At 39.4% G+C, this 144,179-nt stretch overlaps 1 protein-coding gene and 1 long non-coding RNA gene across 2 annotated transcripts; both read right to left on the bottom strand.

Moving 5' to 3' along the window:
- Nucleotides 1–62,416: 62,416 nt before the first annotated feature.
- Nucleotides 62,417–63,858, bottom strand: LOC130086209 (uncharacterized). The gene is made up of 2 exons (XR_008807209.1): nucleotides 63,134–63,858; nucleotides 62,417–62,994 (listed from the first exon to the last, which is right to left on the bottom strand). It is a non-coding gene; the product is annotated as an uncharacterized LOC130086209 (long non-coding RNA).
- A 1,387-nt stretch (nucleotides 63,859–65,245) lies between these two features.
- ajap1 (adherens junctions associated protein 1) lies at nucleotides 65,246–121,883 on the bottom strand. The gene is made up of 6 exons (XM_056252414.1): nucleotides 121,210–121,883; nucleotides 92,342–93,072; nucleotides 72,025–72,112; nucleotides 68,902–69,144; nucleotides 67,752–67,874; nucleotides 65,246–66,401 (listed from the first exon to the last, which is right to left on the bottom strand). Exons 1-5 carry the CDS (start codon nucleotides 121,236–121,238, stop codon nucleotides 67,802–67,804), a joined length of 1,164 nt encoding a protein of 387 aa, XP_056108389.1. The 5' UTR covers nucleotides 121,239–121,883; the 3' UTR covers nucleotides 65,246–66,401; nucleotides 67,752–67,801.
- Between the last annotated feature and the right edge of the window lie 22,296 nt (nucleotides 121,884–144,179).

Raw genomic sequence — 144,179 nt, 5'->3', positions numbered from 1 at the left:
ATTTTGGTAGCACTTTATTTTACATTGTCCTTGTTGATAACAGTAAATTATGCATAATTACATGCAACTAACCCAAAACCAAACCATGTGATCCTAATCCTAACCCTATAGTAAGTGCATGTTGTTAATTAGTATTACTCAGTACTTATAATTCTGTAACAAGCACACCGTAAAATAAAGTGTAACCTATATTTTTAACACAGATGAGAGACTCATCAAAGTGTGTTTCATGTCACAAGTCTCCTTGGTTGAGTACTATGTTTTGAGTTAGTAAGAATAAAGGACCACACAGTTCTAGGAATCAATTCTTATTCTACAGCTTATTCCAAGCACAAAGTAAAATATGTTTAAATGTCTTTTAAATTTAAATTGTGGTTTATCAGCACTGCCAGAGCGTGATAAGTCTAAGGTTAGCATTCTTGCTTTGAAGAGTCATCGAGTCATCAGATTATTTTACCACGGTATATATTAGCATATAAATTCTGCCACACTTTACAAATCAGTCTCCCCCTACTAGTTCTTTGATCGCTTCCTGCATACAGCAGAAACTCTCAAAGCTGTAGAAAAGAGATGTTTCAGACAGGAAATGACACATCATATTCTCGCATGAAGTAACAAAATCTATTAGTAATTGATGACACAGTCACTCTGAGCTGTTCTAATAGATGTTACTGACTGAATTACAAACTGCCACACCATTTGTGTGAGTCAAAATGCAACCAGAACAGTCCAGTTCCCCTGAATCTAATCCAATTAAATTATACAAGTAAATGTACTACTGTATATGGGTGACTAAAAGTCACTATATGGGTTGGGGGGGAAAAAATCAGGATTGCACAACTCTGACTCTCACCATTAGTAAAGAAAATAAATAAACTTGCTTTTTTTGGCCATCATTTAATTTGTATCATAGTGATTTGCATGAATGACTGAAACAGAATGATACTGTATGTACCAGCTCATTCTTCAGCAGATCATTCTCTGAGTTTCTAGGATTACATTTACCAAACACTGCAGCCAGGCCAGCACAATCATTAGAATGAAAATGAGAGACGGTAAATGAGCTTTAAAGGGATAGTTCACTTTGAAATAAATTTTTGGTATGTTTTTAGCTTACCTCAAGGGCATCCAAGATGTAGGTGTCTTTGTTTCCGCAGAAGTTTCAATTTGGATATTTTTAGGTCAAACCGTTCTTGTCTGTCAGTCATATAATGCAGGTCTATGGTCACCACCTCAAAGAGCATGCACAGAGAAGTCCAAATTAAACATGATTTAATGACTCGTAAATGAAAGTACACATTGATGGCCTAAGACATGAAACGAGCGGTTTGTGTGAGAAAACGAACAGTATTTATATCGTTTTTACCTCTTGTAACCACAGCCAAGTCCAAGTGATCTGAGGGCGCGGGCGCTCCAGTCTGCGCAAGTGCCGGAAAGCGCCGGAAGTGATCTCTCCCGCGTGTACGTCACTCATTGTTTACACAGAGATTTCGGAAGTGTTACCTTTCACTGTGAAGATCTAAACATATTTAGATATACAGGAAATCGCAATGGAAGACAATTTCGATATATAAACAGACAACGTTGAATTTTTCACTTCCGGCGCTTTCCGTCGCTTGCGCAGACCGGAGCGCCCGCGCCCATCAGATCACTTGGACGTGGCTGTGGTTACAAGAGGTAAAAACGATATAAATACTGTTCGTTTTCTCACACAAACCGCTCGTTTCGTGTCTTAGGCCATCAATGTGTACTTACATTTACCAGTCATTAAATCATGTTTAATTTGGACTTCTCTGTGCATGCTCTTTGAGGTGGTGACCATAGACCTGCATTATATGACTGACAGACAAGAACGGTTTGACCTAAAAATATCAAAATTGAAACTACTGCGGAAACAAAGACACCTACATCTTGGATGCCCTTGAGGTAAGCTAAAACATACCAAAAATTTATTTCAAAGTGAACTACCCCTTTAACATGATGTATGAGCGTGTTGTGTAAGTGTTTGTGTGCACGTCTGTGTATGTTTTTTGTGCAGGCTGTTTTTGTGATCAATATATTGTGATTTTCTAAAAGAAAATTGATGTAAACGTAAGACACGGCTGGCGGAGCGGGAGAGAGACGAAATAGAGAAAGAAAATGAAAGAGAGACTCTAAGTAAACACTGAAGGAAAACGAGGGGGCAGGTATACATCCATATCTCTTATGTAGAGGTTGAGACTCACAGACAGCAGGCCAGGTTTGTTTATTATTAGTGTGGAGTATGACACCATGTCATAGCATGTGTTATGTGGATTTTCTTGCTGAGAATGGAATAGGTAAAACAACACAAAGCTTATGTAGGCTATGTTAAAACACTAGTGTTCTAACCTGAAGTGTTCAGATACAATTACATTTCATGAGAAAGACTTACCTGATTGTTCTGAACACCATTTTTAAGGTATTTAGCTGTAATCCAAACAAATCACCTTTGGCTTATGTAGCAGAAAAAAATACATACTCTTATTTCACTGCAGTCACTGCAGGCATGGTTTGACATTTTAAATCTTTTGAAAATATCTGGAATGAACCAGACTCACTTTTAAATGTACTGTATATCCTTTGTTAAATTATATTTATTAAATTGGCTACATGTAATTTCATTGGCATCATAATTGAAGCTGTTGTGTGTTTTCAGTTTCATAAAGACCAAAGTGATAAGAGATTTCAAATATACACTATCTCTAAACTAGTTAGTTTTCTTTAAAAGTTTGGATGTAAGCCACACACTTGATATGTATTGAACTCTCTCAGTTTTCAACCATTGCAATTTTTTATCTTTTACAAAATGGAAACTTTTCAACTCAAAGAGAAGTACAAACTGTTTATTTTGAGCCTCATTGAGTGAGCACACATACTTTTTTATTTAAACTGTTTTCAGCCAAATTTATTTGTTTTAACCATTCTTTGCCTTTTTGCATGTCTTGATTTAGTATTTTTAGTTTATTTTTAGAGAGTATTTTAATTGGGGAGCACTTAGATGTGTAAGCGTGATTAATACAAACATCATAGCTATTGCTAATATCAATGGTCAGGCAAACGGATTCAGTCAAAATAGACATTTGAGAATTTATTGTGCTTCCAAATATTAAAAAACATGAGCAGCAGTCAGTAGCATATCGAAATGAACAATTGAAAGTCTGTAAACGGTGAAGTGCACTGAATAGACACAAAAATAAACAGCCGGCTGGAGGAAAACACTCTTCAAGCTGAGGAAGCAAAAACACTGTTTCATGAGTAAAGAAAAGTGGTCTCTGGGTAGCTGTACTGATGACATTTGTCTGGAGATCCATTTTGTTCTTTTAAGCCATTCGTTTTATTCTCCTGCTTTAGCTAAAAAAATTAAATAAAATAAAAACTCATATCCCTAACAAGTTATTGTTTGCTTCTGGCTCAGGTATATATTTTCTTTCTATAAATAGTGTTGAATAGTCCCAAAACATTTTCACAGTATGAAAACACTTAAAAATGTCTTTGCATATAGAACAAATTATCAAAGCTATTTATTTGAAGGAAATATAGCACAAGCTCTCAAAACTTTTTGCAAAGAGAAGCAATACTTTCTGGTTGTTTTAGAAATGTGTGTGTGAATGATTGAATAAAAGAGCATTCAAAGATTTTAAATGTTGCTTAAATTAGCTTTGAGCCCTTCCTTTAAATTGCACACACTTAAACTCTCTTTGAACATAAAGTATATGAACATTAACCTTCCAATATTCCAAAATATTTGACCATCATACATTTATAAAGTAGCTTTTATATTAAAATTTTTTGATTTATTTATTTATCTATTTAAAGCCACTACACTCTAAGAAAACTCTGTAAAAATAGGGCACAATGTGCTGTTAATATGATGGAATTTTCCGTATTGATTCCGAGGTGTTTTAGCCATATTTTGGATTACCCATTGCATTGTGTTGTGTTTTAGGGTTATAGGAAATGTCCGTAAACTTAACAGAAAATGTCCTACCAGTACCTTTTCCATGGATTCTTTCTCCTTAGTGTATACTGCAGCAGCTCCCACCTGCGCACTGTCCCATGCATCTTCATCTAACAGCATTAAAAACAAAAGAAGTAAGTGATCTACCAGCAGTTTGTCATAATGTGGGTCTTGTGTCATGTTTAGTGGTTCCCTGCCTTGTCTTTAGTTTTCCCAGGTGTTTCCCATTTACCACGCCCCCTTGTTATCCTATCTAGCTCGTGTGTCTCTGATTATTTAAGCCCTGTGTTTCTGCCCTGTCTTTGTCAGTTATTGAATGAATGTTTTTACGTACCACGAGTGTCTTGTCTGTTCTGAGTTTACTAAGTTACCCAAGTCTGTATTATTAAAGTCTTCTGCTGCATTTAGATCCGACTACCGCCTTTGCTTCCACGCAGTTCATGACAGAATAACTGACCTCCCAGGATCTAGCAGTTAGGAGAAGAACTCACCGCATCGTGATCCAGCAGCCATGCCAACCTGGAGTCCTGATGTCCAGATTCTCCGTCTCCGTCAAGAGCATCGCTCCATAGAACGGTACGTCGCGGATTTCATTGAACTGGCGCATCTCGCGCAAATGAGCACCCAGGGCTTGAAAATCTTCTTCCGCGGGGGATTATCGGAACCACTCCGGTCTCAGATGCCCGAACCTGATCCGCACGGGTCTTTAGAGTGGTATATCGACCTGGCCCTGTTGTGGAGCGGCTCTTCGTTTACCGTGGGCGAGGAGGAGAAGCACCCTGAACCTGCAGTATCCCCTCAGACCACGCTCCACGTCTTGCCAGCAATCAAGCCAGCCACCGGATCGTTCTATGGCCGTACGGGACCGATCTCCAGCGTGGCTGATCCTCCTATGAGGTCTGCGCGTGCTGCCAGGAAGACCATCATTCCAGGGTCCCACCATGTCGAACCCGCGCTTCACCCCAGCCCTGCCGAGACCGCGCTCCGCAAACCCGCGCTTCTCGCCCGCTCAGCCGAACCCGCACGTCGCTTCTGCCTCGACGAACCCGAGTCAAGTGAGTCAAGTCCCGAGTCAAGTGAGTCAAGTGAGTCAAGTCCCGAGTCAAGTCCCGAGTCAAGTGAGTCAAGCGAGCCGAGTGCCGAGTCAAGTGAGTCAAGTCCCGAGTCAAGTGAGTCAAGTCCCGAGTCAAGTGAGTCAAGTGAGCCGAGTGCCGAGTCAAGTGAGCCGAGTGCCGAATCAAGTGAGTCAAGTGCCAAGTCAAGTGAATCAAGTGCCGTGTCAAGTGAATCAAGTGAATCGAGTGAGTCAAGTGCCAAGTCAAGTGAGTCAAGTGCTGAATCTAGCCAAGTGAGGGCATCTAGCCCAGTGAATCGCCGTCGCAGGAGGAGAAGGAGGACTCGTTTGGTTCGCCAGGCTCCGGTGGGTGTTCCCAGATGCCTCGCCCTGCCGGCCCCGCCTCTGCGCCTCGCCCTGCCGGCCCCGTCTCTGCTCTTCGCTCGGCCAATGTCTATGAAGCTCCATGAGACTGTCCCAGAGCCCGTTGCCAGCCCGGAGGTTGTCCCCCTAGGTTTTCCCAAGTATTTTTTGGGGGGGGGGCCAAGGGTCCGGTGAAGAGACCATGAAGGCTGCGCCGCCATGGTCGTCTGCAGGGGCTTCACCACCCTGGCCTTCGCCTCGTCCGGCTCCGCCCTGGTCACTGGCCCAGTCTGGTCCGCCCACGCTCTGCGGCCCAGGCCCGCCTTGCCTTGGTCCTGGTCCCGTTCCCCTGCACGGGCCTGGCCCTCCATCCCTCCCCCAAGACCGCCTGTGCTTCACCGCCCTCCTGAACTTTTTTTTTTTTTTTTGGTTTTGTTGGGCGTCAGGAGCCGCTCTTAAGGGGGGGGTTATGTCATAATGTGGGTCTTGTGTCATGTTTAGTGGTTCCCTGCCTTGTCTTTAGTTTTCCCAGGTGTTTCCCATTTACCACGCCCCCTTGTTATCCTATCTAGCTCGTGTGTCTCTGATTATTTAAGCCCTGTGTTTCTGCCCTGTCTTTGTCAGTTATCGAATGAATGTTTTTACGTACTACGAGTGTCTTGTCTGTTCTGAGTTTACTAAGTTACCCAAGTCTGTATTATTAAAGTCTTCTGCTGCATTTAGATCCGACTACCGCCTTTGCTTCCACGCAGTTCATGACACAGTTCATTATTTATTTATTTTTTCTACTGGCGACGTGTTCTTAAACAGTGCATGGGCGTCCTGCTGGCTTTGAGCTTTAATAAGCAGAATGGGCTCTCTGGCAGAAGGACTGTGTTTGAGGGTGGGGATGTTGGAGGAACAATCGTGTGATTGTTTAACATTATCAGCAGGAAAAGCACCAGTGCAGATGGGAACAGAGGTTGCATTAGCAGAAAGGCCAAGAAATATATGACCCAAAAATTAATCTGTAAAAAGATTGTTTCAAAGGTGTTAAACCTTCTTGCAAACTTCCCAGATAATTCAATGGGTTTTGTCTGAGCGTTGTTCCTCTACAAGTGTCAGACTCAGATTGATAGATAAACAGACTTCATTTATTTAGTCCCAGAGGGGAAGTGGTAAATCGAGGGTGAGCTTTCTTTGACTTGTCTGTTTCTGAGGCACATTATTAGTGTCATAATGGCTTCTGTGTATCTACAGACGCGATGTTTGGCCTTCAAGAAAAGGTCATGTAGTAGCTGTTTAGCAGTGCTTTTGGAAACAGTGTATAGAGGTTACAACAGTTTATCACAGATATCCAAGAGCACCCAGTCAATGGATAGAATGTGGTGCCCTTTTCCAAAGGCTTTTGATTACAGAAAATTCCTCTCAAGAGCTCGATCCTCCTCGGCAGTGATTTACCCTCATTTCTACAGACTCTGTGCCCTTTTGGTGAAGAACTATTCTTTCTAATCGTATCGTCTGTGTACGTGTGTCTATGTGTGGGAGCCATTTGTTTTTATTTTGTGTTTTAGCGTTTTTCTGCTGTCCGAAAGTCATATATATATCTGCAAAATTGTCAGATGCTTATGCAAATAATGCTTTCAAAAGATTACATTGACATACAAGGTAATGTAAAATGCACACCCTTCAGCTCTCACATGCATGCATTGAGATTTAAGTGCCAATCAATCACCGGTGACAACCGGCTCGACTGAGGAGATGACAGAGTGCTAATGTTATTGAATCTGCATCCTGGGAAGAAACACTGGTGTCCTTAAAGGGATACTTCAGGATTTAGCATTAAGCTTTGTATTAGTAAAAAAACCTGTAGTATTTTCAAATTACCGTGATTTCCACCCTCATATCCCCCTGTGACGAGAGATTTATGTATTTTTTGTCTGGAAAAAATCCTCCGATGACGCAAAAATCGTCATTTTGCGTCATCGGAGGATTTTTTGGCCAGAGGCTAAAGACTACAGTCAGTAGTAGGGGCTGTTCCGCATGTTCTCAACCCGCCCATAGAGGGTGGGATCTCACTCACAGAATGTACACATAGTGTCAGACATCTTTTTTGGAAGCTAAGCTAGCAGGCTCTTGTTCTGTGGAGAAAGCTGAGTAGTAGGGGTTACCATCCTCTTTTTCCCGGACATGTCTGGCCGTCGATGTCCGGGATTCAGCTTTTGCTTTCTGCAGTTGCCATTCATTGTTTACATGCACACCTTTTGTTTCAATCTATCTAACTGAATTCATTCCGATTGGTGAATCTGAATGTAGTGTTTACATGCGCTAAACAAGTGATCGGTTGATGTGAGTTTTAACATTGCTAAGAAAATTCCCGCTCCTCCGTGAGAGATACGAGACCGGTGCGTCTCACAGGTGACGCTCATCTGTAATCACGCCACCGGCCTCGCGCCGTTCTCCCGTGGCCCTAGCCTCGTCCTGCTCGCCACAGTAAACATAATAAATGACGACTGTAGAATGCAAAAGCCGAATCCCGGACATTTTGGGCGATCTCGAAATCCCGGGCAGACTCATCACGGAGACTCACTAGTAGCCTAGACTTGTTGTTTAACTACTGCGCTCTGTTACCGGTAGGCGTGGCCTCCTAGGGCAGCTAAGCAACACTGTAATGAATTGCTGTAAAAATTACAGCATTATTTTACAGCCGCTGGCTGTATTCTAATAATACAGCATATTGCTGTAAACTGCAATGCATTCTGGGGTCGCGCGGTGGTTTGATTCAAAATACAGAATTTCAAATCTTCAGAGGCATTGTGATCTTCAACGGTCGTGTCGGCGGCGGCAAGAGGAGTGATTCTCAACTCTGTGGTAAGTGACTTATTATTTCAGTTTCTTATTTTTCATGCTGGGTTACTCGTAGACTATGAAGGTCACGTTATATTCGCGGTTCATGTTGGTAACTTAACCCCGGATCACACATCCTCCGACCGCGGGGCGCGAGGGAGACTTGCGTGGGGCTTCAGGAGCGCGGACGCGGTAGTATTTCACATATTCCTCGAGATCTATGGGCTCCTATGTTAAGAATTACATGCTTTAATGACAACAGTCGGTATTCACACGAGCTTCGTGTTGATCAGCACACTTCCTCGTGATTATTTTATGGTGTAAATCAAATCAAAATCAAGTCATCTGTTAAAATGGGCGCCGAAATTAAAACGGCGTTGTTAAAACCTTGCGTCAGACTCACAGAGGATGTGTGTCATATAACGTTAGCCTACATTTTGAATGGTGCTGTAATACCAGGTTTGTCGCATGTTTAATATGCCGGTGTTCTGACGATTCATGCTACCCATCGAGATTTGCTACTTACTGGTTATGCGCATGTGCAGACTCAGTTTTTTTTAACAAAAGGTACATTTTCATGTGTTATAAAGTAATTTCCCTTTAAAAAATGATAACTACCATATGAATATTTGTACGGTCAGCCAGCTAAACAAGAATAATTGAAAGTTTCAGTTACTAAGGAAAGGTGTGCTTTGACAAGTCAATATTTGATGATAATTTCTACTTTTCACACCGTTTAAAAAATAAAAACAGTAGTCTACAGTATACAGTAGCTACTCATAACTTAGAATTGTATTATAATTGTATTTCATATAATATTAATCAACATTCTGTGATCGGTTCGCACTACGGTAGCATTTTTCGACAAGGCAGCACAAATCGTCAGAACACCGGTGTAAAAATCCCTTACATTTCAGTACATATGCTATATTATTAGCTATAGCCTACTCTGTGTGTGTGATTAGCTTATTGTTTGTATAATGCCTTTGTTCATTTTATTTAAAAGAAAGAGTTCCTGCACTCTGAATACTAAAATATAGTTTAAATGTAAAAAGCTGAAAAATAAAAATGGTATAGTAAAAAATAAATTTGGCCACATTTGCTATTGTTTTAGGAGACACTTAAGTGACCACAAGTGGACACTGGAAGGCCAAGTTGTGTGTGAGGAGAGCATTCAGCCCAGCTTCCTGTCTGGCCTTGCCATATACTGTTCACTGCATATTAGATATGCAACCAGGAGGAGGCACTTGGAGTTCATATAAAGGTAATGATTGAATTCTTAACAACTTCAGTACCTGCATTTTACACATGTATTCAATATCAGAACTTGCCTTTAGATGTATTATCTGTTGAGTTATGAGTCTTAATTACATATTGTCTGTTTCCTGGCCCTTTAGGCCCTTGTATGTATCAATCCGGAGAGAGGAACAAAGAAGTACAGAGGAAAATTGCCATCTAAAACGACAGGGCAAATGGTACAGAAGAAACGATACTCGGTTACTAACGTAACCTCGGTTCTCTCTAGAGAGGGAACGAGTATTGCGTAAGTTTAGCTTACGCTACGGGAAAGATTCATCTTCTCGAGATATTGAAGCCAAAAAATTATCCTTAATTTTGTATTCATTGTCAACGCAGTGCAGCAGCTAGCAGACCTAGAGCAGGCCATCTCGCGTGCTTATTGGCTGCCCTGCATGCATCTGCTGCAGCCTACCAGTGAGCCCCGCGTGACGTCACACCCAATGAAGGGCGCTCGCGCCTTCATAGCGTCATAGCCCGCCAGAATGGGCGTGGCTTAGCGTATATAAGAAGGGGCTCGTAGGCTGAATTCCCTGGTTTTTCGACAACTGAAGCGAAGTCGCTCGTGGCGCGAGCACGGCCGGTTACGCAATACTCGTTCCCTCTCTAGAGAGAACCGAGGTTACGTTAGTAACCGAGTATCGTTCTCTTACGAGAGGTTCTCTCGTATTGCGTAAGTTTAGCTTACGCTACGGGAACACTTTGTCAACGCCGTGCGCGCCAAGCATCCACCATGAGGCCCCGAACTTTCAGGGAACCCCTATGAGGTGGAGAATAAGGTGGCCAGCTACGCGGGCCATCACTTGTACATAAGCACACATAGGGAATACAGAGCAGCGCGCCGGTCTGTATAGGCACATGGCTCATACCCCACTTAGTGCAGCTCAACCAGGAGAGCTGGGTCATGTGAGAGTGATCTGAGCAGGAGGTCTGGGCAGAATACACCTCTCCTCTAAACCGACAACAGTTTAGCCTGCAAGGCAGGAACTTCCAGGTTATAAAACCTGACAAAGGTAGACGGGGAGCTCCAGCCCGCCGCCACACATATGTCATGGATAGAAATTCCACTGGACCATGCCCACGAAGAGGCCACGCCTCTCGTGGAATGAGCCCTGATGCCCAGAGGGCATTGCAGACCTTTTGACGCGTAAGCGGCTGCTATAGCGTCCACTATCCATCTGGACAGGCTCTGTTTCGAGGAGGCGAGACCTTTGGTGCGCCCACCGAACGAAACAAACAGCTGTTCCGAACGCCTGAATGAGGCGGAGCGCGTAATGTAAAACCTCAGCGCTCTGACAGGGCAGAGGAGGTTCACATCACTTTCGCTGTCAGATGCTGGGAGCGCTGACAACGAGATGACTTGCGCTCTGAACGGAGTGCCCATCACTTTCGGAACATAACCATGTCTAGGTCTGAGGATGACTTTAGAGTCATTCGGCCCGAACTCAAGACACGACGCGCTGACAGACAGCGCATGTAGGTCCCCCACACGCTTTACTGACGACAGTGCAGTCAGAAAGACGGTTTTTAGTGATAGATATTTCAACTCCACAGAATCCAGTGGTTCGAAGGGAAAAGCTTTCAGGGCCTCCAGGACCAGTGAAAGATCCCACATGGGAACCGACGGGGGGCGCGGCAGGTTCATCCTCCTAGCTCCTCTTAGGAAGCGGATGACCAACTCATGTCTTCCCAATGACTGGCCGTGCGTCGATTCTGCGAACGCTGCCACGGCCGCCACTTACACTTTGAGCGTGGATGGGGACCTCCCCTTATCCAACAGCTCTTGTAGGAAGGAGAGCAGCTGCGCCACCCCGCATGTCCGCGGGTCCAGACCTCTGTCGGTGCACCATTCCGAGAACACCGACCATTTAGACGCGTAGAGCCTTCTTGTAGAAGGGGCTCTAGACTGCGTGATCGTGTTCATTACTCCTTCTGGCAGGGCAACGAGTACCCGTTGATCAACCATGCGTGCAGAGACCAGCGCTCTGGATGGGGATGCCAGATCGTGCCGCGAGCCTGAGAGAGGAGATCTGCCCTCACCGGAATCGGCCACGGAGCTGTATGTGACAGCCGTGCCAGCTCCGGGAACCAAATCTGATTCTCCCAACGCGGGGCTATGAGGAGCACCGAGTGGCGCGTTTCCCTGATTCTCTTGATTACCTGTGGTAACAGAGAGACCGGGGGAAAAGCATATAGCCGGAGGCTGGGCCAAACCTGGGCCAGCGCGTCCTCGTCCTTCGAGAAGAACGTTGGGCATTGAGCGTTGTCTTTTGACGCAAATAGGTCGACTTCCGCCCTGCCGAACAGGCGCCACAGTTTCTGGACCGTTTGGGGGTGCAGGGACCATTCCCCTGGGGGAACGTTGTCCCTGGACAGTTTGTCTGGGCCGTCGTTCAAATGGCCCGGCACATGCGCCGCCCTCAGCGAGCGCAGGTGCAACTGGGACCAAATAAGGAGGCGCTCCGTCAGATTGCAGAGATTTCTGGATCTGACACCGCCCTGACAGTTTACATAGGATACCACAGACATGTTGTCCGAGCGGACGAGAACATGTTGGTCCTGTATGAACGGGAGGAAGCACTTCAGCGCATTCTCGACCGCTATCATTTCCAGACAGTTTATGTGAAAACACCTCTCTTGGTCTGACCACTGGCCGAAGACCGGTCTGCCCTCGAACAGCGCGCCCCAACCCCAGTTGGACGCGTCTGTCGAAATGACTTTCCGATTAGAGACGGTTCCCATCGTCACTCCCAGCTGGTACCAGTCGGCCACTAACCAGGGCTGCAGAGCCGCTATGCAGGTCTGAGTCACTCTGATTTTCTGACCGCCAGAAACCCAAGCTCGGCGGGACGCGCGAGCATTCAGCCAGCGTTGGAGCGGGCGCATGCGCAGTAGGCCCAGCTGAAGCACCGCTGCAGCTGACGCCATACAGCCCAACATCCTCTGAAAAGTTTTCAAAGGGAGAAAGCTGTCCCTTTGGAAAGACGCGGCTAGGTGGCGAACACGGAGCGCGCGCTGTGCCGATAGACGAGCCGACATAGTCACCGAGTCCAGTTCCATTCCTAAAAAGGAAATTGACTGGCTGGGTAGTAATGAGCTCTTGGTCCAGTTGACCGTGAGACCCAAGCTTTCCAGGTGACTGAGAAGCACTGTTCAGTGAGACAGCAGCTCCGTCTCTGACTGTGCCAAAATCAGCCAATCGTCCAGATAGTTCATTATCCGCAGCCCCTGACTTCTCAGGGGGGCGAGCGCCGCGTCCATGCACTTCGTAAATGTACGGGGTGCCAGAGACAGGCCGAACGGCAGGACGGTGTATTGATATACCTGACCGTCGAAGGCGAATCTCAAAAATCGCCTGTGACGGGGTATTATCTGAATCTGGAAATAGGCATCCTTCAGATCTAGAGAAATAAACCAGTCCCTCGGGCGAACGTGCGCAAGGATTTTCCTGGTCGTAAGCATTTTGAACGGTCTTTTCACAAGCACCCTGTTCAAATGTCTCAGATCTAGGATCGGTCTGAAGGTTCCGTCCTTCTTGGGTACGAGAAAATAACGGCTGTAAAAGCCTGACTCGCTCAGAGAAGGCGGCACCTTTTCTATAGCCCCTTTGCACAGCAGCTTTGCTATTTCTGCGTGAAGTAGGTGTGCTACTTCCCTATTCACTATCGTCGCGGTCCGTGCTCGAAAGCGCGGGGGACGGCGAATGAATTGAAGTGTATAGCCCTGCTTTATTGTGCTCAGCACCCATTCCGAAATCCCCGGGATAGATTCCCACGCAACTATGTGAGCCGCTAGGGGGCGAATGGCCTCCAGGTTCAGATCGCCGCCATTCGCGGGCTTGTGAAACTGAACCGGAGCTGAGAGCGCGGCGCGCGCGCTCTCTGTTCTGGGCAACGGCTGCTCGCTGAAAACCGAAACCGGCTGATTTATGTGGGATGTCCCAATCATAAGGGATGGGGAACATTCTCTTTCCACTTTTTGTCGCGCGAGCAGCGCTCTGGGCGGAGAAGCTTTCTGTAAGCGTGAACGCGTGTGCGCGGGCACGAGACTTACAAGTGTATTTGACGCCCCGATCGAATAGGATGGGGAGCGTCTTTTTAACGCCCTGCGCCTTGTGATAACACTTAGACGCGCGGGCGGCGCCCGGGGAGAAGTGTGTGTTAGTAAGCGTGAACGCTCTCTGGCGGGCACGAGACTTACATTCATAACCTGCTTCATTGACCGTGTTACAGAGCGGGCAGACAGTGGGCACAAACCTGTGGACACATTTCTAAAACTCAACACTCGAGCGGCTTTTCTGCGCTTTATGAGAGTGTGCTCTGTGAGTGACACGGAACGTGTTGTGCTTGTGTGTAGGGGTGAACACTGGGGCGTGGGCACTTTCACTACACTTAAGACACCAACGGCGTGAGCCGGATAACCAGACACTATACTCTTTTGAGATTTCTCTGGGTCGCCGTGAAGACGGCGTATGTGTGCAGGCGAGAGGGTAAATGAACCGGCTCGTTGGCTGCTAAATGGACCACTGCAGTAGCCTGTTTGAAGGGGACTGACAGGGAAATAAACTTTGACGGCGGTCCGGCCGCAGCGGGACACGCGCGTCTTTCTCTCTCATAGTTTGATATGAGTCTTTAGTGATAGAGCGGGCAGAAAAAATAGGCGTGGGCACGAACTCGTGGACACATATCCTACGTTCAACACTCGAGCGGTTTCCCGCTTTAAGGGAGTGGGCTCTGTTCTGTGAATAACACGGGAAGTGTTATGCTTGTGTGTAGGGGTGAACACCGAGATGTGGGCACCTTTCTACACTAAAAAACACCATCGGCGTGAGCCGGATCCGAAAACGGCGGCTTGCTGAGGAGAGCCGCATAAATTTTATCTGCTGCGGGAGCCAGGATCGAACACGGGTCTCTGGCGCGAAAGCTTAAGGTTTAGCCACTGAGCCACATGGGGAAACAACGTAAGCTTTAGTTGGCGCGAGCAGATAAGAGAGAGAGCGTCATCACAGTTTTCGTGTGCGTGTCGGCATTGTCTGCAGACGTGCGTGTTATAACAGGCTCTCTACTGCAGTATAGACATTACCAGCCGCTCGAACTAGGAGGAGCTGGAAAATGTTTGAGAAAAAGAGGGGGTTTGTCAAGCCTCGGCGGGACAAAAAACCACTCTTTCCTTCTTTCGCCGGTGACGCATGCGCTCGGGGCGCGCGCTCGCTTTCTGTACGTAAGAAAGCTGGTCGCGCGAGCTGCATAAATTTTATCTGCTGCGAGAGCCGGGATCGAACACGGGTCTCTGGCGCGAAAGCTTAGAGTTTAGCCACTGAGCCACGGGGGAAACAACGTAAGCTTTAGTTGGCGCGAGCAGATAAGAGAGAGAGCGTCATCACAGTTTTCGTGTGCGTGTCGCTCGGGGCGCGCGCTCGCTTTCTGTATGTAAGAAAGCTGGTCGCGAGCTCAGAGAGGAGAGCTGCATAAATTGTATCTGCTGCGAGAGCCGGGATCGAACACGGGTCTCTGCCGCGAAAGCTTAGAGTTTAGCCACTGAGCCACGGGGGAAACAACGTAAGCTTAAGTAGCGCGAGCAGATAACAAAGAGCGCGCGCGGCAGCTTCCTTGTAACGTAAAGGAAGCTAGCCGCGGTTAGAACAGCAGTCCATTGTGGCGTGTCCCTCGACCTCATCCTCGGACGCGACGGCAGTGAGGCTCGTGAGCGGCAGCTGCGCGTCGGTGAAGGGAGGCGGGGAAGGTGAAAAAGCGAGGCTCGAGGGAGGCTTTCCGGCGAGCGCGTCGCTGTGGCTACAGGCTCCGGCTGCCTTTGGGAACGGCGCTTATCACTGCGCGGTCCCACAAAGGGCGGAGTGACTGCTTCTGCGGGGGCGCGGTAGCTTCCTTGTAACGTAAAGGAAGCTAGCCGCGGTTAGAACAGCAGTCCCTTGTGGCGTGTCCCTCAACCTCATCCTCAGACGCGACGGCAGTGAGGCTCGTGAGCGGCAGCTGCGCGTCGGTGAAGAGAGGCGGGGAAGGCGAGAGCGAGGCTCGAGGGAGGTTCTCCGGCGAGCGCGTCGCTGTGGCCACAGGTTCCGGCTGTCCACAGGAAGTGCGAGGCATCTTGAAAAAGACGCTCGCTGCTCTTTTAGGAGTAAGAGAAAAGAGAATACAACAACAATGTAAAAAGGATACGTCGCCGGATAGCGTAGCTCGCACGGATGGCTGAAGGTGGCGAAGACGGCCGGCTTCCTCAGCGCTGTCCTGGCTGGCTGTTCGCTGTCTCGACGGCGACGGTGGCTTCCCTCAATCCAGCGATGCGAAGAGCTCGCTGAAGAGTCGAAAAATCAGGGAATTCAGCCTACGAGCCCCTTCTTATATACGCTAAGCCACGCCCATTCTGGCGGGCTATGACGCTATGAAGGCGCGAGCGCCCTTCATTGGGTGTGACGTCACGCGGGGCTCACTGGTAGGCTGCAGCAGATGCATGCAGGGCAGCCAATAAGCACGCGAGATGGCCTGCTCTAGGTCTGCTAGCTGCTGCACTGCGTTGACAATGAATACAAAATTAAGGATAATTTTTTGGCTTCAATATCTCGAGAAGATGAATCTTTCCCGTAGCGTAAGCTAAACTTACGCAATACGAGAGAACCTCTCGTAAGAGAACAGGTTGCAGTGAACCCACATGTTGCCACTCTTCCCAGCAAAGTGATGGGTTATCAGTGGAATTTCTGAAATGTAACACACACACACACACACACACACACAAAGATCACCCTTTTCGGTAACACTTTATAATAACTGCATGCTATTAATCATTTGTTAAGCATGAGTAAACAGTTAATTCATCATTTATAAAGCATTAATAGACATTAATAAGCAGTTTATAAATACAACTATAAACACTTTTTTTCTTGATTTATAAGCATATCTATAATGCGTTTAATAATTGTATTTTCATACTTTGTTAATGATCAATTAATAATTTCTAAATGAAGTATAGCATTATTTATAAACCAGTTATTTAAGAGTTGTCAGTTGTTCATAAGATCACTTAGAAAGTGTAAGTAAATGTAGTAATTACAGGTAGTTATAAAGCATTTAGTAGTGGTCAGTTAACTAGGTTTGTGAGCTAATCTAAAGTGAGGACTATTCATGCCTTGTAAAGCATTTATAAAGGAGATTTAAAGGTGCATCAATCTTCTAAACAGTAAAATGTAACAAACACAACACAGTGATACAGAATATAGAAATATTTAACAGCCTTTAAATCTCCTTTATAAATGCTTTACAAGGCATGAATAGTCCTCACTTTAGATGAGCTCACAAACATAGTTAACTGACCACTACTAAATGCTTTATAACTACCCGAATTAACCCTGAATTACAGCATAAATACATGTTAATAAAGCACTTATTAACACACTAAGTAACCATCACTATTAGGGATGTCAATTTTCACAAATTCCCATGATCGATCGTCGTTTAAATTAACGATCAATTAATCGATTAATCGTTAGCCTTAATACTGCAATATGCGTCTGCTGCAGTGCATAAGGCCAACAGCATGACACGTCTGCAAATGCTGCTCAAACCGCTATGTTCCTCACCAAATTAATGAGAATGGTTTTAATCTAAATAAAGGGCTAGTAGGATTGTAAAATGTTTCGATGTGATTGATAATTAAATTTAAATTAAATATTTAATAATAAAATATAACGACTAATACAACGTGTCACCAACGCCGCCTCAAATGCGCTTGTCAGAATGTGTGACTTGTGGACGCGTGCTCTTCCTGGAACAACGCACTTAAAACGGCAACTAAATCCAATGAATTCACACCGATTTAATAAAATAGTGTTCTCATGTTATGTAATATGACAGTCCCAAATTAATCCTCGTTATTAGTCGTGCATTCTGCTTGAGCGGCGCGCGCTGAATGAATAACTTAACCGTTGAGCACTTTGCTTGCACGTTATTTAACTCAAAGAAACGCATCCTATGAGATTAATCAGATATATACAAAATAACCATAATATTACAAATTATATCTGCACAAAATGACGTGAATGCACAAGTGAACTTGAACTAAGTTACGTGCCATTCAGAATGACTCATGTTGTGGACGCGCTCTTCCTGGAACAACGCGACACGGCAACTAAACCCAAATAGTTCACAATGTTTTATTACAATATTGTTCTCTTTATAATGTTATATAATATGACAGTCCCAATAGTCGTTATTAGTCGTGCATTGCCATTTGAGCTGCGCGCGCTAAAGATCACGCTGCGTCAATTCTTAACCAAATGCATCCAATATGAGATAAATCAGATATAGATAGGCGCACACAAAATAAACTATTACAACTTACATTTGCACAAAACAAAAGGCAGCGAATGCACACGCAAACTTATAGTCATGATGAAGGTGTAAAATAGTCCCAAACATAACTCCGGCCCGCTCGCTTACATGTTTCGCGGTTGAGCAGCACGCACGCGCATGAACCTGCTTAATCGATGATCGATAAGGTTTATCGATTAAACGTGTTATCGACAATTAATCGATCGTCGATTAATCGTTGACATCCCTAATCACTATATGTCTTTATAATAAGATGTATGAATGTACATTTAAATAGTTTATTAATCATTTACTTACACGTTCTAAGTAATCTTGTGAACCACTGAAAACTCTTAAATAACTGGTTTATAAAAAATGCAATTAATCATTTAGAAATAATAAATTGATCATTAATAAAGGATGAAAATACAATTATTAAATAAATTATAGATATGCTTGTAAATCAAGAACATTTACATTTACATTTAGTCATTTAGCAGACGCTTTTATCCAAAGCGACTTACAACTGAGGACTAAACCAAGCGAGTCATCGTGAAGAGGCAAAAGCAACGCAAGAAGTGCTCAAAATACAAAGTTCAGACATAGCTCGGAGTAGCATAAGCCAGGCAAGCGAGGATTTAGAGGAAAGGATTTTTTTTTTTTTTTTTTTTTTTTTTTTATGTTAAGTGCTCCCGGAAAAGATGAGTTTTCAGTTGTCTTTTGAATGTTGTCAGGGATTCTGCATTCCGGATGAGGGTGGGGAGATCATTCCACCAGCATGGAACTGTGAATGAGAATGTTCTGGAGAGTGATTTTGTGCCCCGCTGTGATGGTACCACGAGCCGTCGCTCATAGACCGATCGTAGGCTTCTGGTAGGGATGTAGACTTGTAGTAGTGAGTGGAAGTAGGAGGGAGCTGAACCTGTGGTCAATCTGTAAGCAAGCGTCAAAGCCTTGAACTTGATGCGAGCAGCGAGTGGTAGCCAGTGCAGAGAGATGAACAGAGGAGTGACGTGGGCCCTTTTGGGCTCGTTGAAGACCAGACGAGCTGCAGCATTCTGGATCATTTGTAGAGGTTTAGTTGCACATGATGGAAGTCCAGAAATGATCAAGCCTAGAAATGACCAGGGCCTGGACGAGAAGTTGTGTTGCATGCTCAGTTAGGAAGAAGAAAGCATTTATAGCTGTATTTATAAACTGCTTATTAATGTCTATTAATGCTTTATGAATGATGAATTAACTGTTTACTCATGCTTAACTATTGATTATTAGCGTGTAGTTATTATAAAGTGTTACCCTGTATGGGTAATCCCTCTATCTGTCTCTGACTATATCATTATGTTTTGTAATATATCTAATATATTGTCCTTTTCAATATTTCTAGCCACTCTTTGCATCCTGTGATGGAACAGCATCTGGAGCTGAATTATTCTCCATTTTTGATCAGAAGTTTGTTGGACTCACTTGGGGCCTTGTTGTTTGGATATGTTTGTCTGGTAATGAAGTGGTGAAAATTCATCCGTGTCTGTGTTTTTCAGAACCATTTTATTATGATCATGTTGGTCAACTTGTTTTAAATGTATGTCGTTTGCGTATTTCTTCTTTGTGTGAAGGGCCATGACGGCTAATTTGTTTCAAGTAATTAAAAAATATTTAATTTCATGTCCATTTAAAAAAAAATACAAGTTTGTAAATAAAAATTAAATCAAAATATACAAAATACACTGTTTTATTACTTTTTTTCGTGCATATTTTAAAGTTATAAATTAAACAAATGTTGACCTGTTTTTCAAGATTAGGATGTTGAATAATTTGTTTGTTTTGTGAAGTAAAATAGGGGAATTAAGTTGTGCATTATACAACACTTAATGTATTTAAAAACATGAATAATTAACATTTCAAATTCAGCTGCCAGTCATTAATATTCAGACATCAGGAAAATATATTGTATATACTGCATTTTACATATTTCCTCTAGATATAGCAAATACAGAGAATCATGTAACTTACTGTCAACAATTTTAAAAAATACTGTAATCAGAGAATACGGTAAAATTCTGTAAATTAAATTACAGACGCTACTGTAAAAAATACAGTAACTGGCTGGCAACCCTGCTGCCAGTATTTTACTGTAAAATTTACAGGTAATTTTTAACAGTGAAGTGCATTCTGGGAGTTGTTGTCTTTCATCCACATAAGCCAAAAGTACATTTTCTGGCTTTTCTCAGTCTAGAAAGCTCCAAATTAAAAAATATTTTCACATTTCTTCTACATAAATGACCAATTTTAAATACACATTAATCTTTCCAAAGGTGAAGTATCCCTTTAAGCGTCAGCTACTGCAAACTGTAGATTTGGTGTGTATTTTCTAACTAGCAGCTTTGAGAATTTCGTAATATTTAATACATTTTGAGATTATGGACTGTACTTCTTTCAGTAGTATCTGCAGAACCATAATCCAAACTGAACCAGGAATATTAGAGATTATTCAGTAATTTGAGTCATTGAGTGTGAACTTGATAAGTGGATCAGTGAATTAATCATTCAGACTACTTTTGTGAAGTGTATCTAGTAATTGTTTGAAAAAAATCATTCATGAATCAGACATCGTTGCTTTCATCAGAAACTGACAAATATGCCAAGGAGAGCTAGGACAGATGTCAAACTGTTCAGTCAATAACAACTTAAATTTTAGTCCATGAGTCCGGAATGGTTGTAATTGTTTTACAGTTTTATAATTATGCAATTGTAATTGCATGGAAAAGAGCATGCAAAATCTTTACTTTTGTGCTCTGCGGACGAAATAAATGCATACATACCTATACTGTAGAAAAAAGAAAAAAAGAGTAAGATTTAGGGTCAAAAATGGCAGCCGTGGTTGCCAGAACTTTACCATAAAAACATTGTAGCAACATTTTAGGTTTTACAGAATTAACTTAAATATACCAACAAAAAAACAAAACATATTTCATGAACTGATGTAATGTTAATATACCAACCTACTAAAATACTAAAATCTGTCTTGTACCTTTATAATACATTGGCAACCACCAAAAAAAAAAAAAACACATCTCATCACAAATAGCTTTTCCTTAAGATGAGGTAATTGCTAATATTTTGTTACAGGTCTGCCAGTCATTCCTGATCACTCACACCTGCACCTCATCATCAGCATCATCACTCCAACTACTTAAGCACTCACTTCACCACAGTTCATGGTCCGGCCTCGTTGGTTGGAAAGAGGGCTACTCGTTCTCTCCCTTTCTCCAGCGTGTTCTGGCATTTTAACGTCGAGTCACTGTTGAATCAACGTCAGGTGCCAGTGTTGGATGACCGTTGAATTTTGTTTAGATTTTGCAAACCTCATCAACGTTGAAATAGCAACGACATTCCAACGTCACGTTTCTCAACATAGGTGAATGAGCCAACATTGAATCAATATTGATTTTAGTTTAGATTTTGCAAATCCAATCAACGTTGAAATTTCAACGTCACTATAAAGTCCTGCTTTTCAACATAGGTTATTTTGTTAAACTGTTTTCAATAAAGTATTGATGTGTTCAACAGTAACCCCAACACCTTGAAATGGATACATAAACACTAAGTTCGCGGACACGCACAATCAGCTAGGAAGAAGCCAATTGGTCAATGCAAGACCAGGAAGAAGATTAATAAAGACATTTCACGGACGTAAGAAACATGCTTTATTACATGGCTGCAAGTGTGCCAACATTTCACACAACGTAATTTTACACGTGTCAAACTTTAACCTTTAGAAAAACGGCTCAAACTTTGGGCAACATTGAATACGGCTGGTTAAACCTTCCCTTCCTGTTACTTCTTTCTGCCACCGCCACCCATCCTCTCTGGTGCATATTTCAAGTATTTGGCCATGTATTCGTCTACTTTTGTTGTAGTTGTATCAAATGAGCTCAAAGTCTGATGAGGGGGAAAAAAACAGATATTAGCAAACGCTAACCTCTCAAATTAAAATATTTTGCAAATATCAACTTGTGGCATTGCCAATGTTTCAAGTATATAAATTTGTATTTATCAACGTGAAAGGTCATTGATAATCATGTGCTTGGGCGAGCAACAAAAGGCAGTTGGTAGTAACAGTGCTGCCGGTAGAGAAGTTAGTCTAGAGCCCAGAATGGAGTATTATAAATAATATTAGAGCAATGTGCTCTGTAGAGTCCTCCAACTAAAATGATTTTTCTTATGCATTATTATTCTGCTTACTATATTCAATTATTTAAAAGATTGTTACAAAACTACTATGTTAAAGCAAACTCACCACAGACTATCTTGTAGAGACGGGTCTTTATGAAGGCAACTTTCCCACTTCTTCCTCTGAGGCTCATTATGGCCATCGTTTTATTTGTCATAGTTCTGCCATGATAAAACAGATTTATAATAGAATATTATATTGCAATCAAGTTCATTATGAAAATGTAGCAGAGAGTGAGTAAGTGGGTGTGTGGGAGTGCATGACAGTATATGACAGGGAACATAATCACTATAAACTAATGCAAAAAAGGAACAAAGTTACTTACGCAGCCATTGACTTCTTCACATGGTCTGCAGCATCAGCGCCTCCCAACCTCTTCAGATGTTTACTCTGAAAAGGAGCAACAAGAAATTAAAAATATAACCTGAAAAAGTGGTCAGTAGAGTCCAGACCTCCACAAACCTCCATTTTTGGATTTGCATCTGGGAGTGAAAATAAAAACTAAATATTTTTAAGCCTAGATGTTTTATAAAGAAAATCATTCAATTTGAAAATAAGTCATACAGACATTCAATCAAATGAAGTAGGCCTATTAGAGGAGGAGACGGTGCAGGTGGAAGAGGAAGAATATACTTAGTATTTGGTTGAATTGTCATGCCATGTGTCAAATATTTTCTTCTGCAAGTCTGAGCAATTATTAACAAAAACACTAATAATAATATTACTAATGAAACACCACTGCCTGTCTTTAAAACTTGAGAGCCCTGTCAATCAGACTGGAGTTGCTCTCAAAGTACGCCGGGAGATGTAGAAAGCGCTTTTATCACGACTCAACAAACTTTTTAATTCAGAGTTGATCTTTCAACGTTGTATCATTATTCATGTATCAACAGTTAATTGATCAGCATTGTTTGGATGTTGGAACAACGTTATTTTTCTACTGATATATTTTAAACAAATGTTTGAAAGTCATGATTGTAAAAATAATGTTGATTTGACGTACAACTCAAAAATGGTTGATATTTCTATGTTGAATCCGTAGTGAGTTAACAACACCACTTCAACTATTTGGTGTTCAACGTTGTTTTGACATTGAATTAATGGTTTTTCCCAAACTGACATTATTTCAACAACATTTAAATGTTTAATGTCAGTCGAATGCCAGCTGGCCTGTCTCCACCGTTCTCTCCCTGTCTCCAGCGTTCTCATTCCTTTCACTGCTATCACACCACTCTCCAATCCAGCATTGCACTTCCTACTCACCTGCTTCCTGTTCACCAGCCCTGTTGTTGTCAATAAACTTCCCGTTTGCATTCATCTCTGTCGCCCGAGTCTCATTCCGTAACAAGTTGTACATAACTGATAATGTACATAACCCTGATGTACATAACTGATAAGTAAAAACTAAGAAGAAACTGTTATTTCAATGAAAAAACATAAAATGTTAAGTCTCACACAGGGAAGTCTATTTATGTTTTTTCCAATTTACATTTTAAGACTTTACACTGATTATTTTTCTCTTTAAAAAAAAAGTATTTAACAGTATTTTACTGTACAATTATCTGAATGTTCCATTTATTTTTGGTAACATTTTCTATGAAGCCCATGCTTATGATTTATAGCTCCATTTATACTTATTTATAAGTAAGTATTACTATTATATAAATATATTTATAAAGACACATTAAGACCTATACTGCATTATAAGAACAGTTATAGTTACATGTATATTATTTTTTATAATGAATTATAAGTCATGCATTTATAAAGATGCAACCTGCATTGCTATAATGTTATTATATTATAGTTACAATGACTTTTTAGTCATTCAGATTTATTTCTGTTCAGTAAGTGAATATATTGTTAGCTGTGTTGCGTTCTTATAAATACTTATTGTGAGTTACAATACAGTTACTAACCTTTAAGTAAAATGAAAACATAGGATGCAAATTTCCTAAAGCAAATGTTAAGAAATCATGAAGATGATTGTCAAAATGGTCAAAAAACAACAACAACATAAATCATTAATACAAACAGTTGAACAATTTTTTTAATATTACTTACTAGCAAAACACTGCACAATTTTTTTAAAGTATAATTTCAAACTGCTATAAGCAATACCATGCATATGGCTAAGGAATATAGATTTTAACAAATCAAAATTTCCATGACCTCTAATGCAAACATTAGCCATTAAAGACATTGATAACTAATTGGTACAGCAAACAAGTGTCTCTGAAACTATTTTATATTGATCATTTATAAATCAATGTATAATGGATTATGAGCATGCACATTGCATGACTTATAAGTAATGGGGCTATAATTCATCATAAGCATGGACTTCATATGTGTTACCAATTCCCCCACCCCCACTGTAATAGTAAGAGAAATTACAGTTAAAAAATGAACAGGTTTTTACTGTAGCATTTTTACAGTCTTAAAATTGCGATAATTTTTTAGTGGTTAATGCATGTGCTCTGAAACATTGAGCCATGGTAATTTCTCTCCCTATTCCTTATAAAATATCACTAGAAAACAAAAGAAAAGGCATTTTTGCATTACTAAAAAGCTTTCTCTTTTCCGGCAGTAATAACACTGTAGAGCTGGGCGAGACACTGAATGAATAGCTGTTTTCTGCCAAGGTTTCGCATGGTCATTGATTGGCGCCTCAACTCCTCTAGCCTGACTCTCAGATGTCCAAAAGTCTATTGAATGATTTTGCTCTAGGTCTGAGATGGATCCAAATGGACCGGAGCCATGCCAGGGTGTTTGAATGAGCTGATGAGGTCCATCATCGGGGCCCAGAGGGTAACACTGTACTTAACCGATTAACACCAGCCAGCCACAGTGTCAAGTCATAAGACCCAGTGGAGGGTTATTAACGAGAGGTCTTTTGCTTGCTCGATATCTCTTTTGCATTCCTCCTGTGTGTCATTGCTCACAGTAAAAACACAGATTGTCCCTGTGTCCTTTGCTCTCCTTTGCATCTCTGCTGTCCATTATAAAGCTGGAGACTGGATGCTATGAATGGGGGCAAAGCCGACCGGCCTCTGTTACTAAAAATCAGAATGTGCGTGAACTTCCTTGACGTTTCGTCCTTTCATGCTTTTCACTTTGCCAGTGGCCGTTGCCATGGCCACAGAAAACTTCTTTCATTCGGACTGCTGCTCTAACACTTTGCCAGATGTCAGTTCCTGTGATGAAAGCACAATCAAAAAGCAGATATATAAAGGAGACATCATTAGCACTTATTATTGTGCATGGATGTGCTGTTGTGTTCTATATATCTGTGCCTCCAAGCTAAAGTGATTTTGTGTGTGCGGGCCGCTGTGCCTGACAGCTGTACATCATAACAGTAATAGCAGGGGCATCGGGTATGTTTGGTCAGGACAGCGGGGCCATTGAAAGGATCCATAAAGCGCTCTTTCACTTACTCACACTCTCCCCCCCACCCACCCCCCCCCCCCCTCCCAGAGATTAAAGACAAGCTGAGTAGATGAGGCTAGCAGAGAGAGAGAGTTACCAGTCTTCAAACAGAGACCTGCAGCTGGACACTTTCTGTGCTCTGATATGTGGACTGATGAGTTCTCCATCTCTGTGGACTCTCCTGACAGGAAGCTGTTACCTCACCTGACATATAGTATGGGCTTCAGGTGAGGAGACCCTTATTCCACCCATGCAAGCCACACAGTAAGACTTATGTTTATAAAGGTGTATATTTGCATAGCCAGACTTTTGTCTTGCGGCATAAAGTCTGGTCCAGTTTGTAGTTTGTTCTGGCCTAGAACCGCCAAGGGCTCAAGGTATGGCAGGTTAGCATGGCCCATTTAGCCCCTGCTGGTAGATGCGGCAACGAAAAGCATTTTTCTTCATTGATGACCATCAAAAAGTAGTGTATATTCTAAATGATATTCTCAAAATATATATGTTTAATGTTTTTTTTATGAATTAATATATTAATATTAGTATACGAAATTATAATTTTATTTCTGTTATTTTAATTAATTAGCCTACATTATTATAATTTTTTTTTTTTTTTTTTTTTTTTTTTTACTCAACGAATATGCACTATTTATATATTTTACTATAAGTGACCCTGGACCACAAAACCAGTCAAAAGGGTCAATTTTTTTAAATTGAGATTTTTACATCACCTGAAAGGTAGGAAATTTACAATATATCTTCATGGAACATGATCTTTACTTAATATCCTAATGATTTTTGGCATAAAAGAAAAATCGATCATTTTGACCCATAGAATGTATTGTTGGCTATTGCCACAAATATAGCCTACCCGTGCTGACTTGTGACTGGTTTTGTGGACCAGGGTCACATATATTATATCATTTATTTATGTATTTTATTTAATTTTTATGTTCTTATATATATTATTATTTATTTATTAAATTAAAATAAAATGAAGCAATATTGCGAATGTCAGTGATAATGCAATCACTGACATTTGCAATATTGCTTCATTTTATTTGAATGACCCTGGACCACAAAACCAGTCACAAGTCAGTGATGTTGTTTTGAAAACAGTAAGTTTTTCACATTTTTATTTGTCCTTTTTAGTTCTATATGTTGTTTTAAAAAACACATATTCTGAGTGTGTGTATTCTATGTGTTATATGTATATATATAGAGAGAGTGTGTGTATAAATATATATATATATATATATGGCCAGCATTTGCCATTTTGTGTACAATATGCATCAAAAGGTCAGTGAACAGGCAGTTGTTGCTTCTCCCCTGAGAACACAACACATCACATTTGGTATTGTGCGCAGCTGTGCTTAACATTGCAAGAAGGATACATTTACCCTTATGAAAAATGTATGATGAAACAAACATACCTTTTCCGTTTGATTTCTTTGCCATGCAGGTATTAGAGTATAGCTTCTTTGTGTGTGCACGCTTTGATGAGTGAATGGCCCACTTTGCTTGCATTCTGCTATATATAGAGCTGTAGGGTCCATTCATCACAAGCGGTCAATCCGAGCGTAATCTCATTGGTAATGAAACATCTGGGTTCAGACTTCAGAGGACCACCCTGCACCATATACACACACGCAAACACACGCTCAACATACACACACGTTACACACGCTCTATTCTGAGAATGAGGCAACAATCACCAAGGCCAAGATCATTAGCTCCTCTTTTTCCCTATGGGCTGGACACAGAGAATAACTTGATGAATCTCTCTCTCTCTCTCTCTCTCTCTCTCTCTCTCTCTCTCTCTCTCTCTCTCTCTCTCTCTCTCTCTCTCTCTCTCTCTCTCTCTCTCTCTCTCTCTCTCTCTCGCGTTTCATTTTTTCCCTTGGCATCTGCAGATACTTGGTTAAATGAAGACATACAAGCACCAGGTCTGCCTGCTCGTTCAAGGTAACCTCTGCTGTCAGCATGCGTTTACTAATGTTGCCTCCTAGCACCTTTCACAAATAATATGCCTTTGAGGTAAAGCCTAATGCATGAAATAAATGAATTTTCATAAGTCAAATTGCTACCTCTATAGGTTTACCTCAGGAACCTTGCCCAAATGTATTTATTTATTTATTTTGTCAGTTAAATCACACATTTCCATACATAGCCTATCTGGGTTTTTTTTTTTTTTTTTTTTAGTGCGAACAATCATGTAAGCCAAAAACGCTGAAAGGGTAAAATATTGAAGCGTATGTTTTATGGAATTCAATTTAAGGAGGAATGTTTGCACCAAACACATGGGATTATCACATTAAAAAGTGATATTTCTCACATTTATGTGTTATCGTCAGTGTTATTGTGCGCAGAGTGGTATCTAACTGAATCGCATATGCTTGCACTCTTTGCGTGCTGAACTCCGCTGTGACAGAGTGTGGAAAACTCCTGGTGTGTGCGAGAGAGGAGGGATGCAGAGTGCCTGCATGCATGGTTAAACATGTTAATGAATGCCAAAAGATTTTCCATAACAGTGCGCACACGCTTGAACAACAGTTCAGACTCGTCAATGTAATCGGCATGTGAGAGAGGCCCTGCATGCTCACGAACGGCTCCTCTTGTCGACATCAGAGCATTGGTGTTTCTCTCTCTTTCACACTCTCGTGCCCTTATGTCAGATGCTTTCCTTCTGTTTTGGTCATCATCATCAAAATTGCTCATACGATCATTGACATTATTATTATCATTGACATTATAATTGTCATTATCATTACCATCATAATCATCATTGCCTTTTCAAACACTGTGCATCCTGTTGATAGATGAACAGGTTCAGGTAAACAGCAGGTTATGCAGATGGAAACAATGACTGCTGTGCAATTTCTTCAGAGGTAGATATTCAGATATTTTGTCTTTTCATAGTTCATTAGTGCATAATTCAACAGCATAATCATAGAGGGTACTTATAGGTCAGAGGCATACTCAATAGAAATAATCTAAAGTTTATCGTACATTACCAAATATGACAGTATATGCTAAATTCTTGTTAGGACGGATTATGGCAGTACAAGGACCCAGGGCACTAATTGTTTGAATCGTGCCCTTAAAAGAAAAAGAAAAAAGAAAAATAAGAGTTCAAAATAAACATATTATGATTCCTTTTTGCGATTTTGCACAATTGTGACTTAGTTTTGACCTTATATAAATCTTTCTTGTAATTGAAATGTTATGTTTTGTAAATGCTTAACAAGTAGCTTATGAAAATCTAATTGATATAGGTCTGCAATATACATTTTTTCATTATCATTCATTGTGTATAGTGGCAGATCGTGACTAGCAGAGGCTACATGCAACCGCCTAGGGCAGCAATGTTCTCTGCATATCGTTTTCAGACACGTTCTCCACTTGACTGTCATTTTACAGAGCTGTATGTAACATTTTCTGTACATGCGTTTTCCCCATCTTACTTCTGCTGCTGTGTGTATTCCAATGAAAAAAAGTCTTGCATGCTGAAAGCAAAAAGTCTGAAATTTTATGTTAACAGCCACATAAAGTTCAGATCAATTGAATCAATTCGGTGAAATCACAAATGAAAATACAACCAAATGTGTCCCCATTATGTTTTAGTAGAGGAGATTGTCACATTCATATCTTGTCTAGTTCAGTTTCATTAGCCGCGTTTCCATTACAGATTTGCGCAAAACTTTAGATTTTTTTTCTAAATGGCTTTTCCATTAACTGATGCGATTAAAACGTCAGTTTTTTTTTCTTGCGCGATAAGTCAGTCCAACAATTATGGCAACGGATGTTAGTAGGTTTACATATATCTCAGCCACCGCACTAGCCAATATTTTTAATGGACCGAGACGTAGTCGTAGACCCTTATACTTGGGACCGGCACATATGAGGTGTTTCTCCCTCATATCTGCTTCAAGACCTTGATAAATTGTGGCATTTCTTTGTGGTTTAGAATCCAGTATTCACATAATTCTTTTGTCTTTTATGAGTTTAATAAAGAACTCTGTCTCATCTTCTGTCCAAACATGCCGCTTCATCTACGTCAGGTGACCTGTAAATGGGCAAAAACTGTTTCCATTGCAGTTTTGCTAAATATTCCGTTTCCTTTGGGCATATTTTCAATTTGCGCATTCAATTTGCGCAATTTGAAGGGTAAAGTAACGTGGCTATTGTCTTGTTCTGTTTAGTTTCTAGGTCATGGGTTTCTTTGACAGTAGGTGTGTTCGACTTGAAGCGGCGCTAGGCAGACCGAAGTGTTTGACATCAAAGTACCGCAAGAGCGATTAGAGAGCAGACGGCCATGAGATGGTCTTATTATTGGGAGAGACTATTGGTTATTGGAGAAAGCGTAACGGCTAACTTGGATCGCATGTGCCTTGATAGCCAATCACATCACAGCCTTGATGTCATTGAATCATTTTATAACACTGAGCTAGTAGAAGATAAGATACAGAAACTAGACTGTGTCATATGACTGGAACAGATAATGCAGTTTCAGTGTCTGTCTTCTCAAATCCATGATTATTAAGAGTTAACAGGCCCATGGTCTTGTTAAAAGGCTGGTCTTTGTTTTACGCTATCATGCATAAGGTCCCTGGCTCCTGTAAAAGCAATGTGTCCATGCATTTTTAAAGAGCACTTTATGGAAGAGAGTGCTATCTTGATCAGTGTTTTTTGCTTCGGGACCCAGATTTTACATTGCCAGTACGATAAAATACATGTAGAATTTTAATTTGTTTCGCTCTCCTAACTCTGCATGATTATATGGCTGGTTGGGGTTTGTCATTTGCATTTGTCCCATCAGAACAGACCTGCGGCCCATATTTGGGTGGCGACCTACCAATTCAGAACCACTGATCTAGATCAGGTGAGAGATAGAGAGCATACTTCACATAAGGCTCTTTCTCACTTGTTCTGTACTACCCCCCTCCCTCTTTCTTTCTCTCTCTCTCTCTCTCTCTCTCTCTCTCTCTCTCTCTCTCATCTCTCTCTCTCTCTCTCTCTCTCTCTCTCTCTCTCTCTCTCTCTCTCTCTCTCTCTCTGTTTCATTCCTTTGGGAGGTAATTAGGAAAACCTCAGCTGAGATGCAGCCAAGGCTCAGCACAGCTGCTCAAAACAAGCTCCACTTTTCACAATGTATTGTACATTGATGCAAAGCAAGAAAACAGAGGCACTATGTTTGAAATATGAATAAGCAGGCCTCTGAGTGGAAGTGGAAAATGCTCACTTTTAATAACTGTTTTTGGATTGAAATCCACTTCTCCTTGTTTGAATATTTGTCCATTTTAATGAAATAAACAAGGCAATCTGTAGAAACACAACTTCGACAGAAGTAAGCTTTGCTACTTATCTGACTCTGTGTCACAGATTTTTTTTCTTTTCCTCAGCTGGTCTTTCATTGGCCTCAATGAATTTGATATGCCAGAAAGGTCACAATTATAATCGTTACGATTCAAGTTAGACAATCAAAACAAAAAGTCACCGCTCTGCTTTCCATCCCCTCTTAGCATAATCACATTTCGTTGCTGAAGTGATATTTAAATGAGCTCTTGCCGTCCTCCTCACAGGCCGTGCCCACAATGTAATAAAACCTGGTCAGAGAATGCATGATGAATCTTCATCTGTATCGGCTTTGATGCTTTAAATGTATCACTCTGGCCTGGGGACACACACTGCATTCTGTGATCACTCACCGTCCTATATAGTTTTGATCTTGTGTTAAATATCCATCCGTTCGGGCATATTAAGGAGACATCACATTCTCTGCACGTCGTCACGGAGGCCAAACCACATCTCATTTACAAATCACATGAGTTGAGTTTCAGCAGCTGTGAGGGAGCGATCTGAACAGATCAAGAGTCAAACGAAACACATGCTGCAATCATGCACGCGCACCTGCAGACAAAACAAAATGCATATCTTTTTTATTTTATTTTATATAGCAGTCTGAAATCAATGCCTTGTGATTGTTGATCTGTAAGTTTGACAATGTTGCCGGGGCTGGGTTTGTAAAACCATTTTATGAGTCACAAAGGAATTATTCAACAGGTGTGTTTTCAGTAGGTTCTTTATTGGTTCTCTGTTGTTTATTTTTGCTGAGTCTGTATACAAGCACAATATGGAGTCAGGTGTGTGCGGATCTGTTGTAGTTGTATGTGTGCTGTGATTTATGAATGCCTATCTTTGCTGGCGGTCTCCCACTTTGTTCCTGTCCTGCCAGAGCTGATGAATGGAGCGTCTCAGCTTATTACAGCCTATGAACAGCTTTATGGAATGGCCAAATCTATCTATAGCCTATACACTCACCGGCCACTTTATTAGGTACACCTGTCCAACTGCTCGTTAACACTTAATTTCTAAGCAGCCAATCACATGGCGGCAACTCAGTGCATTTAGGCATGTAGACATGGTCAAGACAATCTCCTGCAGTTCAAACCGAGCATCAGTATGGGGAAGAAAGTTGATTTGAGTGACTTTGAACGTGGCATGATTGTTGGTGCCAGAAGGGCTGGTCTGAGTATTTCAGAAACTGCTAATCTACTGGGATTTTCTCGCACAACCATCTCTAGGGTTTACAGAGAATGGTCCGAAAAAGAAAAAACATCCAGTGAGCGGCAGTTTTGTGGGCGGAAATGCCTTGTTGATGCCAGAGGTCAGAGGAGAATGGCCAGACTGGTTCGAGCTGATAGAAGGGCAACAGTGACTGAAATAACCACTCGTTACAACCGAGGTATGCAGCAAAGCATTTGTGAAGCCACAACACGCACAACCTTGAGGCGGATGGGCTACAACAGCAGAAGACTCCACCGGGTACCACTCATCTCCACTACAAATAGGAAAAAGAGGCTACAATTTGCAAGAGCTCACCAAAATTGAACAGTTGAAGACTGGAAAAATGTTGCCTGGTCTGATGAGTCTCGATTTCTGTTGAGACATTCAGATGTTAGAGTCAGAATTTGGCGTAAACAGAATGAGAACATGGAACCATCATGCCTTGTTACCACTGTGCAGGCTGGTGGTGGTGGTGTAATGGTGTGGGGGATGTTTTCCTGGCACACTTTAGGCCCCTTAGTGCCAATTGGGCATCGTTTAAATGCCACGGCCTACCTGAGCATTGTTTCTGACCATGTCCATCCCTTTATGGCCACCATGTACCCATCCTCTGATGGCTACTTCCACCATGTCACAAAGCTCTAATCATTTCAAATTGGTTTCTTGAACATGACAATGAGTTCACTGTACTAAAATGGCCTCCACAGTCACCAGATCTCAACCCAATAGAGCATCTTTGGGATGTGGTGGAACGGGAGATTCGCATCATGGATGTGCAGCCGACAAATCTGCGGCAACTGTGTGATGCCATCATGTCAATATGGACCAAACTCCCTGAGGAATGCTTCCAGCACCTTGTTGAATCTATGCCACGAAGAATTGAGGCAGTTCTGAAGGCAAAAGGGGGTCCAACCCGTTACTAGCATGGGGTACCTAATAAAGTGGCCGGTGAGTGTATGTGTGAGGACACCTTCAGTTTCCAGCCAATATGATAACTTAGCTTCAACGTGTTTTGTTAAACTTGCGACCTTTTAGATTTGCATGGGGCTGGTTTTTGGAACATGGTACTGTGTTGTTTGTTTCACTTCAGCCTCATCAGCAGGTGGTCTAGCTCAGGGGTTTACCGACTTTTTGATGTAATGAACCCCCTTCATTACATGAGGGAATCGATGGATGGTATTTACTCTATAAATATTTAAAAAGTATTTTCTTTGCAATAAGTTTAATTAGCAGTCAAATAGGCTACTTGATACTATTTGCATCTCAGTGTATTGTAGTACAGTATTAAACATTATAATAATGACAACATATTATGTATATGATCATATTTATTAAAATCATAAATAGAAAGCACCTTATTGGGACCTTACATGTCCCTATCAACTAACAAAATGGGCTATTTGCAGTTATTTTAAATAGACACTTCGACTATAAAATGAATGTCAAATATTACCTTGAACATAATTTTGTCTGTGCAATATTTAGTTCTTTTTATTATCAAATTATTAGATTATAAAAAAAAACTATTTTACCAATTTAGAATGCAATTCTGGTCAAGTTAATTTCATTCATCTGTTTGTTCTTTCACATTTTTACACAATTTTACTCTGAATTTTACTCTGAACTTTTCTGCAGACGGCTGTCTGAAACTGCAAAAGTTCCTTGCAGATTCTAATTTGAAACCCCCTGGTTTGACCTACTAATGACCATCCAGAAACTACAGAAAACCATCTACCATCAGTTGACTTGTTTATCTGGGAGGTCTGTGGAAATACGACTGATACCCATGAGCTATATACTAAGTGTTTTTCTTGACCCTATACATTTTTCACACTAAATTAATTACTTTATGAGTTGAAAAGTATCAGAAACATGTTTGTCAGAGGAGAAGAGACAATCTACTGTACTGACGCCATATAGGAACAGAAGGGGAGGGAATTATTCTTGAATGTGACAAAGAGATGAAACCTTTGTGAGGATATTGCACCACCTCATGCTGTGAGAAAACTGTTTCCACTTCAGAGAGAAAAGAGGGGAAGATAGAATGAGATAGATTGATAGAACTCATCGGCCACAAGATAACTGATATCATTCTGCTGCCTCTAGAAATCATGTGGACCAGGAAGATCAATCCAAAGTCCTGAGTATTACTCTGAAAATAAATCTAAATGGTTAGTATCAATAATGGCAATTTAAAAGAATAGATCACATCATTTACTCACTTTCACTTTGTTCTCTGATCCTCACACAAGTTTTGTGATGCTTTTATTTCCTTTCTGAAGCTTGAAAGCCTCAGTCCAAATGAGGCTATCTTTGTTCATTGCATGGAGTAGAGTTACAATTCTTCAGACTTTCTTCAATTTCTACAGAAGCAAAGAAGTCGTACAGGATTGGAACAACTTAAGGCTGAGTAAAAGATGACAAGAGTTTTCATTTTTTGAGAAACTATTCCGTTAATAAAGCAGTCTGGCAGAGCAGAGTGCAGTGATTCGCTGGTATTTTAGGTGAAGTTAGACAGGTGCACCAAAATGGCATTCTCAGTGTGGTGTTGCCATGGTGATGGAGCAGGTGTGTAGCCTATTGTTTTGCTTGATGTATGAGGAAAGGTGCCCTCCAGCGAGCCAATCTGTCCTTGTGTTTTTGTCCCATCGGAGGTATGATGGATTCTGAAATATAGCAATAACAGGGCCTGATCCGATCGGACTGCTTTATGATGCAATATGAAGACGTTTTATTAGAAATTTTTGTCTTTTTGAAAAAGTGCATGTCTGTCACCATACATTCGCCAATTCACTGGAACTAGATTGTGCCTTGTATAGCAAACCTCAATTTACCACAAATCAAACAGCCTTATACAATACATTTTATATATCATGTGACATATATAGTATACTTTACAGTGTGTGTTATGATAAAAATTTGTGTGTATGTGTGTGCGAGAGGGTGTGTTTTTGAATTATATATCCGGTTGTCTGGAGCTGATCCATTTTGGCCAGAAAACTGCAACGCCCTCATTTTTACTGAACTCAACAAAACACAAACTTGTATCTCCTTCTGCTCAAGAGATGACTCAGGGACCAATGAAAGAGCACAAATAAGAAGTCTCTTATGCTCACTAAGGCTGTATTTATTTGATCAAAAATGCAGTAATATTGTGAATTGTTTTAAATTCACAATTACTTCAGAAATCATTATAATATGCTGATTTGGTGCTCAAGAAATATTTATTATTATTATCAATGTTGAAAATTATTGATATTATTGTGGAAATATGAAGGTTTTTTCAGGATTTATTAATGAGGGATGCATTTCCCAAACATTTGTTTTTACAAATATTAGGACTTCTTTGAGAGAGATATACAAATGGGGCATAAGCAAATCGTACAAAAACGTACAAGTGAGATCATACAAATTCATACAAATTAGCCACCAAATTTGTCAAACTGTAAAATAATTATGAATTGCCATGAGAGTGTGTTGCGTTTAATCAATTGAGACCCATTAAATCACTCAAAACCCATTAAAAGCTTGTTAAATATAATGAGTAAAAATGCATCTTGCTCTTTTATAGTTAACATATTCCTTGTCATGTTATTATATTTAGTAGGCCTGGTTATCAATTTCATCTCATTACTATAAGCTATTAAAATGAGGACAAATATGATCAGAGATATGACTGTGGGGTATCCAGATAAATATGTACTTTCTTTCTTGGTGGCACAGCAGTCCAGTTGCAGTTCGGAGTCTTATGCTGATTCAGTAGCCGAAACTGATGGAATCAGTGAGTTTATTAAGTGAATAATTCGTCAGAACTGTTCAGACTGATTCAAACGAGTATTTCCTGAGTGTATACATCTTTTTGAACGACTCATTAAAAGAACCGACTGATTTGTTGATCTGCTTGTGAATCGGACTGCACAGGTTGTGAATCCTGATCTAAAGTGTCCAATATTGGAAAGGGTTTTCCCTCTTTAAAGTTTTTAAAAGGATAGTTCACTCAACAATGAAAATTTGCTGTTATTTTGCTCACCCTCAAGCCACCCAAGATGTAGGTGACTTTGTTCTTTAGAAAAGTAAAGAAGATTTGTATTTGAATTTGAATTTGTATTTGTGGTCCTTGCTGATTCATATAATGCAAGTCAATACATACCGACACTTTGAGAGTCAAAAAAACATATACAGGCAAAACAAAATTAATACCCATGGCTCTTGACAATACATTGAGGTCTTATGAAGCAAAACAATCGGTCTGTGCAAGCACATTATTATTACAGCATCATAGCTCTTTTTGACTGTGACCACTGACTCTACTGACTTGCATTACAGTCAAACCAAAATTAATTCAGTCACCTTCAACATTTCTCACATTATCACAGTTTAATCGCTATAGTTTAGAAAATGGTAATAATGACAAGACCAAATCATTTGATATTTCACTGGTTTTGGCCATCCTTCTGTTAGACTGTCTCACAAATTAATTAAGTTAAATAACTATCAGCTGTTAAATTTAAGTACACAGTTAGATAATACCAATTTAGGTCAACCAATTACCAAGCAAATATCAAAAATTATATCTGGTGTCTGAATAATTTTTGGTTTGACTGTATATGAATCACCAAGGACTACGGTTTCAGCTAAAAATCTTCTTTACTGTTCTATTGAAGAAAAAAAGTCACCTACATCTTGGATGGCCCGAGTGTGAGCAAATTAACATCAAATTTTCATTTTTGGGTGAACTATCCTTTAATCGCCTACAATGACAGAAACAATATCCCAAGACTGACATGCCTTCCGAACGTTTTCTTTGTCCTCGTTGATATCTCCTAAGAATTCCATTTTTATATTTGATTTCTGCTTACTGTGCACAACAGGCATTTCCACAATAATTACATTGTAATAAATGTATAATAAGACTGTAACAAATACATAATTACATTTTTTACACTACTTTTTCCAAAAAGAATCGGTACTTTTTCAGAAAAGAATCGGTACTTTTTCAGAAAAGAATTGCTATTTTTTTTAAAAAGAATTGCTACTTTTTTCAAAAAGAATTGCTACTTTTTTTCAAAAAGAATTGCTACTTTTTTTCAAAAAGAATCGCTACTTTTTTTCAAAAAGAATCGCTACTTTTTTCAAAAAGAATCGCTACTTTTTCAGAAAAGAATCGCTACTTTTTCAAAAAGAATCACTACTTTGTAAAAAAGAATCACTACTTTGTAAAAAAAGAATCGATAATTTTTCCAAAAAGAATCGATAATTTTTCCAAAAAGAATCAATAATTTTTCCAAAAAGAATCGCTACTTTTTTCAAAAAGAATCGCTACTTTGTCAGAAAAGAATCAAGAATTGCTAATGTTTCGAAAATAATCACTACTTTGTAAAAAAGAATCGCTACTTTGTAAAAAAGAATCGATAATTTTTCCAAAAAGAATCGCTACTTTGTAAAAAAGAATCGCTGATTTTTTAGAAAAGAATCACTACTTTTTTCAGAAAAGAATCGCTACTTTTTAAAAAAAAGAATCGCTACTTTTTCAGAATAATGTAATAAAATAATAATGTAACATGTATAATAATAATAATGTAACAAATGTATAATAACACTAATAAATATATAATTATATTGTAATAAACGTATAATTACATTGTAATAAATGTATAATAAGACTGTAACAAATGTATAATAACACTGTAATAAATGTATAATTACATTGTAATAAACGTATAATAACACTGTAATGTATAGTTACATTGTAATACATGTATAATAACACTGTAATAAATGTATAATTACATTGTAATAAACGTATAATAACACTGTAATGTATAATTACATTGTAATAAAAGTATAATAAGACTCCAACAAACGTATAATAACACTGTATTAAATGTATAATTACATTGTAACAAATGTATATTAACACTGTAAAAAATGTATAATTACATTGTAATAAACATAATAACACTAACGTATAATTACATTTTAATAAACGTGTAATTACATTTGAATAAATCTATAAAAACACTGTAATAAATGTATAGTTACATGTAATAAACATATAACATTGTAATAAATGTATAATAACACTGTAATAAATGTTTAATTACATTGTAATAAACGTATAATAACACTGTGATGTATAATTATATTGTAATAAACGTATAATTACATTGTAATAAACGTATAATTACATTGTAATAAATGTATAATAAGACTGTAACAAATATATAATTACATTTTTACACTACTTTTTTCAAAAAGAATCGCTACTTTTTTAAAAAAGAATCACTACTTTTTCAAAAAGAATCGATACTTTTTCAAAAAGAATCAATACTTTTTCCAAAAAGAATTGCTACTTAAAAAAATGAATAAAAAATCACTACTTTTTCAGAAAAGAATCGCTATTTAAAAAAAAGAATCACTACTTTTTCAGAAAAGAATCGCTATTTTTTTTAAAAAGAATCACTACTTTGTCAGAGAAGAATCGCTACTTTTTTCCAAAAGAATAATGTAATAAAATAATAATGTAACATGTATAATAATAATAATGTAACAAATGTATAATAACACTGTAATAAATATATAATTATATTGTAATAAACGTATAATTACATTGTAATAAATGTATAATAAGACTGTAGCAAATGTATAAAAAACACTGTAATAAACGTATAATTACATTGTAATAAACGTATAATAACACTGTAATGTACAATTACATTGTAATAATGTATAATTACATTGTAATAAATGTATAATAAGACTGCAACAAATGTATAATAATACTGTATTAAATGTATAATTACATTGTAACAAATGTATAATAACACTGTAAAAAATTTATAATTACATTGTAGTAAACATAATAACACTAACGTATAATTACATTTTAATAAACGTGTAATTACATTTGAATAAATCTATAAAAACACTAATAAATGTATAGTTACATGTAATAAACATATTACATTGTAATAAATGTATAATAACACTGTAATAAATGTATAATTACATTGTAATAAACTTATAACACTGTGATGTATAATTATATTGTAATAAACGTATAATTAAATTGTAATAAATCTATAATTACACTGTAATAAATGTATAATTACATTGTAATAAACGTATAATTACATTGTAATAAATGTATAATAAGACTGTAACAAATATATAATTACATTTTTTACACTACTTTTTTCAAAAAGAATCGCTACTTTTTCAAAAAGAGTCGCTACTTTTTCAAAAAAAATCGCTACTTTTTCAAAAAGAATCGCAACTTTTTCCAAAAAGAATCGTTACTTTTTCAGAAAATGTATGTATAATTACATTGTAATAAACGCATAATTACACTGTAACGTATAATTATATTTTAATAAATGTGTAATTACATTGTAATAAATCTAAAATAACACTGTAATAAATGTACAGTTATATTGTAATAAACGTATAATTACATTGTAATAAATGTATAATAAGACTGTAACAAATGTATAATAACACTGTAATAAATGTATAATTACATTGTAATAAATGTATAACACTCTAATGTATAATTATTGTAATAAACGTATAATTACATTTTAATAAACGTATAATTAAACTGTAATAAATGTATAAGACTGTAACAAATGTATAATAACACTGTAATAAATGTATAATTACATTGTAATAAACATATAATAACACTGTAATGTATAATTATATTGTAATAAACGTATAATTACATTGTAATAAATCTATAATAACACTGTAAAAAACGCGTAATTACATTGTAATAAATCTATAATAACACTGTAATAAATGTATAAATACATTGTAACAAATGTATAATAACACTGCAATAAATGTATAATTACATTGTAATAAACATACAATTACATTGTAATACATCTATAACACTGTAAAAAATGTATAACTACATTTAAAAAAAAATACTTTTTCAGAAAAGAATCGCTACATTTTTCCAAAAAGAATCGCTACATTTTTCCAAAAAGAATCGCAACTTTTTCAAAAAGAATCGCAACTTTTTCAAAAAGAATCGCTACTTTGTAAAAAAAGAATCGATAATTTTTCCAAAAAGAATCGATACTTTTTCAAAAAGAATCGCTGATTTTTTAGAAAAGAATCGCTACTTTTTTCAGAAAAGAATCGCTACTTTTTTTAAAAAAGAATCGCTACTTTTTCAGAAAAAAATTGCTACTTTTGAAAAAAGAAACGCTACTTTTTAAAAAAAGAATCGCTACTTTTTCAGAAAAGAATTGCTACTTTTTTCAAAAAGAATCGCTACTTTTTCAGAAAAGAATCGCTACTTTTTTTCAAAAAGAATAATGTAACAAAATAATAATGTAACATGTATAATAATAATAATGTAACAAATGTATAATAACACCGTAATAAATATATAATTCTATTGTAATAAACGTATAATTACATTGTAGTAAATGTATAAAAACACTGTAATAAATGTATAGTTACAAGTAATAAACGTATTATTACATTGTAATAAATGTATAATTACATTGTAATAGACGTATAATTACATTGTAATAAATGTATAATAAGACTGTAACAAATATATAATTACATTTTTTACACTTTTTTTTTTTCAAAAAGAATCGCTACTTTTTCCAAAAAGAATCGCTACTTTAAAAAAAAATCACTACTTTTTCAGAAACGAATCGCTACTTTTTCCAAAAAGAATCGCTATTTTAAAAAAAGAATCACTACTTTTTCAGAAAAGAATCACTATTTTTTTAAAAAGAATCACTACTTTTCAGAAAAGATTCGCTACTTTTTAAAAAAGAATAATGTAACAAAAGAATAATGTAACATGTATAATAATAATACTGTAACAAATGTATAATAACACTGTAATAAATATATAATTATATTGTAATAAACGTATAATAACACTGTAACGTATAATTACATTTTAATAAACGTATAATTACATTGTAATAAACCTATAATAACACTGTAATAAATGTATAATTACATTGTAATAAACGTATAATTACATTGTAATAAATGTATAATAAGACCGTAACAAATGTATAATAACACTGTAATTAATGTATAATTACATTGTAATAAACGTATAATAACACTGTATTTTATAATTACATTGTAATAAATGTATAATTACATTGTAATAAATCTATAATAATACTGTAATAAATGTATAATTACATTGTAATAAACGTACAATTACACTGTAATAAATGTATAATAAGACTGTAACAAATGTATAATAACGCTGTAAAAATATATAATTACATTGTAATAAACGTATAATTACATTGTAATAAATGTATAATAAGACTGTAACAAATGTATATTAACGCTGTAAAAATGTATAATTACATTGTAATAAATGTATAATAACACTAACGTATAATTACATTTTAATAAACGTATAATTACATTGTAACAAATCTATAATACGCTGTAAAAATGTATAATTACATTGTAATAAATGTATAATAACACTGTAACGTATAATTACTTTGTAATAAACGTATAACTACATTGTAATAAATGTATAATAAGACTGTAACAAATTTATAATAACACTGTAATAAATTTATAATTATATTGTAATAAACATAATTACATTGTAATAAATCTATAATAACACTGTAATAAATGTATATTTACATTGTAATAAACGTATAATTACATTGTACTAAATATATATTAAGACTAGGGATGGGAATTGATAAAATTTTATCAATATCAATGCCACTAACGATTCTGCTTATCGATCCGATTCTTTAACGATTCTCTTATCGATTCCTGATAGCACTGTGTGTGAAAAAGTAGTCTCATGCTTTTTCGGGGGAAAAAACAAGTGGTTTTATTTGTTTTAAAGCTTACACTTGACTAAGCAAACTGTACTTTTTATGTAATTTACATAAAACGAAGCGGTTCAAATGAGTCATTAGTTCGCAAATTGGACGTGTCATTATCGGACGTGTGTGCGTTGTGTGATTATCCCGGCGGTTGGGACATCCCACAAGATGTGTGTCGACGTAACTTGGACGTAACTTGGAGTGACAACGAAAGGGAACATCTCGGTTACGTATGTAACCCTCGTTCCCTGAGTAGGGAAAGGAGAAGTTACGTTTTCCTGCCACTTCCGCTGTACCGCATATCTGCATGTTGCCAGCGTCCTGCTTTTATACCCATAAGGTGGGGCGGAGTTGCGCCATGCAAATCCTGCAGACCCATGGCATTTCTTTGCCATTGGCTCGTTTTTGAATACTCGAAGTCGATAGGCTTTCTAAGCGAAACACCATTCGTCGTCACTCGGCGTAACGTCTCCGTTCCCTACTTACATACGTAACCGAGACGTTTTTTCTCACACTCCTAGTGACGATATTCCACTTCTGTAGCACCTACATACACCAAACTGTACAGTCTTATTCCTAACTATATTGTGAAGGTTTGTCCAGAGGGATTTTTTGATATATCATTCTTGGCCTGATTTATATGACATTTTATGCCTAAAAATAGGGCGGAAATCAATTTTAGGCTATTGGCAGTATTTTCTGATTTACCGGGTAACAAAAAGAGTAGTGCTGGGCAAGTTAACGCGTTATTATCGTGTTAACGCATTTATTAATTAATGCCGACAACTTTTTTATCGCGCGTTAACGCAGTTTTTTTTATTATTATTATTTTGAAAGTCCATGCTCATTGGCTCTGAATACACATAGGCCTACAGTCAAACCATGATCACAGGAGGGGTGGGATGTTGGTCAGCCAGCAAATAACCCACCCAAACAAGCAGTGGAGAGGCTTTGGTAGGTTCTCTCAGGTGAACAGAAAGGGAGACAGCGCTCCGCGAGTGAATGACAGGCGCTCTATGGATAGTAACCATGGCGACGGCTTCTGTGCGCTACGCAGCTGTAGCCTTTTTAACTTAAATTAAAATTATACATAACTTTACCTGATAGGCCTGCGTTTAGTTTAGCGGGGATGCTCTGCCATGTGAATTCCCTCCTGTTGATGTCCTGATAACTATTTAGATTCTGGAAACTCACAAACAGCGAGCCGAGGATCAGTCTCTCTTCCAATGATTTGTGCTGCGCGTCGTGTACAAAAAGTTAGACAATTCAACTTCGGCAACGCGCGGGCGCGTGCGTGAGGCGAGCATGACCGCAACAGTTTCACAGGAACGCACCCGCTTGTCGCTGCCACCTGTGCTCGACCACTTCACCTCACTCTAGGCTGATTTATACTTCTGCGTCGGGCCTACGCCGGAGCCTCTACGCTATAGACTACGCGTTGGTTTTCATTTATATATCTGCGTCGTTGTCCGCGTTGACGCGCAATTACACATGCAGAGGGAGAGTGTGAAACCCGGGGAGCGGTTCTAGCAATCACAGCGCTTGCGGTACGCGTAGAATTGACAATACATTTTTGGAGAGATGCACGTCAGGGTACGCGCGCTACACAGCTACGGCGTGAGTTCGACGCAGAAGTATAAATTGGGCTTTACATCTGTTTAATGTAATCTTAGGTGGGAAACCATGGCATGCCATGACCAAACCTAAGTTGCTATCAGAGAAGTAACGTTGGTCGACTTATATCTGTAGTAGTGATCATGACCCTTTGACTACATAGACTGTTTCTGCTGCTCCCTGATACAAGATACCTGTTCAGAAAAGAAAAAAAAAACAAGAAAACTGGACTCGTTTTAACAAGCTAGATAAAAGGTAATGCCCTGGCAGTGGCAAATAGCTTTGTTTAAATATTTGATTTGATTACATTAATGTTTAAGTTGAGATTTACAAGAAATATTTTATTGATACTGTGTAAAGGGAATACTGCTATTGTTATTGCATGTTATTGTTATTGCACTTTTGTAGCAGTACATTTAAATCAAAAGTGCGCAATACACTACTTTAGAATTCATTATTAAATTTTGCGCGTAACAATGCGATTAATCGCAAGAAAATAATGCGATTAATCGCGATTAAATTTTTTAATCGTTGCCCAGCACTAAAAAAGAGATATTCATAATCCCCTCAGGTGATGTCTTTTCATTGAATATATCAACAAAATGCTAAAATAATTTTGGACCTGGTTTTTTTTCAATGGTCAGATTCGTCACTTCAAAATATATGCAAATTAGTGCATATTTAATTAGATATAGCCTGATTAGCATATTTAAACATAAAATTACAGAAAACTCGCAATACATTTTTTTCTCCTATTCATGCGAGTAATCAACTGGTAAAGTTTCATGGTGATATCTGTAAGTTACATTTTTTACCCTATTCACATGTAGTGTCTCGCCTTAAAGAGCCAAAAATTGGTGGCCATCTTGAATTTGAAGGTCAAAAATAGGTAAAATCAATAAATCTACATAATTTATGAATTTCTTGACCCAAGTAGTCTCAGAAACCATGTATTATGCAGCACTGGGCAAAACCATTAAAAAGTTAATTTCCAGCTTGGCTGACGGCAGCCATTTTGGATATAGGGCTCTCACAAAATTTCCCCACATTTTTGTCAGGGGCACCCCGGCTAAATTTTTTCTTTAACCCTTTATAGATGATAAATCCAGTGAGAAACGAACCTTCGCTCTCCACGGTTACGGAAATGCTATAGATGACCCAACTAGTAGCTGACTTAAGGCCCGACACTATAGGGTAAAATTTTAAATAATAGATATCACAATGAAACTTCCTCAGTTGATTACTTACACAAGTATATATAAAAAAAATGTATTACAAGATGTTTTTAATTTGTATGTTTAATTATGCAAATTAGGCATTATCTCATTAAATATGCACGATTTTGCATTTATTTTCGGTAGACAGATCTGAACATATGATAAAGCCAGGTGCAAAATTCTTTTTTCATTTTGTTTACACACAAGATCGATTTTCGCCATATTTTTTTAAATTAAAATGTCACATAAATCAGGCCAGGAATGATTTATTAACAAACCCCTCTGAAAATATCTTCAGAATACTGCTAAGTGTATAACTGGAAAGTTTGGTGTACATAGGTGCTACATAGGTAAGTTGTTTGTACAGGAGAATGACAAAAAAACTAATTTTTTAGAGATTTAAAGATTTAAGTAGGGAATTTAATACATTTCTATTGGAAAACATAGCTCAAAAATAGAATAAATGCTCAGGCCCTTAGTAATAATAATATATAATATTTCAAGCTGAAAACTGATTATTTAATACTATGGCAGGCATACAAGGCCTACAACTGCAGTAACTCTGCAACGAATCACGTTAGCAGAAACCAGCAGCAGCCAATGAGATTTCATCATTAGCTTTAAATCACCCTTCGGACATTCACGACTGGTTACTGATAGAAAGGAAATGCCCATATTTTACATAGCGTTGTGCAGGAGACTCAGAGCTTTACAACGACAACGATACCGGTCATGACAGACTTCAGTAAACAGACGGAACGCGGTATGTCGCGTTGGAATGCTAACTTCTTGGTAAATTCGGGAGAAACTTACTGCTGCAAGTAAACAAAATGTAATAAAATAAACATCTTAATGTATATTTTCAACGTTTTCTTTATAGTAGCTTGAAAGAACACATATTGAAGGAGTAAACTAGCCCAAAATCTCAAAACTGATCACTGCATGAAAAATCTGTTTTTGCCTGCCGTGTTTTGCCTTAAAGGTGCTCTATGGAACTTTTAGCGGCCTCTAGTGGTGATGTTTCAGATTGCAACAAGAGTGCTCGTGCTCGTGCTCGTGCTCGTGCTCGTGCTCGTGCTCGTGCTCGTGCTCGTGTGCATGTGCGATCTCAGGAGCGAGCATTCACTACCGGCCACACGGAGACTTTCAAAGCAACGGCAAAAGCATCACACAACATGCTGGAAACTCATGTAAACGTTACAATAATAGGCTACTTTTATCAGCTTGACGTTGAACTAATGCTCCACGCTCGTACCATGATAACGTGACATTGACTGCATTTAGCCGACATGTGATGTTATCTAGCATAGCCTACGGCATTTCACTAACTATTCGTGTATCTTTCACAATCAACAATGTCAACATAGGTGAATGTATAATAATGATAACGAAAACGGTTAGTGAACTAGACTGAACAATGTCAGTTTAACAGTAAGACAGTAGGAAGTAACATTACTGTACTGAACGTGTCTGGAAATGTTTATTATAAACAATATGATAGTGGGATGAATTACGTTTTAGCGTAACGATCCATAACGTAGATCTAGTACATAAAACAAGTATCCTAAAGCACCTTTTCTTATCCTGGAACAGTCTTTTGTATTTATTCCATGTCTCATGTAGTTTACCTTGCTATTTCATTTGAGTTTACTAATAATTCAAAAGCTCTGACGATGTTGATCCGTGTTTTCGTCTTGAGTCGATCAGAGTCACGTTTGGCCTGACGAGCTTCAGCAGATAAAACTTTGTTTTGTTTTTTATATTTATGTGGAGTTAGTGTTCATATTTAGGTCGTTTTTGGGTGTTATCAGACTCCATGTCGTCAGCTGCAGTGCCGTCGGTCGCATAGACTGTATAAGGAGAGAGGCTCGGGAGCGCGCATGCACGTCACATCCGATGGATTTCGCGGTAAATCCGACCCGGAGACTTCACATATAAATATGAATATTGGCCTTCAGAGGTAATAGCAAAACCCAACAAGTGGATCATTGTAATGTGTGATTACAACCCCTTCACACACAGGCAATAAAAAAAGGATTCATTTTAGAAGAAAAGTTCCATATAGCACCTTTAATGTTTAGCTGACAGAATGTTTATTTTTAAACCACAATTTTTAAACCACAACCCTCTCTAATATCAGAATGTTTATTTTTAAACCACAATTTTTAAACCACAACCCCCTCTAATATCAGAATGTTTCAATGTGTTCTTCTTTTACAGATATATTTAACGATATCTTTTGCATTTCTAATCCAAACAACGTCAAACTCGGCACTGCACTTACTCGTGCCTGTAGCAAGACACCTGTCAAGTTTGAAATCCATCGGACTAACGGTTCGAGAGATATTTGATTAACAGACAGACAGACAGACAGACACACACACAGACAGACAGACGTTCTTGGTTCTTAGCTCGGTAAGGCCTTGGTGGAGGTCTGCGAAACACGGATAAATGTCTGGTACAGTGGTGCGCCACATACACGCTCACTAACGTCCATCTGTGCTGAAGCGTGCCGTTATGCATGGTTTAATCGTGGCGACAGATTCGAGCAGACGCATTTCAACACGCTACACAGGCTATGATCATTCATCCACACCAATCAAACCTACGGCAGCTCTGAGACGCAACTCATCCGGCTGTCATTCACAGAGAGCCAGACGCAGGAAGTGACTTTTACACCACAGGAACTGGTCCTTGTATTTGGCAAGCCTTCTTCCTCTTAACACTTCCAAACGAAACATTTGAGAAAGATTAAGCTAGTGAAAGGGGGAGGGGGGGGGGTGCTGTTTATTCAGGTCAGAGATGGAGAGAGCTGATACTCACAGTTATTCAGACATTAGTAAACACAGCGTGGTGTGTGTGATAGTCTTCTTCAGCATGTGCCCACACTGAAATGATTCACACTCTGGGAATTTGGTGTGGCTCAAGATTAATATTATGTTAGCTGAGGAAGGAGATGGTTTTAAATAGAGCCTTTGGATTACACTCGTACCTCAGAGCCAGGGCCCGAGGGCCGTCGATAGTGGGTTGACTAGAGGCTTCTGCTGTATGAATAATTCTAATATTTATATTAGTTGTATGCCTGAGATTTAAATGAAAACCACAAAAACATGCAATTTGGTTAAATATTTGGTAATTTCAAATTTTGGCAATTTGGTAATTCCAAATTGGCCTATCTGCTTCTCTTACCTCCCTAAAAACGGTTTAGTCCGAGCTAAATAATTGATTAATTATTCAGTCTGTGACGAACATCAGATGGACCCAATAAAATTGTAAGTCCCACATTCCTGCACAACCGGAGGCTGCAGTTTCAGGATCCCAGTTCTAGGACCGCAGTTTCAGGACCATAGTTTTCTGTTACAGTGCCACCTACCAAACTGGATCACCAAAAACACTCATTTAACCCCTTTCGCGGCAAAGATCACAGACATCCCCATATTATTGTTGTTCAACATTCATTACTCGTTAAAACAACAGACTCTTACTTATTTGATCTGGACAAACTGAACATCATTAGAAAGATTTAAGACTCCAGCTTCGATAGTTGACCACTGTTTATGATAAAACTGGTTTGCAGTGACATTAATTTATGACAGGAGTGCAAAATTATTTATCTGTAGCGTTCGTTATTTTGAATAGAAATCATCACTCATAAAGCAGTCATTCACGTCTTCTCCAGTTTATTTGTCTTCACATACATGCAGCATCCGTCAGGGTTCTTAGTCCAATGGTGCGCATATTTGGAGAAATGACTAAATTAACTAAAATAAAATAAAACTAAATTATGCGATCTGAAGCTCAAACAGCGAACACAGCGTGATCTGTGTCTCCTCTTTCTGTTCCACCACATCCCAAAGATGCTCTATTGGGTTGAGATCTGATGACTGTGGGGGCCATTTTAGTACAGTGAACTCATTGTCATGTTCAAGAAACCAATTTGAAATGATTCGAGCTTTGTGACATGATGCATTATCCTGCTGAAAGTAGCCATCAGAGGATGGGTACATGGTGGCCATAAAGGGATGGATATGGTCAGAAACAATGCTCAGGTAGGCCGTGGCATTTAAACGATGCCCAATTGGCACTAAGGGGCCTAAAGTGTGCTAAGAAAACATCCCCCACACCATTACACCACCACCACCACCAGCATGCACAGTGGTAACAAGGCATGATGGATCCATGTTCTCATTCTGTTTACGCCAAATTCTGACTCTACCATCTGAATGTCTCAACAGATATCGAGAATCATCAGACCAGGCAACATTTTTCCAGTCTTCAACTGTCCAATTTTGGTGAGCTCTTGCAAAATGTAGCCTCTTTTTCCTATTTGTAGTGGAGATGAATGGTACCCGGTGGGGTCTTCTGCTGTTGTAGCCCATCCGCCTCAAGGTTGTGCGTGTTGTGGCTTCACAAATGCTTTGCTGCATACCTCGGTTGTAACGAGTGGTTATTTCAGTCAAAGTTGCTCTTCTATCAGCTTGAATCAATCGGCCCATTCTCCTCTGACCTCTAGCATCAACAAGGCATTTTCGCCCACAGGACTGCCGTATACTGGATGTTTTTCCCTTTTCACACCATTCTTTGTAAACCCTAGAAATGGTTGTGCGTGAAAATCCCAGTAACTGAGCAGATTGTGAAATACTTAGACCGGCCCGTCTGGCACCAACAACCATGCCACGCTCAAAATTGCTTAAATCGCCTTTCTTTCCCATTCTGACATTCAGTTTGGACTTCGAGAGAATGTCTTGACCAGGACCACACCCCTAAATGCATTGAAGTAACTGCCATGTGATTAGTTGATTAGATAATTGCATTAATGAGAAATTGAACAGGTGTTCCTAATAATCCTTTAGGTGAGTGTATATATATCTAACAAGATTTAAGATACTAGGTGGATCTTGATACTATGCACAAACTAAACCACCTGGATCCTAGAACTGCGGTCCTGAAACCACAGCCGCCGCTATATCATCCAGTTCGGTAGGTGGCGCTGTGACACAAAACTAGGGAACTCCTGGAACTGCGGTCCTAGAACTGGGGTCCTAAAACCATAGATATCCATAATAAAGGCTAGATGTCTTACGACGGAGTCTCTATCGTCATCACCGGCGGCCATCTTGTCACAGGCAAGCTTTCTGGCGGGCTCTGTGGTACCTGATAGGATGAGTGATCAGCACGAACACAAATACTCTTATCTCGTTGAAATCTTGACGGATTTACAAACGGTTTGGTTTCTTACAAACGTTATTAACGTGGCTATAATTCTGGATGATTATTTATTTATACTCTTGTAAGTCCGTCTAATTCGATCCAAGGGCGGCATTCAAATTAGCGGTGAAGGTCTCAACGCGCGTTCCGTCTCTTCCAATGGCAAAGGGATTTTTAATTAAATGTAATACTTTTTATCTTATGTATTAACTCGTTTCATCTGACTCCATAAAATGAAAGTGTTTTTCAATGATATCTGTGCATCATTAAGTATACGTTAATGTTTGACTGTTTCTTTTAACTCCAATGAAAATAATATCAAAGTCTGTTAGAATAATCAAATATAACAATTTATTATGTCAGGTAAAAGTATTATGCCAATTTCATAATCAGTTCAAATATCATCAATACAAAACATCAAATGCTCTAGGATAAGAGAAATAGATGCAAACCCAACATTTAAGAACTACATGAGCTAAACCTCACGGGCTATCTGAAATACAGAAAAAGCCCTGATCTTCCAGTTGCATTTCCTTATATACCATGACCTTATTTCATATGTAAGTTCCAGTGGAAATTTACTGGTAGGTAACCATTTGCTTAGTTGTAATTTGCATTCAAACAAAAGGCCAGAAGGTGTTAACTCCAAGACAAACCCTTCTGTGTGAAGGATATTTCTATATTCTTAATAACCTTATTACCTTTTGTTTTACTTCTTTTGGAATGAGACACTCGTACCAGCCACCCTGAGACCTTTAAAATGATACTAAACACAATCCTTAATGATAATCATTCACATTAAAACCATACATATATTCTTATGTGAGTTTCAGGTGATCTGCAAGAGTGGGGGGAAGCTGTGTGTGTGTGTGTGTGTGTGTGTGTGTGTGTGTGTGTGTGTGTGTGTGTGTGTGTGTGTGTGTGTGTGTGTGTGTGTGTGTGTGTGTGTGTGTGTGTGTGTGTGTGTGTGTGTGTGTGTGTGTGTGTGTGTGTGTGTGTGTGTGTGTGTGAGAGAGTTGTTCACATGTTAATTTGCAAGCAAGGTCCTTTGTCTTCGGAGACCAGTGGTCAGATAATTTCTCTTTAACCAGTTTTCCAGTCTTACACTCTTATTATTCTTAAGTATACAGTGTCATAACTACATCTCTGACGTTTATAACAAACCAAACCGTTTGAAAATCGGTAGAAAATTGAGCAAGTTATGGTTATTTAAAAAGTACATGCACCATTAAAACACAATGTTACGAGTGAGCGAGCTGCCTGTGACAAGATGGCCGCCAGGTGCGGACGTCGACCTCCATTGGCCAGCAGCGCGGACGAGACATCTAGCCTTTATTATGGATATCTATGCCTAAAACTGCAGCCTCCGGTTGTGCAGGAACATACTACTGCTCCAGCTTGTGAAAAGAACCAATCAGAGTTGAGGCGGCAGCTGCCTGAAGTTAACGACAAACTTGGTGGAAGAGCAGGAGACTAATGGTGCGTTCATGTGCTATGGTAATTATGGTAAATACCAAAAGCCAACGTGGAAAATGCACATGAACACCCCCTCATGTGGTATTTTCCACTGGGAAGCTCGTAGAATATTTTGATGCACGAGTTGCCGAGATGAGATAACCTTTGACCTTTTCAAAATGGCGGAGAGCAATGGTAAAAATATGTACTATTTTATGATCTAGAAAATATACAGCATATTATTTACCGTTTGAATTTTGATCAATCATTTTCTTGCTGTAGCAGATGACTTAAGCAATCTGAAATAGTTTTAGCTAAATAACAGGTCTGGATCTCCATCTTTTTACCACATTATGACAACAAAAGCACTTGAACGCAAGACGCTGGTAAATACCAGTTCACAAGTGGAAAATATCATATTTTCCATAGCACGTGAACGCAGCATAACTGACTGAAAAATGTCGGGGGAAAAGAAAACATAAATCAGGGTACCAGAAATGCCATGAAAAGAAGGAGAGGGAGGCCAGGAGAGTTGTTGTATCCCAGTCGATCAAGAAGTTCTTAAAGACAGGTTGTTATTTCGCTGGGAATAAGAAAACTACCGTCTACACTACAGCCTGCCGGGTACTGTCACTTTTCATTATCGGTGCGGACCACAATCGACCGAATGATTATCTTACGTGGTCAAAATTCCTGTCTTTTTACACTATTGTAAATGGAGTTAAAAAATTTAGTCACGACGCATTGCATTATGCACCTGACCTGCCGGCTGATGATGTATTTATTACATCAAGAAAACACAAATACAACACACTGCACTTGGATGAAAAAATGTATTAGCTTTATTTAATAATATAACCAGTTCCATATTATCTTTATTAAAAAATAAGACAATAAATGATTTAATTTTTTTAAATTTGACTGCATTCTTGTCAATTTCTAAATGTGTACTTTTTGATTTATGAAATATAACAGACGGGGGGGGGGGGGGGGGGGGAGACATTATTTTGCTGTTACTTTTTAAAAAAAATGTTTTATTATTATTTAACAATTTCTTGCTTTTTGTCAGTTTTTATTAGTTGTAATTTTTATATAAACATTTAACTTTTAAAATAAAGGTTTTATAATATCACCATCTTCTGTTATATGAGGGCCCCCATGCTCATCTATTGTACAGTATATGATATTGGTGGAGGGTGGTAGGGGCCCACATCAAGATTTTTTCAGGGGTTCCCGAATCCTCTAGTTACGGCCCTGCTCAGAGCAGAACGCTAAAGGTGATGATACACAGGGCAACTTTTTGAGCAATGTTGCTGGGCAATGTTGGCGTCAACGGGCAACCAGATGAGACACGGGGCCCACGACCGATCTAAATTATCCAGATAGAAATGTATTGCCTATTTTCAATGGGAAAGTGCCCAAGCAACAATCGCTCGGCAAGATTGCCCAGCAACATTGCTCAAAAAGTTGCCCTGTGTATCATCACCTAAAGACACAAAATCAAAGGCTCTCTCTCACACAGACGCAAATGTCTCTTTCTCTGACATATCTGTAAATGATGGAGACTGTAGCGATCATTTCTGTTGCTTTCTTCACAGTCCTTTCTCTGGGTCACAAACAAAGATAAATCGCTCGACAGTTTTTGTCACAAAATTGCCTAGATAAAATTACAAATAAATCAGTAATATTTTGACACGTATATGTCATCATTTTCCAGCAGTGTTCATTCATTTTTAGTCTTTATGGTCTTGTTTCAAGGATTAAAATATTAAATGGATTTTTGTAAATAAAACAGGATGTTTTACAAGAACACTTTTCTACTTCTATTTCTACTTCAAAATGTTGTTTAATTCAATGTGTTACTTGCTATTTCTTTGTAATTATTTGTGAAATTTGCTAGCAATTTTTGAGTGCAAATCGTTTTAAATTAAATCTGCCACGTTTTTTTCAGTGTATAATTTCCAGCTATTATTGCAAACGTTTGATGAAAAAATGTACTGTATGTGTGCAAAAAATGGATAATAATAAAAGTTATTAATACAAATAATAATAAATAATAAATGTAAAAATTCCAAAATAAAATTAGACAATTTAAATTAGAGATGTAAATATAAAATCATCCATTTAAAATCATTATTTTTTTTTTTTTTTTTTTTTTTTTTAAATCTGAACCTTTGGCCTAACCACTAACTAGCTACTAATACTACTAATATTAAAATAAATCCTTACTGTTGAGTCCTGTATGATGCACCACATTTTGCTGCTCCGTGAGTTGAGGTGAGCAATGTTTTCGAAACAACCAGACTTACAATTTTTGCCTGGTGGATGAACCTGGTGAAAGATACCCCCCTAGAGACTTATGATAGAGATATATGATAGAGACTTTAGAGTGGCCACTCAAAACCCCTTAGCAACCGACCAGAACAATTTAGCATTGTGGCTGCAGGTTTTGTCTGGACAGGCATCACTTGGCATCTGTTGTCTTCTGAAAATATTACATTCTAGTTGGGTGCTACTGGCTGACATGATTACTTATCTCTTGAAAGCAAAATAACACTTGCAAAATTACAAGCCTGGCAAAAGAAATAGCATTAAACAAAACAAATTTTGACAGACAGTATAATAACAAGCAGTCAAAGAAAACGAGTGTGTTACATGAGATGGTCTTGCTTCCCCAAAGTGCTTGAATTAGTTGTGGAGGAGCTGTGTTGTAATATTGTGTTGTATTACATTTATTAGTCTAATACATTCACGGAAGACGTCGCGTCCCCACACGTCCAGCCGGGTGCTGCTCAGAGATCCACCCTGTCCTAGGAAAACAGGGGAAAGGTCATGCTGGCGGAGTCATGTCTGGGAAATATGAAAATCTCTCATTTGTAATTGCAATCACACAACATTCCTCCTTCTCCTCTAAGGAGAGGAATCACGACAGGACGAGGCAATCACAACATGTCTGATTACAAAATCAGACCTAATGTAGAAATGAGAGCCACCCATCAGGCTTCATTGTGTTCCGTATGAATGGGAGATGCCGATTGGTGGGATATACGCGAATATTTATTGTCTTGAAGAGTCCTTACCAGGCAGTAGCTGTAAACCAGCCACTCTAACCAAACAACTGTTGGTGGAAACTGGATCTCTGCCCCGTACTGTCATGCAGAGCTGCAGATCAGTGCTTGTTTACCAAGCATGCACAAAGCCTGCCGCAGAGAAAGCGGATCTTTTGTTTAGCCATTTGATGAAGTTTGCCACAGGCTGATGTATTTAGGTCAGACCGTGTGGATTGAGTCAGTTGTTCTGTGAAAAGATGAAGATCAGAGTTTACGTGCCAATTGTGGACAAATATTTTGTTATATAGTGGTGTGATGTCTGTCCTGTCGGATTGTGTCAGCACAATGTTTGTAAGTCCAATGGGCTGGCGAAGGTTAACCATATTATTACGGTTAATTTTATTTTTCATTCTGCTTTCTAAAGACTGCCCGGAAATAATTTGATTAATCACAACTGTTATTGACAGTAGTTCAAATACCAGTATGACATGAAAAGCAAATCTCCACAGTGTTTTGTCTGTCTCAGACCTTGCAAGATACTTACATTATTTCTGTATGCAACACTGTACAATCTTTCTGGGTTTTTCTCTTAGCTTCCGTTACCATTATTTTGTGTACGGGGTGTTGCAAAGCGATATTCTTTCCTTGTCAAACTTTTTCTTTATAGATGATTTGTTTCACTCAAATGTACATAACATTATGGAAGTAACTACTTCTGTTTCATTTCAACTTTAAGGGTAGAAAAAAAGATGTGCTATCTAAATACTTAGTGCCGTGTATATATATATAAATTTGCTCTGGCTTCAATATAGCAACAATATACAATCCACAAAGCCAATATTAAAATCCCCTAATACTACAAAAAAAATTTAAATAAATAAACTGTATATAATGTCATGCTTTTTCACACAGTCTTGTATAGCTATCTTCAGTTTAATGGAGATTCTAGAACAATGGAGAATGATGGAGGAGTAAATGCAGAAGAGTAGATGCTAGAGGATGTGTGTGTGTGAAGGACGGTCTCTGAAGCGGCAGGCCGTGACTGTCAGGGAGACAGTGAGAGTGACAGCAGCTCCAGTGTGCTGAAGGTATTTCAGCTCCATCTTACAGCTGCTGTCCTCCACTGTGATGAGGACGTGGGCACTGCCTGCATAATCGCAATTAATAGACTAACAGCTGGAAAAGTGTGTGTGTGTGTGTATGTGTGATGGAGTCACTGAGCACAGAAGTGTGCGGAGTGCACATTTCTGTGGATGTCTGTCATATCTTCTGTGTGTGTGTGTGAGAGATGATGGTCTTTTGTCAGCTAGTCTGGAGTGTGTATGCAGCTGTCAAGGGGTGGAAAAGATGCAAGTGTGGCTGTCAGTCGGAATCCATGTATTTGTGCGTGTGTGTGTGAATAGAGAATCCAGAATGTGTGTGCGTCAGGCAGTCTAGGGATCAGAACAGTCTCATATGAATGCAGTGAGGCTTCCTCGGGAGCAACAGGAGGCAGTGTGAGAGAGAAACGCAATTTGCTTTTATGTTTTGTAATATTTACCTTGATTTTATCGCGCGTAATTGCTTCAGCAACACAAATACACTTGTCATGATTACAAAGCCGTTCGATATTTATTTTTGGCGAGTCTGACAGAGAGAAACGATGAAGCTAATGCAAATGTAGGCGTGTTAGTACCCCGGTCACAGGAGCGGCTGGGGTCCCACTAGAGAGACCGCCGAAACACCGCTGCAGCGCTAATGAAGATTTGAGCAGCCGGCTGATGGGAATGTTGGCAATAAAGAGGCAATTTATGCAATTCGGATCCCATCATCAGTTGCCTTGTGTGCCGTTCACCTGCACGCACAAGCCATTCGTTTTTTTGTAGCAAAAACTGATCAATAAATAAGTGAGGGTTGTGGATGTGAGTCGGTCTGGTGCCGGGGTGATGCTTTTGTGGGACTGACTGAAGCTCTAAACAGAGATGCAAGCAGGTCTGACAACAGGTGTTCCTCTCCTGTCTCGCTCACAACACCCCAGCAGAGGAAGCGCCCTGTCAAGAGAACCAATCAGATTAAAGCGTCCCATTTGATGGGGACATCAGATAAGAGAGGCAACAAAAGCATTCTGCCTGACAAACATTTATCAAATGGTTAGAACTAAAATAACTAGAAATAATGGGAGAGAAATGGAACATAATGTTTAATGTTAAGTTATATTTGACATTTAAAAGATTATCTGGTTACCATGTTAGGTTTTGTGGTTACCATTGTGCTGAAGAGTAGAATGCGTTAGGTTGTGGGTGAAAAGACTCCTGCCCTTCTATTCCCTTTCAACTCCATTTCGCACTTTAAATGATACTTTGCCACCTGTCACCTGGCCATGCCCACCTCACCTGTTGCCTATAAATTGATTGTGAATCCTTTGGCTCATTCTTTGCACTCTCTCCTGGCACTCTGATGCATAACTGTGTGCATCTTTATGAATTACCACACAGACAATGCATTGACCCAAAGTCAACCTGCATGATGCAATAAAATACTACTGGTGTTGAAAAAAGTCCTTGCCTTCTCCCTGCCTCATTCATCGTTCCATATCATTTGACGTCTTCTGACAGAGACTCTGTTTGCTCACCAAACCTTACTCTACCTGAACCATTTCCATCACCCTACAGTTCCTACAATGGTCCTTCGAGCCGGAGACTGAGTGAGGGTTACCATGGCAGGCATTGGTATGGATGAAAAAGATGAAGGAGAGTTGGAGTTGAAGAGGGCTCTCCCAGTCACAACCCGTAGCACCTTATCAAGGCGGGAGAGACACCAACCTGACCGCTATGGCTTCCTGGCTCCGGTTGGAAAAGCCTCTAGTAAGCCCAAGAGCCTCCCTCATCACAGCCAAGCAACTAAACCATCTAACACGACAGCAGTCGAGGATGGAGACGTGGAGGAGGAAGAGGAGACCGAAGCCGATATGAGGTAGTAGTGAAGGAAGAAGAAATCACCCACTATTATGTCCAGCCCAAATCGCCAGAGGATCATTCAGTTCCACAACTAGCCACACAACCAGCTCCACCCTCACAGGGAGAGGGGAGACCTAAAAGATCTAGAGGCAAGAGGGATAAGCAGGAGTCATTACCCAGGTCGAAGAAAGCCACCTCTTATACTTACACATATGGCAGTGGAAGTTCCCGAAGCTCGTGTAAGAGGAACCAGGTGGAGCTCACCCCTCTACAGGCAGCCATGATTGAGGAGAGGAGGAAACGTGGAGAATTACAAGAGACCCAAATTCAAATCCAGGAGGAACAAGCCCTAGATGGCCGGACTCTAGAACTGGACAGGCAAGCACAAGCCGCTTTGACGGAGAGAGAGAGGATGTCCCGATCTCTGACTCTACAGTGACGGCTGCGGAGAGTTCAACGAGAATTGGAAGAGGCTCGGCTAATAACCTCATTCACCGTAGAAGTGACCATAGAACATCCAACTGCTCTGCCATCACCTCGAGAGTTGGTTCCTTTTTCAATGAGCTCCAGAGTTTTGGATTCAGGTGAACCTGTCAACCTGGTTTCGGAGCAGCAAGCTCCCTGTGTTAGTCCTCAAATATCTGTCTCCGATTCCGTTCCAGTGAATCAGCCAACCACTTCGTTCCAATCTTTACCTCAGCATGTGAATCCGGTGAGTCAGGCTGAGACTCTCCCGCCTGTTCAAGGGATCCACCCCGCAGTTCCGACGTCTAGTCCAGAGCAGACAACTCCTTCACCTCCTTTGTTCCTCCATTTAGTGCGGACCGTACCTCGTCCTGCCCAGATTCAAAGACCCTCAGATCCAGTTCCTAAAATGCCTGCACCTCTTTCCTTGCTTAAGCCCAATGAAAGGACCTCAGAGGGAGCTAGTATCATGGAGCTGTTAGTAGCCACTGCTTTTGGCATTCCCAAGCCAAAACTGCCTTATTTTGAGAGTGGAAGAGAAAGTGACTTTGTTTTGCTTAAAATGGCATTGGAGAATCTGTTAGATATTCATGCTCACCTCTCTGAATAATATAAGTTCCAGGTTTTAATGGACCACTTGAGACTGAACCCTACTGCGTACAAGCTAGCAAAGTCTTATATGCACGCCTCAACTCCCTATACATCTGCTCTTGCTGCCCTTAAGACAAAGTATGGCCAGCCACGGCAGTTGGTCCAAAGTGAACTAGCTGACATCCTTCATTCACCACCTGTCAGATTCGGAGACAGCCATACATTCCAAGATTTTGCTCTTTCTGTACAATCATTGATCGGCATGCTGCGGTCGGTGGACGGTGCAGGTGGAAGTGAGTTGCGGTGTGGCTCTCATGTTGACAGGCTACTAACCAAGCTTCTTCTTCATTACCGGGACAGTTTCGTTGAGCACTGTTTGAATCGTGGCATCCTGAAAGATGGCGCAAAACAAACATATACCTTAGAAGACTTCTCTGCCTGGCTCCAGGTGAAAGCCAGGGCCAAGAGTATTGCCCAACAAGTTTCAGTCCCTGCTTCAATGGAAAAACGAGAGCCAGTCGAGAAGAGTCAAGGGAGAAGGGTGACGCCTACCACTATGTTCCTAAGCAACACAGCCACTGTGGAAAGCCAGCCAAGTGTTCAAGGAGGCTGTAGGATGACCATCCTTGGTAAACCCAAGTTCCAACCTTTCTGTCCATACTGTAACAACAACGACAACTTCCTGGGAACCTGTCCAAAAGTGAAAGAGTTTAGCCCATTGGAACTGAGAACTTTGGATAGAGAAGAATGATCGTTGCTACAGATGTGCCCGCTGCCATAAGCCGGATAAATGCACCCTAAAAAAGCCTTGCAACACCTGCAGCGGACTGCATCTCACCATCCTGCATAGCATTGCACGTCAACTGGCCACACACCCACAACGCCCAGAGACCTCGGCTACAGCAGACATTCTCAATGTGCTCATCCGGGAACCCTGTATTGAGGGCACACTGTACATTGATCAGCCAAACCGATCTCCTTGGGTGATGTTGAAGGTAGTTCCGGTCTTACTCATCAAGGCCCGGCAGAGGCTGCAGACGTATGCCATACTTGATGATGGCTCAGAACGAACAATCATTCTAACCTCTGCAGCGTCCCAGCTACAACTTAAAGGCCCAAAAGAGAGCCTTAATCTCAGAACCGTGCGGCACGAAGTAATTCCCATGAGTGGTGAGACCATCTCCTGTCATATCTCCCCAGTAAGCCAGAGGAAGAAGAAGATTAGTTTTCCTATAACCAATGCCTTTACTGCCCTAGTCCTTAACCTGGCTGAGCATTCTTGTTGTGCCTCTGACCTGCAGAGGGAATATTCCCACCTGCGAGGCTTACCCTTACCGGACTTTGTCCATGCTCAGCCATTAATCTTAATAGGCTCAGATCATTCCCACTTGTTGGTGCCCAACGAGCCTGTCCGTATTGGACCTTATGGAGGACCCATCGCCGTTCATACTGCCCTGGGATGGGCTGTTCAAGGCCCATCCAATGCCGTACCTCGATCTCCTCTTTCGACTGCACAAGCCTTGTTCACTCTTTGTGATCGTGTATCCTGCCCGGCTACTGTGGAGTTGATGGAGAATGTGGAGAGACTGTGGAGACTGGATTCCTTCCCACACCGTACAGAGAATGAAGTAACCCGATCTAAACAAGATAATGTTTGCCTGGAACTGCTTGAGACTAAGACTGCCATTAAAGAAGTAGGCGAGGTATTGCGGTATGCTACCCCACTGCTCAGAGCAGTGGGGTAGCATTCGTGACTATTTGCCTAACCTACAACCCAGAGGAAAGTGGCTGAGGGAAGTCCAGAATCTCGAAGTAGGGAAGACTGTTCTGATCTTTGACCCACAACTGCCTCGGGCCTCTTGGCCAACAGGGCGTGTCACCACCGTCACGACCGGGAGGGATGGGCGTGTCCGGTCAGTGGACGTCCAAGTTGGCAGTCGGATTTACACAAGACCAGTGTCACGTTTGATGGCGCTTCCGGAGCTGGCAGAGGAATGAGTCTTTTTCCCAGGAGGAATTGATCCCAATTCCGGGGCGGCTATGAAAAGACTGCTGCCCTTCTATTCCCTTTCAACTCCATTTTGCTCTTTCAATGATACTTTGCCACCTGTCACCTGGCCACGCACACCTCACCTGTTGCCTATAAATTGATTGTGAACCCTTTGGCTCATTCTTTGCACTCTCTCCTGGCACTCTGATGCATAACTGTGTGCATCTTTATGAATTACCACATAGACAATGCATTGACCCAAAGTCAACCTGCATGATGCAATAAAATACTACTGGTGTTGAAAAAAGTCCTTGCCTTCTCCCTGCCTCATTCATCGTTCCATATCATTTTACGTCTTCTGACCGAGACTCTGTTTGCTCACCAAACCTCACTCTACCTGAACCATTTCCATCACCCTACAGTTCCTACAGTGGGTTGCTTCATCAAGTTCATTTTACTCACTTTAAGTGCTTATTGGTATAATGTATTGACAAATGGTAGCCTTCACCTAATTTCTTTTAGCTGTTTAATTTAATCTTTACTCAACACATGGAATGAAATCTACCCAAACGAATTGATTGCAAATTACCTCAACTTTGAGTAGATTCTGTAGGTTTGTTTTTACAGAATTCGTAATATAGAATCAAATTAAATCAGTTTGATTCAGATGAGCCAAATAGACTCATATCAAATCTGAGCTGCCTTGAACTTATCGTCTGCCACTTTCATTGACTTTAATGAGTAACTTTTCATAAAGCACCTGCTTATTGGGGTATCCATCAATATGGACAATATTTGGGCACTCTGTTGTGTTGATTTCATGGCACAATCCTTTTCACAATCTCATTCTGTCTCTCAGCCTCCTGTTGTTCCTTGGAGCATGATGGAGTGTTTTCATTTTCATCTTGATCATCACCAGAAAAATGCTGCTCATTAGGCCTAGTCTTTTGATAAATGGCAAGACAACGTCATATTTTGTGGGAAATCATACAGTGGTCCATCTGGTTAAAACCTGGTTAGACTTTTTCATGTCTGGTGCTGCTGTGGGACTAGTCCTGATGGTTTAGCTAAATAATACAAAGATGTCTGGAAAACAATCTCATCTGGCTCAGTCAAAAAAAGATTAAATGTTCGAAGCTCCCAACAATCTTGCTCATGAAATGCAATTTTCGCAAATAGCGCTGGATGTGTGGAACCTGAAATACATATTTTCACTAAACAATCAGCAGTAATATGCCAGCATACGTCGATTTTCTTTTTTGAATGACTTTTATTTTCAATATCATTTCCCCAGTCCAAATAACACCCCATAATCATTTTACAAACATTTGATGGTGTTTATAGAAAGACAGCCCATTTCATTTTAACATCTTATTAATAGCAACTTGAGAGAGTACTAAATGTACAGATTCATTCTGATGACAGCTGCATTTACAGTGGCCAAAACACAGAGAGCTTTAGAACAAGAATCAAAATCAATGTCACCTGGAAATGTAACTTTACCAATACCTACAAAAAGAGAAAGAGAGAGACTCAAAGACACAAAATAAAAGTACACAGCACTATTTCGACACAGAGACTGTTAGTTCATACAGCATCCGTGTATGTGTTTTCATGTGTTTTCTTGTTTATTGTGTTGTGTACTATATTCATAGATCTTATATAAAAGCAAAAGAGGTACTCATCGATATATTAGACACAAATATAAAAAGTTAAGGTACACAAAGTACAAAGTTTTTTATTTCTATGGCAACAACAGGACATGTGTCAGGTTGTTTTCGACTGGAATATGGAGCAATGTAATAAATTGTTCCTGCAGCAAATCAAAAGCCAAAGACCATCTCAGATACTCCCTGACTAAGCCTCAGCAAAGAGTTTCCGGTTTCTATGTTTAAGCGCTTTTTACGGATCTCTGTCACACAAGGAGGAATTTGGCATAATCTCTCCTGACAGCCCTGGGCTTTTTTGGGGGGGTGGGGTGGGGGGTTGGGAGTACGTTCTGCACCATATGAAACCTGTCATTGTGAAACATGACTCTGCAAATGTGCGTTGCTAATAATAATAATAATAATAAAAATAAAAAAATCTAACAGAACCGAAGCCAGATTCCTGTTCGTAAACATTAAATACTTGTCTTTTATAAAATAACATGTTCATAGATAGATGATGCCTGAGTATAGTACAACATGAAAACAAAAAATTACAACACAACAAAATAAGCCTTTACAATAAGCAGTGAGTGATTTACATGTCAACAATGAGGAGGGCTCTTATTTAGAAGCATTTTTTTCATATATATATATATAAGAAAAACAATATATTGCACTGGACTCAGCAGGTACAATTCAGAGAACGTTCTGATGAACTCTTAATGAATGAGAAAGCACATTCAGGTGTAACGCACAGATGAAAAAGGTCAATTGATAATTTCGCTAAGCTCCGCCCCCTTTGTTACCCGTTGCCCACTCAGACAAGCCTTACAGAACCTACCATAGGAAGTGATTGGAGATTTACATAAAAATTATGACTTGCAGTTAAATACAAAAAAAATATTCTTACATGGGATGGAATGAAAATTGCAAATTATGGTCATCCCCCATTTTTTAAAAAGGGATTGGGGGATTTGGGAAAGGGATTTTCCATTCTTTAAGGGATAGTTCACCCAAATGAAAATTCTGTCATTAATTACTCACCTTCATGTTGTTCCAAACCCATAAGACGTTCGTTAGATCTTTGAAGATCTTTATGATGAAATCTGAGAGCTTTCTGTCCCTCCATAAACAGCTACGCAACTACCACTTTGACGCTTCAAAAAATTTATAAAGAGATCATAAAACTAATCCATATGAATTGAGCCATTTAGTCCAAATTTTCTGAAGAGACACTATTGCTTTGGAAATTTGAGTTTGGAATGACATGATGGTGAGTAATTAATGACAGAATTTTCATTTTTGGGTGAACTAAACCCATAAGGATCTATTTAATTATGTAATAATGTTATGAAATCTAGGCAAAGTCAAGGCTAAATGACTAATGTTTTACTATAATATAATATAATATAATATATGGACATTCTATATTAAATTTTTTATTTCCTTAAAACTGCATTTAAAACTATCCAAACACACTTCAATAAACTTAAAGTAGAGCAAATGCTTGTCTTATGGCAAATGGCAACAGTTGCTAAGGTAGAATAGGTCAGTAGTGTTTAAGGCGGGGCTTAGCACAGAGTCAATTAACCTTTTATCCAGCTGAATATAATTCAACTGATTCTGAGCTCTGTGTCAAGACTGAAGAGCAAATCAACATTCCACACTCAGTCAAACTCCAGACATGTTTATCAGACTCACAGCACAAATCTTCTCCTCCTGTGCCGGCAGTCACATGGGCCTGTCGTCTGTTCAGGTTTATTGTTTTTTTTTTTAATTGACGTTCAGTTTATTGAGCTGTCGACTGAGATGATTTGGAGCCATTTTCCTTCTCTGGGAGAATGAGAATGACAAACATCTGAAGTGTTTTTTAATACAATTTAACCAACAAAACAAAAAGTGTCTCATTTAGCACATAGTTCTTCGGATGGATTTCGAACTGCCAATCTGCCGGACAATCAAGTAAACAAAAAACAATCTTACTCTAGAAACCGGCAAAATGCCTTCAATGCATCTCCCATGAAGATTCCTAGTGACGCAAGTGACCTGGAATATCCTAATTATTAAGACAACTACAGCTACAGCAGAAACAAGTGTTTTTGAGGCTTGGCACAACGTCTGTAACGTCTGCAGCGACTTATGCAATGTAAACAAAAACCTTTTTCAAAGCTTTTTCCACTGATCCTGTGAAAAAAGAAAGCTTACAAAAAAAAAATCACACAAGATAGAATAAAGGTAAATATATAGAAAAACACATTTACACATGTACATAATACAGAGCTTTAGTGTTCCATATGATATATGATTATTAAATATCTAACCTGATTGGCCAGTGTGGTTCACATGAACTGGTAAACTGGTCAATTAATTATGGACAATTGGGGGGGGGGGGGGGGGTGGGGGTTGACATAACTTTATATGTATTGCTGTCTTCTGAATATGAAAACAGGAATCACAACTCTCTACTGGTTATAAACATTTTGAGTAACATCTGAAAACCTATGATTAAATTTACTCCAAGACGATTCACTTTCAGTGACAGACTATTGCAAACAACTATTTTCCTCTTTCACAGTGTTTGCCTTTGTACAATATGTAATTGTAACCATTAAACATCTGTTTTTGGGATAAAATTATAGTTATCCTCCCTCTTATTTTCTATACTTATGTACAGAATACTGCTAGCCACAATGGAGCTCTTTGGTCTAGTGATGCTCGAGTAGAGTGTTGTGATCTCAGACACACACACGCACGCACGCATGCACGCACACACGCGCACACACACACACACACACACACACAACTCCAAATTGTTATCTATTTCCACTGGCTTTATCAATAACTGAAACTGATTGGCAAGATTCGAGCTGTTTGTATATAACTGCATTTTTGATTGCTATTAAAATGATTGGCACTAGACGTTACTGTTTCTGCTGATGGAATATTTGCCTTTCAGTCAGTTCTCCTCAAATAAATCAAACTGTGAAAAACAATAAATAATAAACTATTAGCTTAAATTAAAAAGTAGAACGTAGCACACAAAGAAAGGGACATTCATGATTTTGTTTCAGATTCCAATATAGAAGTAAACTAATTAAATCAAGTTGGCACAAATTACTAGGCACAAAAATCAAGTAAACATACAATATTTTGTTCTTTTTGAGCTACGCACAAAGCTGATAACTGTTGAATGTTGTCTTTATTCAAATTAAGCTTTGAAATTAAAATGTTGAGGTTTATTAGCTATTTTGTAATGTTCTAATAGGTAACTGATTGTGTTATTTAGGATCGACCCTCAAACTAACGGCTCTCTGAGGGTCTGTGAGTCCGTAAACATGATTAACCAGTGCATGTCATTTCTCATCGGTGATAAGAAACTGAAACTCAACAAGCGTCTGAAGCATGGCTTTGGCAAATCAAATAAGCTTTGAATGAATACTGAATCTGGCATCCACATTGTTTGGTAGCTTTAAAAAAAAAAAGGAAAGAAAAGAAAAGAAAAACCCTTTAACATTTCATTGAACTTCCACTCGCAGATTAACAGTCCAGTTAAATTAGGTCTGTCTGACTCATTAGTAACCTCGTTTGTATAAAAATAGAGACTATTCCTTTAAAACGGGGTCTAGTAACAATGTAGTGAAATTAAAACCTGGGTATTGTACTATTCCTCACTGGGTTCATTTTTTACTCTTTTTTTTTCATCTAAATGACTAGTGCTCCATATAAATATTTTTTGGAAATTTTTAACACGATTCCTCAGCTATTTCAAAACATATTTCAAATACATATGCATACTTTTTATACAAAAACGGATGACAGATTGATATTGGGAGACAGTCACTGAAATTACTTGATGTTGTGTCAGTAATTTTCCACGAAACTGAACGCGTCCCATCTATATATGTAGTGGCACATAATGGCATTATTGGCACAAAGTTCAGGAGAGTGTTTTCTCCACACAAGCAGACGTGTCGTGTCAGAGAGCGTCCCCGCGGCCTCTCCGCAGCCGAACTCCACTCCAGCACACCCACATGTGCAGTAATACACGTATATAATATATCAGCTCTATATCATCTCTAAAATGATCACATGTCTATGGAAAATAATTTGGGAGTGGTTCCATAACACTGCATCAGTCTAGAAAAATAAACATCTTCAGTCCATTTCTAGAGAGATCCAACATTTGTACAAAACTGCCAGTTCGTCTCAGTTCCCATCTCTGATTGCTTGTCGTTGTTGTTCTTGTGGTTTTGTTTTGCTTTATTGTGTTTTAGTCTTTTTGTGTTTGATTCACAGATTTTCCAATGAGATCCTGAAAGTACAGAACATTCAATTTTAGTTGAGTTTGAATATTAAACTGGCATCACTTTTAAAGGGTTAGTTTACCCAAAGAATTTAATTCTGTCGAGTCATTAATTACTCACCCTCATGTCGCTCCAAACCCGTAAGACTTTTGTTCATCTTCGAAACACAAATGAAGATCTTTTTTTGATGAAATCTGAGTGCTTTCTGTCCCTCCATTGACAGCCTACGCAACTGAAAGTTTGACGCTTCCAAATGTTCATAAAGAGATCGTAAAACTAATCCAGTTGAATTGAGTGGCTTAGTCCAAATTTTCTAAAACCTGATCGCTTTATATGATGAACAGATTGAATTTAGGCTTTTATTCACATATAAACATTCATCAACTCACACATCAGTTGTGGTAAACGGAGCTGGTAGTTGTGTAACTGTCTATGAAGGGATAGAAAGCTCTCAGATTTCATCAAAAAGATCTTTATTTGTGTTCCGAAGATGAACGTCTTACAGGTTTGGAATGACATGTGGGTGAGTAATTAAATGACAGAATTTTTGGGTGAACAATCCCTTTAAATAGAACAAGACTTGATAGTGTATAACTTAGTAAATAAACTACTCTAAAAAATATATATATATATAATGCATTACCTTACATGTTACAACTTGAAATGTTAAAAAATATGATTATGTTAAAAATATGTGTATGTAGAAATGAACATTAAACTAGATTAATTAATTGGTAACACTTTACAATAAGGTTCTATTTTTTATTATTAGTCAACTATTAGTAAACTAACAATTAACAATACTTCTAAATAATTTCTTAATCTTAAATGTTAATTTCAACATTTACTAATTCATTACTAAAATCAAAAGTTGTATATGTTAATATGATTATTGAACCTGAGGTAACTAACAGTCAGCAGTTGTGTTTTTGTATAACTGATGTTAAAGATAAATACAGAATTAATTGGTAACAAAGACGTATTAACAAAGATTAATAAACACTGTAACATATGTATTGCTCACTGTTTATGTTTGTTAACACAAACTAATGGGACCTTATTGTTATTGTGTAAAACAAATGACTGTGGTTCATTGTTAGTTCATTTTACCCAATATAATGGAAGTGTTACCATTGTATATCACCTAATATTTATGCTGTTGGTGTATGGAGGATACAATTTTTGAAAGTATATGAGCTACAGTACAAGCCTGCAACTCATTTAAATTCTATGACTAGTGAACTATTCTTTTTGAACCCCGAAGAACTGTGAATTTCTAGAAAGTACACAAGCACTGGAAAACCATGCCAAAATTACACCATTGTGAATTTTAGAGCCAAACGAAATATAGTACATACCAGGGCACAAACTGAAGACGTGGGCTCAACCCAAAGGTAGTAAAAGGGCCTCAACAGGAGATCTCGAACCATTTCTCAGACACAAAGGCCACAGGGATTAGCTGCCTTTCAGTGGGCGACGGTCTGAAATAGACAGACAGATCAGCTCTTCAATCCTGCAGATATAAGCACTTCTGTCCCACTCCCTGATTCAAGACTCTCTTTTTTAAAATGGCATTATACCACAGACAAAAGCGCCCACAGTTACATTTCCTCTAAACCCTCTCATCTAGGTTTTGTATTCTGAAGCATACAGTATTAAATGAAGCAGCACTGAAATTATTCATACAATTTAAGCCCATACTCAGTCTTTTATAAAGGCGAGGGCAATGGAAGGACAGAAAACAAGACTACACAACCGTCTCAACATGCTTATCTGAAAAATAATGACTCTCTGGCAGATTAAACTGGTTATTTGCAAAATGCACATTAAAGACTAAATTATTCTATTATTGACGATTGTAGCGAAGAAAAATATGAACCTATATATTTTCAAACAAAGACACATTTAAAAACAGTTTGAATGGAATAGAATGCAGGGCTTTTGAGACCACTGCATTTTAAAAGTTTTATTGAACTTGACAAGCTGTCATGAATAGCTCAAAAATAGCTCATGCAGCATGAGACAATATGCAATGCCAAAGAGTCTGTCTGCGTGTGAATGGCTGCAGTGGTGGTGCACTAAAGAGGATGAATTAAACTTTTCTGAGAAGGTTTTAACATGCAAACTGTCTATAAGCTAAAACACAGCTTGATAGTTAAAAGTCCCACTGTTAAAAAAATATAAAAGACTAAATATATCAAAAAGAATATAAATAAATTAGGTGACCTTGGATGACTTGGATTGTGAAATTTAGTTTAAAAATGGTAAACTGCCAGGGTCAAATATGCTGTGCACTTTAAACATCTGTGCATAATATGGTCAAGTTTTCAGAATGAACATTATTTCTGTCAGCACTAAACACTCTAAGCTATGAGGAAGCCAAACCCTGTAAGAAAGTACGGACAGGGCTGTCAATGCAGTCGACTCGCTGTCCAAACAACTTGGTCAGCAGCTCCAACATCCAGCCCAGTTGATCCTACTGAATATATATGAATCATGTCCTCTTGCCTGTTTCCATTGTAGGAGGTCTTGTAGATAGGTGTGTGCTGGATCATCTCATCCGTGTACACCGGTATGCCGGACCGCACGCACTCGTGTGAGCACTGTAAACTGTCATTGTAGGCGGTGAAGATGTCCACCTTACTGGGCACGCGGGCAGGCGTGAAGTCGGTCAGATTCTGACAGCTCTCCTCTTGCTGGTTGATCTTTCTCTGATGGCTGCTGTGTCGGCCATTCCCGGACTGTGCACAACTACAAAAACACGCACCAAATTCACAAAGCCAAAATAAAATCATACCTTGAACCCCTGTGTCTGTCCTACATTTAACATGAACTGGGGAGACAGACACAGACATATTAGCTCTGTTCCAAAAACCTAGTGAGCTGCCTTGCTGTGAATTTCATAAATAGGCATCCTAATTGAAATGGAACCTCATAAGCCCCTTTCACACAGAAATCCCGGTAAATAACGTAAAATTATCAGAATGACTGTTCAAGTAAATACATAGATGTGCTGTTCACACAAGCAATGGTGTTCTCTCTTTTTACTGGTAAGATACCATTCACACACCAGTACCAAAATACTGGCAAACTCTGAATTCAATCATCGTAAATGACCTTTAAACGCTGAGCCGGTTTATTCATCCACCTAGATGAGGTGAAGCACTTTACTTTCATTTTAACTACTTTTTTTTTTTTTACTTCTGAGTGACAGGCGTAAGGGCATGATCACACAGAATTAGGGATACCAGTACCGGTATGGGGCTCATGTACTCGTACTCGTAAAAATGCTCCGATACCAACAACCGATACCAGGCAGCATGTGTACAGTGTTTGTGTCCAGACAAAGAAACACTGACAGCAGAGAGTATAATGGGGATAAAAAAGAAGGCTGTCTATTAAGTAAATGTATAATATTAGTCGAATATTAAATGAAATAGTAACACATAGCTGTGGTGTGCGAGCTGATAAGAGAAAAACAAGCAGTGGATTGAGCGCATTGCTATTTCACAGACGTCAGTGGAAAGTTTGTAGTTCAGTCGGATGTCAATGGCAAATAAAGTAAAACGCGGCATGTAGCTTATTATTTACGTTAACTGACGAGAGAGAGAGAGAGAGAGAGAGAGAGAGAGAGAGAGAGAGAGAGAGAGAGAGAGAGAGAGAGAGAGAGAGAGAGAGAGAGAGAGAGAGAGAGAGAGAGAGATCCTCTTGATTGCTGATCGTTCACTCAGCACATGTTATTTGGATTAGAACTAAATTGTATATGTAAGTAAAACATGAACTGTTACCTGATTTATGTACAACGAGTGGTTCCCTACATTATTACAGGATGTTTGTAGGTCAAGAAGTTCCATGAACACAAACATCAAAGCGTGATGTTTGATATGTTGATGATAATAAATCAATAATTGATATTTCACTTGTCTAAACATTTGTACCACTGACCCAATCCTCAGCACTGAGCCCTTCTGGAGCAGCTCTAAATATGTGCTTTTATCTATTAAATGAAAGATAAATTATGATAGAGCAATATGAACAGTGAAAGTAAAAGAAGCTCATACAATGCATTTTAGCAGGCTTAATTAAGCATGAAAATAACCTAGCCAACTAATATGATTTATATTCTTTTGGTTTCTCTACCAATACATTTAAAAATGACAAATGCAGTGAAAATACAGGTATCGGTTAAAGTATCAGTAAGTACCAAAAATGACAGTATCGGTATTGGACTCATTCTGGAAAAAGTGGTATCGCTGCATCCCTACACAGAATGTTATTTTGCTCTTAAAAACACAAGATGAATAAAAGTTACTTACTAGAGTTACTATATTACACAATAGTAACTGCAGAGTCACAGCACTGATGAATGGAAAAGAAGGCAGGGTCTTGAGTGCGAGATGCGGCGCAACGGTTAGATGTTCGTCTAGCTCATGTTTACATAGAAAATCAATTAAAAGCAGCGGAACTTACTGCAGACTGGCCCAAGCTAACTTCTTATGTCAGCGCGTTCTGACCTTGTGCATGCTCATACTGGTAATCTTCATTCTTTGTTCACACACAGCATCATACCGGTAATATATTGGTAATGTTACAACTTCTCATACCGGTAAATTGCTCGAACCGATTTACCAGTATTTTTTTAAAAGGTCCTGTTCACACATGAAAAGAGAACTCAGTTCAGTATTGGCGCACTGTCTGAGACGCAGCCGTCTGTGTGCGCGCTTTGTGTGTATGCGCACAGAAAACAGCGTGGGCACCAAATGAAATTAAACGGTTTAAAATAGTTTGAATGTTTATGAAGATCGCGGTCACTTTCTAACACTGCTATAGTTTCTAAATAAGAAGCCGATTTTTGATACCAAGCACCCCGAAAAGCATCATCTCTGAATTGAACATCGCACCAATATTGTACTCGTCGTTATTTGACGTAAGGTGGGTCGAGCTCCTGAGTGGGGCTGTTTTTTTTTATTGTTTATTTACCAGTAGGCCTAAAGACTGTATGTGTGAAAGGGGCTATGACTGATCTGAAACACTTTACATAGGCAGCAAAAGTGACTCGACTCTCGATTGATTTCACTGCAATAATTTGAGAAGAATGGATACTTTAATGGGTTTTTTTATTGTTTATTTACCAGTAGGCCTAAAGACTGTATGTGTGAAAGGGGCTATGACTGATCTGAAACACTTTACATAGGCAGCAAAAGTGACTCGACTCTCGATTGATTTCACTGCAATAATTTGAGAAGAATGGATACTTTGGCATAAATATAAATATGACACACAAACTGGTGTAAAATAGTGTGTTTACTAATAATTAATTTATGTAATTGTATTTAATTTAATCTCGGTAATGGACATTACAGTTTATAATTATTGTCAAGAGATTTTTCACATCAAAAGAAGAAATTATCTTAGGTGCCATGAAATGCTGCCTAAGGAGGAAGCTCACTGTGTTTGGGGAAAAAAGCGATTGTGTCAGCATTGTTTGGTGCAATAAGGGGTCACTGTCCACATTGACAGACAGAGGGACAGATTGAAGAGATGATAAACAGATAGAGGGACAGGAATAGGGAGAGACAGACAGACAGAAAAGTCATTGGCAAACTGCTGAAAGAAAATAATGTTTCTTACCAGTTTTTAAGGACTAGAGTAGTGATCAAGGCTGCGACGATCATGATGAGGGACACAGTGATGGTGATGATCTGGTGAACAGCCAGACCTAAGAAGAGAAAAACAAAGAGCATAGTTATCACTGTCTCCATGGCAACTAACATGAGCGCCAGTGCCTTTTGTAAGGTATTTGATTGCAATAACACTGATACTGCATCTTAACATGCACTGCTCTCTCTGCGCCGCCTTTTTGTAAGCCCTGTCTTTATTTGACCATTTCACAATGTCTGGACTATGAAACAGCTTGACTGAAAGCAACAGGGAGAAGATGGCAATCACACCAGCTGGCTAAAGGTCAGCAAACAACAATTAATGCAGAACAAGAACTCTCTGTTCCAGAATAAAGAGTGTCACAAGAACTATGAGCTACACTGTCTTTCTCACTTCGTCACTCCTGAATGGATAGAAATGAGACCCCGCGGGGAGCCGCAGTTACAGACTTTTAGATATAAAGAGTGCCACGACTTCCATTTCTTGCTGGAGCTGATAAGAGTGAAGGAAGCAATTTTATGGATTTCTCCATCAATATTAAAGTGTTTGTGTCTGTGAGGAACAGCAGCATCCATATTAAAGTATCTGGGATATATGAGAATGCATTACAGCTTGGTGCATTTATTTAAGTGGTTAGTTTGCAGTACCAAAAGGGGTTTCACAGTTCCAACATTAATTTATACACTAGTTAACCTTACTACACCTGGCACAGAAGCTTCACATGGGACTAAGAGTCAACCGGAATATAGGACAGTGCATTTGAGTGTGCACTAATTTGCTATGCAAGTTCTTTCATAATGTTATCTTGGTTACATTTGTCTACTCATTTAGTGTTTTTGATATTTTATTGAAAGACAAACACTGCAAATATTTTTATGCCACCTCTGTACATTACGAATTCAAGTACAAAGTGTGAGTCTATGCAAATGCTCCTTAGTGTGATATATGGGTAGTTGACATGAAATCCTTTTGGGACATTGACAATTAAAATGATTTAAAAAATATTTTACAATTATTATGCATGCAGTTCTTATGATCTCATATTAATTGAGAGACTAAATGCAATATACAATTGTATAATTTATTTATCATACCACAGGACCCTTTGAATGAATGAGGGTAAAAACGTGAAAAACATAACTTGCGTATCTTGATTTTAGTTTAAATTGACATGTTATGCATCAACTACCCATATACTTTGCTTCTGCCAAAAATATCTGAGGCTGAAACTAGATTTACAGTAATGCATGTTGACTGGATTGTGCTGCGTGGAATATGTGCTTTCATGAAGACTGCATCAGGTGTATCATAACCAGGAAGGAATCTGAACAAAAAGTTATCATCCTCAATTTGATTTTGGGTATATTTGGGGTGGGCAGATTTTTTTTTAAACGTGAAAACAGTGTTTGGCAGTAAACAAAAACAAACTCAGGACTTTATTTTCTTTTTCTTTTGGAGATTAACAGAATAATTAATTCAACCACAGTCCTCAGTATGGAACCACTACACTATCTGACTGTTTGCATTATTCAGTATATAGTAATATAAGAGATATATCATCTCACAAATAGCGTCTTCTTCCTAATGCATTTTTTTATTTATCTAACAGGGCAGCACAAGTGCCTGTGCTATGTGTGTGCGTTTGTCAAGTTGCGCATCATTTCTCTTTCTAGTGCCCTTGTATTAGGCGTGTCTCATTTTAGAGTCAATTACAGGCATGTCTCAGTTCTGGCAGGAAGGGTCAAGTTGCGCTATACTGTGTTGCTGTACAAAAAAAAACACTGGACTGATTTACTTAACCCTAGAGACCTGTGGGGTGCTGAGTCCATCAAGTTCTGGCTGAATAATCAATACCAGAAGAGAGAGAGAGAGAGAGAGAGAGAGAGAGAGAGAGAGAGAGAGAGAGAGAGAGAGAGAGAGAGAGAGAGAGAGAGAGAGAGAGAGAGAGAGAGAGAGAGAGAGAGAGAGAGAGAGAGAGAGAGAGAGAGAGAGAGAGAGAGAGAGAGAGAGAGAGAGAGAGAGAGAGAGAAGAGAGAGGAAAGAGAGAGGGACATAAAAAACGGAGAGAGAAAGAGAGAGTTAAACGCCTTTTTGTGCACATGTGTGCACGTTTACACACCTGTACATGTATGTGTGAATGTGACGTTACATCTGGGCCAGTTCTGACATATTACATTAGCCCTGAAGGCCAACAAGCTCTGCTGGGCTGTGCTCTTAATGTTACATTGAGAATGCATGAGAATTGCAAACTCCTCATATTAACTTCTTACTTCAGTAAGCATACTAAAAAAGTTAAATAAATGTCTAACTGTAATGTAACAAAACACTTATTAGACTTACAATCAAGGTGCTTCAATTATGTTTTTGTAACTGAACAAGAAATGCAAATAAATGCCAATGAAATGGCTTTTAAAATCTGAGTAAATTTCACATCGCGTTTTAGCACTTCCGGTTCCATCGTCCAGAAGTCAATAGGTTTACTGAAGCAGTATTTGTTTAAATTCCTAAAATAAGTTCTGTGGTTAACACAATCTCAAGATTTTTTCATGTTTTATTCTACGACATAAAATACATCAGTAATACCCCCTTGGGATTTTACTTGTCTCGAAAAAGATGGTTGCTAACAAATGGCTAAATGGGGGGTTGAATAGAAGTTGTCAGGGACATTAAACATCACACTGAACAGGTAACTTCATCTACTGTCTAGTCCACTCTTGCAAACTTTTCTACCTCAAACTTTCAAGGAATAAAAAAAAAAAAAAAGACTGAAAGAGTTGTTGGAATATTAGTGGTGGTGGCTTTGAAGTCATGCAACCGTGTAGTTCATTTATAGCCTATACGTTTAGCTTTTTACTTCTGCCGATTGTATTTAGGCTGCAAAGTTCATAGACGTTGGGTCCATTTGTGAAGATTATCATGATGAACGAAACATGTAAGCATCATAAACTTTTGTTTTTCACAGAATAATCCATAAGCCAATAGAAAAATCATATTGGGTATTTCAGTCAGAAATACTGCGCTCCTTTTTGTTGCACTCGATCAGTGAAGTCTGTGAAGTTTGCCGTCAGGATGAACCTTTTATGAAAAATAGAAATAGAAAACATTTACGTATAAGGATACGGCTATAAGTCAAACGCTGAATGCACTGAACGGCGCCTGTCAAAGCATCTGAAATGGCAAGCCACGTTGAACTTTAAATTAAGGGCTTCAATCAAACTCACATATGTAAAGCATTCTCACGTTTTTGGACGTCTTGCGGTGTGCACGTTTCCCGCAGCAGCTTACTCTGTGACCTCCGCTATTTTTTAGATGCATTTTGCACTACTGTAAAATTACATTACTGGTAGAGGTTTTCTGCAAAGCCTGCGGACCCAGCTCTCTATAATGATACATTTCATTATTAACTATTACCACAGCATTTGTTAATAGCATTAAAGAAAAATAAATAAGTAAAAAAAATTCAACAAAACCTGTGAAGAACTTAAATGGAAAATAATCTGTATGCTCCAATGCAGTTTTGATTCACTATATACCGGTAGAAAGTCTCTTTCAGACAAGTCATTTAATCCGGCGGCCATCTTTGAAACACCTCTCATGGATTCAAATGCAGCTCCTATCTCTTTGAATGGGGAAACATCAAATTCTCCAAAGCTGTTCACCAAGCTTATGATTAAATTTCATATTTGAAATCACCAATGAAATCTGACAACAGCTTTCCCATAAATGTTGGATCTTATGCTCAAATAGCATTGAAAAAAAAAATCACGTTTTTTAGGCTGGACCAGCCAATGCACATGTGCAGTCCTAAGCGTGTGTCTTAAGATGATGATAGACGGGGCAACTTTTTGAGCAATGTTGCCGTCAACGGGACACCAGGTGAGACACAGGGCCCATACCGATCTAAATGATCCAGAAATAAATTTGTTGCCCATTCTCAATGGGAAAGTGCCCAAGCAACATCGCTTGGCAACATTGCCCAGCAGCATTGCTCAAAAAGTTGGCCCGTGTATCATAACCTTAAGAACAATGACTGTTTCTATAGCAACCAGAGCTTCTAACAGCAGCTGCAGTGATGCAATGACTTTAGCAATCAGAGATTGGCTCTCTTATTTAGAAGGTGGGACTTTATCCACCATATTGCGTGTTGCACTTTCTCCCATTCATATTAACATGAGTGCACCATCTATAAAGTCTTTGGTAGTGCCTTTTTTTGTTTGAAAATTGGTCACGGTTCAGAGGAGTTCAGGAACTTGTTTACTTCATATTGATGTTCTGACCCTTCCTGATTGCTTAGCTGGCACTATGAGTGATGGAAGCATGCAGATGCATCTGGGAAATGCTTGCCTCACTTTCCCTCCCTGTGTCCTGCGTTCGGGTCAGAGCTGGATTAATTTTATCTCAGTCCCTGGCTTGAACACTGCTCCTTGGCATGGAGTCCCCCAGCTACACCAACACATAAACATATCGGACAGCTATTTAAATTTCCCTCTCTCTCTCCCTCTGTCCCTCTTGCTCTGAAATGGAAGGCAGCAGGTTAAATTGAGAGAGTGTACCGGGTGATATATTCAGGTGTTTATGCATCTGTGAAATTTTATGAGACGAGCTCTCCGTCCTCGACCTTGCTCTGAGTCGAAACGCTCGTTGGCTTCTAGGTCTGTTGTTTTATGTATTGATTTCAGTTCGAAAGATTCATCCCCCTACCCCCACCCACCCCCCTTTCTGTCACACCGAACCCATCACATTTGTGTAATATAGAGCTTTATAATACCAGAGTAGACGAATGCAAATGTATCTCCATTATATTCTTATTACTCCGGCCCAGGCTCAGAGAACAGGACGTATATCACCTTGTCTCACCTGGCCCTGCAATGAGAGAGATAGGCACACCAATTCCAATCAGGGAAAGTGTCAAAAGAGGAACACAGGCTGGTGCTGTGGTACCAGACACCCTCCTTCCTAACTCTACCAGTGATGGAGTCACCTTGCTTCAGGTGCTCGGGGTGAGCCTTTGTTTCCCTGGGCGCCTTGCCAATAATCAGGACAAAAGAGACCAACCCTCAGAGGCACTATACTTCTCAAACTCCCCAAACCTCAGAGACGTGCAGCTCTTACACCCAGAGATACTGCTAAACGTCTCTACTGGAACAGGCTGAACTATTACACTTTTTCTGGAGTGCTGTTTGTTTAAGTTATTTCGAAGATTTTACCTGATTAGCATTAACATCTAGTTAGCCCCAGTTAGTTGATTCTGTAACTACATAACTTGATTCAAAATTAAATAAATAAATCAATTCATAATGTGTTTTGTGGTGGAGTCGATTCAAATGCAACATAAAATCCAAAACTGCCTGTATATGCTTTCTTAATAAACATTTGTCTTATTGTGCATGTTCCATCAGTGCATGTTATTCTATAGCAAAATGTTTGTTTTCATAATCTTTCATCAAAATGCAATAACTTTCTCAGTCATGACCTTTCTTTTATGCTGAAAGTTGCATGGATAAAAGGAAAAAATATTTTAAATATTAACCAATCAGGCATGTTGTGGGGGAGAAAAGAATCCTCAGTTGGCATGTATAGTTGAGTGTAAAAGATTTCACCCCTCAAACTGAAACGACAAGAGAAGTTTATTTAATTATTCATCAATACAGTTTAGGTTCGTTCCTGTGATAAAAACTAGTCAATTTACTGTATGTTAAGACTTTTTAGTAAAATTAAGAAAATATTATCAAATAACCCATATTTTATCATCTCTACACTGGTTACCTATTAAGTTCCATATCGATTACACAGTATTGCTACTGACCTATAAGGTTCTAAATGGTTTAGCTCCTGTGTAATTAACTGATCTTATATCGCCTTACAATCAATCACCCTTTTAATGTCACAAAACGCTGGACTCTTGGTAGTGCCTAGGATATCGAAGTCCACTAAAGGGGGTAGAGCTGTTGCACATTTGGCTCCTAAACTCTGGAACAGCCTTCCTGATAATGTTAGGGGCTCAGAGACACTTACATCCAGATTAAAGACACAACTCTTTAGCCAAGGATTCACATAATACATCTCATAATCTTGCACTCCAGTTATGTCAGATGAAATGCGCATGACTATCATCTTTTGCTTGAAATGTTATGAAAAGCAGCTATGCTAATTATTTTCCATTTGCTTTCTGTTTCTAGAGAACTAGAGATAACGCCAGCTCCAGTTTGGATTTCAGGTGACCCAACACCTGTGAAGAGATGATGCCAACTCCTGCGAAGACTTCAGATGACGCCAACTCTAAATCGACATACACAACTGCCAAATTTTCTATATATTGTAATCATTACGATCACAACTTGTAATAATTGCTTTAACGAGCTCATTGTTTCTGCCTATAATGAATACATGATGTTAGCTAACTGCATGATTTGTATTATCTTAGAACTATACATTTGGACATTACTTGGACACAGTCACCTCTGATAACAGATCACTCTAAATTGTAACGTAGAAACATGCATTTTCTGTAAAGATGCTTTGAAACAATATGTATTGTGAAAAGTGCTATACAAATAAATGTGAATTGAATTATGCTTTTTTTAAAGCATTGCATAACATGTTGCTACATTGTTGCGCCAAACTACATTGTTGACCTTTTAGATTCTTACACAGCAGGCAGGACATTAAGATCAACGAACCAATCCTTGCTGGCGGTTCCCTATTCTAAAAAGAAGTCAAAGGGTGACAAAGCTTTTTCAGTTGTGGCTCCCAAGTTGTGGAACAGTCTTCTCCTTCATATCCGATTAGCTCAAACAATAGACATTTTTAAGTCTCAGTTAAAAACGTATCTTTTTAATTTAGCTTTTAGTTAAGAGTAGTGTACATTGTAGTTATAACTTATTTTTAGTTAGTTTTATTTCTCTCTACACTGATCTCATTATACTGTTGGGTACTTTGTACAAGTACTTTGGGCAACAACGTTACGATTAAAATGTGCTATATAAATAAATAAAAGTTGAAGTTGAATCAAAAAATCAAAATGCAATAAAAAACAATAATACATTTATATACACAACAAAAAAGTAGCTGTTTGGATTTAAAAAGGGAATTCAAATTCAAAATTCAAATTCTAAAAAGCTTTATTGTCTATCCCCGGAGGGGTAGAAAATTGTCTTTAGACAAGCTGCTCAACAAACAATACAAGAGACAACCACACAACAACAATTTAAGATAATTTGTATTTAAAAGTGTACGTGCCTTATTAGCCCCACAACCCATTTCTTTGGTTTTGTTAATATTAAGCTGCAAAGAACTCTCCTCCGTCCAGGCTGTGAGAGATTTAACAAAATTAAAATAAATGTCCAGTGATTGTGTATCCTTCACACATCCCACCAGTGGCATGTCATCTGCATATTTTATAAGCATCAAATGATCATTATTACAGGTTATCTCATTTGTATAAATAGAGAAAAGAATTGGGGGTAAAACATCCCTGTGGGAGACCATATTTTAAAACCACATTCTCTGACTTTTTGCCATTTACCAGCACATGTTGTGGGCGGTCCCGTAAAAAACTATTAATCCATAAAATCAAGGTTTGATGCACCTGTAGCTCCTCCTGACGCCTCAGAAGTGTGATTATATTCACAGTATTAAAGGCGGAAGAAAAGTCCTTAAATAAAATCCTAACGCATGAATTTGTCAAGTGACAACCACACAACAACAATTTAAGATAAACCCCCCCTATTGTCCAGCAGAGTGAGGGTGGCATCTTCAACTCCGCGCCCAGTTCTATAAGCAAATTGCAAAGGGTCAAGTTTACCAGTCATTGCCTGGGAGAGTTGCTGACAAACCACTCTCTCCATACACTTGCAGAGCACAGATGTTAAAGCCACTGGTCTATAGTCCTCAAGCACCTTAGCATGAGCCTTTTTTGGTAATGGGATGATGGTACTTTCCTTCCAGGCCTGTGGTACATTAAAGTACAAGTACATTTAAGTCAAGAGACAGCTGAAAAAGTTGTGTCAACACACCCTTCAGCTGAGATGCATCCCTCAGTACCTTGCCCTTTATTCCATCCGGCCCCGATGTCTTTTGGGGTTTGACTTGCATTGAAACCTTTTCCACAATCTGTTCCTCAATTATTATGGGGGAAAAGACAGGAAATGCTTAAGATGATAAATGCTTATGATTGGATCATTATTGCAGTGATTATTATGTTTGTAGCATGTTATATGTTTGGTAACAGCCTAATTAATGGAGAGTGTAGCTTTTAATTTCTTTTAAAAACATGTAGAAAGACATTGCCAATACATTATTGACCATAATGATGCAATCATACTAGACTTTTAGTCTTAAGCATTTGCCTATTTAAATCCAAACAGCGACTTTTTTTCTTTTTTTTTTTGGTCGGGCAGTGTATTTGAATTGAAATGGGAGAGGTTACTAGTTTGTCAAATGATACATTTTTTGTAAAACAATTCACAAATTATCACATTAGTAAGTCAACAATGTCCACCAAATAATGTAACTTTATGTTTGGAAAAAATAAAAACTATGATAAAAAGGTTAGTAAATATTTTGCACTACAAAAGAAATGTAAATCTGTTTATCCTCCACTACATGCCTGCAATCAATAATACCATAGGAAATTTTTCACAATCCAATCAAATCATAAAAGATACTATATTCTGCCATCTATTCTGTTTAACTTTGAAATACATTGAATTATGCCCTTGCATATGCCATGTAGTGTTTTCTTAAAAAAAAGAAAGACCAATAAAGTGACCAATAATAGCAGAGTAAACTGGTCCAGACAAAATTAGGCCTAACAAAGTGAAATGTCATGAGACTGACATTAAAATAGGACAGTAGTGGAAAGAAAAGAGTTTAAAAAATCTAGGACAAATATAAAACCTAAATAGCACAGTTTTAGCAGACAGGACCTTGAAAAAAAATATATGCAAAGGAGACACATACACAGGGGGCAGTATTTTAACTGAAGGTTATGAGTATGTGCTGCTGGGACCCCATAGAGCAGAGACCACAGAGACAGACACTCCTCTATCCACCTAAAGGACATTTAGAGGTTTGGAGCAGGACATTGTGTGGATCTGTCAGCTAAATGCTCTATTAGTGCAGCCCGGGCCTGGCATCTGCAGCTACAGATGGCTGCAAAGGGCTAGTGAGATGAAGTGGAAAGGAGATGCCTTCACTGAGTGCTTTCAATCATGTTGTGGTTTGGCTGGAGGAGTACTCATGGCAAAGCAACAGCTTTGAGTTCACATTCAAAAGGGAACAACATAAAAACCAAAAAAGTAACTTCAGAATTTGTATGCAGGAGTATCCAGATCCATCAAACTTCAAATTAACTGCTGTGCGGACGCCAAGTTTAAATTTGACTTTACACCAATCTCACCAAAATCACACCTTGGAATTTGTTCGGTGCAAATCCCAGCACTAACACCGGTGATTTTTCACAGTAATCTAAAAAGTGGATTTAGTTTTAATGGGAATGTTGTAATTTGATTATAAGTGAAATCTCAGAGAGAAAGAGAGACAGACAGCAAGAGCAATCATTCTTCCATGATGACTGTTCGCTATTAAAAATGTTCTTTTTCACTGTGTGTTAAAAATGATGAGTCTATGCATATATTCTCTGTGCAGAATCTCTGGGGTTTAGGAACCTATTTTTAAATCATTTTCTAAAAGCAATTATGCATTTTCCGTAATATGTGGATTTGCAGTGGAAAGCCAAATTCAGAATCTAAGTCCCTCTTGCACCCCTCTTTCTAATGACAGATATAGGAATATACAGTAGTTATTGAGGGAATCTTATGGACCTTTAACCCACAGGCTGGGGGGGCTTTTTAACCCTTTAGCTGCTTTTATATTTGATATATTATGATCTCTAGTGAGAACAAACTTCTTTAACTGCATGTTTCTTTTTGTAAACTTTTATCTTCTATATAAGAATTTATGCACACTACCGTTCAAATAGTGTTTGAAATAAGTCTTGTTTTTTTTTTTTAACTATGCTGCATTTATTTAATAAAAAAATAGTAAGTAAAACCATAATAATGGGACATATTAATACAATACAATTTAATTTCTTCCTGTGAGGAGGAAAACTGGAGTATTGGCTGCTGAAAATTCAGTCCTTCAGAAATCATTCTAATATAAGAAACATTTATTTTATATATTATATATAATGAACTCAAAGATGGAAAAATGAACATATCATTAAATCACCCTCATGTTTTTTCAAACCTCTAGAAATTTCTTTCTTCTGAGGAACATAAAAGAAGTTCACTGACATTCTTCAAAATATCTTCTTTTATGTTATGTCCCATAACAAGTGTGATGTAACAGAAAGCCCACAGTTCTAGAATGATGCTTTATAATTCAGCAGAGGAACAGAATGTGCTTCATGGCCGCTGAATATTACTTCTTTTTAAAGTGTGTAGACTGAAAAATGGTTATGAAAGAGAGGGTTCCACTTATTAACGGAATCGTAACTTATTCATGGGCGATAATAGGAATAGTAATACAAGTACAGGCTTTCTCATGTGTAAACCCTATAATAAATAAAAAAACGGTTATTTCTGCACCAGTTCTCCTCTCACAAACCAGTGAGAATGACAAAATCTCCATCAGTTACATCCTTGTGCTCTTTGTGAATCAAGCTACATTTACGTTTGATTGCATCAGCTTTCTGTTCGCAGAGCTGTTGACTCCTGCTGAGTGCCCTTCTCTCATTCATTTGTGGAAACAGGCTGGATACAAATCTTTGCCAACCAACCGACACCCACTAACTGCAAATATCCAGCTCTAATTTTTAATGCATTGGAGCTGTAGGGGGGAGAAAGTGTTTGAAGTCTTTCCTCCTCCTTGTGTTAACCTTGTCCCCCTGGCTCCGTTTGTTGTCCTCCCACATGCCCCACCTGATCGCTGGAAAACTCTCATCGCACCTGCTGATGGTTCACGATTGCCAATTAACGTAGATGTCAAGATGTCAATCTCACTTGACTTCCACTGAGCTACAGCGTTCCCAAACCCTTACTGCAAGAAGGCCGAGAGAAATAGAGAAAAGAGAGAGAGGGAAAAAAAGACAAGGAGGATCCAAAGCAATTATTCTAAATGCCTTTTCCCAGTGTCAAAGGCTCCCCTGCATAATTCAATCGCTCTGTACAGTGTATGAGGGAGGGGTGGTCAAAGTAGACTCTATGATTGTATTACTTAACAGATAATGAAGTTGTCCTGGATGGAACTACTTCACAGCTGTCTGTCAGAGCAGCCTTGTGAGCTTATCACATCTTTAAAAGGTTTACCTCGATGAAACCGAACGGTCCTATTGGATGAACAATGTTGAGAAAGACAGCACTTCTAAAATATTATATTACAATACGTATTACAATGCAGGTAAGACACATCCTTAAGGACTTGTGAGTGATTTTAGCAGACCTTTGACAAGGAAAATGTCGCCTTTTAATAAAACTGGAACACATCAAACTGAAAGCAATTACTAAAGCAATTTATCTAAAGTCAGTGCACCTTAAAACATCTCACAAACCCTGTATGCGACTACAATACAAGGTCATCTCAGATCTGGTAGGCCTAAAATTATGTCTGTCTTTCAGTAGACAGAATAATAACATCCAGGGTGAAGTGGCACAATGGAAGATCATTGGACGTAATATGTTATAAATAGTGTGAATGGAGGTAAAAGTGCATTTAACATATTTGTTTTTTAATTTATCATTTCTTTTGTTGTCTTCTGTAAAGTCATAGCGTAGATCTAAAACTATTGTCATTTTTGACAATATTGACAAATTTTTTTACATATTTTGTCATTAACCTATAAGTAATGTTACTTTTTGTGTTACATTTACACCATATCTTTTTCAATTAAGTTATTCACATGACTTTTATATATATGTGAGTTATTTACTGACAAATACAATTAAAAACATCTCCATGCCCCATGGTGGGAGAAACTGCAGTTATAGTATGTGAGCATTATGGGTATTATAATTCTAGTGAGTGTGTGTGTAACATTTATCAGACAGTACGTTGACATGCACTTTAAGAGTTTGATTGCAGTCAAACTAAACACAATCATACTGTGGGTCTTTTTAAAATATCATGTCTGAATGAAATCATATCTTTTCAGTATAGCCTATACTGTATATCATTTCTTACAAACTATAGCCTTATTCGGACGGGGCTAGTTTTCTAAACGGCTTTGAGTAACAGTTCTTATCACTCGGGTTTACTTCTATGATTTCATGTACCGATTCGGATGGGACAAACATGTCTGTGTTTATTACAGAGGTGGGAGTGTGTGTTTTAGATGTGGGCGTTACACAGAAGCTCATCTGCTGTACTTGCATACCTGAGGAGAAGCGTTAGAATAATACAACATCAGCAACCACAGACATTCGCATTCGGACAGGATTAGACTTCTCAGAGGACCATTGGTTTGCCGAAAAACAGTAGGTAATTTGCTCTGGAATTTTTACAGAGGTTGTGTGAGAAAAACACATACTTGGCAGATTCGAACGAGATTACATTTGCAAAGTAAATAAAGTCACCCTGGAAAACTAGTCATGTTCGATTAGAGCTTATGTCGAGGTGAAAAACACCAAAAAATAAAAATACAGAAATTGGTCAGAAAAAGTAATGCAAAACCAACTCACCACGTCACTTTGCATAAAAAAGAACAACGTAAATGTAATTAGTTACTATTTATTATGAGAAATGCAATATTGTAACACATTCCTTTGAAAAGTAAAAAAACAATTACAACTACGGCTGTGGTTTAGCGAAAGTTTCAACACTCACATGTGAGACCCAGGTCAGATACAGTATTTCGACTCAGTAAAATAGAACTTACTGTTGTTCATCTACAAAAGAAGGATTAGGTGTGGATTAGATGAGAAAATGCATTTGAGTGGAACATGGAAATTATATTTCCAGCTCTCCAGTAATTATTATAAATCTTATTTTACCATTGAACACTCTTCATTGAGCAGAACGTAATTAGGAGTTATTTGTATATAACAACATTTTCACTTAAAGCTGCAGTCCGTAGTTTTTCCTCTGTTTTTCCTCTCCTCTTTCAAACATCTCTGTTCGAAATCTGTAATTGCAGTTATTCGCGGAATTAGCAACTTTACGTATGTTGTGTCTCGGCACGGCACTGCGCGGATGAATCCAATGTTTTGAGGAGAATGTGGGGCTGTCAGTCACCGCGCCGGTGTGGATACTGGCATTCGGAATCACAGATTAAACTTTTTGGAAGTATGACCAACATACGAATTTTCATCAGAAAATGTCATGTAACATCCACTTTTGTTCTGACCAGCTAAGGGGAAAAAATCATTGCAGTAAATCGCGCTGATTCACGTCAAACCGTGCAAATTATACTTTGTTCTCAAATTGTTAATGCTTAATAGTCACTCAATGCTGATGTTCTCAACATCAGCATTGAGTGACTACATTTAATGCCCTTCAGATATTATCCCTGTTTTCGCATGGGCCCGGTTATAGTCTCTTTTTTTCTTTAGCCACTCCGAAGTCCAAAGTCTTTTGCATTTTACAATGGGTGAATCTCCAGTTGTCACTGGTGATTGTCGTTTGAACCTTTCTGGATCCGCCATCAAATTGAAAAGTTTAATTATATCAAGTGCTGTTTGAAAAGGCTATAAATCTCCACCTCCAACATCCTCACACGCAATACTAGCCGAGACACTTTCTTTATGTTTACAGATCATGTGACGTAATGATGCAAAGACATGCTCGAATCTCCCGCGGAAATCCACCAGTACCACTGGAATTAAAGACATTATTACAAGCTTACCGTTTTGAATCGAGCTAAGGCAAGCAGATAGATTTGAACACTGGCTGGTTATGTACTTGGTCAAAAATGGATCATTTTTAACCCAAAAAAATTACGTTGTCGCTTGGATAAATGCATAATTTTGACTTTTCCTTATTAAATGTTCAATTAACCTTTGAGCCTGGGGACGTGATAACAAGCATGCAGTGCTGAACAGCAGGACTGTAAGGCATAATCAACTCACGCAGGTTGTTAACCTGACGGCTCCATCTGTGATCTTCATGTTAATGCTAGCATCTTAGATGGAGACAAAGGACACACACATGCACTGAGGACGTTTATAAAACCAGGAGAAAGCAATTTGTTAGAATTTCTATTCATCTAAGCAGGTACATGACCCCTGGAAGTATGCCACTTGAAATATGACATCTTTGCTCATGGGTGCTGACTTCTAATTCACTTACTTTCCACTTTTTCCATAAATACAATGAGCAAAATAATTAATTATTTGTGATGTAAATGTTGCTTGCAAAAAAAAAAAAAGGCTACTTTGGGTTGGCCATCAATGGAAAAAAAAATATGCTTTTTGTAGAACAAGATGGTGTAGTCCCTACAAGCAGGGACTAACTGGACTAAGCTAACCAGCCAAATCTTGACCTCTCTGAATGCACATAGACAATCACAAACACACACAGACAAACTTATGGGTAAACAGCTGAATCATGTTTGGTCTGCAGCGATAAAATCTTCCTTGTGCTGTATCAACAGACCCGCAAAGTCAAGGCTGTCACCAGCAGGAATAATACGTGACTCTAAATTCTAGTCTAGTCAGCAATGAGCTGATGGAGAGAAGCTCGTACTTGATGCATTGCACACAGTTGAGTAGCAATGGTCCTTGGGGAAAAGCTTGATATAGTTCATCATTAAACTGAGTGAAGGGTTTCTAGACTGTCTTAGATGACCGCTATTAAAAGAAAATTAATGAGATATTTCATCCAAGAAATAATTTCTGTCAGCATATATTTGTTCCAAACCTAAATGACTTTTTTTTTGACGCGTGGATCAAAAATGAGGTATTTTGCAGAATGTCCAAGATGCTCTTTTTGATATAATGAAAATGGATAAAAAACTAGCTGTTGTCCCCATGGTTACATAAGTAAATTCACTATATGGTCACACTTTAGATTAGGGTCCAATTCACACCATTACCTAACTTTTAATTGTTACTTTTGCCTCAATAAACTCCTAATACTGCTTAATAGTTAGTAAGGTAGTTGTTAAGTGTCGGTATTGGGTAGGATTAAGGGATGTAGAATATGGTCATGCAGAATACGGTATTAATATATGCTAATAAACAGCCAATATCCCAGTAATATGCATGCTAATAGTGAGAATGTGAATTTAAACTAAAGTGCACCATAATCACAAATACAAAAGTTCAAATGTTGTTTTGGACCCCATTGAACTTCATTGCATGTACATACTTTTTTTTTTTTTCAGAATGTCTTCTTTTGTGTTCCACAGAAGATATATAGTCCTTCAGGTTTGGAACAAAAGGTGACTAAATGATAACAAAATTTCAGCAATGGTAAAACATCTATAATGCCATAATGAAAGGAGTTGATGCTGTTGGTGTTTAAATCTGGCATGTGGATTTGGATTTAAAGGAGTCATGAACTGGCTTTTAAAAAAAATTATATTGTTGTCTGAGGTCAACTTATGACGTTCACTTGGTTTTTACATTCAAAAACATCAAAATGAATAAGTAATAGGCTATTTTCTACCCTAGTTTTGAGCCTAGCTCAAAAACGCTCGGTTTTTATGGGCGTCTGGCATTGAAGACTTGGAAGTAAACGCCCACTGCTGTGAGTGGATAACAGTTTTGCATATTATAATGAGTTTCGTGTAATGCGCGAATCGGTGGGCGGGGCTAAACCATCCGTGTTGAAGTAGGCGTTGATCTTCTTCTGCGGGGGTGGTGTTTTATCCTCTTTGTCATAGTTCCCCATTTTGAAAAACGAGTCGTTTGCTGAGCCTGGTGTCAAAAGCTTTTATTGAACTAACAAGGACGTTTTCAGTTCTGAAACTTACAGGATATTCTTATAATATGATGACCTCTTAGATGTCAAAAGCTCAAGGAAAATTTGATTTCTCAGTTCATCGCCCCTTTAAATCTGGCATGTGAACAGTTACTGACCTCCATGCACTTCCCTTGCTCTGACATAAACTCAGCTGAACACCCACTCGTATGCATGTCTAATGGTCCAGTTTTGTATTCACAGCCCATTGCTTATTTTCCCCCCATTACTCTGCATGTCAGAAGCAGTTTAGTACTGGTGCAGGTGTTTGCAAAGGGCTAGATTTACCCGGGATGCTCGCTGAATGAGGAAGCGGAGGGGTTTCACCTTGATAGGTATTTCGTTTCATCAGACAGTTTCGGCTGTAGCTCGACAGAGATGGATAATTATGGCATGCCTTAAGGGCACTACATAGAACTCACTTTCATACTATATATATATATATATATATATATACTGTATATATATATATATATATATATATATATATGAAAGACATGCCAAGGCAGCATACTACATAATGCATTTGACATTTGAGACAAATATAAGACCTTCAAGAGACACCATGCAGCATTTGATGTTTTTTACTACTCTTTCCATGTGGACAGCGTAGAACAGAACAGAACATGAATGATTGTGTTCAGGGATTTATTTATCAGCAAGCTCTTTTTTTCCATCTGCAGTTCCATTACGTTTTAATATTCTCAGGTTGCTTGTTATTTGTTGGAGTCACTGACGAGTGACTTACCATTTTTTTCCCCCTTGTGGCAAAATCGAACTTAAAAAAAGAGCTATGGACTGTGTGCAGCAAACAAATTATTCAATGTTCACGCCTCAGTTGTATTAAAACTGCAATTAACACCGCTATTCTTCCTATTCACCAGATGATTAACATATGCAAAAACACTGCTGTGTTGTCTGTAGGAACCCATTACACTTGCTTCTAAACCCAGGAGCATAAAAATGTAAAATAAAAAAAACACAAACCAGTCAAATTAATTTAGCGGCAAATATTAGATTAAACTGCTTTACAGCACAAATTGTGACAGTTCTCGAACATGAGCCACTGCCTTGGGGTTCCCGCAAAGCACAAAATAACCAGCATATTTACATCGACTTTTTATATAAATGATTTATATCAGGCAACATATTTATATAAGGTAACACTGGTACAATAGCTCATTTTTTTTCTGCTGGTTTGCCCAGAAGTTGAGATTTTAACTTGCCATGTCAACATTTTCACCACAAAAATAAGAACTTTTATTTTTAGCCTAATGTTTTTGTCATTCGTTTTTTACATTTATATTTATACATATTTATTTTTTACATTTAACATCTTTACCAAAAAATACAAATGTATTTTATTTATTATATATATATATATATATATATATATATATATATGTATTGATCCTAATTGAATACTATTTTAGCTATTTCAAAATCTCAACTATGATAGCCAGCCTAATATTTAAGTCAGCAGAATTTCCAACAAAAATATTTAATGCACTCTAGAAAACCAAATGTTTTAAGTTTGCAATGCATGGTCAACAAACATGATATGATACAGTAATAGCCTACAACACTGACCAGATAGAGCATCAGCAATCAGGCCAGCCAAAAATAATTCATAATAACTAAATAATGCAAAAATAACAAATAATTAACAAGTTTCAAACACTCTCCCATTGTTATATTATGTCCAGGCCAGTCAGGCCTTTTAAATAAACATTATATACGGTAAATACACATTATAATTCCGTTTTTTGCCACTAATTACACACTTGTATCATAGTGGGATAAAGGCTTTTTTTTATTTTTTATTATTACACATAGACTCTGTAAATGTATTTTCTGTAAAGCTGCTTTGAAACGATTTGTATTGTAAAAAGCGCTATACAAATAAATGTGAATTGAATTGAATTGAATTTATGAGACATTTGAAATGAGCCTACAAGTCCTCTATAAGTGTTTTAGGGTGGTTGTGAACTGTCAGGTGCAATTGATATTTTACCTAGCGTTTATTAAGATCAGACAAAATGAAGAAGAAGAAAGGCAGAGAGGATTATTGGAACAGCACTTTAGAGATTAAGAGAAACCTTGCGCTGGCCTTTAGATGTAATGACACTGCTGTCGTCACTCCAGATTGACTTCACTTTGCTAATCATTCCTATGGTTAATGAGGCCTTGACATTTGATTGGAGTTTGACCTTTGTGCTGAAATATAATTCGACATGCATGGATGTATGTAAGTTTCCATTCAGGGGAGTCGTAAAACTATTCTCGCTTGTATATTACTCACTATGAATCTAATTTTATGGGAGTCTTTATTGTTAATATCCTTTGCAGCTAATATAATCTATGGCATGCTAATGTGCAAAACTTGTGTGAAGATTAATAACTTCACAGTAGTGTAGAATTAAGGGATTAAAACATCTTTTTCTGCAAATCATCAACGGGGGGTCATGCTATCTGTCTTTTATTATGTCTGCCACTGATCCACGCTCTTGTGTAAACTTAATTGTGCATTAAACTTTTGCCCACTTAGCAAGCTATAACAGATCTCAATGCACGGCATACACAGCTAGAGTCAAGCCAATTTGTAGAAAGTGTCAAGACATTCCCCCCTTTTGCACAGATTTATGGAACACAATAGTCAATCTACCCAGAGGACTTTGCATTGAATGGATGACTAGCCTAATACTGTGCAATACCAAACAGACAGGATAGATTGCTGCCTAATGGCATACATGAGAGCTAATGCCAATCATCATCTTTCTAGGACAGAGACTAGAATAATCTCCCCAGCATACACAAATACAGCTGACACATACTGAGGTTAACATATGTAGGCTACTCTGTCATGCCAGGGACATGATATCTAGATTATGCAATGGAGCCAAAAATGATAAATGTAACACTAGAAGTGCATAAAAACCCTGTTGCTGCCCCTGCATGTGCCCAGTCAAAGACTAAATAGGCAACATTTATAGAAAAATAATAATAATTAAAAAAAATAAAATGTTTAGACCAGGGGTAGGCAAGTTCGGTCCTAGAGAGCTTCTGTACTGCAGAGTTTGGCTCCAACCCTGAAAAAAAACTATAGCCTTAGTAATCCTAAAGGCATTGATTAGCTGGTTCAGGTGTGTTTGATTAGGGTTGGAGCTAAACTCTGCAGGACAGATGCTCTCAAGGACCGAACTGGTATAAACTACCGTTCAAAAAGTTTTTTTTCATAAGAAATTACTTTTTTTCAGAAAATTGATCAAAAGTGGCAGACTTTTACATTGATACAAAAAATATTTTCAAATAAATGCTGTTTTTTGAACTTCTATTCATCAAAGTATCCTGAAGTATAAAAAGCATCAAGGTTTCTACAAAATTAAGATCAACTGTTTCAACATTGATCCCAATCAGAAATGTTTCTTGAACAGCAAATCAGATTGATTTTTGAAGGATCATGTGACACTGAAGACTGGAATGATGATGCTGAAAATTCAGCTTTCTATGATTTTAATTAAAGAAATGCAAACTTGACAAGCATAAGAGACATCTTTCAAAAATATAAAATGGTAGTGTTTATATAAAATATATAAATATATATTACATATAATAATTTATATATTAAAATATAAAAAATATACTAATTTATATGTTACGTGTGTGTGTGTGTGTGTGTGTGTGTGTATGTAAAAAAAATCACTGAACACAACTTTCATTTTATAGACCAGCATGGAAGAACACTGTTTTTCCCAGAATGTCATCACCAGTTCCTTTTCCTGTTATTCCGATTCTTCATGCTATGAGTGGCCAATTCATTATATATTTAATCTCAATTCACATTCAGACAAAAAAAAAGGGCCAACACTGGATTGCCATCTTTCCTCTGTATTTGTCCTGCTATTACTTGGTAATCTTGATAATCTCTACTTGGACACCACATTCCCATTAGCCTAATAACCAAAATGACCAAATTACAACACCAGTACATTGTGTTTTTTTTCCCTATCCATACAGCAGCTGAGGTGTTTCACACCAAATTAAAATTTTAAGCCAATATTACCACAAAAAAAAAGCTAGCTAGCTGCACGGTCTTGGCCCTTCGACAATTCAACCACCTTCTTTGCTGTAAAAAACCGGGCAGTTGTGTGCCAATTACAGCTTCGTGAGTATTTTCCACCCACAGTTTTTCAAAGAACCCACACAGTGTTTTTGATGCACTGCATTATGGTTTGTGATCCAAGAACCTCTGTGCCATGTTCATGAATGACCTTTAACCGCCTCTGTTTCACCAAAAGCTGATTAAATACCTTACACTGATTAGAAAACAAAAGCTGCATGAAAAAAAAAAAAAGTATAACAGTTGCCATTCAGATTTATGTCCTACCTGGTGTGTCCCCAAAAGGTTTCGGTGGTTTGGCAGTCACTCTGGAGTTGCTTGGCTGTGTGGTGCTGTGCCTCTTAGGATGCACGGTTGTAATCACCGCATACGTCCTTTGGGGGCTGCGTGTGGTAGTGCTAGTTATGGTAACTGTGGTGGTGGAGGGGGCTAAAGAGGTGACGGTGGTGTTCGGGGTCACCTTCGCCTCCTCCTCAATCACCTCGTCGGCCCCTGTAGGGCCCCAGTCAATAAATCCTGCCACTGTTGTGGTCCTCCCTTCCAGGGAGTCATAGCCGTCCTCTTTCAGCTGCCTCCGTGAGCGAGATAAATGCAGATTTAAATCAGATTTACTCCCCTTCGGTAGTGCAACCAACTTCCCTTTGTCGGAGGGGGTCCATTTACACTCCAAACAAAGTTGTCGTTTTTGGAGAGACCGGCGGTTTTTCCGCCCCCACAGTTTGGTGCCCCCCAGCTCCCCATGGTTACCTAGTGATGGCAAGGGAGGGGGAACACCATGAAACAAGACACCCAGAGTCCTCAAGTGCTGGCCGTTGAGCGTGTCCCGGGTGGGCAGAGGGTGCGGCTGCCGGCGGGGCACTGATCTGGGCAGTAGTTTGAGTGTAAGCCCCTGGCCCGCTGGTGCACAAAGAGACAGATCCATTGTGAAATGTACAAGGATGAAGAGGATCCACATTCTACATCCCAGCATTCCTCCAGGTCTCCAGGCAACCATGGAACTGGAGAGCAGAAAAAAGGAGAGAGAGAAATCAGCCACATTGGATAATCTCAATCAAAGTGCGTTATTTCTGCATCACAGAAAGAGTATGCGTGCTCGACACAATTTACACAACTTCTTTACCTTAAAGACTCTCTTAGTAGATCTTAGGACTGACTGAGTAGATTGGGCTTTACGGCACTCTTTGTAATGTCCTTATTTCCAACACCATTTTCCAGTCTAGTGATTTTTGCTCTAGGCTTCGTTCTGCTCTGTGACTCACTAAGTTTTCATAAATTGAACTCCAATATTAATTAGATGTGTGATTGTCCTTTAACAGCTAGATGCTAAAAGCAGACTTCAATGTTGTTTTCAAAGACATTTACTTTCAAAGTATTAACCCTCACACTCTTCAATTACTTGGCTTCGTAAACAAATTTTCCTGTAGCTGAATTGGTCTCATGGCACTAGCAACATCAAGGTCATGGGTTTAAACGTATTGAAAAAATGTATTGCTTGAATGCATGGTATGTTGCTTTGGCTAAAAGTGTGCTAAATGTCTGATATGTTTCGGAATCTCCTAAAATTAGTGTCTGTCAGTGATCTAATGATGAGCCACAGACTTATTAAATAAAAACATAGCTATAAAATGTATAAAAATAAATGTATGAAAACCCATTTATATTATATTGAGAACATTTTTAAAATAACTTAAGTTATAAATAAAAAATATATATACAATTAATTATATTATATATTTATATTTATATCCTCACAAACTATATCCAAATATTTTGTTCCTAAATGCTGTCAAATAAAATAAAATAGCAGCAATTAATCTCATGATTTCTAACTAGTCTTTTAAAAGCAGAATAAACTAGTAATATGATCAAATTGGTTGTTGTAAAAATAAATATATAAATAATAATAATATCACATTTCATTGTTATGAGAGCCATAAAAAAGTATTTTGTACAATTTCTCTCAATATTTTCATGGACACCCTTGCACCCCCTTGTGGTCCCCTGAGGATCCCTGAAACCAGTTTAAAAACCATTGGTAAAATAACAGACTCTTCAAACCATAAAATGTCCCATTTCCACTGCGATTCTACTTCTATGATTTGTTTTAGCTGGACTTCTACTTGAAGGGTGCTGTTTGTTTGGTTTTTAATTCCAGAACCTCAAACACATTGGAGTGAGCTGCCATACCCTTAGCTCATCTAGAAGCCAAGAGTCTCTATTGATCCAAACAGAAAGAGACTTCATCAAGGCATTTCTGTAATCTCTCCTGTCCTTCCACTATTGGTCACGGTCAAAGGCTAATTTAGAGGGATTAAAGAGCCCACACCTATTGAGTTATCTGACCTATTGGTGAACCAGCCTGTCTGAACCAACAAGTCTACAACATAAAGTGTAATATTTGAAAATCATATATCTGAAAATTACTAAAAGAGGTAATAAAACCACCATTCCAAAGAGGAATAAATTCCCCTTTATCTAAAGAACTCTATAATTTACCTGTACTTAAGAGTGTGTTTGGCATGCTGCTTCATCTGTTCATGATTAAGATGGATTCTTCAAGCACACTATGAGAGGGCCCTTGCTCTCCATTTTCCCTCTTCCAGCCTCTCTTTACATTTTTCTCCGTTGCTATTCAGAAAAAAAAAAAAAAGCGGTACTTGTGGTATCTGGTCTGACTGAACTGGGTCAGAACCTTGGGTTGGCCACTCAACCGAGATTTTAACCCTCTAATAAGGTCCTTCAATCCCATTGGGCTGGACCCTGAGGGGCCTGACTCACACTCCCAGTGCTAATGTGTTCCATTAGAATGTAATTCCTGTCAGGAACATCATTGTATTTACTAAAGGAGACGTAACGGAACCGATGTTGTGCTATTAATGATCCCCCGTCCGCTGGTTTTTGATGAAATTGGGTGGCTACATTGTGAATTCAAAGAGGGTGCTGTGATATTAATGAGGGCTAAATTAAGGGTCACACAAAAAAAGGGTGTGAATTAGAGTGAGAAACACTGAGGACATTTTTTCATGAACAACCCATCCCTGCTCTTTACTTATAACGCATCAGCTACGATTCGGGTCAGTTCAGCATTGTGCAACCCATTTAGATTCTCCATTGTTATTCAACACGTCAGCCACAAAGCAAAGGTCTTGTTTTTATTTAGGTTTTCAAAGTACCCAATTTGAATTTCCAGACTACAAACACACATTCAGGATCCAAAATTAGCTTTTTGCCACACTGACCAATTAAGATGACATGGGGAAACCTCTTCTTGCCATTCATATGAATATTCATATGAAGATATGTGGTTGTTTTAACCACAACTGGTTCCCCAACAACTGATTTAATTGCATTAAGCATATATAAGCATTAAACCCAAGTAATGTAAAAGTTCTTAATAAAATTACCAGCCAACTGGTGAATTACAGTAGTTTGTTTTATTTACTCACCAAACTTGCATTCTGAGCAGTTTTGCTGATAACTGCTGATAACTGATAACAAAAGAAACAAAAGAAGGCAATACAATGAATTAAAACTACAACTATGAATAAAGTAGATGAATAAAGAAGAATTTCCCCTTTTGAATATTCATTAGGTTAATGTTCACTATCTTTGCAAGCGTGCATAAGATTTGTGCTTAGTTGCTTAGATTTAACAGCAGCACAAATATAGACTCACTGGGAATATATAATTTCTTTTCTCATCCATATTCATGATAATGGGGGGAAATATATAATTTACTTAATAAATGAAAGTGCTAAAAGAACATTTCCTAACACAAGCAAGTTAAAAGAAGTAGCTTGGGAGTTCCTAAAAAGAAAATATGTGATCTGAAAAAGCCTGAAAGATTATGATAAGACCATCTCCTTTTAAATCTCACTCTGTTAAAGGGAATAACATTCAAAACACTGACTGAACTGATCATGAGTTTGACCAAAGTCCTTTTAGGCCATCTTTGTAACACCCGAGACAGCTGCTTCCAGTCAGATATGCAAAACAGACTCCAGCTCTGTGGAAACAAATCTCCAAAACTAATGCCAAGCTTATATTCCAATGGCATTTAACAAATCACCAATAAAACCTGCCAAAATAATATGAGAAATGCAATATCTTTAGACCAAATCAGGCAAAAAAAAAGTATTCAATGCCAAAAAGAAACTTTTTCCTGATCAGCATTTGTCTTCTTTTCTAGTAACATTATCTAAACATCGTAAAAACGATCAATTTAATGAGAAGCAAAATTGTGAGATATAGAGATTTTCAGAGATGCATGTATTCGTTATATATATTGCAAATAGTTTTTATGCATAAATGAAACATAATTAAGTGGTTTCTTAAATAATTAGCCAGTGTAAGAAAAACTATGCGTAAGAAAAACTATGGAAGCTTGTTTCCGCAAAGGAATAAAAAAAAAAATTTGAAAACACAATTGCGACTTTTTATCTTGCAATTGTACACATTCTGACTTTTTTCTCAGAATTGCGTGATATAAACTCACAATTCAGACTTTTTTCACAGACTTGACTGATATAAACAGTTAGTTTATTTTTGCGACTTTTTATCTCATAATTGCAAGTTTATTTCACGCAATTCTGAGAAAAATTCAGAATAGTGAACTTTTTTCTCAGAAATGTGATATAAACTCAGCGTAATAAGCTTCCATAGCAAACTTCATGCAAGATACTTTTTCGGAATGTCTTAATAAAAAATACTGATCCAAAAAAAGATTCTATTTTTTTTTTTTTTGCAATGTTAAACCCAGATTCATTTGATTTATTTCTGATTTCCAGGAGGACTTACAGCTTTGGTCTTTTTGTGTAAAAGATCTGCTATTGTAGTGAAGTCCAGTGTAATCCAATATCATGTTCCTATCCCATTCATCTTGCATTTGTTGATCATTGCAATTTCTTCAATTGAAATTTTAATAATTGGCCTGGCTCCTCCTCCTCTTTATATTGTCTGTGGTTTCACTTATTCATAACACAATCTGGAACTTCAGAAGCAATTGTTCCTAGAACTCGGAAACTAAAGGTTACAGACACTTAGTTTGATAATGCAACAAATGATGGGGAATGATACAATAAAAAGGGTTAACCATTACACAGAAAATAGAGAACACTCTTTTGACGACTTGAACTTTCCCTCTCTTCATCCCTTCCTCTCCCACATTTCTCTGTTCTTCTCTACATTAACATGTGGATTCATTGTGTTGCTCAGTGTTGCAGTGTGGAACCGGTCTTATGTGACTCCCTCTTATAGACAGTCATTTACTGCCCCTCTCGGGACTATGTCAAAATCCACCCATGACTAACACATCACACAGTACTTTTACAACCAGCGAATAATACTGACAGCTATTTAAGTAATACATAATACCACAAGGTTGGCAGATTCCTTATGTACCGTTGCTGTAACGACAGTAGCACTCAATCTGCATGAAGTTTGTGTAAAACCTGATCATGTTCTCCAGTATGATTTGAAATGATTCAAAGAGCATCTTGGGCTTCAATGGAATCAAGAACATCTGACCATCAGTGGTTCACATGATCAATGCCACAAATTTGACAAACAAGAAATTGTGCATAATCTTAAATATATCTGTCATGATTCTGCCCTCGTGTCCTTGATTTTCTCTAGTCTTGAGGCAGGATCATGACAGAATCATGTTTTGTGTGCAAGGACATGGTCTTGTGTTTTGAGCCATGTGCTTGTGTTGTCTCGTTATGTTACCCCGCCCCCTTGTTATCCTTGTCTCGTCATTATTGTCTAGTCAGTTTCACCTGTCCTTGTCTAGTCTGCTTCACCTGTCTTTGTCATTAGTGTTCCCCTATTTCATCCCCTTGTGTTTGCTGTCCTGTGCCGGTTCATTGTGTCACACTTTGTGAAAGTCTACCTGTGAGTACCTTGTCTTTGAAGAATGTCTTGATCTTGTGTTTGCTGTTTAATAGTCTAGTGTTTGTCAAGTGTTATCTAGTTTAGTTATCCCTCGTTTGTATTGCCTCTGTTTTGCCCCCTCGTGGGCTTTATTTTCCCCTGTTTTTCTGTTATAATAAACGTTGTGTAATTGTCTACCGTCTGCGTTTGGGTTCTTCTGCTATCATCATAACAATATCTAAATTCATTTTACATTGCAACATTTATTTATTTATTTAAAAATGGGTTACACTTTATTTAAGGTGTCATTGTAACTGGGTAGTTATACAAATAAATACTGAGTAACATTAATTAACAACATACTAACTATATATTTATGATTTAAAATATATATATATATATATTGTACAAAGAAAGTTTATACAACATTTCAAAAACTGTTGAGGATAATATACACAGAAAAGCCAAAGGCTAATTTTCATTGTGGTCCTCTTATGTTTACAAAATGGAAGAACGGATCATATATGGAGAAAAAAACACAATCAAGTTCAGCAACTCACAATTGAAATGAATGAACCTTTAAATGAATGAAAAACAAGCAATTTTTTAACTTCCTTTCTAAAAACAGTTTAGGTTTGGTTTAGGCTTAGTTGCTTGTAATTATGCATAATTTACTGTTATAGTACGTACATGTAAGATGTGTGACAGGCACGCTGTAAAATAAAGTGTTACAAAAAAATGCTCGAAATCCTCAAACTTTCTATTTTCTAGGTCTTTTCCAGGTCTAAATGAAATTTGTAATCTCATATTGTCAATGTGAGACCACATGTTAAAATAAAGGAATATCAAAAACATACACATCCAAAGCCTTATATATCCAGAGGGATTATGGTAAGCACTGTCCCAGGTTATTATTAATGAGATCAGACGTTTGGTAGATAAGCATATGGTATGGCCAGTGGAAAATACAGGAACATCCAGTACTAGTTACTCAGCTGTGTTCAGATCCGATGAGTGAATGTCTTCACACTAGACAATCAAGTGCTGTGAACTCGTTTGTTCCATTACGAATCATCACACATACTCTCTCCAGACACAAGAAACGCAACTTGAGAAACCAGACTCGAATGGTTTCTGATGGCAAGCCAAATGCTCACTGACATATGACTCATGGTCCGATTTTTCAGCTAAATTACACTTCAGAGAAGTGTTGCAAATAAATATGGATTCCATGCCTGTATTTTGGATAAGCAGGCAGCTTAAATGTGAGTCAGTCTGATCCTCATACAGCCGAATGAATCCTTGGATCAGTCAGTTGGTTTATACTAAGCAGAGTGGAAATAACAGAAATGTAATTGAACAGGTAGAATTATCTGTATTTACAAATATTACTAATCTATTTTATAAGATAACCCATGGTAGTCTGAAAGCATCAAATGGGCTAATATTTACTTCCAATGACACATAATAATGAAGATATCCAATCTAATTCAGTTCTTATAGTCTGTATTTAAAAAAATACAGTCCCCCTGCTGTTTTGCTTATTAAAAAACAGGGTGATCACATTAGTAATCATAGCTATTTGTATGTAAAGTGTACACATGCATTTTTGTATGATGGTGTTAGAAAAAGACCTCTTATTTTGGTAGATTTATTGATGAAATTGGACTAATAAAAGTCATATGCACCCTTTGTTTGACTGAATTTAAAGTCACCATGAAATTAAAATGGACAATTCTTGTTTTTTATGGAATACTTGTGCTCTCATAATCTTTAATCAAAATACCTTCCCTTTTAATTGTAACAACAACCTGTCTCTCACAAGAGAACGCAGCAATAGCAAACCACAATGATCCAATGATCCAATCAATTCCCGATGGACAAAATCAAGTCCTGGCCTACATTTTTTAGCCGTTTAACTCAGATATAAGTCACAATAGGGAAGAAAAGACTATCACAACTTACATTTCATGCCAACTTCAATTGCTATGTTTCCATCCAAAGTTGCAAATTTAACTTAGGCGCAAAATTGTAATATCGCATTAAACATTTGTAAATAAAGCACCGTTTCCATCCAGTGAGCCAAAGAGAACAAAATGTCACTCCTGATAAACTGGCGCTAAATATCACTAAGAAAAACGGAAGTATAGGAGAAGCCACTGTATATAGCAATTTCGTATATAATAATTTACTCGCCCCTTAGAGCACGCAGACGAAATGCAATAAAGTTATCTTGCTTTCTGAGGATGCCGCCTGCTGTTTGGGAACACAAACAGTCGTGTAACAGTTCTGACAGGTAATTATACCAAACCACTTTGACAACAGACTTTGCTCAGGCATTGCAGAATGGCACTTTTTTTATGTGCATTTTTAAAATGGTAACAGTAATTCATCAAAAAATGGAGGCATGAAAACATTGTTTCCCTACTTTAATACTAATACTAATAATTTTTGGTTACGTTACATAGTTAGAGACTGGCAGTAATGAACAGGCAGCTGTTGCCCTCACACTGGCCCATTAGCACATGAGCGTATAGGTAGCGCCGCATCAGAATATGCTTCCTGCTGGACCACTGGGATATAAATGACTGTTTCACATGCTCTGATCTGTGTAAGTGTGTGTGTGTGTGTGTGTGTGTGTGTGTGTGTGTGTGTGTGTGTGTGTGTGTGTGTGTGTGTGTGTGTGTGTGTGTGTGTGTGTGTGTGTGTGTGTGTGTGTGTGAACCACTGGAGAGCTCAGCTGTGTGAGTGTTTGTGTGTGTTGTGACTGTGGGGGAGATATCTCCAACAGCCTTGCACTGACATTTCATATCCCTGACACAATGATGACAGAACATGACTCCCTCTTCACACATACACCCTCTCAACACACATACACACACACACACACACACACACACACACACACACACACACACACACACACACACACACACACACACACACACACACACACACACACACACACACACACACACATGCAATGCCTCAGAGAGAGAGAGAGATAGAAAGTCTTAAGGCTTGTAATGATAATAACATTTTAGTATGCCAATCAATGCCAATGAAACTTTACAGATTCTCTAAACCTTTTCTTGAAACCACAGCAAAAATTAAATGCTGCCTTTATATATAAAAATTATTAGTATTAGTATTAAAGTAGGGAAACAATGTTTCCATGCCTCCATTTTTTGATGAATTACTGTTACCATGATCAATAGAACACGTACACAAACATCTCTTTTAAAATGATAAAAAGCCACATTGTATATACTGTATTGAGGTGGACAGCAGTGCTTATTTGTCTGGCTTAGAAATGACCAGTGGAAAGCTGTTCAGAAAGTATCTCTTAGTAATTATACGAATATAGAAGCGTCAGAACAGAAGCAGTCTGGAAAGACATGACAGGGGTGTCTGCGTATGAGAGTGTGTGTAATGAGGCTTAGCCAAGGAAAAGGACAAATCCCTGCTCTCTCATTGGGGAGATGTGACGTCATTGCAAAGCCCTGCCATTTAGTCGCTGTAGGAAAGATTTCACACATTAATCTGCTGACAGGTATTAAGTAGTATAGCAAATCAGTGAGATTATCTTCCCAGTTTTTCAAAGACATGCCTGAGCACTTCAGTGTAAAGATGTTATTTCTCCAAACAGATTTATGAATCAGCAAAAAAAAAAGAAAAAAAAAAGTGCCATACCTGCAGAAATAAGACATAAAAAGCCTCAAGAAAGTGCACTGGGATTACACTGAACAACATTTTCTTGAGTTGTTTCAGAGACGTGCTAGACAGCTGGTGCTGTCTGGAGCTGAGACTCGAATCAAATGAGCAATAGGCCTCTCTTCAGCACCTTGGACAGCGCCTCGGCTTCTGGCTGCCAGTCACAACTGCACAACATTGGCAAAAAATGTCAGGGCAAGGCATGGGTGGGCAAGAGTAGAGAGAAAGCTAATTTGTTGTTTACTGTCAGTAAATTGGTTGTGACTGGTGGTTGCTTCACAATGAGACTTTCTAGAAGCCTCACCCTTCTCTGTTCCTCTGAATGAGCGGTAAACCGCCACTTGATCATCACAACCTTTAAGAAACAGCTGTAGACACTTCATATAACTTTCTATAAAAACTAGTAACGGTACGGCAGGCATTTTTTTGTTCATAAACACTTTTTGTTATTCTGGTTGAAACTCTCTTCACATTCTGATAGCAATCAACAATAGAAGTGGTCTAAATATATATATTTGTAAATTAAATCTAATCGAATCGTGAAATTTGTGTCAATGCCCAGTCCTATTATTATTAATAATGAAAACAGTTGATGCCTAATATTTTTGTGGAAACAATGATAAATTTTTTCAGGATTCTTTGATTAACAGAGAGTGCAAAATAACATAATTTATTTAAAACTGATTTTTTTGTAACAGTTTCAAAGTCTTTACAGACACATTGGATCAATGTAACGTGTCCTTGCTGAGTAAAAGTAAATAAACTTATATACATAAAAAAAAAATTCAGATCAATTTAGTCCCATTAAATGGCATACTTGTCTTCATTTTAATGATGGTAATGTCATCCAGGATGAGCAAAAGATTTCTTGATTTATTTGACAAAAATAGCATTCATCTTCTCTGGGCAGACAGGGAATTGTACCGAAGATGCTACTATGCTGAAGATGCCGAGAAGAAAACTTAAAAATAAGTAAAGATGGAGGTAATTTTGAAAACCGCAGCGGCCTAATCCATCATGTATTAATCCAGTGTTGGGGATTTCTGATAAGCATCATGGCTTGTGGCTCAAGAGAGCATAAGTGTGAGTGAGCATGTGGGTCGAGCAGCCTTGAAATGATGAGATCCTCCAAACACTCAGCACTGTACACACATACACAGCAGCACATGCATACAGTAAATGTGTGCCAGAACACACACACACACACACACACACACACACACTTCCTGTCCATTCAGCCCATCTTTCCTGGGTTGTATAGTGAGTATCTCCCTGAGCAAGTCTCCATGCTGCTTTTCACACACCTAAAATAGAACTCAGCAGATACAAGAATCCTTTCATTTGCATTGCGTTAGAAGAAGAAGCTCATGAATAGCTCCATGAGGGTCCTTTTGCTCTCTCTCTCTCTCTCTCTCTCTCTCTCTCTCTCTCTCTCTCTCTCTCTCTCTCTCTCTCTCTCTCTCTCTCTCTCTCTCTCTCTCTCTCTCTCTCTCTCTCTCTCTCTCTCTCTCTCTCTCCTCACACATTTCTTGCTCCGGGGGCAACTCTTCGTGATCAAACATGCCTATTCATCTGACTGGATTGAACTGCCTGAAAAGCCAGATAGATAGATAGATAGACAGATAGATAGATAGAACGAAACAGAGAGACAACAGCATCAACCATTCTTCTCTTTATCTGACAGTGATATTTGCCTTTTCCAAAAGCAGTCTGATGGAAAACAGATAACTGATGACCTCCAGTGCATTCGCTTTATCCCTCTCTTCTTTCATTATAGAAGGAGACTTTAAAGTTTGCTTTTGGCATCTCCCCTACACTTGGACAGGAATAATACCGACAACCACCTCTCCAAAAAAAATTGATGCAAAAAGACCTATAATAATAATGAAATAAATGTGGTTTCTGTGGATTCATCAGTAAAAGGGAATGGACAGCCCACACGTCCTCGCTTACTCCGGATCACTGAGTACCTGTCTATAAAATAGGCCTCTTTAATGCTCAGTGGCTCAGTGTAATTCTAAATGACAAGCATCAACGTTGTTTTATTCTGGTCCTAAAACCACAGGCTATATGCTCTATTAATAATCTATGCTTTCAGCTCGGCTGCACTACGAGGTTGTCTCAAGCACGGGGCGTGGGAGCAAGACGGGAAATGCGCTGTCTCACCTGCACACGGCCTCACCTGTAACCTGCCTGAGATGCCCACAGGCTTTTCTAAGGTTGGACAAACAGCAAGCCGTAAGGGAGCATGAAATACAACTAGAAGAGGTTGAAAAAGGATTAAATTGATCAAAAGTGAAGAAATATTTAAATGTTACAAAATATTTCTAGTTCCAATAAATTTTAAATAAAGTTTAAGAATCCTGAAAAAAATCAGTTTTCACAGATATTAAGCAGCACGACTGTTTTCAACATTGTTAATAATGAGAAAAGTTTCTTGTTCACTAAATCAGGATATTAGAATGATTCCTGGAGGATCTTGTGACACTGAAGACTGGGGTAATGACTGATGAAAACTCAGCTTTGCCATCACATCACAGGGATAAATTATATTTCAAAATAGAAAAAAAAGCTAGTCTTCTTCTTCTGAGGTAATTCAAGGCTTATTCCTCACAGCCCGTCTACTTCAAAACTTGTTGAAAAGCAGAGGAATGATGAAGCTTTATGCATTGTTTATGGAGGTTATTTAAAAAAAAAAAAAAAAATGGGGGCGTTTACAGGTGCGTTTACGTGTACGCGTGGTTCACGTCACGTAGACGATTGCCATGTGAATAGCCTGTGCAGCGTGTGGTCACATTAAAAATAATGAGCAGACACACGAGAAACTGTACCTCTTGTTGGTTTCATATGGATTACATAAACAGAGAATATTTGTTTTCGATATAAATGACTAAATTTAAAAGTAGACACTTCAAGTTTTCTAAGACATATCTCTCTCATGTCTGTGTGGCAAGTATTCGCTAGGTTTCGGTTCATTTTTGTCACGTGTTTCAGAAAGAAGTTCACAGAGATTGAGACGGCACCCTGTTTGTTTTCTTTATTTTACAAATAAAGCGCAAGTTTTGTCGTTATTGTGAATGTAGACAAATAAAAGTATGATGCATCGAATGATGCATTACTCGTTTCTGTATGACAAAAAGACTTGTTTCCGCTGTTATGAGAAAAAAATCCAGCAGGACGAGCCGGCGTATCAGTTGACCCAAGAAGATTAAATGATAATTTAAGGGTGTATTCACACCAGGAAAGTCCGATAGTTCACTTGCTTTGGTCCGGACCAAATACATTTTTTTTTTTTGTACGGTTCGCTTTCACACTGCTCTTTTTGCAAGTGAACCAAAATTTGTAAACAAAACCACACGTGTGCTAAGGTCGTCCATTCATTGGACAAGGATTCTCAAGTAGGGAAATCAGGAAGTGCAAAAAAGGCTCAGCATGGAGATATTTCGTACTGCAATATTTGTTATTATACTAATTTTGTGTTATTCTGTACAAAATACAATATGAAGAAACTGCACAGAAGACGGATAAGGTATAAAGTTTTCATTCATAGAGAGGGGCTATGTTCACACATTCAAATAATGAGATTCTTATTGTATATACTGCTATCAAGTGCTGTCAATGTTAACGCTTGCGATTAAGTTTGTCCAGTTTAACGCAGCATCATCCTTGTATTGTAACTATCGTTTACATTATATGAACTGCAAAAGCTTTTTTTGCATCTATGCGCGATTCGACTGAAGAGAACGCTTCATTCATTCATTCCATTCCAATGACGCACACACGGCGCGCCGAAAGACGCACAACAGTATCGTGTGGCCAGACAGCGCGCCGGAATGGAATTCTCTTTCGCACTTGAACAACAATAACACAAACCATTATGCCAAAATGGCATTAACTCAAAGGCGCAGTGCTTTCTTGCAACTGGGTCGGTTCATGTTCACACCGTAAACGAACCGTACCAGAGTTTGTTTGGAACCGTACCGAGACCACCTCTTCAGCTGGCTCTCGGTTCGTTTGTTTGGTCCGCACCAGAGTTCGATTGCTGTATTCACACCTGCCCAAAAGGTCCGCACCAAGGGGGGAAACGAACTAGAGTTCGATTCAATCGAACCAAACAAGGCAGGTGTGAATACACCCTAAGTGTTTTTAGTGTATTTTGCTCAAATGAATGCAGCATTGGTGAGCATAAGAGACTTCAAAAACAAAACAAAACAAAAAAATTTTACTAACTGTATCTCAATAGCAACTGTATATTTAAAGTTTTGGTCTTTTCTTGTACTAAAGAAACTATTCTTTTGGTTCTTGGTATCAAATGCTGGTCAAGACTCCAAAAAGCTCTCCAATGGCTCCCGAGAGAAAAAAAGTGAGAGATAGCCGAGAAGAAGGATTCACAGTAGATAAGAAACAATGACTTGTTCTTTTCACTGCCTTTAATAAGAGTTTATACCTTTAAGGCAGAGTGGACCAGAATAATAACGGTTGGAGAGAGGAGAGAGGTCAACACTGCTGCATTTGAAAGCCTTAAGGTCAGTTCTGGCTCAAGCGTCTGAGCAAAACGCCTGTCCAGAGGAGCAAAAAGCAAATTATGAGCAGGGCTGGACTCCATTTTCTTCTGCAACGCCTGTGCCAAGATTAATCCTGCCATTCTACTTCACGAGTCTCCCACCACACACATATGGAGCAGTAAAGACAAGACACTAATTAAGCGACAGCGAAGGAGAAAGAGAGAGTGAGTTTCCCTAACCAGATCTGTGAGATGAGATTACTGACCTTACTGAACATAAAGGAAGATCAGTGTAGAGGAGCCAGAGCGCTGCTGAGATGATGAATGTGGATGTGTGTGTGTGTGTGTGTGCCCTTATGCCACAACGTGATTTGATGGTCAAAGCAATTTACGATTTGGCATACCAGAAAATTCATTAATTCATAAATTACACACAGATGAGAGAGCATGCAACTCAGAAAGTAATCCTGAACAATATTCACCCTCATTTTCTTATGTTACCTAAAATACTCTCTGGCTCTGACCTGCCTTTAGGAGTATCTATAAAAAGGACCTATTATGCTTTTGTTTAAATTTTTTTTTACTTTCTTTAGTGTGTAATGTTGTTGTTTGAATATAAAAAAAACATGGTTATGGTAAGGGATGGGACATTTCCGAAACACGTTCAAAGCGGTTGACCAATCACAACACACTGATCCAGTCGACCAATCAGAGCACATTGAGCTTTTCGGAAGGAGGGCCATCATGGAGACAGGAACTAAACTAAGCGTTCCTGACAGACTGGGAAGAGAGGTGCTGCCTGCAACAACATAAAATAAGTTGTTTTTTGAGCATCCACGCATGAAAACATTCTATAGACCCCCGAAACAAAATCAAGACTTATATTAACATAAGCTGTCACTTAAAGCCTGATTTATTGAGGTCAGAACAAAGTCCCTTCACTCAGCGGACATCTTTGAAACGCCTCTCAGGAATGCAAGTGCAGCTCCTATCTCTTTGAATGGGGAAACATCAAATTCTCCAAAACTGTTTGCCAAGCTTACAATTAAATTTCACATTTGAAATCACACAACAACTGTCTCATAAATTTTGTTTCTAAACGCTCAAATCATGAAAACGACATTTTTCAGGCTGGATCAAGCTTATGTGCTTGCGCAGTGGAAGCGTGCGTCTGACTGTTTCTATATGATCCGGAGCTTTTAACGGCAGCTGCAGTGACGCGATGACTTTATCAATCAGCGATTGGCTCTTATTTAGAAGGAGGGACTTATTCCGCCATATTGAGCATTGCACTTTTCCCCATTCAAAACACTACGGGTGACGCGCCTAGTGTTATAGTCTTTGGGTCAGAAGAAGAATGTAGAAGAATAATCTAATAATAGAATAATGAAGATTTGAACTAGCTCAACTAATTAAAGGTTTTATTTTGTTGGCCAAGTGAAAATGAAATATTTACCGTATAGATAAAATTTGGGTATAATAAGTAAATTAGGGAAATATGGAATCATACATTAATATTATTAAAATTATTTTTGGGTTTAAACGTATTAAATTCATGCTAGAGCATCTAAAGCATTTAGCATTCTAGAATCTGATAGATAAATGATTCATGTTGAGTATGCTGTATTGCATAACTGCAGGAAAAGGGCGTAAATAAAACTGACTTGCATTCCAAAAACAGCAGGAACCCTGATGTACAATGTAACATCATGTTGCATACTTGCATACTGCTGAAGCATGCATCAAATATCAAAGCATTTAACTCATTTTTTATGAAGATGGATATATGCAATGTTCTTTGTTCCTGTGTCTGGCAAGCTTTCAGGATTGTGGTCAATGTGACAAGTTCTTAAGCCACGTCCCACACTTAACGACTAGTTGAAACATTCTAAGACTGAACTGAACACACTTGCAGACTGTTTTCAACGACTGGAGCAGACTTCAAACACGACTGTGAACACCGACTGAACGCAACTGTCTCTGACTCTGCGCGTTTGGGCATGTTCAGTCGTAAGTATTAAATTACATTAATAATCGGCCAACTGCTAATCAATATCTGCTCTGTCAAGGAATACCACCGTCTTCTTTTCTTAGAGAGAAAAGATTTAGTTTTGCCCGTGTGAGGATGTTCAAATCTTCCTCATATTGAAGTCTTCAGTAGAAAATTAATTGGTTAACCAAGCATAAAGCCGGTTTGATGGAATCATATTTAAGCAGAAAGCTCCATTGAAGGCAAATATGGAACAGTGTGGAGAGGGCCGTGGGGGTCTGAAACCATCACTGAAGCTGAATTTTATCTGAAATGTCTGGTTTCAAGGTCATGACTCAAATTTCAAACTGGGTTTGAAGTTTCAAAGGGGCGAGATTCATCAACATTTAGGACCTTTTAACAGATCTGAGTATATGGAATATCAGTAACCGCTGGATCAAAGCAAGTGTAACTCCTAACTGACCCCCGAGCTGGATATTTTTACCTCAAAAGTGTCCATCAGATGACTCGGCATGCTCCTTGGACAGAATCTAGGGCAGTCTCATCTATTTTCTCTCTGTCTACTCCTCTACTGCTAACTGCCAAGCGTTATACTACTTTGTCATTACTGTTCATGTCCAATCAAATGTGATGCCAATCAAATCTCCATAGAGACATCATATGCTTCAACACAAGTTCAATGAATTCATATTGACTTACCAATTCTGATTGAGTTTCAGTCTAGTGTTTAGTTTCAGTATGGTAAAGTACTACTGTTCATAATATTAATAAAAATTTTTTTTTAACAATATAAATAAATCCAATAAATCCTTGATTTTTTATTGATTGATGTTGCATAAGTAAAATGTTGAATATGCTGGTGTTGGAAAAAAATCCAAAGCAAGTAAGAAGTCTCCTGTGCTCATTAAGGCTGCATTTATTTGATAAAAATACAGTAGAAAACAGTAATACTGTGTTTAAATAATTTTAGCTGTATAAAGAATTTTTATATATTTTAAAATGTAATTTATTCCTGTGGTGGCAAAGCTGAATTATTTCACATGCTCCTTCAGAAAATTATTATGATATGCTGATTTGCTGCTCAGGACACATTTATTATTATTATCAATGTTGAAAACAGTTGCTTAATATTTTTGTGGAAACCATGATATAGTACCATGAAAAAGTTTGGGGTTCATCATCATCATTTTTTTTTTTTAAATGAATACATTTAATAAGGATGCATTTAATTGATCAAAATTGACAGTAAAGACATCAATGTTACAAAAAAATGATATAGTATTCTTTCAAACTTTCTTTTCATCAAAGAATCCAGAATTTTTTTATCAGTTTCCACAAACATATTAAGCAGCAAAACAATGATTTTTAACATTGACAATAAGAACCATTACTAATAATTGAGCACCAATAATAACTGATAATAATTGAGAACCAAATCAGCATAATTGTGATTTCTGAAGAATCACGTTATACGACTAGAGTAATGATGCTGAAGATTTAGCTTTAGCCATCACATGAATTACATTTTAAAATAGATTCAAATAGAAAAACAGTTGTTTTACAGTATTTAATCAAATAAATGCAGCCTTGGTGAGTATAAGAGCAATTACAAAATCTTTTTACCGATAATCTATTTATACACACACACACACACACACACACACACACACACACACATGTTGTGTTTTCATGTTTTATGGGGACTTTCCATAGGCATAATGATTTTTATACTGTACAGACTGTATATTCTATTCCCTTACACTAACCCTATCCCTAAACCTACCCATCACAGGAAACATTCTGCATTTTTACATTTTCAAACAACATCACTTAGTATGATTTATAAGCTGATTTCCTCATGGGGACCAAAAAATGTCCCCACACGAACAAGGATTTCGGATATTGCCATCTTTGTGGGGACATTTTGTCCCCATAACGTAGGGTTTACCAGGCCACACATACACACACACACACACACACACACACACACACACACACACACAATTTAAGCCATGGCAGAGTGCATTTGTCCTTCCAGATTTACCTCTGTTTGCCATGTATTAAATGTGAAAGGATGGCTTTATTGGTAGATCCATACCCTCAGTGTGCAAAGTCTCTTAGAGTGGATGGCTACGCAAACAGCTCTTTGCGTACCAGCTGATATGGACTCAGAGGATTCATTGGTGCACAGAGCACAGTAATTTATATCTCTTCTGATAGCTCCTATACCAACAGAAGCTCATGTTTGGACTAACATGATATATGGCATTTCAGCACATTAATGCCTCGTCACGCTAAATAAACGATCCCTGCTTGACCTCAATAAGTCACAGTGTATGTAAAACATCCAGTTAGCTTCAGGAACTCTCTGTGGCAGTTTATGTGTCCCTGGTGTCCATATTGCTGTCACGCATAGTTAGCAATTACACTGTCCAATTACATTTCTAAACTATCTGAGACTTGTAATTAGCATGTAAGCTAAAGTTCCCCTGTCTGCGCACTCTGATGTGGTGTTATGGGGAACTCGAGCGCAAATCATTATCCCAGGCAAAAAAACATCGACCTGAAAGAAACTTAAAGACTGAGGACAAATGTTTCACTTATTCAATTAATCAAACTATAGGGCTGAGTGAAAAAATCCTAGGAATATAAAATGAAAAATAAAATCTTAACAATATATATGAAAACAAAATAGAAGACTGCTACCTTGCCTTAAAAAAAGAGCAAAGATCATTTTTAGTTAGGTAAGTTTATTTTCCTGAATCTCTACAAACTGTCTGTTTCATTGAATCATTTCTTAATCGTTTGCATCATCAATAAAACAAAATGTTTTCTGAAGAAGTTAAATATGGATGTAGTTAATATAAGGATTAGATATCACTCCTAGTGTAAATTTAGCACAAAATAGTAAGGTAAACATATCTTTTTTGTGTGTGTTTCAGTTTTTGCATTAAATATTTAGAATTTATTTAACAATAGTAGCTTTTTGGTATAAATAAATAGCATCTAAAAGTGTGGGTGGGCCGGAATAATTCGCATCTTTTCTTTTTGGAAGAAAAAAAAATGTACGGACTGGTCCCTGCAGGGCACTATAAAGGCCCATGACTTAAAGGTGAAGTATGCGAGATAAAGATTAAACAGGTCATGCACACGTCAAAGCAAACAGCCTCAAATAGTTGTGGTGCGTCAAGTCAAAAAATACTGCCGGTGCAGATATGTTGGATGGATTTATTATAAGCGAGACGCTCGTGTTCTAGAGACACACCAAATAATCCATTAGTAATCGGTTTGACGGCTCAATCGGACTGAAAAGGGGTGGTTTATTCCTTGAAAACCGATACCGGAAAGGACTGCACGCGCAATGATGTAGAAATGGCGTAATGACACGCCTGCTATGACGTATGACAGCACGAACAACGTTCCATCAGTCCTCACTTCATACTCTCATCCACAGACACTTTATTTTGGGTGCAGGAAGGGCCATTTTTACTGATTGATAAATACACTCACCTAAAGGATTATTAGGAACACCATACTAATACTGTGTTTGACTCCCTTTCGCCTTCAGAACTGCCTTAATTCTACGTGGCATTGATTCAACAAGGTGCTGAAAGCATTCTTTAGAAATGTTGGCCCATATTGATAGGATAGCATCTTGCAGTTGATGGAGATTTGTGGGATGCACATCCAGGGCACGCAGCTCCCGTTCCACCACATCCCAAAGATGCTCTATTGGGTTGAGATCTGGTGACTGTGGGGGCCATTTTAGTACAGTGAACTCATTGTCATGTTCAAGAAACCAATTTGAAATGATTCGAGCTTTGTGACATGGTGCATTATCCTGCTGGAAGTAGCCATCAGAGGATGGGTACATGGTGGCCATAAAGGGATGGACATGGTCAGAAACAATGCTCAGGTAGGCCGTGGCATTTAAACGATGCCCAATAGCTTGTTTTCATATGACGTCACGCTACTGCGTTGCCATGGCGCGAAATGCAAATGGAGGGCAGGAAGTGATTTGCTGTATTTAGAAAGCACTATAACAAACTCAAAATGCCTATGTTTTGCCTCGTTTATGGTTACTTAAATCGATCAAACCGCGAGGAGTTTTTATCGTATACCAAAAGTTGTTGTTCATAAGGGGGGAAAATGCAAGACATTGACCGAAAAACTCCGGAAAAACGGCTTGCAAATCTAGCTACGTCTGCGGTCGGGAGGAGCCGAATGGGAAAATGCCCGTGTGTGCAGTGATCACTTCATCAAATGTGAGTTAATACAACTTAAGTGGCTATGTTTGTGTAATGTGTAACGTTTCCGAACTTTGTAAAGTCAAAGTATGTCTGTAAGACGAGGTAGTTGCTGATATCTACCGCCTCGATGGCAGGAAAATCTTTCAATTCAGTTGAAAATCGCTCCTCTTCATAACGTAAGGATCACGTCCAACATATGTTTGATTTTTTGTTTATATCTTTCTCTTGTAATAGCGTGTAAAGTAGTACAGTACGGACTTTCCTCCATCTCGTCCATTGCGCTCTTCACTCCCTGCCCTCCATCTGAATTTCGCGCGTCATCATAATCACGTGACTGAAACCCAGCTATTAGCACTAAGGGGCCTAAAGTGTGCCAAGAAAACATCCCCCACACCATTACACCACCACCAGCAGCCTGCACAGTGGTAACAAGGCATGATGGATCCATGTTCTCATTCTGTTTACGCCAAATTCTGACTCTACCATCTGAATGTCTCAACAGAAATCGAGACTCATCAGACCAGGCAACATTTTTCCAGTCTTCAACTGTCCAGTTTTGGTGAGCTCTTGCAAATTGTAGCCTCTTTTTCCTATTTGTAGTGGAGATGAGTGGTACCCGGTGGAGTCTTCTGCTGTTGTAGCCCATCCGCCTCAAGGTTGTGCGTGTTGTGGCTTCACCAATGCTTTGCTGCATACCTCGAGTGGTTATTTCAGTCAAAGTTGCTCTTCTATCAGCTTGAATCAGTCGGCCCATTCTCCTCTGACCTCTAGCATCAACAAGGCATTTTCGCCCACAGGACTGCCGCATACGGGATGTTTTTCCCTTTTCACACCATTCTTTGTAAACCCTAGAAATGGTTGTGTGTGAAAATCCCAGTAACTGAGCAGATTGTAAAATACTCAGACCGGCCCGTCTGGCACCAACAACCATGCCACGCTCAAAATTGCTTAAATCACCTTTCTTTCCCATTCTGACATTCAGTTTGGAGTTCAGGAGATTGTCTTGACCATGACCACACCCCTAAATGCATTGAAGCAACTGCCATGTAATTGGTTGAATAGATAATTGCATTAATGAGAAATTCAACTGGTGTTCCTAATAATCCTTTAGGTGAGTGTATATAATATTTTGATAACAATTTGATATAATATAAGCAGCACGGCATAACTGTTCATGTGCTTGTCGTCTCCTAATCAGGACCCAAAATAGATATATTAAGTAATCTCTTTAAAACAAAGAAAAGAAGCGATGTAAGAGAATAGTATCAAATACTTTATATACAGAAAAGGACTTTGATAGTATGCACATACAGAGGGAAACTGTATATTTGCATGTCAAAAGAATCAATTCTGATGTAAAGCTTGTGACCAACGCGCACATCAGACTGATCACTTTATTTATCGTTCATGTAAACACTACGTGCAGATTCATCTATCGGAATGAATGAATTTCAATTGAAACAAAATGTGTGCATGTAAACATAGCCAGTGTTGCCTATTTAACTGCTTACTCGTGACACATAGCAACACAGCTAAAAGTATTCCTCATTTGATGGACCTTTTATTGTCTATTGTCTTTTAATTAGGGCGGTCAGTTAAACGCGTTATTAACGGCGTTAACGCAAACCCATTTTAACGGCGTTCATTTTTTTATCGCGCGATTAACGGTCTTTTTGGCCTAGCAAACTTTGTAGTTTTTTTTTCACATGCTTTTGCAACAGGACGCGGCATGCGCGGCGCTGCGCTATGAAACCCATTCATTTCAATGGCTTGCGCCGCGCGAGGACGTTTTGAAAGCGCAAGCGGATCTAGCTAGACCGGAAACAAAACAACAGGCACGACGCCGCACACACTTGTTTGGGCTTGCGAGCCGGCCAAATAGTTGGTTAACGTTACGTTTTGAGTGGATGACGAGCGCGAGACACCGAAATGGATGCCAATAAGATTCTGAATGGAAAGTTTACTTTTAAAAAGTTGCCAAATGGTCCCATTGACAAGACCAAAGTTATCTGTGTGTTTTGTCATTGTGAACTGAGCTATCATCATCGCAGCACATCCAGTCTGAAATACCACTTGATGATGGCCAAGCACACACACACAGCTGATGCAAATTCTCCACCCCCTCGTCAATATCAGGACCTCGTCAGTATTTCTTTCACCCTTTTATTGTTGGACCGTGTTACATTGTGTGAGAGATTATTTGCTCCAAGTGAGAATGTTAGTGTGAAATTGAACACAGTATTGTCAATGTTGTTTTCAAAAGAAAAAAAAAACATTTGCACAAAGCAAGCCGATCCACTTTTCCATGTTGATAAGAGCATTAAAATGAGAAAAAAGAATGGGACAAAAAGAAATCAAGAGACATTTAGAATAGATAAAAATGTGCGATTAATTGCGATTAATCGCGAGTTAACTATGACATTAATCGCGATTAAATATTTTAATCATTTGACAGCACTACTTTTAATATAGTCTTTTTGCTGAGACACGCCTTTTCAAGCCCCCGTACGAGCTGTGTTTGTGATATTTGAGTTGAGGCTCAGGCGTGACACATGGAAGGGCCGTTTGCAAGGTTGTTTTATTTTTGAAATTCCGCTAGGTTCCACTAGTGTCGCAGAGGCTACATACTTCACTTTTAAGCACTAAAGCTCAGACTCTAATTGCACAATTGCTAACGGCCTGCACGTGAAAATGAAAACAAAAACAAAGCAGGAGAGAGATGTTGATATTGTCATAATCCTAATTTTATGTTAGTTCTCTTTCAAAAGACAAAAGTGCCAAGTTGTTACGGCGTCCTGTCATCTTTGTCTTGACGTGTTTCTTTCCTAAATGCATCACAGATAGCGGTTTAGCCATTTTTGTAATAACATAAAAAGGACGCTGCTTGTTGGAATCCATATATTGGCGCGTAACTGAAGAGATGAATTCGCTTATACTTAATATTAGAATGCAGTTCTAATGCACGATAAAACAAATCACATTTAAAATAATTAAGAATTGTTAAACGTTAGAAAATTATATATTATAAAAAACAACAACAACAGGGTAAGGCAAGCTGTGGCCCACCCATAGATCCACCCCTGAACCAGTCATAAGTGAAACTGAAAAACTCAGTGTGAGTAGATTAAACATTATTCAAATTCAAGCAAGGGCCAGCGATGAATAATGAATGAATAGAAGTCTGTGAGTCATTACAGCTAGCTGCCACCTCTGCTACTAGCAGATTCACAAGAACAGATTAGTGGAAAATTATGACATAATTTGATCGTAATATATGTAATGGTTTTCTTTCCTCTTGAGTGGATGAATAATGGACTGATGCCACTAGCATCTCCCCCAGGACAACTGTTTGGCTGAATCGTGAAATGTCATATTTCTACATTCTGTTTACTCCCATTAAATCCATAAATGCCAAGACAATGCTCAGATCAGATCCAACAAATACTACAGTGAACGCCAAACAGCAACCTGACGAATGATCCAAATTTTAATCCAATAATTAGACTGAATGGCAGAATGAAACCTTTGAGCGGATTAAATTGGTTGAAATGAAGATCGCCTCTCAAATAAATAAATAAAAAATAAGTGGAACTGTGCAAAAAAAATTGATTTGTGAAAGATTTGAGAATCTCTTCAGCATCTACACATTTTTCTTATTTAATGGTAAAGAATAGTATTTTTCAGATGTAATTTCACGGATTGTTAAACAGATGTTCCGGTGAAAATGAACGTTGATGCCCCCACTTAGTCATTTATGCACAAATAATCCAGTAAAGACATTCTGTTCCATTGACATTGAGCCAACATAAACTGGTTTAAACTGCCTCGAAAGTAAATAAGAACCCGCTTACTATCCTTTTCTTAATAGGCGTTAACAGACTGTGTCCAACGCTAGATGACTTATATGTGTGTGTGTATGTACGTTATAGTAGGTCAAGTAAGTACAGTCAAGTGGCTCCTTAACTCAGTAAACAACAAAAATGTGCAGGCACACACACACAACCTAACTCTCTATCTGTGTCTAATACAGAACATGGCTTGGAGGAGAGGATCAGCTGTTATTACGGATGAAAAGATCTGCATTGCATTTGTACTGCAGGGATCTTCCAAACTAAAAGTTTGCAGATAAAAGAGCTAGAACAGCCACAGGCATTTACAGACGCATTACTAAAATCCCTCAGCATAACTGTGTACACAGCCCACAGGCTCAATAAAACATGTGCACATACATTCAAGCTTAAAAAAAAACATACACTTCTGCATTACTAAAAGTTTCATTTCTTGTTCTCATGCCGAACCTAGACATCCTGGGTATTTAGAGAAATCCTCAGAGTCCTTTTAACCTCATATAAAAGTGTTTACTGTTCATTTTCAAGATTGTGTGTGGAAAAAGAAGGAGAGGGAGAAAGACATGGCCCTGGAGGGCTAGCAAGCCACTGCTGGTCTTGTGTCATGACGGATAAATGTGAGGCTTTATAGAGGTGGTATTGATTGAACAAAGGCACTACATGAAACGTGTGTGTGTGCGGTTCAGGTGTGCCCTCTCTGCCCTGTTAGACAGGCCGTGCTGAAGGGTACAGGACACTCGGCTGCCATGGTGACTCAACACTGAACTCTGAAAAATAAAGGTTCCAAACAAAGGGGTGTTGCAGCGACCATTTTCGGTTACCCAAAAAACCTGTCAATGAACAGAAAGAACCATTTTATTTTTTATTTTTTAAAGAACTTTTAAATAAACTTTTATCCACTAGAAAGAACCTTTTGTACAATGGAAAGGATCCATAGATGTTAAGGTTTCTTCATGGAATTATAGACGTCAATAAATAACCTTTATTTTTAAGAGTGTGCACGTCTCGAGAGTCTGTATGTTAATTACCTCTGCTTTATAACTTATGTGTTCAATCTGACGGGATGCTATATTATATTTTACTTGACTCCGATCAAGGCTTTGAAGAAACTCTCTGAATGTGAATATGCTAATGCCGGCAATTTCCCTTGTGAAATGGCAAAAGTTACATAACCAGAATGTGTCGAGCTCTACTTTTTAAACACGGTGTCTCAATTTTATTTATGCCTTTGAAGTAGTCAAAACCTTGAGTGACTATTCCTGAGTGGAATCGTAGACATTTTTTTTCAGACTCAAATTTTCCTGGCCTTTAAAAAACTCTCCTGATTAAGATAACTTCAGCTTTACTGACATTTGCGCCATTAGCTGCGGTATAGAGTTGTTTCTGGCTTATTGAACCATTGAAGACGTTGTTACATAACAGTTTAAGCGGGGGTGGGCGCAATCAAATCGTCCTGCCATTATATCAAACCATCAAGAGTGTCAAATGAAGAGCAGAAGCACTCCGAGTCCTCGCACTAAACAGGCATGCATTACTGTGTGCGAGTGAGTGAGCTTACATCCGGGAAGAAAAAAAAAAATTACAGAAGTGGCATGCTATTACACGCTACAGTGTACATGGTAATGCAATAGTTGTGTGCTGCCATATAAGACATTGACGGCTGTACGGTGTGCACTTAAAGAACCCCGTCTGACAGGGAGAAGAAGAAAATGTAAAAATATGATCAAATTGAGTCGTTTAAAACATTTACAAAAAAATTGATTTACCCACCGGCTCGTGTCGAAGCAAAAAAACAAGCTAATCCTTTCCAGTGACAGAGCCTGTAATGAACCAGCTGCTGCTCAGGTCAGTACACAGGCTGATATTCCCCACATTCCCACGTCACTCTTTACTCCCCTAACGGCTTCCAGGTCAGTTAATTGAACACTGAGATACATGCCCAGTCTGTTGCATATGAGGAGCCATTCGCCAGGTTGTCTTAATATGCATGAGAACATCAGCATAATTCCTCAAGGTGCACTGGAGAATCAAGGCTCTCGATAGAAAGCCAGAACCGTGAGGATGCATAACCTTGATGTGAAGATATTAAAGCAGTCGATGGAGCAATTAAGAGATGCAGCTAATAATCTTCATCAAGGCTGTTCAGCTTACTCAGGATAGTGAGGAATTTTATAAACCGCAAAAGAGAGAGATTCCCCGCTGTCTCATAACTTTGGCAGCTGATCAACCTCAGACCTTGAGCAACAAAGACTGCCTTAATATTGCCACTGTGTATTGCAAAATTAATAAATAAAAAAAAAGTGTATATACACTCACCGGCCACTTTATTAGGTACACCTGTCCAACTGCTCGTTAACACTTAATTTCTAAGCAGCCAATCACATGGCGGCAACTCAGTGCATTTAGGCATGTAGACATGGTCAAGACAATCTCCTGCAGTTCAAACCGAGCATCAGTATGGGGAAGAAAGGTGATTTGAGTGACTTTGAACGTGGCATGATTGTTGGTGCCAGAAGGGCTGGTCTGAGTATTTCAGAAACTGCTAATCTACTGGGATTTTCACGCACAACCATCTCTAGGGTTTACAGAGAATGGTCCGAAAAAGAAAAAACATCCAGTGAGCGGCAGTTCTGTGGGCGGAAATGCCTTGTTGATGCCAGAGGTCAGAGGAGAATGGCCAGACTGGTTCGAGCTGATAGAAGGGCAACAGTGACTGAAATAACCACTCGTTACAACCGAGGTATGCAGCAAAGCATTTGTGAAGCCACAACACGCACAACCTTGAGGCGGATGGGCTACAACAGCAGAAGACTCCACCGGGTACCACTCATCTCCACTACAAATAGGAAAAAGAGGCTACAATTTGCAAGAGCTCACCAAAATTGAACAGTTGAAGACTGGAAAAATGTTGCCTGGTCTGATGAGTCTCGATTTCTGTTGAGACATTCAGATGTTAGAGTCAGAATTTGGCGTAAACAGAATGAGAACATGGAACCATCATGCCTTGTTACCACTGTGCAGGCTGGTGGTGGTGGTGTAATGGTGTGGGGGATGTTTTCCTGGCACACTTTAGGCCCCTTAGTGCCAATTGGGCATCGTTTAAATGCCACGGCCTACCTGAGCATTGTTTCTGACCATGTACATCCCTTTATGGCCACCAAGTACCCATCCTCTGATGGCTACTTCCACCATGTCACAAAGCTCTAATCATTTCAAATTGGTTTCTTGAACATGACAATGAGTTCACTGTACTAAAATGGCCTCCACAGTCACCAGATCTCAACCCAATAGAGCATCTTTGGGATGTGGTGGAACGGGAGATTCGCATCATGGATGTGCAGCCGACAAATCTGCGGCAACTGTGTGATGCCATCATGTCAATATGGACCAAACTCCCTGAGGAATGCTTCCAGCACCTTGTTGAATCTATGCCACGAAGAATTGAGGCAGTTCTGAAGGCAAAAGGGGGTCCAACCCGTTACTAGCATGGGGTACCTAATAAAGTGGCCGGTGAGTGTATATAATGCATGGGGAGGCTACATTTGTTGTATTTCGTTGTGTTTTTAAGCAGAAGAAAAAAAAATTCCTCTGGTTTACCGGCAATTTCATACCTAATTTTCCCCAAATGTAACACACTGCTAAACTCTAAACTTTCTTATTTGCTACTGTAATACCATACTGAACTGTTAATAATTATTGATCCTTTAAATCAACGAAGCGCAGAGAAAATCCACTAAAAACCAAGATCCTTGAGTGTCTGTACACTTTCTGTCTCTGAACATAAAACAACGAGTTTGCACAAATGTTTGAGTAAGCCCAACTAACCATTCTGGATTGTGTTGGAAGACCAGTATGACATTGCTCTACAAAGTAAGAACTCATCTAAACAGAACATGCAGCAAAATAATATGTAAAATATACACTTGTGCGTCAAAGTAGTAAGGGTGCACCTTCTGGAGAACCAGTGAATGCAAGATGTTGCATTCATCAGGTAGAGAATGATCAATGATGTTCACCTGGCTCCATCATCATTCCCACCTTAAACATGCTCTCCACATGCCTCTGGAACAGCTGCTAAACAGATGTAATGGCAAGGACAGCTGTCAAATTCTGCCACTTTGAATAACCGAACTTTAAACTGTGCCGTTTTCATCATCTTTGGAATGGGGTTCCTAAGTTCTAGGAAACTATTTAGACTGGAGTAATGAACATTTCAATGAAAAGTGCTTCCTTTTTGTGGCTCTCATATTCATGGGCTGCTGTAATTCACGAGCATAGTGTATTACTTAACATTTGGCTGACTTTTTGTCCATGCAGAATGTATAATAAAGATGTGTTGCATCATGCTTGCATGTCTGATTTAATCCTACTCTTGCCAATAAGTTCTAAGAACTCCTGTAAACCATAAATAAATCCCTGGCCATTACAGCTCTTATGATTCTGACTCAACTTGACTTTTCACTGGCAAATTGCACACCATTTGAACCCTATGATCAAAATGTCACAAAAACAGTGAGAGATGTGATTCATAAAATGGCATAAATGTCTTGACCACACAGAAAATGTTGTTCTGGCATGGTATACTGTGGTATGTGAGGGTGTGTTTAGCTGATACTCGACCTAATTGCGCGCGTCAAGTCTTTGGTATTGAATGGCGGTTATTTGGCGGCCCCTAGCGAGAGCCCCGTGAATAACTTCAACTCGATTCGCAATCTTGTTAATTACGAGCCCTCTAGTTATTCACAAAAACCAGCATCACTTAAAAGGTTTCCTAAGGAATAATATCAAAGCAAAGCTGTGAGGTTTAAGTAAGACATCACATTAAAAACAAGTTAAGTGAAAACAGCATGACGCGCATCAACTTGCCACAAAACTCTTCACAGATGACAGGATTTTGGCAATGGGCGTTTAATGCATTCAGCCTTTAGCTGAGAGATCTCAAAAGGGATATTTATTACCTGCGTGTGACACACCGTTTCAGCCACATTTTTCCAGACAATTCCGAATCAGTCCTTCTGGTATTCGTCCATTTATGCGTTCCAACAAACGTCGACGCTCAAGCGTAATGGTCACCTTAAGTTAGACACCTTACTCCAAATGTTATGGATGCTAGCATTCTAATGTTATATCCGAGAAACAGAAAGCTTGAAATAGCTCCACGTCTCTCCAGAGCGCACCAAACGAGGACTGTGCGAAATATTCACCAAAAAAAAGAAAAGAAAAAAGGACGCGTCTTGTCCCCTTTTTTAGTTGCTCGCTGTTTTCTCCTCAGAAGTGCGCACGGACGTGCAGAGCGACCCAGCGACAGCGTGGGCAGCTGGACGCTTCAGTTGCTTCTCAACAGCCTTTCGTTTACATTCGCAAGTTCATCTAGATTATACTCCACTGGAGAAAAAAAGTCAAGAAGCGTTGGGAACCAGGCGGCAAGGTGACGGCGTCAACATCGCCCGTGCGCTGCGCTCGCGGTCACCACGCACTTTTTCTACATTGTCATTATGAGACTGAGCGCAGGCAAAAAAACGCAAGATAAAACATTGAGATTTCCGTGGCGCAAAAGCATGTCATACATCGGCTGTAGAAGATCTTCGATAGTTCGCGCAATCTTCCTAGAGTCCAAATAAATTGGTGATGCGGGGGGGAAAAAAACAAGAATGAGGAATGAAACACCACTTCACAGACGCGCGTGATGAGTAGAGCGCGTGAAAGCAACGCTCGTCATTTGGTAGATAGACAGATAGTGTTATCACCACTGCGCGCGCTATCCACCCTCTCTCTCTCTCTCTCTCTCTCTCTCTCTCTCTCTCTCTCTCTCTCTCACACACACACACATACTCTCTCTCTCCTTTCCTCTTCCGTCTGACTAACAACCTGCCAGTCCTGCTTTAGCTGACAAACCCGTGACGTCATTTTAAAGTAAAATATGTAACATTTTAGACATCCTTCCCCTTTTTTCCCTCAGAGGAGTTCATCCGAACTCAATTCTATCCCAATCTTTGCTCGCAGAGATAAATCAGTCTGCATATGGGCTATGAAAAGCTCAACCACAGTACTTTCCACTAAGGGGGAGATCAGTTTCTCATCCCAAGGTTAATACAGTGTTAGGTGGGTTTACTGAAGCAACAGAGCCATATCCTGCAAATTACATGAGAGTGTAATGCTACATTTTTCTTCCTTGTGAAACATATAAACTCTTTTTTTGTTGTTAAGATGATTGATCTTCCACTCCAATTTACCATATAAGAAGAAGAAGAAGAAGAAAGAGACAGCGGTGGCGTTAAATAATCTTGAATTCCTGTTTATTTCACAGGAATGGCTTTAGCCGGCTGAAAATGAATAAAACCTCTGTAGACTGTCAGGCAACAGCAGGAAAGCTCATTAAGCTTGTGCGTTTGAGAGAATGGCTTTAAGAAAACAACCCTGATGAAGAAAATACATTCTTGCATGTGGAGGTTATGAAATGTCACGTTTTTCCTTCATTGTGGACCAAAATATCCCCACAAGAATAGTGAAATCACACTTTTTGTGGTGACCACGATGACCCCCACGAGGAAACGGCTTAATAAACACAATAAATAATGCCTTCATAAAAATCTGAAAATACAAAAAGGTTTGTGCAAGGGTTACGTCTTGGGGTAAGGAAAAGAATATATCATTAGCTCACTATAAAAACAAAGGAAAGACATCCACATAATAGCAGGCTTATATGTATAACACTTTCTACAGCAGATAAGCAGAGTTTAAAAGATGCATTTTCTAAATGCGAGGCATAGAAGGTTTACAACGTCTGTGATCATCTAGGAAAGCTGTTTTAAATCGTGCCAGTATAAATCGGGTGTTTGTGGAAACAGAAAATGAAGAGATAAATAAGCAGCATTAAAGAGCAGTACAGCATATCAAATCCAGCCTTAACAGCAAATGTTCAGCAGATTCCATCAGCTCTGCATTTTATCGCCATTACAATCTTACTGGAAATGCATTTTGGAGAAACTATATATTTTAGCATATGTAACAAGATCATTTACACTACCTTAAAGGAATAGTTCACTTAAAAATGAAAATGCTGTCATCATTTACTCACCCTCAAGTCGTTTCAAACCTGTATGAATTTCTTTCTTCTGCCAAACACAAAAGAAGAGATCTTCTTAAAAGATAGCTATAAGAAGATATTCGGAAACCAAACAGCTTATGGACCCTATTGACTTCCATAGTATTTTTTTCCTACTAAGTCAATGGGGTCCATCAACTGTCCGGTTACAGACATTCTTCAAAATATCTTCCTTTGTGTTCAGCAGAAGAAATACATTTTTGAAACAACTTGAGGGTGAGTAAATGATGACAGAATTTTCATTTTTTACTGAACTATTCCTTTAAACTTGATATAATGGGAGAAAAAAAAAGGATTTGTCGGTGCATTTAACCTGTATGTAAATATATTATATATCAGTTTTGTGTTCAATCCATGCTGAAAAAGATGAACAGAATCAAACAAATTGAGAATCTTTATTCTGTGGGTATATGGTAGAAGACCTACAGTCATTTCACTTCCTGTAAAACACGAAATCCTAGCAGAAACCTCAGTTCTTAGAAAATAGTTGAGCAGTTTTGCTGAGTGAGTTATTCATAACGTTCTGTATATCAGGCTGGGTATTTACTAACACAGGATTACTGTGTAATCCTTACACTGATGATTTAAGCCTCCAATGTAAAGAGCCTGAAATGCTGACTCAAAAAAGCATTTTGACAACGACATCGACCACAGCAATTCCAGGTTCAATAACAATTTGGGCACGTTGCTAACCTGCAATAATTCGATAACTGTGATTAGTTAAACTTGTCAAGAAACTGAGGTCTTATCTGTCTTGTTTTAATTGAGCCATTACTTCAGCTTCAGACAATTGTATTATCATATGCAAATAAAGTGAAGTTCACAGTGTATTGTCTTTGGTAATAAGCCGAATCTTACTGCATTCATTTAGCTGCTTCTAATTTGAAAGGCTAAGCGGTCAAGACCAAGAGTTATTGTGAGATAGTGTATATTGTCAAGGAGGCCAAAGGTGAAGGCGTGGACAAGAGAATTCTTTGTCATGAATTTGAAGCAGAGGTTATGCTACTGAATGAAAGTTTATTGGATTCTTAAAGGTGCCCTAGAATGTGTTGAAATAATATTTTAATTTTGTCTCTTATATCTACATAGAGGGTATGTGGCTTATTTAAGGGCATTCAAAATGTCCAGAAATGGTTTTACAGGTCCATTTTCAACTCTAGAAATTGGCCCTAGAATGAAATGGTCTGTTTTTTACCTTATTTGGAAGGGTCATGAATAGTAATGAGGAGTTCTGGTCTGATTGGCTGTTTCACTGTGGCCTCGTTGTGTTCAAAGACAGCTGTGTTCCTTACACAAGACGATAGGATCATCTGTTTGGCAGCCTACATCATTAGTACGCAAGGGCTGTGGTGCACTCTGAATTACAAGCGTGCAAAATAATCATACGTCAGTTTTCCAAAAATATTTTTTTTTAACAAGTGGACTAGCGTTAAATGCCTTGTCAAATACAGCTTCAACTTATGTGGTGGAGAATGTGACGTTAGCTAGAAGGATCGAGTGAGCTAACATTATTTGTGAGCAACTAAACTAACGTAGTTACCCTCTGATGTGTTGTTGATGAAATAGGCGAAAGTAAAATTATTTGACAAAATGGAATTGACGTGTGTGGTGAGCAGGACTGCTCCTCTCTCTCATCCACTCCGTCGCTCCTCCTTTATCCTTCCGCTTCTCCGTGAGAGATGCGAGACCGGTGTGCTTCACAGGTGCTGCTCATTAGCAATCGCACCACCGGCCTCGCGATGTTCTCTCACGTCCCTCGGCCGTCCTGCTCACCACAACGTGTATCTACACAGTATTATTTTGTAGTTCTCTTACGAGAGGTTCTCTCGTATTGCCTAAGCTAGCTTACGCTGCGGGAAAGATTCATCTTTGCTGAGAATTTGAAGCCAAAAAATTATTTCATAATTTGTATCCATTGACAACGCAGTTCCTCTGCGGCAGACCTTGAGCAGGCTAGCTAGCGGCTCATTGGTTCGCTCAGAGAGAACTGCTTAAGCCTATGGGAGAGCGGGGCTGAACCCGCTGCCAATGAGAAGCGCCCGCGCGCTCATTGCGTCATGGCCCGCCAGAATGGGCGTGGCTATGGTGTATATAACAGTCTCTCCCAGGCTTATATGTTGATTCATTTTATCTTCAGCGAGCTACACGCTTCTGCTGACTTGAGAAAAGCCGTCGCTGTCGAGAAGGCATCACTCTAGCGAGCTCCCGGACCCTGAAGAAGCCGGCCATCTTCGCCCCCTTCAGCCGCCCTGCAAGCTAGCGCCATCCGACGACTGTATCCTTCTCTCATTATCTAAAAGAGCGCGAGCGTCTTTTTAAAGATGCCTCGCTTCGCCTGCGGCTCTTGCCGCGCTCCTCTCGAGGACGGAGACCGCCATGTCATTTGCGCTCTCTGCCTGGGACTCGAGCACGCGGAACTCGCCCTCGCTGATGGAGGATGCGACTTCTGTGAGAGCCTGCCGTTGTCGTCCCTGCGGGCACGACTTCTGGCGGCTAAATCCGCTCCCGCGCCGCCTCTCTCTTCGCCGCGGAAGAAGAAACGCCGCGCCCAGAGGCCGCCGGAGCCCCCTGCGGAACCATGCGGGCCGCCGCCGCCGCCTCCCGCTTCCCGCTCTCCCTCCCCGCCCCAGCCGGACATACAGTTGCCGCCGAGAGGGCCGCTCTGTCGCTTCCGATGACGCCGCGGAGGAGAAGGATTCCTGTTCACTGCTCGCGTCAGACAGTGAGGAATGGTCGTCTCTCGGATCCACGAGAGAGTCGGCGGGGATCCGCGCCGGAATAGAGGAGGAACTAATGCGCCTCCTCTCACAGGCCGTCGAACGCCTCGGTCTCGAGTGGTCTCCTCCACCCGAGCAGGCCCCGAACCGGATGGACGGCAGCTTTTTTCATCGGCGCTCGACCCCCGCGTGCAACCGGGCCGCCCCATTCCTGCCTGAACTTCACACAGAGCTGACGAAGTCCTGGAATGCCCCACTCTCGGCCAGAAACCGCTCCGATATCTCCGCCTCGCTGCGCTCGGTGGACGGAGCCGCCGAAAAAGGTTATTCAGCCATGCCGCCCGTTGAGGACTAGGTCGCCGCCCACATCTGCCCGCCCTCTGCTAGATGGCGCTCTTCCCCCACGCTTCCTTCAAAAGCTTGCAGAGCGACCTCGAGCTTTCATGCTCGCGCCTATGCCGCCGCCGGTCAGGCCGCCGCGGCGCAGCATTCTATGTCTGTCCTCCAGGTGCTACAGAGCGATATTCTCCGTGAGTGGGCCGAGAGCGGTAGAACCCCCCCCTCCGCTGTCACGGATCTGAGAAGTGCTACGGACCTCGCCCTTCGCGCCACTAAAGCCGCCGCACAAGCTCTGGGGAGATGCATGGCCAGCCTTTGTGTATCCGAGAGACACTTATGGCTCACGCTCGCCGACATGGGAGATTCTGAGCGCGCCGCGTTTCTTAACGCGCCCCTCTCCCCGACGGGCCTTTTTGGATCTGCTGTCACGGGGATCGTCGATAGCTTTTCCGAGGTCCAGAAAGCCACTCAGGCCATGAATTTGTTTCTGCCCCGCCGCGCTAGCTCTTCCGCAGGCCGCTCTCGCGAGCCTCCTGCCAGAGCCCCACCACAGCGCCCTCCTCCGCAGACTCAAACAGCCCAGCGCAGACAGGGCGGCAGCCCTCGCTCTCGCTCTGACAGCCGCCGCAGACCGCCGCCCCCACGGGGTCCGCGACCCAAGATCACGCTGAAGCCTGATCATCAGAAGTCTGCCTAGCACAGTTAAGAAAACGACGGCGCTCTCCCGCTGCGGCCGGACCGCCGTCAAAGCTTCACCCTCTGCCAGTCCCCGTTGTTTCGCCGACTGCTGTAGTGTTTACCGCCACAAACAAGCCGGTGTCCCAGCCCGCTTGCGAGCGACAAAAAGCCGTTTTTACGGCTACCCAGAGAAATCTCAAAAAGAGAAAATATGCCAGTTGTGTAGAAAATGTGCCCACAATCATGTGTTCACCCATACACACAAGCATAACATATCCCGTGTCTCTCTCAGAGCCCCCCCACATGAAGCGGGCACAGCCCTCTCTGCTCGCTCTGTTTCACGGCCCATAGACTCCTCTCTGAGTGTAAGTCCCGTTGCCACACACATTCAAAGCGCGCCCACACACTGTGTCCAGCCCGCTATGTGCAGCAATCAGGGCGATATAGCCATTCGGCCACTAGCCGCATGCTCCAAAGCGTGGGAAGCCATTCCAGGCATTTCCCCGTGGGTGCTAAGCATTATAAAGAACGGCTATCTGCTACAGTTTCGCCGCCGCCCGCCTCGTTCGCGCGCTCAGCTCGAATCTACTGTCAGCCCGCTGGCCGCCAACACGCTCCGCTCAGAAATTGCGACGCTGTTGCAAAAGGGCGCTATAGAGAGAGTCCCGCCATCTATGACCGAGTCGGGGTTTTACGGACGTTATTTTCTGGTTCCCAAGAAAGACGGCGGCCTCAGACCGATTTTAGATCTCAGGTTTTTAAAACAAAGTGCTCATGAAGAGACAGTTCAAGATGCTCACTATCAGGAAACTCCTCGCGCAGGTGCGCCAGGGGGACTGGTTCATCTCTCTAGACCTGAAAGACGCCTATTTTCAGATCCAGATAAATCCCCGTCACAGGCCATTCTTACGTTTCGCCTTCGAGGGTCATGTTTATCAATACGCCGTTCTCCCGTTCGGCTTATCCCTGGCGCCCCGTACCTTCACGAAGTGTATGGATACGGCGCTCGCCCCCCTGCGGAGCCAGGGGCTGCGCATATTGACGACTGGCTGATTTTGGCTCAATCACGGACGGAGCTTCTGTCGCACCGCGCAGTTCTCCTCGACCATCTGAAAACGCTGGGCCTCTCTGTCAACTGGACAAAGAGCTCCCTTCAACCCAGTCAATCGATTTCCTTCCTAGGAATAGATTTGAACTCGGTCACAATGACGGCTCGCCTGTCTCCACAGCGCGCGCGCAGTGTTCAGCGACTAGCCGCCTCTTTTCAGATGGGCACCCGCACACCTCTGAAAACTTTTCAGAGGATGCTGGGTTACATGGCCTCAGCCTCCGCTGTGCTTCAGCTGGGCCTTCTGCACATGCGCCCGCTTCAGCTCTGGTTAAAAAGCCGTGTACCCCACCGCGCGTGGAACACGGGCCGCCAGCTGATCAGGGTTACGCAGACATGTCTCACGGCACTGCAGCCATGGACAGTAGCAGAATGGTTTCGGCGAGGCGTCACGATGGGGACCTTTTCCCGCCGAAAGGTCATCTCGACAGACGCATCCAACACGGGTTGGGGGGCGGTCTGCGAGGGCTCACCGGCCTTCGGCCATTGGTCGACTCAGGAAAGCCCCTTGCACATAAACTGTCTGGAAATGCTTGCGGTCGAGAACGCGCTCTCGCGCTTCCTCCCGCTCATTCGGGGACACCACGTCCTGATCCGTTCAGACAACATGGCTGTGGTCTCCTATCTCAACCGTCAGGGCGATGTCAGATCCAGGAATCTCTTCCTGCTGACACACCGCATTCTAGTTTGGTCTCAGAGCCGCCTGCTCTCGCTCAGAGCGACGCATGTGCCGGGCCATCTGAACGACGGTCCAGACATACTGTCCAGGAACCTCATCTCCACAGGAGAATGGTCCCTGAACACACAAACGGTCCAAATACTGTGGCGGCTATTCGGCAGAGCAGAAGTGGACCTCTTCGCGTCAGAGGAGAACGCTCACTGCCCAATATTTTTTTCAAGGAGCGAGGACGCGCTAGCCCAGGAATGGCCTCGCCGCCCGCTCTATGCATTCCCTCCGATCGCTCTGCTACCGCAGGTAATTCAGAGGATCAGGGACACACGCCACTCGGTGCTCCTCATAGCCCCGCGCTGGGAGAGTCAGACTTGGGTTCCGGAGCTCACTCAGCTGTCACAGACAGCCCCGTGGCCCATCCCAGTCAGAGCAGATCTCCTCTCTCAAGCTCGCGGCACGATCTGGCACCCCCATCCACAGCGCTGGGCGCTCCATGCATGGGTGATCAACGACTATTCGTCGATTTGCCAGAGGGAGTAAGAAACACTATCATACAGGCTAGAGCACCTTCCACGAGAAGGCTCTATGCATCTAAATGGTCTGTGTTCTCAAAATGGTGCACCGACAAAAATCTGGACCCACGGTCGTGCGAGGTGCCGTCTTTGCTTGTTTTCCTTCAAGAGATGCTGGACAAGGGCAGGTCCCCCTCCACTCTCAAGGTTTACGTGGCAGCCGTCGCGGCGTTCACTGAACCCCGATGCGCTCAGTCCCTGGGCAAAGACGAGTTAGTCATCCGCTTCCTCAGGGGAGCTAAGAGGATGAACCCTCCGCGCCCCCCTTCGGTTCCTATCTGGGATCTTTCTATAGTTCTCGAAGCTATGAAAGCACCCCCGTTCGAACCGCTCGAGTCTGTGGACCTAAAATACCTCTCGCTCAAAACCGTTTTTCTGACGGCTCTGTCCTCAGTAAAACGCGTGGGGGATCTTCACGCGCTCTCATCCAGCGCCGCGTGTCTTGAGTTTGGACCGAATGATTCTGTCGTCATTCTCAAACCTAGGCATGGCTATGTCCCGAAGGCGATTGGTACCCCGTTCAGGGCTCAGATTATTTCCCTATCGGCTCTACCTTCATCCGATAGTGAGCGCGACGCCAATCTCCTCTGCCCGGTGCGGGCCCTGAGATTGTACACTACGCGCGCTGCCGCGTTCAGACGCGCTGAGCAGCTTTTCGTGTCGTTTGGGGGGCGCACCAAGGGTCTGGCCGCCTCAAAACAGACGCTGTCTAGATGGATAGTGGACGCGATTGCCTCTGCTTACGCATCTAAATGCCTGCCCTGCCCTCTGGGCATCAGGGCTCACTCCACTAGAGGCATGGCCTCATCGTGGGCATGGTCCTGTGGAATTTCCATTCATGACATTTGTGTGGCCGCGGGATGGGCCTCCCCGTCCACCTTTGTCAGATTTTACAACTTGGAAGTTCCCGCCTTGCAGGCAAAAGTACTAGCCGTCTAACGATCAGCTCCCTAAGAAGCTGCATTACTGGGAGTCCCTCACACAACCGGTTCGCCCCTTGTGCTCCCCTTAGATGCTTATGCATACACTTCATGTGCCCGCTCTGCCGGCCTCATATTACATTCACTCCACGTTAAGAATCCCCCGGTATCTCCCCGGGATTCATGAGTGGATTCATAGCGCGCACGGCGTTGACCAGGTGTTCCCGCAGCGCAAGCTAGCTTACGCAATACGAGAGAACCTCACGTAAGAGAACGAATCGGTTACCTAACGTAACCTCGGTTCTCTCTAGATGAGGGAACGAGTATTGCGTTCCCGGCCGTGCTTGCGCTACTAACGTTTCGCTTCACGCTGAAATAAATCAACATATAAGCCTGGGAGAGACTGTTATATACACCATAGCCACGCCCATTCTGGCGGGCCATGACGCAATGAGCGCGCGGGCGCTTCTCATTGGCAGCGGGTTCAGCCCCGCTCTCCCATAGGCTTAAGCAGTTCTCTCTGAGCGAACCATTGAGCCGCTAGCTAGCCTGCTCAAGGTCTGCCGCAGAGGAACTGCGTTGTCAATGGATACAAATTATGAAATAATTTTTTGGCTTCAAATTCTCAGCAAAGATGAATCTTTCCCGCAGCGTAAGCTAGCTTACGCAATACTCGTTCCCTCATCTAGAGAGAACCGAGGTTACGTTAGGTAACCGATTCGATTTATATGACAACACAGGCAAGAAATATTAACCTCAGCATAAATACTTTGTCATACTATTTAGTTATGTATGCTCGTTACTTGGAGTTTGCTATTTGTTACTGTATCTTGCGCTGGATCTAGATAACACAGTGTAAATTATCGTTAATAAAATCACTATTTACCGCTTGCGGGAATATAGTTGGAATTGCCTCCTTCTTCAGTATGAGACGCTGAGAGAAGCCTGCTTGATATTTTCCCAGGTTAGAAAATAAGTCAGTGAAATGGGCAGAGCAAACTAACAACTTCGAATTAAATTGTTGCGGTATCCGATTATAGATAAACATCAACCACGCCTGTTGACATTTCTTTTCTGTGGGAAGCGTATGAAAAGTCCTCACATCCCTGCACAGCCTTGAACATCACATTTGTTTCCATGATCTGCCATTTTTCCTATGATCCTCGCTTGTTTCTTCACCTGCAGAACTTGTATATTATATGTTGTACGTTTATGTTATTGGGCCCCCTCCTAAAAGTTCTGCCTGGCATTGAACATGGGCTGGCATATGCAAATTTTTGGAGGCGTACATATTAATGATCCCGACTGTTGCGTCACAGTCTGTGTTATGTGGAGATTCGCCTATTTTTCAGGGGTGTTTTTCAAAAACGAGATTTAAATAAGGAGGAGAAAACAATGGTGTTTGAGACTCACTGTATGTCATGTCCATGTACTGAACTCTTGTTATTTAACTATGCCAAGATAAATTCAATTTCAAATTCTAGGGCACCTTTAAAGGGGTCATCGGATGCCCATTTTCCACAAGTTGGTAAGACTCTTAAAGGTCTTAGTGTAAAGTTTGTAACATACTTTGGTTAAAATTCCTCAATGGTTGTGTAAAACAACACCCTACTGTATTTACCTCCTCAAAAACAGCTCTGTTCAAAGACACCCATTTCGGTGCATGTCTCTTTAAATGATAGTGAGCAACTGCTTTTTTCATTGTATGGTAGTTGTGTCCACACACTGCAAAGACACATTTATATGCAACACCACATAAAAGTGAATTTTGCATCCGATGATCCCTTTAAAACTTTCATTTTAAACCTATACAGATACAGTCTGTTTTGAAGCAGCTGCAGGATTTTTCAGCTTTAGATGTTTTATGATGATTAGATTTTTCGAAACAGACCTAGAAAGAGATTGCAGATATTGAATCACTGTTCACCACACTGTCCATAGGAGCCCAATGTGATTTACACAAGACAGACACGTTGTTGGGATCAACACCCTATCCATCAAATCCCTAACCTTAGTCGGACCGCCCACAGTACATCCACTGACAGCCTGATGCATAATCGCAAAACAGGCAAGTCAATCCGATCCTATGCAATTTCTGACATTCGGGGTGCACTACTCCTTCTGGAAATAAAGTTGTGTTTAGAAGGTACAGGGTTGATTCAGTGAGTGCTTTGTTGTTCATGTGGGGTAGACAGACTTAGCCAGCAGGTGTTTCTAGGACAGAATAATCTACAAGGATGTTTATGCATGTCTATTGTGTAAAGCGTGTTAAAAACCAAACATCATCTTATTCAGCATTATGTATTTATGTTTATATTTATGTTCAACAGTGGTTTATGGATCATTCACTGTGACCATAGACCCAATACTTCAACCAGAACTTCAGAAACAATATACTTTAAAATTCACCCCCTCCAAAAAAATCAGTTTTGAACAAAGTATTGTATGCTCGTCAAGGCTGCATTTACCTATTTAATTAAAAATACAGTAAAACAATATCATTGTGAAATATTATTACAACTATTTTCTATCTTAAATATTTGATAAAATACAAGATTTAATATGCATTTTCAGCAGCCGTTGCTCCAGTCGTGAGTGTCGCATGATCCACCAGAAAGCAAAAGGAAGCAGCTCTGAGACACATAACCTACACGCATGTAGCCTAAATAAATAATGTTAGAATAATTATTCACAAAGGTTGCGATTCAATTAAAAAAAAAAAAGATTTATTATAACCAGCAGGGCATATATTTTTTTCAACTGAATCGCAGCCTTTGTGAATTCACAATAGCACTATGCTATATAGTAGTTTTTAAATGGCTTTACTAGCCTATATCGGGCATCCTTAGAAAACGGTATAATAATGCGGTTCATGGATTCTCGTCCGTGGAATGCGCCGCTTCCTATTTTGCTGTTCACTCGACACGGCAGTACTCGAATTTAACCGAGGAATCGTGACAGCCCTAAACTTTTTTTTTTTACTGACCCCAAACTTTTAAAAGGTAGTGTATGTTTGTAATAATTTTTTTTATTTTTTATTAATTATACAAGGCATACAGACAGTTATCATATGGAAACTACATATGGAATATTTAGTTAATATATTTGATACACATTCAGTTAATACTTTGCCCACATCTAGATAAATACATACACATTTTTTTACTATCTAGTCACCTGACCATACATAGGTTTAAGCTTCAGTTTTGACTAGTAGTGCCCAGTTAGCATATGTCAGACCTCCGTTCCCCAAATGTCACTTCATTAATGAGATACTCACTAGCAATCAATACATCAAGACATGTTTATATTTTGAGGAGTTAATCAATGCTCTATATTTAGAACTGTAAAACTACATAATGATTTATTGATCCTTCTGCTGAACCCGCAACACAGTAAATTATTAGTGGAACACCTTGAAACCATAATATTTGGCCAGGGTCAAATCAATAATCATTTACAAGATGACAATCCGTTTTTGACTAACTTTTTATGACTACATTTTTTTTACTCGTACAAAAGAACAGTGCCTTGTATATTTCAAGGAATGCTCTGCATTATGTGCTCAATATTCCCAATATTCAGAGCTATAATAACCCATTGAAAGGTGGAATAATTGCAAATCACTTTGAACACAACATGAGACACAAATAGCTGCCACAACAATAAGACAGTGACCATGACAACCGGACTGAAGAGAGGACATCTCCTCTATCTGATAGTGAAACGTTGGAGATGAGAGAAACAAAAGGGCCTATTTGAGCACAATGAGCAGTGAGACCAAGATAGTTAACAGAGCAATAAGCACCTAAAAGGGCTTATTTGATCGTTTTAACTCTTTGAAGTTTAGGTTTGATAGATTGGTCACCAAAAAGTTGCAAAATGTTCGCAATGATGATGCTGGACACATTAGACTCAAAGAGATCCCTTGTGAAAAAAAGAAGTACACTTTAGCTTACATTTAAAAAGACTAGTTATCATAGAAAAAACACTTAAAGATTATACTTAAGTGAAACTGAATGTATGTTTTCCAGACACTTAAGAGCATGTTATTTACAATTAAATGGAAATGTATTGTAGTTTACATTTGAATTAAAAACAATTAGTTGATTTTAAGAGTGCTTTTTTGATCCACTTTAGTACATGTATTTTTCATAATTGTTTCTATTGTCTTTGAAATATGGTTTAAGTGTCCTGTTGAATGTACCGACAAGAATTATTTATGGTGAACTATATTAAACTTTGTAATTTCTATTGAAACTTGTACAGTATGTCATGCATTTAAATAAAACTGTAATTACACATTTGTAATAAAGAAGTTGCAATTAAGTACATTTAAAATGTATGAACTTTACATGTATTTACATATACTAAAGCACATGTAAAGTACTTGATTATGATTTCAACTGTAGTCTGTCATTTAAAAATATATGATAGTCAACATATCAAAATCAGTGTGCTTCTTTAAAGCATGTCAAACGATTAAACAATGCTTTAAAATATACTTTAATAATACTTTTAATTTTAAGTGTGTTATAGTCATGAACCTTTAAGTACACTTAAAGGAGTAGTTCACCTTTAAAAAAAAACATCAAAATGAACGAATCTTTTTCCGAGTCAATTCGTTCATTTCGTTCGTTAAATGAATCAAATGACTCGAAAAAAGATTCGTTCATTTTGATGAACGAGTTCGAACAGGAGAGTCACACAGAACAGAGCAAGGCGGGCATTTGAGCTTATAAAACTTAAACTTCGTTATTTATTTTTTAAATGAGCGATCGTTTCGCTTGATAAGACCCATATTCATCGTCTGGAATCGTTTAAAGCCCTTTGAACAGTTTGGGGTGGGGGTGAGTAAATTATCAGCAAAAGTTTTTTTAAAAGTGAACTACTCCTTTAAGCAGTGATGGGAATAACGGCGTTATAAATAACGCCGTTACTAACGGCATTACTTTTTCCAGTAACGAGTAATCTAATTGATTACTCTTCTCATCTTAATAACGCCGTTACCGTTACTGCCAAAAAATGCGGTGCATTACTATAACTGATGAAGCTGTTTTTTTTTTTCATCAGACCAACTAGATCTCTGAGCGAGAGGCAAATACTTTTTTTACTGTTCTTCCTTGGTTAGTGGGCAGAGCTAGCCTGGTAATACCAGACTCTGCTACTTCACTTTGCTTCGTACACAGAGTCTGGGATAGCATAATAGAGAAGTGTTTTCTCTCTCGCTAGGGGGCGCGTACTGAAGTTTAAAATCATTGGTTACCCGTAAGGCAATCAGATAAGTTTGTTTATGACGTATGTTATGCGCCGACACAGCCATCGAACCACAGACATCATGCATCGAACTCAAATCTATGATCGAACTTCCACTGTAAACACTTGATGATGCGAGCGAAATACCCGAGTGAACATGGCTGTAAACGACTTTTTTGATCTGTGAGTGATGTAATAGAATGACTGCTGCGCTTGACAGGGCACAAACGAGCAGAGAGAGAGAGAGAGAGAGAGAGAGAGAGAGAGAGAGAGATAGAGAGAGAGAGAGAGAGAGAGAGAGAGAGCCCCGGCCGCGCGCGCGCACTCCCACGTCTACAAACAACACGAGCGCTGTCTTGCTCTCTCTCCCTCGCGCATATTCATAAAAATCAATCGACAAGATAGTAAGAGGTCGGAAGACCGCGGTTTCACGTGGAGCATTTGGAGATTTTTAGAGATTATAGACTCTAGGAACAACATCTCAATGAACAACATCTCAACTATAAAGGCCTGTCTCATATAAGTTAGACGCCTATCTCAAGTACAAGCCGGTGCAGTTCGACGATTTGGGCAAATAAAAGCCCGGGCTATTATTTGAAGTTTTACGGTATTTAAGACCTGGAAAAGAAAAGATACACTGACCTGTCAAAAGGCTCCCCAGTTTCTCGCTGACGATCGGTAATAGTTGATAAATTAAACTTTTCCCAAAGGGAGTAGGGCCACAACATCACCTCCATTCAAAATGTTTAATACACACTCTTCGTGTTCGGGCTTCAGTTTGCTAATGCCGGGAATATTCTCCACAACAGAGCTAATTGCATCCGCGTCTCCATATTAGCGGTCGTTTTCGATTTCCCTGACCTAATCTTAAACACGTACGGCGCTTACCGACTACGTCACGGCTTTCAGCCCGCCCTCTGTTCGTTGATTGGCCAGGCTGTTTTCAGGCCGGTGGAAAACAGAAAGATAGGCTGCTATCTCAGGCCCTGTCCCAAATGGCACACTTCATGTGCACTTTCGGTCTTGTGGACTTACAATGGCTGCCGCGTGCGCGTGTCCGTTAAGTCCGTGAGACCGTAGTGTGTCCCATTTGTCATTTTTAGATCTCAGAAGGGTGCTCGCGAGCGCCCCCTCTGCGGTCGATTTGCGCCCTTGATGCGCACTTTTGCCGAGCCCGCGCTGATGCGGACTCCACAGCAGACTTCTTCCCGACATTCAAAGCGGCGTTACGTCACGAAAGTGCGGACTCAGAGGAAGACCGCGAGTGCTTAGGGTTCCATTTGGGACAGGGCATCAGACTGGCCCTGTCCCAAATGGCACACTTCATGTGCACTTTCGGTCTTGTGGACTTACAATGGCTGCCACGTGCGCGTGTCCGTTAAGTCCGTGAGACCGTAGTGTGTCCCATTTGTCATTTTTAGATCTCAGAAGGGTGCTCGCGAGCGCCCCCTCTGCGGTCGATTTGCGCCCTTGATGCGCACTTTTGCCGAGCCCGCGCTGATGCGGACTCCACAGCAGACTTCTTCCCGACATTCAAAGCGGCGTTACGTCATGAAAGTGCGGACTCAGAGGAAGACCGCGAGTGCTTAGGGTTCCATTTGGGACAGGGCAACTGACTACAGGAGCGAAATGAAATTAGCGGAAGTAGGAAGTCTGACGTAGTCAGGGTAGGGCAGAGCACGAGACAAGCGCATAAATGCTGACGATTGGCTGAGGTAGAGTAAAATGTCATCGTAAGCCAATCAGAGGTAGAGTTGGGCGGGTGTTCGAAAGCACGCATAGTTGTGATGGGCATTCGGCTCTTTTGACTCAGCTCACTGAAAAGAGCCGGCTCTTTTGGCTCACAAACGGCTCTTTAAATGACTTTGACTATAATATTTCAATTTTTATTACATAATTATTTAATTTCTATAGGCTAAATTTGTAAAAATAGAGTCGGCTCTTCAGATATGCGAGATATGGCTCATAGAGTCGGCTCATTCGCGAATCGCGAACGACCCATAAAAAGCTCATTCGCGAACGAGTCGATCCATCATCACTAACGCTCATTCGCAAACGACCCATCATCACTAACGGCTAACGCTCATGAATTGCGAACGACCCATCATCATAACGCATAGTCTGACAGGACAGGACAGGACACACAAGGAACAACACAAGCCAGTCAGCCTTTTTGGTATATTGCTTAACAAGCTTAATTAAATTTTGCCCAATTGTGGCCTGTTGAGGGGCAACAAATATCAAAAAGTTCCAAAACATGTGTTATTTGCATTGATCCACTATATAAACATAATATCTACATACATGGCATTTGATTGGAGGCTAGTCTCACTTTGTCCCACAGCAACATAATTTTTTTTAGATGTGTGTACAATGTTTCAGTTAATAATGTATTGTATTAAGTGTCCATTTCATTATAATATTCAGATTTATCATAAATAATTGAACATGCACATGTATTTTAAGTTCCGTTAAAGAGGGGTAGAGGTGGGGTCACATTTGAGCATTTAAAATGTAATTTTACTTGAAAGTAACGCAAAAGTTACTTTCTTAAGTAACTAGTTACTTTTAAAATTTGTAACTGAGTAACTAATTTAGTTACTTTTTGGAAGAAGTAACTAGTAACTGTAACTAATTACTTTTTAAAAGTAATTTGCCCAACACTGCCTTTAAGTGGCCTTAGATTTCATTAAACTAAAATAGAATTAAGTGCACTTTTGTTTTTTTTTACAAGTGAGAATTCACACAAACATTTAAATTCAGTCATTATTCACTGACTCTTACATCGTTCCAAACCTGTTTGGCGTTTTTTCTTCTGTGGAACACAAAAGAAGATATTTTGAAGAATTATTAACTCGTTTGTCACAAAGGTCCAATACAACATCGGTATAGACCAATTTTTTTTTTGTACAAATTTGAGATTTTTCAAAATATCTTTTGTGTTCCACTAAAGAAAGAAAGTCAACAACATGAGAGTAAGTAAATAATGATATATATATATTTTTAATTTTAAGTGAACTATCCCTTTAATAGGTCTATAACTTTTCAGAAACACTTTTTTTAAACAGCCACAATTCCTTGAATTTAAAACCGGTGACTCAAACATGAAAAAACATCAGTATTCACACCAGTAGAGCAGTCTTGAGTAGGTACTTGGGAAACAGATGGTATTATTTAGTATACATCAGAGAATCCACTTTCTATTACAGGTGTTTATGGTGAAGAATACAGAGTGAAAATTAGATTTGTTTGAAATGTTTGAGAGTTTCAGCTGCTTTAAGCTCATTTTACATCAGTCATTCTGCAACTAGTGAGGCTTTCAGTTCAACAGCCACTTATCTTACAAACCTCTTAAGAGTAACATGCCTGCAATAAGCCCCACCATGGGCCTTACCCTCCAGACAAAATAACCCAGAGCATTCAACTGCTTTTGATGCACAGAGCTCTCGTTCAGGCAGTAAGAGACTTCTATAAGAGGATGATGGGAAGAATCACAGGTGATAGACAGTGCATGAGAGGGACAAAGAATAAAACAGAACTGGGACAGAGTGAGCGAGATAGAGGAGCCAAATGAGGAGGTGTAAGTCCTGGCCTTGTGCATTAATTCTCTGCTCATCTATACTCTGAAGGGCAAGACATGACATATTACCACTCCCCCATCTAGAGATGCACACTTTGGTACGACACATACACAGTGTAGATGAATATTGACTTTTAAATATTTGCATTTCTATCAGCACACATCAGGTCGGGTGTATGTTTGATGTACACGTGGATCTGAGAACTCAAAAACATGCAGACGCTGATATGGACACATATTATGGACCACCTTCTGCCGTTTTTTTAAGTGGGGATCTTCACCCAGGCAATTTCAATAATCTCATCTCCAGGCTGTGGAAGCGGACCTCAGATTTGCCCGACATCTGATGTTGTCTTTGATTAAGATTCCTGACAAGGCCTCTGGAGTCTAGAGTGTAGCACAGTTTTCACCTGGGAAGGGTCTGAATGCTGAAGTGTAGAAAAAGTCATTGCTATGGAAACAGGCATAATACTGAAAGCGTAGAAATGCATTTGAAAAAAAAAAAACAGAAGGAAGCAGATTACAGGGTACGTTCGGGTCAGCAAAGTCTTTGGGGGGGAAAGTATGAGCAGACCAAGAGCCATTCTGCCTGACCTGAATGGTATCACTAACTGGCTGTGATCAATGCGCATAGGTGACACTTTGATATACTATGCCTATAGTTACCAGGGTTATTTTAGCTAACCATAAAGATTCCTGTACTAAACTGAAATAAAATAAAATATAACAAAAACAAACTTCAGTCATGACAACTCTCTGAGGGTTTGGCATGATGGACAGGACTTGACATTAACTTTTTTGCTCACCAGCCACTGTGGCTAACGGTTTTCCAAAGTTACAAGCCACTCAGCATTTTTACTGGCCGCAATTTTGACATTGATACCATGGGAAACTGCCATGTGGATATTTTTTATATTATCTCATAATTTATCAGTAGGTATACTAGGCTGCTGTCACTTTAAGACCGAATGCACCAATCCATTATACTGTTACACATGCGTTTTCTTTCTCAACCGTTTATGTTTTTTTAAAAACATAGGCCTAACTGAATGTGTTTACTTGAATACTCACCAAGATGGCCCTTTTGACATTATTTTGTGTAGCGAAAAAAAATCAATTTAGTAGTACTGAGAGGCGGGTTTATGTCACGCACTTTGGGTGTGAACACAAAATCTGCGGGAATGAGTAAAATTATGCACAATACGCGCAACCCCACACCAAAGTTCAATCCCTGTAACACCAACAATATTCATCCAGAGCAAATCAAATGAGTGAGTGAGGGGAGGCGGGTTTGTGTGTCAACTCGCTGTCGGAGAGATAAGAGAGCAAGAAGGAACAGCTGGAATCATGTATTTTATTATGTGGAAAATGTTAGTAAAAATGATAAATGAAAATTCTGTCATCATGTACTCACCCTCAAGTTGTTGCAAACCTGTATGAGTTTCTTTCTTCTGCTGAACACAAAGGAAGATATTTTGAAGAACGATTGGAACTTTGGCACCATTGACTTCCATAGTATTTTTTTTTTCTACTATGGAAGTCAATTGTGCCAAACAACTGTTTGGTTCCAATCGTTCTTCAAAATATCTTCCTTTGTGTTCAGCAGAAGAAAGAAACTCATACAGGTTTGCAACAACTTGAGGGTGAGTAAATGATGACAGAATTTTCATTTTTGGGTGGAGTATCCCTTTAAAGCTGCAGTCCGTAACTTTTTTCAAGTTAAAAATAATCCAAAATAATTATTTAAAAAAAAAAAACATATTCAGCCAGTGTTCAAACCTATCTGGTTGCCGTAGCTCGATTCAAAACGGTTAGCTTGTAATAATGATTTTAATTAGGGTGGTACTGGTGGGTTTCCGCGGGAAATTCGAGCATGTCTTTGCGTCATTACGTCACATCTGTACACACAAAGAAGGAGTTTCGGCTAGCCGGCTATACTGCGCGTGAGGACGTTGACGGTGTGGAGATGTAGAGATGTATAGCCTTTTCTCGCAGCACTTTACATAATTTAACTTATGGCGGATCCAGAAAGATCCAAACGACAATCATCAGTGTCAACTGGAGATTCACCAGTTATAAAACCCAAAAGACTTCGTACTTCGGATTTAAAGTGGCTAGAGAAAGACAGCAACCGTCTCATGTGAACACAAGGATAAACATCGGCAGGGCTTTTGAAAAGTGCGTGAAGGGGTTCAAAACGGAAGAAGAGACGCTTTTTTCTGCTGGACAAGTAAGACATTTCAATAGTTCAATCGTGTAACAGTACCACAATTGTTTACTTAATTCACACAGTTATGGAGTTTCCTTTGTTGTGCCTTTCTCGTTTAGCTATTATGGAGAATATGAATTCTGAACTACAGGTAACCATAAAACACATTAAATCACGCAATGCTGATGTTGTTAACATTAACAATTTGAGAACAAAGTAGGCCTATAATTTGCACGGTTCGACATAAGCGATCGTTAGATTTAATCAGCGCGATTTACTGCAGACAGTGCAATGCATTTTTCCCCTTAGTTGATCTGAACAAAAGTGAATGTTACTTACTTGTTCAGAGGACATTTTCCGGTGAAAATTCTTATGTTGGTCATCCTGTACTTCCAAAAAGTAGAATGTGTGATTCTGAATGCCAGTATCCACAACGGCGCTGTGACCGACAGCCGCGACGCGCACTCTCCCCACAACATTGTGTTCATCCGCGCTGTTTCATGCCGATGTACAACTCACGTAAAATTAATAATTCCGCGAATGACTGCAATTGCAGACTTCAAACAGAGATGGCGACAAAGAGGAAAAGCTACAAACTGCAGCTTTAAATTGGAATATTATTTCACAATAGTACTGATTTTACTTTATTTTTGATCAAATAAATATAGCTTCTTTCAAAACCATAAAACAAAAACTTTTGAACAGTGTGTGTGTGTATATATATATATATATATATATATATAAACACATAATTTTTTTTTAATGAAGAGCTGTTTATTTTTTGTGATGTCAGCATGTAGCTGATGCATCCATTTCATAATGATCATGAAGAGGTTTTCTGAAAGTCTTTGAAAGCAGGCTGAAAGCAGACCTCATTAAAACACTCAGAAAATGCAAGTGTACATGAACAGGTGCAGGTTGCTGTTGTTTTATCGTTTGTAAGACAGCTCTTATGCAAGTCCCAAAGCTTGACTAACACAGCAAAAACATTTTATTACACAGTATGTCTTAATTCCCAGTAAAAGTATTTAGACATCCTCAAAACAAGATACATTTACAAAAGCATAAATATTGCACAAGATAAGAACACTTGTTTGTAGATGTTTCTTGTAATATCGTAGATATTGTAATATTTTAGATATCGTATTCCCCACTTTTTTTTTCTAAGCATACAGTAAATAAAACAAAATTTAATCAGCGGATTTTTGCAAATCTATTCTGTAATTTTAAAGCCCAAACCCATAGTAACTGATACTTACTGTCACCATATGTTTTTTTTAAATCTATTTAAATGTTTTATTGTTGCCACTACAATGACAAAGGAACAGCAAATAGGAGTGTTAAGACGTTTGTTGTCTGTAATGGCCGCTAATTACTGCAATTAAACATCGTACTTTCATTTATCAGGGACAATTATTTTATTGTATTATATTCTTACTGTGATTTCTTTAGCCCTAAGCACAGCAGATATTTGCACAGCAGATATCTAAACTCTATGACCTGAAAAATAGTTCATAATCACATTTAAATAATGAGTAAACTTTTAAAGCTTTCTAATCTCTAATAGAATAACAACCATATTCAATGCGATTTCTTTGAGTTCTAAAACTCACTATGCGTCACTGCCCATGATTGACAGGAGCTGATATACCAGCCTGTATATGTGAGTTTCATGGACCCAAGCCAGTGACTATAGCATGCAAAAAGGGAAGGAAGAAATCTGTGCATCTATTTTAATTCAGCTACAGCGGAAACACCCATTAACCCTGTGTCTTGTCACATCCTCTCTTCTTCTATTCCATCTGACAGCTCACTTGTCCTTTATCACCTCAAAAATGAAACTAAAGTGTGTGCTGAAGAACTCAAAATACACTGAGAGCGATAACAAGAGGATGTATATTACAATAAAAGTGTTCATTTGAGTGCCTTCGGTCGGTAATCGAGATCGGTAATCGCACTAAGTTATTAGAAGTATTTGTGTATTTAATAGATCATTAGTGACCTTTTTATCCATTTGAAGGGAAAGAAAAAGACAGAATGGACGCATTAAAGAATAAGAGAGAGACAATGAGTGACGTGTTTTCCCTGAACTCATGTTCCCAGCATGTGCTCATATTGGTGAGGTTAATGGGTGGTATAGCAGTACTTCTTTACCCCTTCAGTGACCCCCGTGGTCAGGTTTAACATGCCGGCAGCAGTTGCTCTTTCTTTGGGCTCTGTGCACACAGTCACCAGTGAGACCTGAGTCTTTTTCCTGTCCTGACACTTTATGAGATCTGAGTGTGAAAAAACTAACCCTTCTCCAAATGACCCCAAGTCTACCTCTGTCCCTTTCAGCCCTTGCACCTCAACATGTGTTTTGTTATAGAAGGTGTGGGAAGCGAGAGATTTGTGGACTTTTTTTTAGTTTTTTTTAAAACATTTTCCAAAAGCTGAAAAAGGTATCACTTTATTTCAATGGCCCACTTTAGACATTTTACGAACTATAAGTAACTTTGCAACTATGTCAACTAACTCTCATTAGAGAGTAAGTAGACTGTCTGCTGCTTAATCTCTGCTAACACTTTATTTTGATGCTCCCCCCACAGACATTTTACCACTGACTATATGTAACTTTGCAACTACGTGTCAACTTACCAGTATTATAACTACTTAAACCCGTAACCAAACAAATAATCCTAACCTAACAGTCTTCTTCTACTTTAATATATAATACACCTATAAGTCATGTCAACTAATTCTCATTATACTATATATTACTTATATCTAAT

The sequence above is a fragment of the Rhinichthys klamathensis genome, unplaced genomic scaffold (assembly GCF_029890125.1).
Source record: "Rhinichthys klamathensis goyatoka isolate OS25496 unplaced genomic scaffold, OSU_Roscu_1.1 h1tg000094l_1, whole genome shotgun sequence".
NCBI classification, from domain to species: Eukaryota; Metazoa; Chordata; class Actinopteri; order Cypriniformes; family Leuciscidae; genus Rhinichthys; species Rhinichthys klamathensis.
This window is presented reverse-complemented; position numbering and strand designations above follow the sequence as displayed.

Bases quoted from the DNA above. Each gene is read 5' to 3' on its own strand.
- ajap1 (XM_056252414.1), bottom strand. From the start codon at position 121,238: ATGTGGCTGAAACGGTGTGTCACACGCAG. The intron at 69,145-72,024 runs GTAAGAAACATT...GTGTTTTTGTAG, and splicing joins ACTCTAGTCCTTAAAAACTG to TTGTGCACAGTCCGGGAATG. The intron at 67,875-68,901 runs GCAAGAGGACAT...TGTCTATTTCAG, and splicing joins ACCTCCTACAATGGAAACAG to ACCGTCGCCCACTGAAAGGC.